The sequence below is a fragment of the Rhipicephalus sanguineus genome, chromosome 1, assembly GCF_013339695.2.
Source record: "Rhipicephalus sanguineus isolate Rsan-2018 chromosome 1, BIME_Rsan_1.4, whole genome shotgun sequence".
NCBI classification, from domain to species: domain Eukaryota; kingdom Metazoa; phylum Arthropoda; class Arachnida; order Ixodida; family Ixodidae; genus Rhipicephalus; species Rhipicephalus sanguineus.
The window spans coordinates 311,296,548-311,440,726 of NC_051176.1; the positions used below are offsets into that span (position 1 = coordinate 311,296,548).

Consider the following 144,179-nt stretch of genomic DNA (forward strand, 5'->3'; position numbering starts at 1 on the left):
TATTGCTTCAGCAGAAAATATATAACTAAACTTGAACCTCGCCTATTACCCGCCAACTAGCTCGCATTTCCGGTCAGTATTGTGATGCGTTACCTTAACAATGAAGTGGCATGTACATCAATATACATTGAAGCTCACCAGCGCACTGTTATTGTGGTGCTTAACTTTATTTTTGTGTTCGGTAGTTGCGAAACCGTTCACAAATTTGCGACACAAATGTTAGTCCTGTTGTGAGTCACAACAGGACTAACATAGGATGGGCTGCATGCGCCTTGTTATTTAAGTTATCACTGTTACGAAAATTTTTACGTTCATTTCCACTTGATAGTTATATTAATTGGTAGTCTAGTTTGTGTTGGCTAGGGGAGGTTTAAGGTAATAGCAAGCAGTAAGCAGCATAGAAAATTTTCAGTGTGCACGCATTTCATAGTTGGCAGAAGCAGGTTGGTGCAGTGCTTACAGGCAAGTGCTATGTGCACCGCTGGTTTAGTCCGAAGTGCTGTGAGAAAAACATCTAGATGCTGCTTTGGCATAAACAGAGTTTGATATTTAAATGTAAATTAAAAAATCGAGGCTGTCCACTGGGGCATACCTCATAAGTACTATATATCTATGTTTTATCCCATCTAGCCTAGGACTTTAAATAATTTATTTGGGAGAACTTGCACTAAGTTTTGAGGATAAATGAATTATTTTTGTAATAGGAGTTGCCTACACAAAACAACAAGCAACACTGCACACTAGCTATTGTACCTTGTTCTTTTGCTAGGTGTATAAAAACATGGTAGCAAAACATGGACAAGCAAATGAGCCTCGTCTTTCTTTATTATAATGCTGCGTCTTTCTAGATATTACAAGAATAAAAGTGTGCTGTACACACATTGCATATCTCACAAGAAAATACTTGGCAGTTTCTTAATTTTATATTTTTGTGCTTTTATGGAAATGTCTGCAGTAAGAGAAGTCAAGTGGGTATTTTGTAGATGCAGAAAGCTTAATGGACTTCCTTGCTTGATATCTTTTTCAGGAAGACTGAACACTTTTGGCAACGCAGCAACAGTTCTGGCCCACCTGTTTGTCTACAAGACGGTCTCTTCCGTGAACACTCCTGTGTCTTACAGTATACTATACTGATGATCTTGTACATCTCTCAGTATTAGGGGTGTCAGCACTTGGACTACTGCACTGTGTTATGCACGGTGCTGAGTCCAAACTTTCCAATAACAGTGTGCATTTGAAAATTTTACATGGCTTGAAAAGATGCTGAATGTTAACTCATCTAATTTACTAAGCATGGTTCTTGACTGTTTTACAGCCATCATTTATTCCCTGATCAATTTTTATTCAACCTCATGGCATGTCCAGTCCTTGGCTCTAATGTGCCACGCCACCACCAGTACTTGATGGGTAATTTTTAATTCAAAGCATGTTATTGCCTAACTCCGAGGTAACTTTCCTGTCACAGTATTCGGATTCATTTTCAATGTGGTACTTCTGCACGAGCCATAAATTGAGCTCTTGAAGGTGACAAAGAACCAATTTTCCGGTCAAATTGGATGGCACTAGCTGGCATGTAAATATTGTAAGCATTGGTCTACTACGTATGCATAATAATATGGGTGAATAGGGTTGCGAAATAATGCCATGTTCCCAAGCTTAACATTATAAATTTACATTATTTCTTAAAAATATGTGAATAAAGGCGACTGTGCTTACAAACCTTAGCAAGTGGATCTATGGTCGACACCACAGGTCTTTATACAAACAATTGAACTGCACAATCATGTGTAACATGTTTTCATGCCTGAGGGCAAACTAATGCAATATATGAGAAAAATGGTACACCAACATGCCCAAGTGTTGCAAGCCTTTATTACTTATCGAGTTGCCTTCATGTGTAAGCAGACACCAAGTTATCTGTGCATCAGGGGCATAGGCAGAAATTTGTTTCGGGGGGGGGGGGGGGTCTCCTTGATTTGAAGTGGGAGCCGGGCAGGCAGGTGTGGTCAATTGTCCTTGGCTCTGTATGCCATAGCAAAAAAAATTTCGGGGGGCGGGGGGAGGCCCGGTGTGCCCCCCTGGCTACGCCACTGCTGTGCATGCCGTCTCTTTGGATTGTACTTGCATACTGGCATTGCGAAGTGTATATGTCGTGCTTTGTGATGAATTTTTTAACTATACTTTCATAATATTTTACTTCTGTGACTTAGTGCTCAAGTTGCATTGTGTATGTTGTTTCATCTGTTCAATAATGAGCATAGGTTCTGTGGTAGATGAAAATGTATAATTTACATTGACATTGTGGATGTTATTGTTTTGATTCCAATAAAGTACTACAACCAGCATTTATTGTATCATTTGAAGTTTTAAGAATTTCTAATGCATTCAAACAAAAATGTCCTTGTACATGTAAAAGAAATTGTTCAGGCTTTGACATATGGCTCGTGGTTCTGAGCCATGGATGTTTGGGAGACCCCTTGTGGACTGGTGGAAGTGATAGGGACCCCTTGCAGTGAGAGGTAAGGGGGGGAGGGGGCTTCTAAATTAGCACAACATGCAGCGTGAAATAGGTGCCTTGCGTTTTTCCATGGCAAAGAATGGTCAAACTAAAGTGCCATGCCAATTCAACCTCAACAGCTTGTCACTAAGTTGTGCGAATCTGCCGCCACATTTCAGCTGTTTCTCGCTACGCTTTCTCTTCAAATTGGAAGCCTGGAAAATCACAGGTGGTAGAAAATTGCAGTAAAAACTTTACAGCCATCTCATGGAAGGCATAAGTCAGGTCCGCCGCAATGCATAACCGTTATGCGGTGAAACAAAAAGAAAACGAAGGGGGCCGCTGTCATTGGACATACTGTTTCTTCAAAAAGGGCGTATTTTGTTTTTTGTTCGAAGATGCGTTTCGGGGACCCCCAGAAATGGCTTCGCTGACACCCCCCCCCTCCTTGAGAACCACTGTATGCTACAGATAATGCTTGCGTTCTACCAGATGGGTTGAACCGATGATTCTTGGAAAACATCGTGCAAATAAGCGACAGGCAGTAAACGGAAACAGATCAACTGTGATCGAACATTGATGGGTTGATCATTTATCAATGGTCGCAAAATTTGCATAGTAGATTTCGACATCAAGTACAGGTACACGAGGTAGTAGGAGTGCACATGGCACCCACTTTTTTCAGTTTTTATTTATCTGCTGCACTCATAATCGTGCTGTGTGTAATCCTGAATCACGAAAAAGTAAAGTTGTGTCCTGCCGTGACAAAAATATCCTACCAAATAAAATGAAACCTTATTTTCTGAAGAAAAGCTGTTTCACTGAGGCATACAATAATACAATTTTTTTAAATAGGTACTGCACAATCTCTTACGGAGTAGTGCCAACTACACGCGGACGTTCGCAATACAGAAGCGCAACAGTATTATCTTTTCTATTTTAAGGGAGCCATGTCACTCGCGAATTATTGGACATCGTGCTTAACCTTGGTGGACGCCTTCGACATATGTACATTTTGACGGCGGCGTGATACGGAAGAGTAAAGGCTATTTAGTAAAGGGTAGCTAGTCTCCGAGTATAAAAGCAATTAAATACTTACTATGACTAATGCAGAAACACTGTATGTCGTGCTTCAGCGCGCGTAAGTGCTCATCATGCAAATATTCGTCTAACTGCTCAGAGGTGCCGCTGACCCTGCGTGCAGCTCGCAACAGCACCTACACGCGCAATAAGTGCACAGACTTGTATAGGTGCACGCTAAAATGCCCCTGGAACTCTGACATCGACGCATTTAACAAAGATATGCGACATATGATGGTCTTCGAACAGCTGAGAACGCACTGCAGACACTTGCAGCTCGCGGCAAAAATAACCAAAACTGCTTCAACAGCACACGCTCGTAGAAATACACATACGTGAATTTCGCTACCTAAAGGTATTTGTCACGCCGGTATGAGCAAATTTTGGGGCGAGCGAGACATCCACGATGTATGGTGAACACACAAAAAACACACGTTTACCATTTCTCTTGCGGCACGACAAACGACGAACAGAAGTCGGAGCTGAAGGTGCTAACGGTGGCCTTCGTGAGTTCATGGCGCCGCGCTAACTATTTGCTAACCTAATCCACGCGCAAACACACGCCGGTGATGCAAAAAAAGAAGTAGCAAACACCGTCATCTTGTTGCAAACCACTTTGTAAGTATATAAGGCCGCGAAAAGTCAATGAAGCATGCGGTGGCTCTGTGGCGTAGTGATTAGAGTGTGTGCTTTCGGTACTTGTGGTCATGAGTTTGTGTCGTGTGCGATTTGTACGTGTTGTCATATGTGCGTGTTTACATTAATGTCTATTTTCTAATTACCCCTAGAGATGAGTATTACAGATATTATTCTGTGAAACGCTGTTCGAGTGCCAACATTTTTCTTTTTCGCAGCCGCTTTGTGTGCCGTAGCTGCCGCCACGTCTAGTGGCGCCAGCTATGGAGGATAAAAACAACTAACTGACACATAATGTATGACCTTCGAGATTCCGGGATTGTCACTCGCTAAGCCTACATCGTTGATTATTTGAGTATGTCTCTCGAAAACGGCGCCGAATCGACACGAATACCTTGCTGTCGAAGCTTAAGGACGTGAACCTAAAGCAAATAAAACCATCAGTTCGGAGATAACGAGCGATAGAGCGCGCGACCGCCACTTGATAGATTCGAGGTGGGCGCCAATCGCTTTCGGCGGCGCGGCCATAGTTTACCGGGCGTGCGTATGCGCAGTTCACACCCGGTATTCTGGTACACGCTAAGCATTTTGCGTATAGCGGTGTGCCGGACAGACTAAAATCCTCTAATGTATGCATTTGGTTGCGAGCGCTCTACGTGTTTTGGTTGCGTGAATGTGTGCGCGTATGAATGTGCCATTTTCTGTGCTCGATTAATTTTATTTCAAAGCTGTTTCAACGTGATAGCGTTACTCCCTCGGAGGAGTGCTTTCACTCTATCGCAGACGGAGTACTGTACTCCATGAGGAGGCGTTGAATCACTCCCTGTCTAGAGGGAGTTGCTTCACCCCGGAAAAGGGAGTGCCCAGCGGGACAAGCCAAAACACTCACAAACGGCGTCGGGGCACTCCCTTTGTTCTAAGAGGGTATATATTTCATATATTCTTAAGACGTGATGTAGATAGTCGATAGAACCAAGTGCTTTGTTCGCCTTAACAAATTCTCCGATATAGAAATTCATCGCTATGGTGGTTCGAAGAAGACAGGCAAGCATTTGCAGCTGAGCTGCTATGCTGAGGCAGAAGCACCAATTCGAGAATACTGATTGTTTAGCATAAACGTTAGTGTTCTGGAAACATTCTACAAAAATAGTGATAGTTTTGTTATCGCATTAATTTAAAGCAGTACACTGTGAGCTGTAAAAGGTGGCGTACAGTATTGTCATTTACAATGTTGGAAGAAACAGCGCGAAAACCGACAAGCATTCAAAAAGTAGAAGGACCACCCTAAGGCTCTGTATGCCTGGACATTGTTGAAAGCAAAGTGACGTTAGTGGAGAGGTACCGCATTGGTTCAAGCCGGCATTTATTTTGTTGTTCTTGTGCAAGTAGGTTATCGCTTCCCCCTCTTCCCTGAGCCAACCAGACGAATTAACCACAGTTTTGGAACGAAAGTATGCGAAATTATGCAAGCACGTTTATAAACCTATTATCTGCGGAGGTTCCAACTCAACGACTTCCCCCAGATCCTGCAGCATGTTTTCGATTATTCCTCGCTATTATAAACTCTCTAAGAACACCAATCCGCAATGCACGCAATGTGCAACAAGCTAAAACAACTTATGGCAATTCATTCGTTCAGCGCAGGAAGTATAAGGAGACGTTCAGTATCACTGATAGTTGGGCGAGCTGGTACGGGTTCATGATTATGATAACAATGAAGAGGGCAAGAAGACAAGTGCCGGACTCTCAACAAATATTTATTCACTTCAACACACACTTTTTTTTGCCCGTACGTGGTCACACACAGCATAAAAGAAAACGAAGGAAACAAAAGATATCAAACAGGCAGCATTTGCATGTATCGTCGTTCCATCTGCCGCCCTGCCGAAAAAATCTATTTTGTATTTGAATAGGCATACTATATATATCTTGATTCCTTCGTGTTTTTCATGCCGTGGATGACCACGTGCTGGTATAAAAAGTGTGTGTGGAAGCGAATTAAGATTGATTGAGAGTCTAGCGCTTGTCTTCGTGTCTTCTTCTTCGTCAGTGTTGCGTAAGCAGACGACCATACCGACTGTGTTCGCGTCTAATGTGCAAGCATGATGTATCCAGAAGCAGGCGTTTTTATGTGTGGCCCAGAAATGAGACAACCTTCGCGCATTTATTTTGCATTCGAGCACCCACGATAAGCGTATGCTACGGAGACATGTGTAATCATCATGTAATTTTTAGTCCCTTCAACCCAGGCAAACTTTCCTTTTGTCGAAATAAACTGAATGAATGAATTAATGAATGAACGACGGTCGTAGTCACCCAACTCATCATGTAATGACCGGTATATGTTCAATGACGCTAACATATATAATATATATATATATATATATATATATATATATATATATATATATATATATATATATATATATATATATATATATGTGTGTGTGTGTGTGTGTGTGTGTGTGTGTGTGTGTGTGTGTGTGTGTGTGTGTGTGTGTGTGTGTGTGTGTGTGTTCCTATGTCGTCAAGCACACTCACTACCACACCAAATACAAAGGATCCTAAGCACAAGTATTAACTCAAAGGACAAAATTTACTGACGATTGCAGGCTTGCAGCAGCTTTGAACCATTAGTGGCGTGGATGAAGTCGCAGGAAGTCATGTTGAATATATTCGTTTCATGGTGAGGCAGCAGGTGTAGGTTGCTCGATGCGACATTGGGTCAACAGAGCTGGCTGCATCACGGCCTAGGCTGCGCACTTGTTCTTCAACATGTACCTCTCACTTGGTGTACTCGCATAAGCCTACACGTACTCGAGGTCTTGCTGCAGGTGTTTGTACGTGACGCTCTGCGTTTCGCTGTCACATTGTTAACTCAGGTTAGCAATGCCTTGATAAAAGAGGTATGTGCAGGCAATTTTTAAAGCCATGGAATGCGCCAGCCTTGAAACGCATCTCAGGCAGCATCGCAACAAAGGAAAACAGCGCAGGAAGGCGCGGTGCTGCCGCTGAACTCGCACCGCTATGTGCTATGTGAACTCGCACCGCTATGCAAGAATGGATGTATCGATGTATGTATGTAACAATAATGATATCTGGGGCTTCACGTTGCAGAACTACAATATGTCGTCCCTTTAAATATTCGTGTGCATTGGCCATATTGCTGAATCTCTGCATAATATTAGGCCATGTTTTCTACTTGTATGACCTCAGTGTTAAGAAAAAAACGACAGGCCTGCGCGGCACATGCAGCACAGTCACAGCCAAATTTGGAGGAGCCGCTTTTCGTCCGCCCGTTGTAAGCTCTCTTTGGCCTGGTACTAGAAGTACACTTGAAAAGTGTCCACTACGTCGTAAATCATCATAATTTTGAGAAGTAGGAAAATACCCACTACGCCAATATTCTTCACTTTGCAGAGAAACGAGGTACCCACTAAACATCTTTAATGCATCATGTGCACTTTGCTGAAGAAGATGAATTATGGCTGATGCATTTGTTCTGGGTGGGAAGCATTCAACGACCCGCTCGTTACGCAATTCGAATTGTGTGACGCCTGGTTGTTATTTTACTCTTCTACCGGGCTATATTAAATCTGTTAACGTGATTCCGTGCCCTACACGACGCTTTATTGGGTGTTTTTACGACGGAGCCCCAAGCACCGGTGTGCCTCGGTCCACAACAGACATAAAAAAACTGCCTCGGGATCATTATGGCATAAGGTTCTTACCAGTAGAAAGCCGATATGACGTAATAATGATTCTGGGTCTCCATGGATTGTGGAAAGCTCGAATGCAGGTAAGCCATTCAGAGGTGCGCGTAAAATCTTCGAGATAAAGCTTCATTCACACTGTTGTTCAAGTCAGGGAGATTATTAGAGGCCAGCCTGAGACATTAGACTAGGTCACATCGTCGACGTGCTTAAAGATATGAAAAAGTTCTGGACTAGACGCTGTTGCATTAGCGCATTACTGAGGTATGTGCACGTATCTTCATCTTTCTCTACTACTTTGCAGTAGACAGTAAAAAAAAATGGCATGGCTCTGCGGTAGAATACTCGACTGCTATGCCTGGGCTTGAATCCCGCTCCGTCCTGATTTTTTTTCTCATTCTACGCGACAGCGGTCACGGACACCCACGGCGGCGGTGGCGCAGATCTACGTCAGCAAAATCGGCTGTTATTGTGATCTCATAACAGCTTTCGCTGTCGCTGTAAAACGGACATTCTATAGATATGAGAGGAACACAGCAATCTAGCTATCTGTCGGCCCGCTGTTTTTTTTTCTTTTTTTCGTTTTTAGTGCATATCTACAACTCATTGTCACGAAGCTAACGATAAATTATTCACACAGCCGCATAAATATTGTGCGCGTTACTGTTCTTTTTTTTTTCTTTCGCGTCATTTTTGCCCTTCGCCATTTTTAGCAAAATCAGTAACAAAATTGTAGTTGCAGTTGTTTCTGAAGGACGGAAGAATTTTGTCGGTGCATGTTGATATTCACACGCCCCTGCTCTTTTTTCCAGTTTTTAGGCGAAATGGCGCAATAATGATATCATGGCCTAAAATATATCTCGAACTTGTATTGATGCTCGTCTCAAGTGCGAAGCGCTTATTACACCACCAAATGTATCCCTTTTTAGTGTCATTAGAGGTCTTCCCACACTTTTCACTAGCGTAAAATCCCGCGTTTCACCTAATCTTTACGCGAACAAAATATTAAAGATATAAATACTGAATGAAATTGTGGTAACGAAACGAAGACGTTCATCTCCCTATTTTTCAGTAGCAATTGTATCGTTAGTCTTAAAACATACGTATTTCCTAAGCGTGTGGTCTAAGCATTCAAGCGTTATCCAGCTGCTTATCGCAAGTTTTACCCGCCGCGGTGGTCTAGCGGTTATTACGATTGACTGTAGACCCGAAGGTGGTCGCGGAATCGAATTCCGTCGGCGGCCGCCGCATTTTCGATGGAGGCGAAAATGCTGGAGGCCCGTGTACTTAGGCTGAGATGCACGTTAAGGAACCCCAGGTGATTGAAATTTCCGTAGCCCTCACAACGGCGTCTCTCATAATCATATCGTGGTTTCGGGACGTAAGACGCCGAGAATTATTAATATTATCGTAAGTATCGTATCAAGTAACTAGGAACGCCTCCCTTAGTCTTGTCGTCAAAGAGGTAAAATGTTAACCATGTCTGCAAATTCAGCCTCTCCTTGCGTAAGGAAACAAGAGTGCGTACGCATTGCAGTGGTTCTGTCAGGAGTGCAGCGCAAGACCGATGTGGGTTGTTTAGTTTTGAGCAACAAGAATTTCACTTATTTCACTAGTCTGCTGTGACGAAAATATGGTTCGCATATAGGAGCCATATTTATATTATCGCAGTGTACAGTACTTCAGCTAAATCAACTTCACCCTTTTTTGTAATTCCTGAGGATCCATATAGATTGAGACCGCAGAAATTGAATGCACTATACAGCTGTGGTACTTACAAACAGCGGGTCAGAGACTGCGATCAGTTCACGGAGAGGAAATCCAATGTTCGTTATATTAGCCACGGGGCCGTAGGCTACTAGTAGGTCAACCTTCAAGAAACAGCGCAAGATAACGTTTTTTTAAAAATCCTACAAATCAAATGATACATGCTATAATTAACGACGTACCAACACTTTTGAATCATTTCAATTATTTGAAGCGTCTTTTAGTGCGAAAATTGGTTTGCACTCATCGCAGTGTCAATAAATGATTTAGCTGTGTCATGTTTGCCACCATTTTATTTCTACTAATCACAAAGAGCGTAGATATTGAACATGCAGGTGCGTTGAAATTACCTTCACAAAATGTACGGAGCTATCTGGCAAGATGAGCTTGCATAACTTTTATTTTTAATCATAGCGTGGTTTTGGGACGTTAAACCCCAGATATTATTATTATTATTATTAACTTTTATTTTGGCAATATTTGCTTCCATACAGCCACTGTGTAGAAGTGCGTGTGATGGACATTGAAATGGTTGCAAATGTGGTTTTTCACTGACTCTTCATTGCTTTAAACTTTGTTGTAAAGGTAGTGCTCGACCTGTCTGCCTCAGTTTTCTGTGCGCTTCAATATCATAGTATGAGCATACATACACATTCAATTTTCAGTTCTTTTCACACTGTAACGGTTGCTGAGGGCAGGAGCTATTTCGCTGATTGATTAGTTTCTTCATAATTTGCTTGTAGTGAACTAAACCCAAGCATGCTAAAGTAAAGTCAACCATGTAGTTCGCGTTTTTAGGCATGATACGTCAAGATAAAGACGCCAATTTCATGTTAAAGCTTCAATGCCGCGATTTATCGTATTTTGATGTTGGATATACACACGTATCGTTGCCGTTTTCATTACTAGCTGGCTGTCTCGCGACTCAAGCAATGCTATCCTTTGTGAACTGCTAAAAAATTAATGAGCTGTAGCTTACGACAATATGGAGTTTTCTAACAGGGGCGCCAAATGTTTCGGGGTCTCAATGAAACGGCGTCGAGGCCACTGCACATGCGCGAGACCCAGACACCATTTGGGTTTTCAACACGTTTCTCAAATTAAGCGGAGCCCCAAAGCCTGCCCCCCCCCCCCCCCAAGAAAACATGGCGGTACCCACTGCAGCGGCGGCTCTCGTCCAATGCCAAACTTACTTGATTTCTGAGCAACAGATGTCTTTATGAATAACATATTGTCATTGTCATAGGCTATCGCTTTCTCATATCTCATGCATGCAACAAAGACTGGCCGAAAAATAATCCGTGTTTTTAACGGCAGTTGTCGATTTGACAGTTTCGTAGGCTTAACGAAGCTAGGGTGGCTAGAAGTTGGATTTCTTGGCTGATGACGGCAAGGATGTGGGCTGACAGAATCAATGGATATTACCAGCGAATTCATTACCTCTACATTTTGCGAATTAAACTTTAAAGAATACGTGTACCAAAGCTGTGAAAGCGTTTAATATTTACTCATAGCAGTCTGCCTTTCTCGCCGTCGTGGCGCTGCAAGCTCAAGACGCAAACGCTGAGCGGGAAACCCTACTGAAAGCTCTTACCTGCTGCTTGACCCAAACCCAGCACACGCCAAGCACTTTGGGACACCAAGCATTTGGGGCCCCTATTCGCAAAACTTCCTAAAATACGCTTGGACAAGCACTACAATAACAAGACGTTGTTTACAGCAACGCTCACCTTGTCGTTGTACTCCGGCCTCGTAGACAGTAGAATCACGCTCCCAGTGGTGCCTTGAGAATATACGAGGAGGCTCACTTTGCTGGCCCCGGTGACATTCAGTACAAGGTCGATGACGGCTGCAATATCGTAGCGACCGATTTCGTCGAAGCTGCAAAATATATGTATTTAAGTGTAAATAAGTGTTTGAAGTCGTACAAACAAATGAAATTTGTTGTTATGTGACATTTTTTTTTAAATAAGTATGTTTGGCGTTCTTCTGTATGTGTGTCTACGACGTCACTTATCGTTTACCACACACTGTAGTATGTAGTGATCCAAAAGAACTGGTTGGAGAAGACGGAAAAGAAGAGGCTAGAGGAAGAGGTAGGAGAAGCCAGAACGAAAGTAAATAAACCATTTTACATTCTTCGAATAAGATTTTAAGCTTCAACTACATATTCTTGGCCCATCCCCCAGAGTGGGTACGTGCCATAGAAAAGAAGGCAAAACAAACAAACAAACAAACAAATAAAATGGCTGAAAGCAAACTGCTTTCGTTGGAACTTTATATTTTGCGCAGCCTTTGACAGGATCCGGAAGATGTGGGCGACCTTCTACCTCACACAGCGGGACGGCGAGCCACTGATCGCAGGCTACAAGCTAGACGGCGAGAACTTCGTTGCGGCGCCAGAAGAGATGACAACACCTGGCCGAATCGAGTCCATCGCCACCATTGCCAAAGAGCCAATCAGCGACGTCATCGCCAGAGGTACTGTGAAGGTAAATATACCTTTTTCGGAGTTCAAAGCCTGGAAAAAGCAAAACACCATTAAGGAGCAACTGGCGAGCCATTCTGATGCAATTACAGATACGTCAAGCTGGTCGAACGTTCTTTCTCAGTTCACTTGGTTGCAAAAGCAGCAACTACAGCACCAGCAAGCACTCTTGGCGGTTCTGGCATCAGACAGGACTCGTCACATGAAAGTAAACCCGGAGATCTTTGACGGCAGTTCCGGTGTAGATTATTGGTTAAACGCATTCGAATGTGCATGTGAGCAGAATCCTTGGCACACGGACTGCGACAAAATACGAAATATGCGAGCATGCCTTTCTGGAAATGCCAAACAATGGTTTGACTTGCGTTTTGCCCAACACAAAGAAGATTCATGGCAGTCATGGAAGGACAGCTGTGTCAATGCCTTCAGAAAGAACGCAGTAGAATTATGGGATAAAGCCCTCAAGCATGAACAAAACAGTGAGAACGTAGTCTACTATTTCTTCGTAAAACAACAGTTGCTGTATAACGCCGATCCGAGCCTTCCAGAATCATGCATCGTACCACTCATAATACAGGGAATGAAGAAAGGAAGTCGGAGGCAAATGGAACTCAAGGCACCTATAACGTCTGAGGAGCTGCTTCATGGTTTGAAGTACATTAGTTCTGACTCTACAGATGCAATCGGGTTGAAAGATCCACCACCGCAACCAAATGAAGCAGGATCCTTTAGAAAAGGTGTCTTCCCGCACGCGAATTGCGTGACAGATCAGCCGTCACTTAAATTCTATGAGACTGACACATCACTCGGAGAATCATCGCATTATTGTTTGCAGGGGCATTTAGTGGAGCGAGAGACCGTTTTTATTGTAAGCCCAAACATTGTCTTCGCTGAGATGGTTGTCAATGGCTCCAACATTTCAGCGCTGATCGACACGGGTGCTTCAGTGAGCCTGATTAACGAGGAGATGGTACCTAACGATGACATCTGTCCAGGAAAACCAAACAGGGTGTGTAGCTTTGACGGAACCTGCAGGGAGTTCACGAAATGGACCGAGGTAGAAGTTCACTTCAGAGGCCGGTCAGTACGGGTGAAAAGCCTCGTAATGTCGGGTGTTAATTTTGATTTTCTTCTGTCCCGACCCGACATGAAACTTCTGGAGATAAATATACTGTGGAAAGATGTCATAACAACTGACAATGTCAAAAGTTGCTCCCATATTAGAGGAACGCATCCTAAAATTGTAAAGTGTGCCGACGAAGTCACGTCGAAGTACGCGGAGCTCATTTCTGTTGCCACTTATCCCACAGCTACCACAGCAATCGAAGTTCCCTTCGAACTACGCGACAAAAACGTCGTAAGAAAGAAGCCATATGCCTTGAGTCACGAGAAGAAGACTTGGTTAAGACAGGAGCTTCAAGGCATGCTAGACGCGGGCATCATTCGACCATCCACGTCTTCGTTTGCGTCACCAGTTACGATCGTGCCTAAAGAGGATGGATCTTTCCGGTTATGCACAGATTACAGACTCATCAACCAGCAGACAGATCTGTTTCCTTTCCCAATGCCAAGAATCGATGAGATAATTGACGAGACCGGCGGGTGTGAATGGTTCTCCAGAATAGACTTGTGTAAAGGATATTGGCAGGTACCTCTGAGGGAAGACACGAAGAAGTTTACGGCGTTCGTTACACCATTTGATGTGTACGAATACAACCGGCTCCCGTTTGGGTGGAAGAATTCAGGTGCCTTTTTCCAGAAAATGATGAACTCTGTACTGAAAGATTTTATTGGGAAGTTTTGTAATGTGTACGTCGACGACATCATAGTTTATTCAAGGACCAGAGACGATCATGCGATCCACCTGTCGGCAGTGCTGCAAGCGCTCAGTGATGCACAACTAAAGATTAATGCAAAGAAGAGTGAGTTCTTTTGCCGGACCGTAGTATTTCTCGGCAGGCGCTTTGACGGCAAGACAAAGAGTACCAAGGAAGAAAGTGTGCAGCGGATCAGGTCTCTTGCAAAGCCCCATGACGTTCATTCCCTTCGTGTGTTTTTAGGTCTTGCAGGACACTTCAGAGCATTTATAAAAGACTACGCTAAAAAGACGAAGTGTCTCACCACCTTGACCCAGAAAGGCGTCCCGTTCATGTGGACTGACGAATGTGAACGAGCCTATTTGGAACTGATTACAATCATTTCTTCTGACCCTGTGCTAACGCTGCCGGATTTCACGTTACCCTTCGAGCTCTACACCGATGCTTCACACTACGGAACTGGAGCTGTTCTTTACCAAAGAGATGACAAGGAGCCCGCGTCCCGACAACTACAAGTAATCGGTTATTTTTCGTACACGTTTACGAAAGCCCAAGTAAATTACTGCACCACAGAGAAAGAAGCTCTGGCAGTTGTCATGGCCTTGAGATATTTCAGGACATACTTGGAAGGCAGATGTTTTAAATTCTTCACCGACAACCAGGCCTTGACTTATCTACTTCATCTCGTACAGCCAAAGGGGAGAATTGCACGATGGACAAGCGAGATCCAACAGTACACCTTCGAGGTAGCTCATCGCCCTGGACAAAATCACCAGGATGCCGATGCCTTGTCCAGACTACATATATCACAGGAAACAGAAGCTGAACACGTGAACTTTGTAAGGCTGTGGGAAGGTACCGGAAGGTTGACATTTAAGAACGGAAAGGTACACGTGCCGGCGACAGAAGTGCAAGCTATTCTGAGACTGTACCATAATAGCCCAGAATCTGGAGGACATGATGGATTTTGGAGGACGTACAGAAAGCGCACTGCAAGATTCACGTGGAAGAACATGAAAGCGGATGTCGCTAACTACATTAGGACATGCCACGAATGCTAGCTCTTCAAAGCGAAGTTTAGGCCACGAGGGAATAAAATGGCAATGCCGGTGTACTCGAAGGTACCTTTTGAAGTACTTCACCTCGACTTTACGGAAGTCAAGAAGAAAGGCAAGGGCGTGCGAAAAACTCAAGCATTCTTGGTTGCCGTTGACGAGTGTACACGCTATGTTGCTGCTAAGGCCGGCCGTGAAGATGCGAATGCAGTGATGTCACTCCTGGAGCGGAATGTGTTCAAAGATGTCAAAGTTATAGTTGCCGACAATGGACCAGCCTTTCGAAGTCTTAGGCTTCGACGATGGGCAGAAGAAAGAGGTATTAAATTACGTTTCCCAGCACCATACCACCCTGAAGCTAATTCTCTTGCAGAGAGGATGATTAGGGACTTGAAGATGTTTATGTCCTTATACCAAGACTTCAAAGGCGGGTGGAAGTGTGCTCTGGAGGCGGCTGTATCCCATCACAATCGCTCCTATACAGCAGGACTTGGATGCAGCCCCAACTTTGCGGCTTTCGGAAAATCAAGCTGGTTGCCTGCTGATCAAGAGCTTGGGTTGGTTGACAAGATCGTTCTCAAGGAAAAACCCATGGCGGAGGAAAAGAAACAACGATATCGTCAGACGGTGAAAAGGAACTTCGATAAGCGTCATCGATCAGAGATACCCGATGTGCAGCCTGGAAGCATGATTCTTGTGCGCAAAGGTCTCGACTCGAAGTCTCTGTTTATGGGTCCATACTTCGTCACGAAGATCGCGAAACAACAAGGCATACTGAAGACAGTATATTACAAGGGACCTCGCGGCAAGATTGAAGAGGCGTCTCTCTCAAATATACTTCCATACCATCTCCGGAGAGATGGAAACAGGAGCCTGGGAGTATGTAGTGATCCAAAAGAACTGGTTGCAGAAGACGGAAAAGAAGAGGCTAGAGGAAGAGGTAGAAGAAGCCAGAACGAAAGTAAATAAAATGGCTGAAAGCAAACTGCTTTCGTTGGAACTTTATGCACAAAATTAAGAAAATTCATTAAGGCAAACGCATAAACACGGTGTAATAGCTTAATAAATTGATAAATTGTTACAGCATGACCATTTAGGTAATGACGTCTCTATTTTTGTTTTCATTCAGTTCACTACAGATAATCTTCTAGGAAACAAACATTCTTCATGTACGTACATCCAGAGAGAGATAAAGACATGTGGAATCAGCAGCGTAGAGAGACATTTTTTCGGAGGGGTTCAATTATACTTGATGTATGTTCGTGTATGCGCTTGTATTTGTGCGATTATATATACGCATGCAAAATTGAAAATTCCGGAAGGGGGGTTGAGCCCCCTCCCCCTTCCCCGTTGCCGGCGATTGTGTAGAATATCCAAGTAACCAGTGCCTTATCAAACGTTTGACCGGCTCTCCTCTGGATATAGAGGTCAGACTCTGGAGTTTCCAGTGTGGCGCCACCTGTCGGAGAAGTATTGAGTAGTGCATAGACCGACTCTCTCGCACAGTTTGCTATGGGACCAGGTGCAACTAGCGAGTGCGAAACAATGATTGAGCTTAATATCGCGTGTGTTTGCGCATTTAGCACTCAGAACGAGAGCTGTGAATTGTTCTCCGCTAGTTCGACGCGCGACCGAGCCGTCGTGAAGTGCTTGCTGGATCACTCGCCTGGACGACGGCGAAAACAGCAGCAGACGAGAGCCCTCCGCACGCTACGAAGAAACTCCGCAAAAGACGCACTGTTGCGTTGTGAATTGCCACGGACGTAAAAGACTGAATAACAACGTTCAGTTTTACCGATTTCCATAGTTGTCGTACGAAGAAGAAAGGCGAGAGCGCTGGATACGGGCCGTTGCGAGCGTGTTGGGTAAGCGAAGTACCCGCGTTCTCCACAGCCGGTGGCGTGAATGTGTGGCTCTGCTGTTGTTTTGCGTAGCCCTGATGCAAATCCGTGGTAACCTTGACTATGAAGCTCAGCAGAGGCTCTCACCGCGGTGCTTGTCGTGTAACACGAAGTGAGCAGCTAGAGGCAGACTGGAGACGCGTGATACGCACACCGCGACAAGTTGGTCGTCACAACACAGCATCGCGGACGTATGTACGTTTTGAAGGCTCAGAGTTCTGGTTCTAACTAGCTAACACCACGTGCGTCATACAAGTAAATCGCAGAATGTTGGTCGTGACCCCCTTCAGGTTTGTTTCGCCCGTGTCCTCCGCGGTTGCCGTAGCTATCTCGGAGGCCACGGTTTTGCCTTTGGTTGTACCCCGCGAAAGTGGACACGCACTTATCCCCATTTGCAGTACATACAAACAGAAGATGACCATCAAGAGACCATTTGAGGATGCGTAATAAAACACTCCAATGCACAGGAAGCGAGAGATGAATTAAAGGGGCCCTGCAACACCTTTCTTAGTTATATCGGAATAGTCTCATTATTGACGTATGACTCTTCACGAGTCATATGCCGCAAAAATTTTTCGAATCCGTCAAGTCTAAGTGGTGTTACCAAATTATAGAGATCACGTTCCGCAGCTTTCTCCCTCAACTCAACGTAGCGAGCTCGCGGAAAGCTGCGCGCGGCGTGAAGGGAGGAAGGGAGGGAGGGAGGGCAGAGGTGCGAGGAGGCAACGTCAGCGCCGGCGGCATTTTTTTCTCTCTGGCGTCTCGGCGCAACCACGTGGTCTGTGGCGCCACTTCCGGTCGGCTCGCGCGGTCGTCGTCGAGCTGGTCGAGCGGCGGAGACCATCGCACAGTGTATCGCGTGTGCTTGAAAACTGCGAGTCGGTTTGGTAATGTTGGGTGTGCACCTCGAACTGCCGTAGTGTTTTCATCGCTCTGCCAACCATGGATGCAAACTTGCGTGCGCGTTTGGAACGAATGACAGCTGAGATGGGTTTCGACCCACACTCCGATACACCGCCTCGTCGCACTGCTCGCGCTTGAATCGTATTCAACGCGGCAAAGCTGCGTGCACCCTTCTCCTAGTGGCGGTACTTCGATACTGTTTGCTCTTCGAATGCGGGCGCACAGCGAGTGCGGGCTGACAACAAAGAACTAAAGACTAGAAGAAAGGATCGTGGGGCATCGGGCCGGTGCGGACCCATCCCCCGGCTGTCTGCAGCTACCGTGAAAATGCGAGTCTGCTTGGTTGCTGTGTCGCGGTTTCTCGGGAACCTGAGACTACGGGGAGGATACGCCGAGGTACGGCTCGATGACATACTGAATAGACAGCGAACGGCGGAGCCGATCGCACTGTGTATCGCGCGTGCTTGAAAACTGCGCGTCGGTTTGGTAATGTTGGGTGTGCACCTCGAACGCCGTAGTGTTTTCATCGCTTTGCCAACCATGGAAGCAAACCTGCGCGCTCGTTTGGAACGAATGACAGCTGAGATCGGTTTCGGCCCATACTCCGATACACCGCCTCGTAAGACGGCACTGGCAGACGACCCCGAAGCGCCGCCATTACCGGACGCCAGCACTGTTATCGGAGACATGCTGCACGGCTGCCTCGGTCGGTCGTGAGAACGTGCCGACGATGCAGTTCCCAGCTGACGAGGCAACACTCGAACGGCTGCCACTCTCAACGGCAACCGGCGATGGTCAAAAGCACAGAAATATTCACGTTTTCGGCACTGCGCATGGCGAAGAAAACGGAACCACGCAACTACGAGCAGACGAGCTGTCGGTGAGACCGGAAGTGCTAATATTAATGTTTGTTCGGTGTTTTTAACGCGATAACAGAATTTAAACATACATATTATCTACTTATTGAACTCAAAATTAACAACGAAAGTAATAATGAGGGTGTTATCGTGATTATAACATCAGCCAATGGTGGAACTGCCGACAATCGCGTCATATTTTGCGGACTAATACATCACTTGTCGAGAGAAGAGGGAGCGATTTTCAGCTGACTTTGAGAATTTATTGTAAATGCCAGGCCGTGCGCATCGCTATAATATTTGGCTCGCGTGTTCTCGGGAGCCTCGACTACCGATCGGCAGCGCTTTTTGAGCATGCTCGAAAAGTGTTGCAGGGCCCCTTTAAGGGAGAATGCAACTGAAAAGGCGAAAATCGCCGGAGCCATTCGCCCCTGATGAACCGAGTTTTGTACCACTGATCGTAAGATGCATAGCTAAGTAAATTGATCGTGTATGTAGGTACTTTATTGCTGTGGCATACGTATATACCCGATTTTAACGCATTTAGGCTCTAGAGAACGGATGTCGGAGGGCTTGCCTCGAACTCGGTGTCGTGTGATGCTCGCTTGTACATGCGAGTTGCAGCGCGCGGGAATAACTAAAACTTATTTTGCATTGTACTCGCAGTTCGCTTTGATCAGCTTCCTTTGTTTTTGAAGCGTGGATTGGCGGAAGAAGCTTTCCAGGTCCTTGATTTTCAGGAAACCGCGCCTTGACACCAACGAAAGAGGTGGGTTATATTGCGGCCTATGCATATTCGCTTGCGGGCGGCTCTCTTTGCACTACCCATTTAGTGCCAGGGCTACGATGAGGGCGCTGGTGGCGGTGTTTTTCGCAGCGCCGCCTGGGCAGAGTCTGACGTCTATTGGACGTTGATAGTGTGGACTGCGACGTCATTTTAATTGTGCACATGAAACTCATTAAAAGTTCATTAAAGAAATTGCCATTCCTTAAGTATTTCTTATTGTGCTGAACTATTCAAGCGAACGTATTGAATATAGAAATGATGTGCATGCTTCCTTGAGGCTACTCAGGTGGATTGAAAAGTTCATTTTATTTATGCAGTCTGTCTGCAAAAAATTGCTATAAAAATCGAGAAAAGAAATATCAAAATAATTTGCTCCCATCGCTAAACACGGCTATGTATATGACCCTTGATTAATATATTGGTGACCGGAAATTGTTAATTTACAACATAAGTTTTATATCAAGAATAATTTTCGGGGTGTGTTCCTTGCCTCCATTGCCAGTATCGGTCATCATCTTGGCTCAAGTTCTTGTGGCGAGAGCGGTACGCAATCTCCCGAGTGTTCATGGCCCATATGTCGTAGCCACGTTGAGCCAGAAGGAAACCTGCAAATTAGGGCATCAAGCATGTAATCAGGATAATAACACACTTAAAATTTTCAGCTCATGACAGTCACAGGTAAAACACTTTTCAAGGCAGTTTAATGGAGGTTATTCACGAAACTGTCGGAATATCTGTTACATTTTAGCCGAAGATTTCTTTCTGTATCGTCGCAAAAGTCCTGGGTTCGAGCCCCACTGGAGCCAAAAATTTTTATTATTGCTTTATTTGCAGCTGTCTCGAATTTTCGCTCACGGGCAACGCGGATATTGCACTCACAACCAACGATGGCAATGCCGACGCCGCAATTTCTGCGAAACGTGCTCTTTTGCGCTATCGCGTTAATATTAAACTTTTGTAATGATAAAATCACCATTCTGAGAGAGAACAGATAGTTTCTAAGGGAGAGAACATTCGTGAGCTGTGGTACCTCATGTAATGACGTCAGTGACCCTATATTGATCACATCGGTGACTAAACCACTGGTACATTTTACAGTTGAAAAGCCAATTACATAAATTTTGAGAATAAAGAAACATGGAATTTGTCATGGTTAAAGAAACATCCACAACGTTATCTGAACGAGCCTTTAGCATCATATACGCATTCACTGCACTGAGTAATGGCATGAGTTTGGTACGTGTCGGACGGAGCAATGCGGCGCCTGCGACTCGTATAAACAAAACAGAGCTGCGGGCGAATGCCGGGGGTCGGCACGTATATCAGCTGGCTTTGGCGGCGTTTTCCTGGAAGCGCGCCTTCGGAAACGCGTGGTGGTGTTGGCCGGAACATCTCCGTCAGCGCCTCGTACGACCGTGCGGTGGGCGCAAGCCATTGCGGGGGACTCGGACAGCGACGGCAGCGAGCGTCTGCTCAACGAGCTCGGAGCTCAGATTTACGACTTCAAGTGCTCGCCACGGACTGCGGCTCTGCCGAGCTAAATGACCCGACGACTGCGGTGTTGTGCTCGCCGTGCTCGAACCGTGGGAACGTGACCTCCGCTCGAGAGTGCCGTGCCTGAACTTGTGAAGACCCGGTGCAGCAGTGTTTTAAGAGACCTGAAGGGAAGGTCCGGGGGGAGACGAATTTCGGAACGCGCCGAGTGCGCATCGGAATAAACGAACTGCATTTTACCCAGTCTAAGTCTCCTCTCATCAGGGACATACGAGAGCCGGCTTTCTCGGTTCACACCGGAGAAAGGGGCAACACGAACTTCACTGTACGTAACTTACAAAACGCAATAGCACTGATAGATAAACAGTCGTAGAGACCTATCAACAATAATGGCATTACATAACACAAATTACAACCAAATAAATAAATAAATAAAATTTGGTTCAGTCCGCCGCGGTGGTATAGCGGTTACGGTGCTCGGCTGCTGACCCGAAGGTCGCGGGTTCGATCCCGGCCGCGGCGGTCGCATTTCGATGGAGGCGAAATGGTAGAGGCCCGTGTACTTAGATCTAAGTGCACGTTAAAGAACACCAGATGGTCGAAATTTCCGGAGCCCTCCACTACGGCGTCTCTCATAATCATATCTTGGTTTTGGGACGTAAAACCCGAGATATTATTAAAATTTTGTTCAGTAAATGGCGACGTTTTTATTTCGCGGCGCGCTGTGCTATGTGACGAATGCTCTTGCTAACTTTAGTCATCAGTTGGCAGGGATGCGTGTTTCTCTTATCGAAAAAAAAAAACATGGCTGATCCCTCTGTCATAGGAATCGGTATAACACGAAAGGGAAACGTGTCTTCACAGATGTAGTTGAGCGTTTGTTGTGTATTCTTTCGCCCCAAGGGCGATGGAATGAATGCTACAACAACAAATTGTAATGTCACGCGAAGAACGGTAAGCAGCTCGAAACTTGCAACGCGCTGCTTAAGCAGAACGGACGCACGGAACGAACATACACAGGATGAGCGCGAACTAACTGTCACATTTGTAACATTTGTGCGTGGGCACCGCGCTCCTTTCGCAAAAGCGGCCGCTGTAGTGAGCCAAGTGACCTTCGTGCTCTCAACACAAGACGTAGTACAAACCACCGCGATCACGAGATAAGCGCGCGCACCAGCGACCACGCCCTGTAGAGGCGGCCGCTCGTCGCAACGGCGACGACCTTTAAAGCGCGCTATTGCTATTCGAGCCCTTCGCGCCATCTCGCAAGTTATGACGAAAACACGCTATGTAACACAGACCTCTGCGTACGGCCACCGGCAAATGGTGCATATAAATAGCACGCCGTTAGCATGGCGATGAAAATGCCGTCCGTGGCCGAATCGTTTCGCGCTACGCGCTGCGCAGCGAGGAGTCGTAAGTTCGATTCCCGGTGGGGGAACTTATGGTTTTTTCTTTGCCCACTGTTACTCTTTATATTTTACAACGTCATATCCCTGACGGAAATACGTCTTAGAATAACAGAGAGCGGAGCTAGTTGGTAAGTATTCATTCTAAAAAGACAGGGCGTGCAAACACGGACACAAGAAAGAAGTCAGGACACCACAAACGCCGACTAACAACTGAAGAGACGCACAACGGCTGAAAAGAAAGAAGGCAAGAAAACTTATCTGTGCATGCCCTTGCAACAGGCGAACCTATCAATCCGGCACGCGTGGCGGTCTACGTGGAAGATAACTGTCAGGGCATTTGATTTCATCTTTATGCAAGTTAATCGACGGTTGGCTCAGGCATGCGCTACCACTGTTCTCGATATGCCATGCTTCAATCATCAGATGCGTTTCTTCATTTCTATGCCGGTACAATACTGCGCATTCATCGAATTTTGGCGTGCACTTACAATCTCGACAATGTAAAGATAGATTAGAAGGTGAGCCCCCTGTTAGCGATCTCTTATGTTCCAACAATCTCTGGTTGATGCATCGGCCCGTCTGTCCTACGTAGAAGCGGCCGCAGCTGAAAGGGACCTTATACACCACACTCGTACGGCAATCAGTGAATTTGTTGGTGTGTTTTACGAAACAAATATCGGTCCGCTTCTTGTCTTTTACTCGCTCATTCTTTCTCTGCAAAACGGCACAAATCTTACCTAGCATATTGGCAGCCGTGAAAACAACATTAACGCCGTATCTAGTTCCTACTTTCTTTAGCCTGTGAGACACGCGATTAATGTACGGTATACCTACGACACGTTTCTTCCTATCGCTTTCTGCAACCATGCTCGGACTTTTCAGCCGTTGTGCGTCTCTTCAGTTGTTAGTCGGCGTTTGTGGTGTCCTGAATTCTTTCTTGTGCCCGTGTTTGCAGGCCCTGTCTTTTTAGATGGAAATACGTCAGTATCCGTGGTGGGCCCCGGCATAAAACACTTTCGTGTTAAAAAAAACACTTCACTTTCACCAAACTAGAGAACAAGCCTGTTTCAGGAAGGTTTACTCTGCAATGGATCGCAGCCATGTCATTGCCTAGGTAATTTAAGAAATCTGCGGAGTACAATAAGGCACCTTATTTAGTAAGATGGAGCACTGGGCGAGTTGGTGAAGCTTAAATGCGACTACAGTGCGACTGATACAGGCGAAAGGCAAACAAAGGTATGCGACAGGGCGCTACCTATCAACTTAGTTTTACAGCGCAGCTGTTAGGCTTTTCGTTATGCCGTGCAGAGGCAACAGCACGCGTTCTCTTCCTCTTCTTCTTCGTCTTCGTGCTCTTCTTTATCTTCTGCTTCGCACTCAGAGCACGTGCTCCCATTTGTCCGGCGTCGCATGCACTTACTCTGATGGGCGAGAGAGCGAGTACAGACAAAGAAAGATAAAGAAAGAAAGAGGAAGAGATAACTGAAGAGAAAGAAAGGTGCGGAAACCAAAAAAACGATAGCAACGCTTAGAAAGAAATAGACAGAGGGATAGAGAGCGAGAGAAATGAACTTTATTTTTGACCAGGCTCTTGGTACTTGAGCCCTAAGGTGGGTGGCCTCCTCAGTCCAGGTAGCCATGGCTCGCTGCCGCCGCCCGAGCCCTGTTCACCAATCGTAGCGGGTTGTCAGGGTCTTGCGTCACCAGCAGAGCCTCCCACTGGTCTTCTAGTTCTTTCTCTATGTCTGCTCCTTCCTCTGCGTTTCCGCTTGGGGGTGATGATGGTGGTACGTCCGGATTGTTCGAGCAGTCCAGCACCATGTGGCGCAGGGTGTTGCGCGTGTCCGGTGGGCAAAACTTGCAGTCCCGCCTGTAAGTCTCTGGATACATTGCGTGCATCAATGTGCCGTGCGGGTAAGTTCCGGCCTGGAGTCTTCTACAGGTCACCGCTTGCTCTCTACTCAGACTCTTGTGTGCCGGCGGGTACCGCTTCCTCTGCTTCCTGTAATGCGCCAAAATGTCTGAATACTTCTTCGGTATGCGTTCATCCTCGTTGTGACAGCCATCGGTACGTGTTCTCTGCGTGTCGGAGATGGCTCAGCGTGCATGATCTCGAGCCGCAGCGTGCGCCGCCTGGTTCCCCGCGAGAGACTCGTGTCCCGGTGTCCAGAGGATGGTGGTTTCTTCCACCTTCGTGCTCTTTAATACATGGAGTGCTGCCTTTCCGATCCTTCCGTTCATGTACCTTCTGCACGCTTCTTGCGAATCCGTGATCACGGTAGCCCGCGTCTTCTTGCATGTAGCGATGACTAGGGCTATGCCCAACTCTTCCGCTGTGCTTGCATCCTTGGCACGTATGGATGTTGCTGTCAGTTCTTGACCGTTTTCGTCGACCACGCTGATTGCAAAACGGTCATTTGTATTGTAAGCCGCTGCGTCCGTGTACCTCACGTCTTCTTCATTGCTGTTGGTGCGTTTTAGTGTTTCCTTTAGGAGTTGTATCCTAGCGTGTCTTCTTCCCTTGTCGTACTCAGGATGCATGTTTCTTGGTATATTGCTTATGTGTAGGTTGTTTCTGATCTCGTGCGGGATACGCTGAGGAACGTGCATGCCATCTTCGACTTGATAACCTAGATCTTGAAGTAGGGCTCTACCCGTATTCGTGAGCTTCAGTCTCTCCAGCTGGTTGACGTTGTGCGCTTCCACGAGCTCTTCCCATGTGTTGTGCACTCCCATTTTAAGCAGCTTTTCCGTGGATGTGGAGGGCGACAGGCCCATGGCAATCTTGTGGGCTTTTCTGATTAGAGTGTTTATTTTAATCCGTTGACTGTTCTTCATGTCTACGTATGGGGTCCCGTACGTGATAATGCTTGTGATCAGCGCTTGTATAATTTTCGTGCAATCTTCTTCTTTGAGTCCGTGACTTTTGCTAGTCACTCTTTTGATCAGATGGCTAACTTGTAGCACGGTTTTCTGGATCCTTTCCAACTCTGCTCCCCCGGCCCCATCTTTTCGAATCAGGAGTCCCAGGATACGAAGCGTTGAAACCTGAGGAATTATGACGCCTCCTACCTTCACTTCCTGGTCTCGTGTCTGCTGCGGTTGTCGACCTCTTGTGCGCTTTCTTAGCACTAGGAGCTCAGCCTTTTCTGGTGCGCACGTCAGTCCACATGCTTCCAGGTATCTTTCTGTTCTGTCAACCGCTTCTTGCAGAGCATCTTGCTGTTGGCCTGTGGATCCTCCCGTAGTCCAGATGGTGAGGTCGTCAGCATATACTGCATGGCCAATCCCTTCTATTTCTTTCAGTTCCTTTGGTAAGGAGCTCATCGCCAGATTGAATAACATTGGAGGGATAACGGAGCCCTGTGGCGTACCCCTCGGCGGTATTTTATAGAAAAAAATAGCATGAAGAAGAGCTGGAGGAAAAAGAGCAAGACAGAAAGAGAAAGAAATAACTGAAGAAAGAAAGACAGAAATAGAAACAAAGACAGACAAAAAGTATATAGAAAAAACAGAGAGAACGATAAACAAATAGAGGAAGAAGAGAAATGAAGAGAAACAAGGCAAACCGCCTAGTTCCGCACTTCCTTCAGGCTTGACATCATATATATTGTCAAGATGCCCTAATTTTTTGTTAAATCACACATGGTGCGCATTATATACACGGGCTTCATACAGTAAACTTCAATTAATAGTCAGCGCCGTGTTACGTCTCTTTGTTTGCATTTTGTCTGTGCCACTTGCGCTGTAGCCGTAATGATTACCTGATTTAGCCTTCATAGACATGAAAAGGCATTCGATTCAAAAGTGATACCAGCATTTCTGCAAGCATTCCGTCACCGAGGAGTACTTCGAACATTCATAAATACCTTAACCAACATTTGCAGACTGCGCAGCTACTTTGTTTATGCACAAGGAAAACTACAGAATCACGCTAGAGGCAGTGATCAGTCCAGGGGATACAATATCTCTTATGTTGGCCACTGAATGATTAGAAGATGTGATCAAACGACTGGACTGGCAAGAAATAAAAATGCAGAATAACGAAGAATAACAAGGAATGTTTTAGCAACAAGCGATTTGCAGATGACGTAGTGCTCTTCAGCATGGAAGGCGACCAATTACAAAAAAAGAATACGTGATTGAAGACGTTATCAATCAACTACTAAAGTAGGACTAAACATTAATATGCTGAAGACAAGGACAGTGCCTACTAGGCTGGCGAAAAGGACAGGGTTCATGATTGGCAAAGATCCTCTGGAGTCCGTACAAGAGTGTGAGCATCTAGACAAAAGTCTAGGTAGGCAAGACGTGTAGAACAACAAAGAAAAGCGAGAACTTCGATCCAGGCGATAAGTGGTGGACTGCAAAAAGGATGGGCGTAACGTTACGAGACAAGAAGGGAGCAAAGCGGGTTGGAGAACAAACAGGGATAGCCAACATTCTAACTGACACAAAGAAGAAAATGTAGACCTGGGCAGACAACGTAATCTGAAGGACAGATAACAAAGTGCTCAGTTAGAGCGACGGAATGAATATCAATAGACGGGAAACTAGTCCAGGAGGGTAGGATACGCGCCACCTAAGGCATCAAGTCTTTTGTCACGAGACCCAATTAACCAGGTTGTCTTTGACAAAGAAACAAGCTCTTGATGCATCCCTCTTTCTTTTCTTCTTTCTGTCATAGCGAGGGTATTGTTGTGACGGTCTTGATTCCTGTAGGTGGCATGCGAGGGTTTCATGGCCAACTGTCGGCTCGTGAAAATATCACGTGCCACGTGATGCGAAATAGAAAAAAAAAAGCTTCCCACACTCGCCGCTATATGTGCGAGTGCCAGTGGCTAATATTCCCAGGATAACACGCACGGAACCATCCAACGAATTCGACAGGGAATAACCGCCATCTGAGCACCATTAGTAGAGCATCGGCCACGTAATCTGTAGGTTGAAAGCTCGGCCCTACCGACAAGTTGCTTTTGGCCACTTGAATTCCTTTCTATTTGTGTAATAATTACTGCGCGTTTCAAAAACTACAAATAATGTCCCCTATGATTTACTTAGCTTCTATATCTGCCGAATTTATTAGGTTGGTATATTGAAAGAAACACATACGTACTTAGGCTACCGATAAAGTTGAACATTGTGTGTTGTTCACGGCTGCTTTAAAGCCTTACATTGCACGGCATAGTGGCGACGGAATTAGGTCGCTGGTTCTTATAGAGTGTTTTACTCGGAACATGGAAATCCTAGCAGAGCTTTATTTGCCGAAGCAGCGCCCCTACTTTTCGACTATCATCAATATAGAGTTTTCAACCAATTTCGACCACAGCCGAAACGTTTGTGTGGACGTGGTGGAGGCCTTAAAAGCAATACTAGTGGCACTCTGGCGTTTGCGAAAGAGTTTAGATCAAGTGAGACACGTGGTTTCAGTGCTTCATGAGAGCTCGGTACCTATCTTTTTCTCCTTTTTCCTGTAATGCAACTGCAGCTCGTGGGCTGCACGACTTGTATTGCGAGATTTCGCAATCATAATGGCGTGCATTAATAACGCCAAAGCACTCGCTGCACCGTTGTCGTTAGCTGTCGCAATAAGCCGCTGGCATGTTTCATACTGTTTCATACATATTCGCTATCTTATCTTGCTATTCCACGCAGGTGTTTTCTTGCGGCATTCCGCAGTCATTTACGCCTCCCGATTCCTTATCGCGCGGTACAACGGTGACTCTCCTAGTCATGTCGCTCCTATAACCACAGGCCTCAACTTCTGACGTCACGCCCACTTGCATTTTTGTTGGCGCAGGCCACAAAGACCACCACAGGCACTGTTAAATGCTTTAGCATGTCACCTGCGTGTATGTTTAACTGATGTATATATCACAAGACAAAAATTGGGGGACCCTTAAGCTTCGCCTTTAAGAGTTGAACGCGGTAGCAAAATCCGGCCCCTAGTGCGCACTTCAACCACTAAGTGCATACTCAGTAATGTGTGTTGTTACACAAACGCACACACGCACACAGACACAGACGCGCGCTTGCGCGACGTGGTCAGGCCAGGAAAGCGGAGGTCAAACGCCAACAATGCCATGAAGGTGCCTTGCTGAGTGACAGGGAAGCTGAAATGAAGCTGAAACTATCCGAAAAAGCATTTTTAGAATTTAAAAGTAACCGCGAGAACTTCTTTTCGACGTACACCAATGCCACAACCAATTATACTTTAGGATCTAGGAACCTTGTTAAACCAAAAACACGAAACAACTACGGAAACCAACTGTTACAATGGCAAATTCCTAATCTTCTCAATAATGAACATGAGTTATTTGATATTCTGGGACATTGTCCAACCCTGTCAGCATTTAGAAAAAAATCAAAACGGTACTTTCTCAGAAATTAACTTGTTTTGTTCCAGTGCTACATAACATTATTTTCTTATTTTCTGAATCTATTTGTTGCCATGCTATAAAAATATCGAGCTCCAATTACTGTAAACTGTATGTCTATACATCTTCATTTGTGTTTGTACTTATTCAGATTATTGCTCTTTATAATGCTGTATTGAACTTGCTCATTTGTAATTGTGACAATTCTGTACATGCACATATATCTGTGTATATTGCTGTGTGTATCTTATTATTGTTTCTATGCAGTTGTCCGCTGTTGTCTGCTGTACTCGTGGTGCCAGGAGCCTAGTCAGGCGTGTATAAACACGCCTTTTGTTCCGGCACCATGACAATTCATGTCACATGTATTGTCAAAACTGTAAATAAACTTCAAACTTCAAACTTCAAGCGTCGTCACCGTGATATGGATCCCCAACTACAAGCGCAGGAAGCCGATCGCAGGCGTCAACGACGCCAAGATGACGCAGAACTTCGAGCTCCAAAAGCGGAGGCCAAGCGTCAGCGTCGCCAAGACAACCGTGACATGAGAGCGACTACTTGACATGAATGTCCCGCAGGCACTCATCGAAGAACAAATTGTGGAGTGTAGCCACTTCCTCGTGCTAGAACGGTGGAACCATATAGTCTCTGCTGTAGTCGAGACGTTTTTCACAATGTCTCACAGATGGCAGCACACCGTCTAATGTTGGCTTTATGCGTGATATGTTTTCCGCTAGATGAATATTGTGGTCCATTTTTTGAGCTGTTTGTAAGTTTGTGCGTGTGTGTGTGTTTTTAGCGGCGATGGGTGCATTATCACGGCTTTTTCGAAGCATGGCGTCACGCAAAAAACGTAGTTTTATGGCCTCGCCAATGCGGCTACAAATCGCCGAATGGGCTGACTGTCATCGTGACACCTGCCGCACAAAATAAAGAAGAATCCCTCAAGGCTGTGCTTAGTTTGCAAGGCACACGGCAAGAAGTCCGAGAGCCAATGGGAGTGCGAAAGGTGTGAAGTCGGTCTTCACATGCCTGTGTACTTCAAAGTTTTTCACACATCAAAATCGCACTGAAACAGTTGTTGTAGTCAAGCGTCGCCATGCGCGATTGTGCGCTTCGGCCATGCAACATTAAATGCGTTTGAAGGAGACTCCTTCCACTACATGGCCTTAATATAGTGTTTTTTCCGAAGCAGTTGCAAGTAATGTCGTGGCTTTATGGTAGGACACCTGCTTGCCACGGAGACGGTCCGAGTTTGATCCTCAATGGGAGCGAAGATTTTTATTGTTTATTTTATTTGCATCTCTCTCGATTTTTCGGTCACGGGCGATTTTTCGCTCACAACCAAAGAGGCCGTCAGCGACGCCGACACCAAAATGTCTGCGAAACGAGCTCTGTAACGGTATCGCGTTAACATACTCGGGCCCTCCGATCGATGGGATCGGACCGTCTACACCCGAGCACGAACGTGCCCTCCTTGACAGGCTTATCATTGAATGTAACAATTCTAGACAACGTCCATGGGTAGGTCCTTGCTAGTTGCTTCTCTGGGTCCTACATTAAGTTGACTTTTAGCCACCAGAATCGAGAAGACCACAAAAATTAGGCCACTCGCAACTTCATAGTTGACCTGCTAGTGCATCAGCAAACTTTCTGCAACGGCCAATTAGTATGCTGAAATGACGGGTTCGACAACCACAGGCCACATGAATGTCGAGGCGCAGAATTTATGACCGGTAATGTATAGTTGAATGTGCCATTGAAAAGACATCCACAAGAAAGGGCGTAATAGATGCACCCAACCATGTTTGAAGCCCGTGCCTGAATTCGTGGCCAACACTATGATCACCGCTTCCCATACCCGCGCTGTCCTAGCGAAGAGTCATCGACTAACGCTATGTAAATACCCAGTAGGCACGCAGGAAGTGTAGAATATTGTAACTACAGCGCAACAAATGTAGGAAGGAAAAAGAGGGACAGGAAATAGCGACCAGAAATCATATCAATTTGTTGTTTTCCGCCGCTTGCAAGCTTTCCAAAGTGTGTGTCCGACATAGCAACAAGAATAGTCGACAATACAAGACTGGTCACGAGTGCACCTCTACTCCATGCCAAGCAGATGTCGTCTACTAAATACCGTTGAGCAGTGGAGATATACATAAGAAAAACATGACAATGCATTAATGACCGAGCCAGACAGCATGCATACAACGTAAAAAAAATGGGTACGGTAGGTCTGCAAATACAATCCTCCATTCTGCAAGACATGGTTTTTGAAGAAAGTGAAATTGAACAAAGATAAAGAGATTGGAGTAACGTTTTTTTTAATCAAGAATCCGGCGCATCGATGCATCAGCACACCATCACTTCACCTATATGATAGAGCGCTTTCATTCCTCAGTTCACAATGTTATGCATAATCACACACATGTCACGCATGTGCACGGATCTTGCACCTTGTATAAAGCCAGCTGGAGTACCTTAAATAAATTCAGTTGAAGGTCAGCCCCCTTTCCTCTCTCTGTTTTTCCTCCCTACATTTGTTGCGCTCTACCTACAATATTAAGCACGAACCAACTCGTCGATATTAAGATATTGTTTCTGGGAGTGTACTTTTCCATGGGCTTTGTTATACAGTGCGAGGACTTTCTAAAATTATATTTCGTTTGTGGCTTCAGTTCACATCTTCCAGTTCACATTGTATACTGCGTTGCAGCAGACGTGCATTGCAAGAGATCGTGTTTAAACCGTTTAAAATCGAGTCCTCCTGTCCGTACTTCTGTCAATTCCTAGTAGAAAACAGCGCGAGACAACGAAGACAAGAAAGACCAGACAGGACTAGCACTGTCCTGTTTGGTCTTTCTTGTCTTCGTTGATTCGCGCTGCTTTCTGCTATGAATATGTACCAAAAAGATCAAGTTCGCACGCTTTTAAACTTTTGTCGTTGTTATGCCCGCTATAAAAAAAGTCACAGTTTCGCCGCAAGGGCGAAGCAATGAATGCGATAGCAAGAAACTAATGCTATACGAAGTGAGGCTCGCCAATGGATACTCTCAGTTTGAATAGCGCTCCTGTTGCAAAGGCGGCCGAAGCAGCGAAGGAAACTAGCGTGCTTCAAGTTTCGAGCTGTGACACTTGATAGTTCGCGCTCATCGTCTGTTTTTTCGTTTTGCGGCGTCCCTTGAGCGCGAGTGGCTTTCGTAGGCTCCGTAACATGAGCGCGGACACCACGGTGAAAGCTTGAAACAACCCTCTTCCCCTCACCACCAGAAAACCGCGCGAGCAGACAGCGGAAGAGCAAGGTTCTCTCTGCGAAATATAAGAAGAAGCGAGCGAGCTCGCCGACGACTTTTAAATGCGCCCGTCGTGCTCCTAGCGCCATCTCGCCGGTAATGAAGAAACGCGTATAAGCGCCGGCCGTCTCTGAGTCCGTCCAGCTCTAAAGGGTGTGTATATACCGCTCGCCGTTAGGTATGATGAGGATCTGCGTTTCGTTGCGTAGCGGTTAGCGTCACTCGCTGCGGAGCAAGAGGTCCCTGGTTCGATTCCGCGCTTCGGAAGCATTTTTCTGAATTATTTTTCTTTTGGGCTTTTATATATATATACATACTTATACATATACGGTGCATGACGGCGACGGCGACGGCAAAATTCAGCCGAGACTGTCCATATAATTGCTATCGCAATAAAACGCTCCATGAAACACGTGGACAACTTTTTGCAAGCTCGCCCACCTTGACTGCACTTCCGCAATGGTGTTCCAGCTGAAGTGTGATTCAGCCTAATAAAGAAGGCGAGAAACATCAACATCCGCTTTTGTATCGTGTACGACATTGCTTTCTGCTGCCTCGAAGTTTGAAAAAGCGAAACCTAGCGTAGTGGATGAGCATCGAGCGCCTTTTTAACACGAAAGTGTTTTATGCCGGGGTCCACCAAGACTTTCATGACGTATTTCCGTCACGGAAGTACGTCAGTAAAAATGAATGCCATCAGATGGCAAAGAAAAAAAAACTATAAGAAAACGTTCCGTTGACGGGAATCGAACCCATGACCTCTCGGTCCGCGACGATGGTTGGCTGGCGTGTAGCCCACTGAGCTACCGCCAAACTATTTTTTCTCTTAATGCATGGGAATAATGCCATCAAATCTCGCCATCTATTACAACCTAATTCATCGCTTTAAAATTACACTCGCATGCACATATGCACAGAACACACATAATTTCACATAGTCCAAAGATTCTTCAAAAGTCCGGTAAACAGACACAAGCGTCCGGAAGTCCAAGCCACTCCGGAACCAGATCAAAAGTCTCAGCAACACTACGCACGTTAGCTGCTTCTTCTCGAAAGACGGACCTTGTCGAGCGAGATGGCTCAGCGTGTCTGTCAATCATGCGGCTTCTCCATAGCGAATATAGACCTAACAGCATGATCAAATCATATGGTGCATTATTGTTGATGCCCTTTTTGAACGGGAGGAACCTCACACCATGCGATGTTATCGGAGATTCTTTTCTGGGGGTTCTCTTAAGAATGTCCCAGAAATGAAATGCATCACGGCAATGAATAAAACAATGCTGGATTGTTCCAGGCTCGTTGCATAGCCTGCAATTTACAGATCAGGGCACGTATATCCCTTTTTTATGAAGCCACGTCTCTACGGGTAAAGTGGATGTGTGCAGCTTAAAGAAAAACGTTTTCACAGCTGGTGATATACGCATTTTACTTACACGAAAGAATACATCATGACCAGAATTAGATAAATAGTGATGTCGGTAAACAGGTTCAGGGAAAAGGGTATGGACAAGTGCGGCGGTTAGCGTCTTTCTGTCCACGTTGTACAAGTACTCTAACGTGAATCTGGCTTTCAAAAACTGGACAGTGTCGACAATCTCTTTCAAGAAACCCCATAATTGCGATTCTTCCGGCACTCTTGTTGTGACAAAAATAAAAGGGAGATGGTGAGAAAGACGGTTCCGTATAACAGCCAGAAGAATCGGGTGACAGGCATCCTTAAGGTAAAAAAAAATCGCAGCACCAGTTGTCGCACAAACAAATGCACAAGACTAATCCCACCCTTCTCAAGCGGAAGAAAAAGGTTGTCCCTTCTCATGGCTTCCCATGATGAACTCCAGATAAAGCAGGCAAATATTCTGTGAAATGCCTGAATATGTACACAAAAGCAGTGCAATACCTGTAAAATGTAGATAAGCTTTGATGCAAGAAATATGTTGCATGCTTCAGCTTTCGCGAAAACAGAAAGGTCGTGTCCTTGCCAAGTTGACACCTTGCGACGGATAGTTGTTAACGCGGACGTCCAATGAGGACCACTATTACGGTAGTTATCTAGCGGCACACCTAGATAACGGATTGGAGTGCCATCCCAATGAATATTTGCAAATACCGAGGGAGTTAGAGCCCATATGCCAAGCCAGAATCCTCTGCTTTTATCAAAGTTTATACTAGCTCCGGAAATTTGACAAAAACACATAGTAGTGTTTGCTGCTTCCTAGACACTCGGTTTATCCACGCAAAAGAAGGCAATGCCATCTGCGTAAGCAAGAACTTTAATCTCCTCGGCTTCATATCTATATCCTTTAATGTCAGAATTAAGCAGCACACTTAAACAGAGTGGTTCCAAATATTTTGCAAAACGCAAAGGCGAGTGGACACCCCTGACGAACTGACGAATTTACCTCTATGATACCTGAAAGCGTGCGATTCACAATTAATCTTGTGGTGCACCTTTTATAACAAAGTGATATGCCATTGTACAATACATCTCCTAACTGGAGATGTCTTAGCAGTCGGAACAAAAAATCGTGCCGCACCTGATCAAAAGCCTTACCAAAGTCAATCTGAAGAAGAGCTACCTGATTAATGCTACCATCAATACACTCGACTGACCGCGCTATATGAATATTCGTTTGTATAGAGCGGCCTCGAATGCCACATGTTTGGTGGGCACCTACACATTTAGTAATCACTGTTTGCAACCTGTTCGTGAGTATTTTCGCAAATATCTTATAATCAACGTTACATAAAGATATCGGCATATATCCAGTTACTCTCTTTAATACTTCGCTGTCGGTACTTTTCGGGATCAAAGTTGTATGTCCTTGTTAGAAAGAAGGAGGAAGCTCACCGCGTTCATGGGCTTCTTTAAAAAGGGGCTCAAGAGAAGAAATGAGAAGTTCTTGAAATTTCACGTAGAATTCCGCGCTAAGGCCATCTGGACCTGGAGTTTTGTTTTTCTGCAAAGTTCCGATTGCAAACTTAATTTCCTCCTTAGTTATAAGCCCCTCAACGGTGAGCCGATCATCCTCCTGTAAATGTGGCATTAGAGTAATGAAACGGTCAGCTTTTTCTTCGTAGTCATCCAGAAACTCAGACGCAGTCAACAGGTTCTTGTAATGATCTTCAAATGCCGCTCTTATTTGCTGTGTCTCTGTGCATATGGTACCGCATGATTCAATTTGTAATATCTGTTTGGAAAGCGCGTATCGCTTTTCATCCCCAAGAGCTCTTTTGGTGGGTTCATCTTCAGTGAATCTCCAGATTCATTATCGCGAATTACTCGACTAACATAAGATCAAGAAGGGAGCCGACGGATGGATACACGTTATAGATTTCAAAACAGGAGAAAGTGCCTCAGATCAGGCTGGCCGACGTTTCGATAGGGGACCTATCTTTGTCAAAGGCGCCTTGTCATCCCTGGCGTGTTAGTTTTATGGGGTTAGTGATGACGTCATGTCCAGCGGCGGCGTGTCTGTTGCTGTTGGTAATTGATGCCTGGAAAGAGAGAAACTCGAAAGCAGAGGAGTAAAGCCCTTGCCACATTTCAAGAGAGTTTGCAAACACGTTCGGGTCTGCCCTGTCAGAGTTCAAGGTAGCTGCAAAGAAAGAAAAAAAAAAGAGAAAAAAAAAAGGGGCTTAGAATAACAGAGAGCTGAGCTAGTTGGTACGTATTCATTCTAAAAAGAGACAGGGCGTGCAAACACGGACACAAGAAAGAGATCAGGACACCACAAACGCCGACTAACAACTGAAGAGACGCACAACGGCTGAAAAGAAAGAAGGCACGAAAACTTATCTGCGCATGCCCATGCAACCGGCGAACCTATCAATCCGGCACGCGTGGCGGTCTACGTGGAAGATAACTGTTAAGGCATTTGATTTCATCTTTATGCAAGCTAATCGACGGTTGGCTCACGCATGCGCTACCACTATTCTCGATATGCCATGCTTCAATCATCAGACGCGTTTCTTCATTTCTATGCCGGTACAACACTGCGCATTCATCGAATTTTGGCGTGCACTTACAATCTCGACAATGTAAAGATAGATTAGATGGTGAGCCTCCTGTTAGCGATCTCTTATGTTCCAACAATCTCTGGTTAATGCATCGGCCCGTCTGTCCTACGTAGAAGCGGCCGCAGCTGAAAGGGACCTTATACACCACACTCGTACGGCAATCAGTGAATTTGTTGGTGTGTTTTACAAAACAATTATCGGTCCGCTTCTTGTCTTTTACTCGCTCATTCTTCCTCTGCACAGCGGCACAAATCTTACCTAGCTTATTGGCAGCCGTGAAAACAACATTAACGCCGATAATTGTTTTGTAAAACACACCAACAAATTCACTGATTGCCGTACGAGTGTGGTGTATAAGGTCCCTTTCAGCTGCGGCCGCTTCTACGTAGGACAGACGGGCCGATGCATTAACCAGAGATTGTTGGAACATAAGAGATCGCTAACAGGAGGCTCACCATCTAATCTATCTTTACATTGTCGAGATTGTAAGTGCACGCCAAAATTCGATGAATGCGCAGTGTTGTACCGGCATAGAAATGAAGAAACGCGTCTGATGATTGAAGCATGGCATATCGAGAATAGTGGTAGCGCATGCGTGAGCCAACCGTCGATTAGCTTGCATAAAGATGAAATCAAATGCCTTAACAGTTATCTTCCACGTAGACCGCCACGCGTGCCGGATTGATAGGTTCGCCGGTTGCATGGGCATGCGCAGATAAGTTTTCGTGCCTTCTTTCTTTTCAGCCGTTGTGCGTCTCTTCAGTTGTTAGTCGGCGTTTGTGGTGTCCTGATCTCTTTCTTGTGTCCGTGTTTGCACGCCCTGTCTCTTTTTAGAATGAATACGTACCAACTAGCTCAGCTCTCTGTTATTCTAAGCTTCATTTCTAGTACTCTGAGCCCTTTTCCGTGTTCTCCTACTTATCTGAACAATCCTGCCTCCTTGGCTTCTTTAATTGCTATTTGCTTGGTCCGTGCTAGAACTTTTTCATGGTTTTCTAAGAATAGAGTTTGCCCAGTTGAAGTTCAGCTTTTGTGCGGCTTTCTGCAACCATCTACCGGACATGCCAGGAGGATATGTGCCATATTGACCGCGGAATCATGGCGTCAAGTGAGATTTTACCAGGAATGCCTCAAGGTCCGTTGCTCGACTTCACGTGACGACCGCCGCCAGAAGCAGATATACGCCGACTGGATGAGGGTAGCTAACCAGCATGCGGAATTCATATGGAGGGTAAAACTTCGAGAACTTCAACCATGTAAGAGGAAGATTATTTCTACTGTTTCACCGCAAAATAACTTGCTAGTCCTTGGAGGAGCTGCCTTAGATGATAGTCACTGCAAAACCCTAGCCTTAGGTCCTAAATACTGTTTTAAGCCGAACCTGAAACCAATAGACGTTTTAAGTTTGCCGCGTACAATCACTAGACTTGTTTCTGAAGAAGAGCGTTCCCACTGCATTTCAGACTGCGTTGCTAGCATCAAGGGTTCTAATATGCATCTCAAGTGTTCTGATCCTATCCGGCCTTTGGTTAATTACTGTGTCGAGAAGAAACTCAGGCCAGTAATTTCAGATAAGGAAGGGTATTTTGTAATTATGCCGGACAGTTTGTTCTCAGAAAAAGCATTAACAGCGATAGAAAAGAATTTTAGGACGGTAAAACTTAAGCCATCGGTAGTTAGGCAACGTGCTGTCGACCTTTTGTTAAGACATAATCTTGAGAGAATAGCTTGTAATGTCAAGAAGGCTAAATCACTTACTTTAGAATTGTTTTTTTTCAGCCAAAACACACAAGAACGAGATTCCGTTTCGAGCAATCGTTTCAGAGCAAGGCACCTGGCAAGTCGCTGTATCTAGTTATTTGCAGAACTGCTTAACCTCTTTGAGTTTTTCAGACCCTTTTCGTATGCGTAATTCTCAGGCGCTAGTTCAGTTCCTCTCAGGGGAGAACCCCGGCTGTTGTAAAGCTTTTAGTATGGATATTGAAGACCTATATTATTCTTTGCCGCATAAGGACTTGTTAAAATGTGTTAATGAATGTATTAACGAACAAGGCGACCAGACGGTTTTCACCGATAAATGTGGTGTTTCTACCGGGGCATTTCTAGAAATCCTTTCCATGTATTTAAAGTCGACGCTGGTAGGTTGGAAGGAAGGCGTTTATGTGCAGAAATCAGGGATATGCATTGGTTCTAAGGTTGCTCCGGTTCTTAGTGATTTATACCTTAGCAAGATTGACAATCTTTGGAAGGCGCCTTAGGTAATTCGGTTATTAAGGTTTTTCGTTATGTGGACGACTACTTGATTTTTGTAGTGATGAGGACTTTGAAAAGGTGTAACTTCCGTGAGCGAAAAATTTGAATTAAATGGAGGAGGGCTGAGCTTTACAAAAGAGGTGCCTCAGAATAATGGAATACAATTTCTAGACATTTCCTTAACGTTCCAGAAGAACCACGTGTGCTGGCAGTATTCTCCTAGATCTTCCAAACCGCTGTTAAATTTTTCGTCGAAGCACTCGAAGGTTGTAAAAAACGGCATCGCCATGTCTTGCCTTAAGTCAGCCCTCACCAAGTCGTGTGAGCACAAAATGAGTGATAGCTTTAGCGCACAGGTTACGCGTCTTTTAGATGTAGGGTATCCTCGTGATGCAGTGGCCACGGTCGCTGAGCGTTTAAAGAAGTCTATTGTGTTAAGTCCGAGCATGGTTGCAGAAAGCGATAGGAAGAAACGTGTCGTAGGTATTCCGTACATTCATTGCATATCTCACAGGCTAAAGAAAGTAGGAAGTAGATACGGCGTTAATGTTGTTTTCACGGCTGCCAATAAGCTAGGTAAGATTTGTGCCGCTGTGCAGAGGAAGAATGAGCGAGTAAAAGACAAGAAGCGGACCGATAATTGTTTTGTAAAACACACCAACAAATTCACTGATTGCCGTACGAGTGTGGTGTATAAGGTCCCTTTCAGCTGCGGCCGCTTCTACGTAGGACAGACGGGCAGATGCATTAACCAGAGATTGTTGGAACATAAGAGATCGCTAACAGGAGGCTCACCTTCTAATCTATCTTTACATTGTCGAGATTGTAAGTGCACGCCGAAATTCGATGAATGCGCAGTGTTGTACCGGCATAGAAATGAAGAAACGCGTCCTGATGATTGAAGCATGGCATATCGAGAATAGTGGTAGCGCATGCGTGAGCCAACCGTCGATTAACTTGCATAAAGATGAAATCAAATGCCTTAACAGTTATCTTCCACGTAGACCGCCACGCGTGCCGGATTGATAGGTTCGCCGGTTGCATGGGCATGCGCAGATAAGTTTTCGTGCCTTCTTTCTTTTCAGCCGTTGTGCGTCTCTTCAGTTGTTAGTCGGCGTTTGTGGTGTCCTGATCTCCTTCTTGTGTCCGTGTTTGCACGCCCTGTCTCTTCTTTGTGCATTGGCTGCCGCGGCGAAGTGACATTGCAATTTATGCCTCGCTAGAAAAGGGTCAAATGTCTTGTATTTTTACTCGCCGTTTAATCGCCCAACGTACTGTGTTAGTTTTTTCGCTTGCCTGTGTCTGCTTAGAATAAACGTGCTTGATCAACCTCGACAACTGCTGGCGTTTTACGTGCCAAACAAGGTATGATTATGAGGCACGCCGAAGTGTGGGAATCAGGATTAATTTTGACCGCTTGGGGTTCTTTATTGTGCACCTAAATCTTAGTACGCGTGTGTTCTTTGTATTTCAACCCCATCGAAATGCGGCCACCGTGGCCGGGAATCTATCCCGCGCCCTCGAGCATAACAGCGGGACACCATACATGCTATGCTAGCACGGTGGTTTGCTTGATCAACGTCCGCATGCATACACACCGCGGGCTGGGCATACATAGCACGGCAGAAAAACGTTGACGCAGCTACCCTTGCCTCTTACTTTTTTTTTTTACTGCAGTAGTGGGCAGCTGGTATCGACGCAGCACGTACTTATCAATGGAGGCTTGTGAGCATGCACTGGCTTGACACAAGGTCCAAGACGCAGCCAGAAAATGGTGGCAACGGAGTCGCCACCACGGCACAGCACTGTCTCTTCGATGCTGTATGCACAAACGTAGTCTGCCTTGCAGAACTTCTCTCAGTTTTCCAGTGCTTTCCTGAGAAAGTAGCCGTCAGACAAAGTTATTTGTGTAGCGTTAGCTACACTGGCCTAGCCGATCCATTTTCGCGTGGCTCCTCAAGAGCTGTGCTGCGCATGCGCGAGGATCAGTGATGTCACACACCTGGCGCATCGTAGCCGGCACGTCCCGCTCACTCCGCCGCTGCGCGCGCCGACTCGCTGCCGCCTGGCTGCGCTTCCCAGAGGAGTGACGTCGTAGCCGAGCTAGACGTACTGGCGCCGGCGCGCGCGCAGCTATTCGCCTTCGCTGTGCAGTCGCCGCCTAACACTGCGCTGGAGCAGCTTAATAGCGCCTCTGACTGGCGTTTGCCAGTGTGGTTTAGCCATGGAGAAGGAGAGCGCAAATGCTGCTCAATGGCACAGAAGAGCGGAGAAGCTTAACTCATCGAATCCCGAAGCAGTTGCCTGGCAAAATAAATATACATGTGCACATAATATGTACCATGTGTGTGTCATTGCAGCAGCAGTAAGCATGATAATCAAGCTAATCCTAGACAATCAGGAAAGCTAAGAACCATCAGCTGAACCTTTGCTAACGCTATGTTATCCGGGCATAGCCGAGCTAAGCCATTGCAACATTTTTTTTTCTAAACCATAGAGCAGTATCACTAGCTCAATGGCTGCTCGAGCTGTTCGCGCCAAAATGAAGCACGGGAATGGCGCACGCGCGCGTGCAGTCACCGTGGTACGGTCCGGCCGGTCGTCTGAGCGCGAGCGGCATGGCCTCCGAGATTAGCCGGCGGTGCGGAGGCCATGCGAGCGGCTGAGTTATGTCGCGACTCCCCACAGGTGCCCTTTTTCGGCGCGCCACCGATCCGCGCTGGGTCTCCCATACCGAACGCCGCGCAAGCTGGAAGGTGCACTTCGGCACTTGCTGCGCCCCGCGACCTTTACGGCACCGCGTCTCAGTCGACACCCCAAACGCTCGAAAAACGTGAGGGCGCGAGAGCTTGGATGGTACTCATTAAAGTCCCTAGATTTTTCCTTTTTACTTAAGTACCGACAACTGCCTCCTTTCACGGTCCTCTCTCACGCGCAGCTGGCGTCCGACGCCATTTTCTTCCTAACTTGGAAGATTTACAAAGCCATGTGCGTCTAAGTACATTATCCACGCATCTTTCAATGGACAATATGCTACCGCGACGCGCCTTTCTCCTCCCGTCAACCCCCTGTCATTAGTGAATGGGGAAGGCGTTCACCAGGTGCTGGAAAAGTGTTAGGAAGAACATGGCTACCGAAAACGAGCGTTAGCCAATGAGATTCGTCGCCGGCGCATCAATGGTTGTCGGTACTTAAGAAAGAACAGGGAAATATTTAGGGACTTTAGTACTCATGTTTGGCGCGTTCTACAACTTGCGGAACGTCTTCTTTCTTTCTTTTTTTTCTTTCTCTCTCTTTCTCATGCTTTCTCGGCATTACCGTTGGCTCGGAGAGCAGGAACGAAGGAGCCGGTGGCCTCCTCCTTTCTCCTTTTTTTTTTTTTCGGAGAAGGAAGGAAGGAGCTGGCGCCCTCCTCCTTTCGCCTTTTCTTTCTTTTTTTTTTGTTGCTGTTTAGTGAGTTTTGATCAGCCAACCACAACCCGTGCCTTTCGTATTTGCTCAGCCAACCGCAGCTCGCGCCTTTCGTACATCGCTGCTGCCCTTGCAGGTAGCCGGGTAGCCATCGCCGCCATTGCGACTGATCGCGAGCACTTTTTGGCAAAGTTCACTTCCGTGAGTTGTCGCATACCACCGCATTCCTCTTTTGTGTGCGTGCTTACCTGTGAGCTCAAAAACATCGAGCTGAAGTTTCTGCCGGCCAACACGACAGCAAAGCTGCAACTGCTCAACCAGGGCATCATCAAGTGCTTCAAGGTGGGCTACAGGAGGCGACTCCTTGATAGGCTACTGGTCAACCTCTGCATGGGCACCGAGCTGAAGGTTTACCTGCTTGGTGCCATTTCGAATGGTGACGGGCGCCTGGCGAGACATGAAGACGGACACAGTGGTCAACTGCTTCCGGAAGGCAGGCTTCGTGACGGCGGAACTTGCGGAAACCGATGAAGACAGTGACGACGAGCGCATAGACGATGCGTTTCGCGAGTTTTCATCCCTCTTCCCGGCTGCCGTTCCACCCGAAGTGTCTGTGAACGATTTTTTGGAAGCGGACCGCAATGTTCAGGCTGTTGCGAGCCTCGCGGACGAGGACATTGTAGCTGTCGTCGCAGGCACCCAGGATGCCCAGGCCGACAGCTCAAGTGGCGACGAAGATCGCCTGGACGAGGTGGCGGCTACACACGCGTACTCCGCCGCTGAAGTGGCGGCAGCGTTCGGCTTGATTCGCAGTTTTTGCAGCGACATGGAGGGAACCGGGCTGTCGCACCTGGACAACCTCGATAAGATCGAGGCCAGCGTCCAACTCACTTCAAAGACGAAGAAGCAGGCCAAGATAAGCGATTTTTTTATTTACGTAAATAAAACATTCTGTTGCTTAGTGTGTGCGAAATTAGTTGTCATTCTTGAATGCGCCGATTGTAGGTGATTGTCCGCCACTGGTAAGGTCTCGGGGCCTGTATTTTTTTATATCGAATTTTTCATATATCGAACTAATTCGCGATCCCCTTCGAGTTCGATATATCCGTGTTTGACTGTACTCTCATCTGTCAGGTCAGGGCATAGTTGCAGCTGATGAGAGCCTCCAACCTAACTAGGGGTGTCCCTGACCTGTATATAATGGGATAATGCTCTGAACTATGTACAACAACCATAACTACCAACTTGCCTTTCCTTTTGAAGGCGATTTTGTTTGGTCCTATGCTTTCTTTTGCCATCTGGTAGGGCTGAACATTGAAATTACACAGCCTTTAACGATGCTGCAAATGTGACTGGAGTGCTGAAACCAATAAACTATGAAATGCGTTTTCCTAAAGCCAAAGCACAGAGAAACGAAAAAGAGTTAAGAGGCACGAGAAGAAGCAGTAGTGGTGTTTCGAGAGCTCAACACTTATACGGCAGGCTGTGTTTATAAACGAAACCTCTCATCCGGATTCTAGACCTCATATCAGCTGTTCTTGAGATATAAAACTGGAAATGCATTCCCTAATTTATTTGCCACATCATTATCTGTCATACAGTACACACATTTCCCGCGAGGGACTAAATTTTTGCTGACTTGAATTCGAATGACGTGTTCTCCTAAGACATTGTGCACCAAGGAGGTTGGAAAAAAAACTTCTGAAGTGGAGGTCGCCTATACGCGCCCACGCGATCGGGTGAAGCCTGGGAAACCGGTTGGCAGCCATCTTGCTCCAGGCAAGAGGGAGTGCAGCTTGAGTGCGGGCAGCGCAATTGTGAGCTACCGCGGGGGCATTTCAGCATGAGAACGGGACAGTTAGTCTCACTTATTTGGCCCAATTTTTTTGTCCTGCAAGATTGAAGAAGGCAGTTTCTTACGCCATAATACATGTGCTGAAGCATGCCTGATAACAGTAGAATTCGCTTGCAGCATTCCCGAAATGAAGCACATGGTGGAGCCAATCAGTGGTACATAACATTTTATTCAGCCCTGGCTTTTATACAATTTCAAAAGAAAAAAGAAGCATAATATGGTTTATACGTGAATCAAAAAGCCACAAATCCCACAAGAACTTTAAGTTGCATCATAATGCAGACAATCGCGAAACTAACCGTATGAAACACGCACCCTTAAGAACTAAGCAAAACAAAAGATACAAAAGTAGACTAGTTGACAAACTTGCTACAGCTCTTGTTTACGCATAATGCTGACAATCGCGAAACTAACCACACGAAACACGCGCCCTTAAAAGTAAACACAGCAAAAGAAAAGATATGAAAGCAGACTAATTGACGAGCTTGCTGCAGCTCTTGTTTACGCTCGTTTACAAATTTTTACAAATAACAGTCCTTGTCAGCCATGTTCTTACTCCGCTCTGGAATTTTTCCGGTTGATTTCTTTTGAAATGTAGTGAAGCCTGATTTTACATTGAAAGCTCTTATCAGATCACAACGTCAGTGGGGCAGCTGTCCGCCGCCGCCGCCGGCGGTGCCCGTAACCACTATAGCACGAAATAAGAAAAAAATGAAATAAATAAAAAATGCCAGGCCTGTGTGGAAAGCGCAGCACAGTCACAGCGAAAGTTGGAAGAGCGGCATTTCTAGAGCCCGTTATAAACTCTCTTGGGGCTACTAATACAAGTACACTAGCAGCGTACCCACTACGCCACAAATAATAATTTTTGTGAAGTTGGGAAGCACCCACCACGACATTATTCGTATTTCTGCGGAGAAGCGAGGTACCATCTGTAAGGTATGATGTGCACTTTCTTGATGCGACGGCTGATGACGATGAAGAATTATGACTGAGTATCTTGTAATGGGTTGGAAGCTTTAAATGACCCACTAGTTACGTAATTCACATTGTGTGACGCCCGGTTGTTATTTAACTCTCCTACCACGCATTATAACGAATGTTAATGTGAGAAAGGAGAGAGAGAGAGGGAATTAACTTTATTGAGACCCTGAGGAAATGGATCATAGGAGCCTTATTGGCTTCCTTGGTAACCAGTAGAAGTGCACTTGCGAGGAACACAATGCGCTATAAATCATCATAATTTTTGTGAAGTAGGGAAGCAGCCACTGTGCAATTTTACATCATTCTGCGGAGAACCGTGGTATCCGTTAAACACCTGTGAGGCATGTTTGGCTCGCATGTTCTCGGGAGCCTCGACTACTGATCGGCAGAATTTTCTGACCATGCTGAAAAAGTGTTGCAGGGTCCATTGAAGAGTAACTGATTGGATTCCAAGAGAAGGCAAATGCACGAGGGGGAGACAGAAAGTTAAGTGGGCAGATGAGATTAAGAAGTTTGCAGGTATAACATGGCAGCAGTAAGCACAGGACCGGGTTGATTGGTGGAAGGTCTTTGCCCTGCAGTGGGCATAGTCAGGCTGATGATGACGACGTATGAAGACGCTGTGAAAGCTGCACTTGCAATGGAAGCTGCGAAGAAAGATGCTGGTAAGATTGCCAGCTCCAACAGAAGGTTGTAGTGTCGAAGGCGCATGTCTCATGCTACTGCTGTGTGGAGGAACACCTCGCGACCGAGTGCAAGCATACCAGCACTACGTGCAATTTCTGCCGGGACATATTGCTCGAGTGTACAACTCGAAGAAAAGAAATGGTTCATCGCAGAATGGTAAGTCTGCAAAACTACATGGTTCCACGCCTCCAGCTTGCAAAACTTCAAGTGGCACACACCAAGTAAACACTGTCGACAATAACGCACCTGCCGATATGGTTTGACGTTTGGCCACTTGAGACCATTACGCATTCGCCGCCTTTCACCGTGACCGTCAGCGTTTGTGGCAAGCCGCTGCGTATGGAGCTTGACACCGGTGCAAGAGTTTATGTCATTGGAAAAAAATGTCTTCAGGAGCTGCTACCGTCGGTGACTTATGCCATCTGATGTTTTCCTGTGAAGCAACTCAGGTGAGCTCACGCCAGTTCAAGGCAAAGCAGATGTGTCAGTGCAGTTACGTGACAGAAAAGCTGTCCTACTGCTATTCCTGACTGGGGAAGGTTCGCCAACACTTCTAGGTCCAAATTGGATTCGAGAGCTGGGCATTGACATTGCTGTCCGGAAAGCAGATGCTCATAGTGTTTCTAATGTAAAGTATTTTAAAGCGTTTCCTGAGGTCTTTGAAGAGAGCCTTGGTACTTTCAAGGGCTCAAAAGCCACAATTCATGTTCAGCAAGATGTGGCTTACAAGTTCTTCAAGCCACACCCTTTGCCCTGTAGGAGGGTGTGTTGCAAGAGCTTCCCCACCTACAGAGAGAGGGCATTCTGGAGCCAGTTGCCTCTTCAGCTTGGGCTGCTCCAACTGTTGCAGTGGATAAGAAGGATGGGGGTGTCAGAATTTGTGTTCAAGATAACTGTCAACCCAGTGCGTGTGCTGGAAAAGCACTCAATTCCGAGAATTGGGGACTTGTGGGCTGTGCTTTCGGGAGGAGAAAATTTCACGAAACTGGATATGAGAGATGCCTACCAACAAGTAGTCCTTGTTGAAGAGTCTAGTAAGTACGTTACTCTTTCCACAACTATTTCAGTACACACGTCTTCTTTTTAGCTTTTCATTGGCACCAGCCTTGTTCCAAAGGGAGATGGAGAACCTTCTTTGAGGACTGCCGCATGTTGCAGTATATTTTGATTACATTCTTGTCACAGGCCTCATTGATTTGGAACACCCTCAGAGTAACCTCACATTGAGACGCTTATGGTCAAGAACTGCCCAGTGCCTTTGCCTCTAGAAGTTTTTCTCGTGCAGAGCAAAACTACAGCCAAATCGACAAAGAGGCATTGGCCTTCGTCTTTGGTGTTGAAAAGCTCCACCAGTACCCGTGGGGCTTTCCTTTCACTGCTTATGCAGGTCAAAATGCCACTGCTGGGATTGTTGAGCGCTGACAAGCCAGTTCCACTGCAAGCTTCATTAGACTTGTCAGATAGGCACTGAAACTTTCTCTGCATACAAATACAAGCTCATGTACAAGCCTGGCCGGGACTTGGGACATGCTGATACTTTCAGTAGGTTGCCGTTGCCAAAAAACAGCATTGATCTGCCTGTACCTGCTGACATTTTCATGCTTGAACAAGCGTATCCAGGACTATTGTCACCAGCTGTTGTAGCATAGGCTACAAAAAAATGATCCACTCCTGAGTCACGTAGTTCTTGCTGTCCTGCGAGGAGAAAAGCTTCTATTCGGACCAGAGGGCAATCCATAGCAGCAAGGAGCGGTGAACTAAACCTCCATGAAGGTTGCTTGCTGTGGGGTTCCAGAGTTGTTATTCCAAAATCTCTAAAAGCCAAGTTCCTGAATCTTCTTCATGCTAGTCATCCTGGCATCAAGATAAGCAAGTCTATCGCCAGAAGCCACGTCTGGTGGCCGGGAATTGATGGTGACATCGCTAACACCGTCAAGGCTTGTGCTACGTGCCAAGCCAGCACCCTCTAGACTAGCTAAGGCCTGTCCACTTCTCGGTGACGTCCTCACACTATGACGGGCGCTCTCAATGTACTGTATCTTATAAACAATTATCAGAAGCAGGGTGTCAATTTTAACAATATTCGTAAAAACGAGATGCGCGACTATTTTATGTCTGACCTGTACTAAACAGTGATGTCCGTTCTTGTCACTACATATTTCTTCCATTGTACCATGTAATAACTTTTTTTAAATACTTGTGCTGTTATATATATATTGATACAAACCTGTTAAATGCAAGCACGTTTAAGTGCTGCTTCTCGCCAACTATTACGTCGGGAATAAACTTTCTTGATACTTCTTCTTTATGGCGGTTTTCTGTTCCTGTCCGCAAGCTATACATGTGTAATTTCCGAAGTTCTTAGACTACTTTAGAGGTATGGATTCTACAGTATTTTTTACATTTCTGAATATGGCCAACACTTTCTAGACCAGCTAAGGCATATATGACCAGAAACGGTAAGCAATTGATTAAATGTTGTGTGAAATCAACTAATAAGAATAACTTGATGAAAAGGCGGGAGCAGTCTCTTTGTTGCAGTAATGCTTAGGGAACTATATTCATGGATGAAATGTAACTTTCTTAAATGTCAGCACAACTTCTGGAGCTTGATTTTCCATTGCAGTTTGACACCTTGAAATATTCCCAGAGCTTCCTCTTACGAAACATTTACAGCCAAGTGATTTCTGTTTTACTTCAGCGTTGTCTTGTAACTACACAATCACACACGAGCTGTGTTGGGTGTAAAGGAGACGTTTATTAAAAATTGCAGATATTCAGCTACACAAGTGCTCTACAAAATAATGCATTGATTTTGCAGTGAAATTTCAATAAAAACGTTTCTGGGCATTTCCGCAAATTCGACTCTTGGGCTTGCTCTATTTATTTCGCACATGCGCAGCAGCTCAAACTCCACGGAACTGTTCGGAACAGGTTGGGCTCAGTAGGGCGGGCCTGTCTCCCGTTTCCCGAAAGCGCTGACGAAGCCGCTCCGTTGTAGTGTGGTGACGTAGGCGCTAGGGAGAGGAGGATATGGAGAGGCCTTAGCTAGTCTAGAGGGTGTTGGCCAAGCTTACCAGCGTGCAGCTCAACACATACATCCTGGCCATTTCCACAGAGGCCTTGGTCAAGGCTTCACATAACTTGACAATACAGTTAGCATTTGATTTTTCAGACTTCCCAGGGACTGCCATATCGTCCAAAAAAATTGGGCCGTCTGAAAAACCAAAGCCGCTCCGGCAGTCCAATCGCCACAATAGCTCTGGAAGCATGCTTATCGGCCGGTGGTTGCTCAGACTCGTTCGGTACCTGCCACACTGAGTCTTTGAAACTGTGGTGCGGAACACAAAGGAAGCGGCAGGCAGCTCTCCCCGAAGCATGGGCTCATATACAATGTGCCACTGTACGAAAATTTCCGCTGCTTCATCGAAAGTGGCATTTGCTGCTGCGTGGAATGATGATTCCTAGTTTGGTCCAGCATTTTGCCTACTAAGCTCATGCCATTGCTGTACCGCACGCACGCGTTTGCCATGCCTACTCCACTCATGACCGCCATGATAGTGAGCTGCTTTCTTTCCTGAAGGCAACGCGTTTGTGCTGTGCGCTTAGTGTTCTCACACAGAGGCAGCCTGAAGAACGGCGTGGTGCGTTTGGGTGGTCAGAGCATTCTGCGGGAGCACTATGAGAAAAGGCTGTTCGGTCACCTGCACGAAGGCGTCGCTGCTTCTTGCTACTCTTACATTGCAAATACTACATGTGTATCAACCCATCTACGCATGAAATGTGAAAGTAATAACGCCGTGTAGGTATTACCGAGTGGATGATGTGGCAGTTAAGCGGCATGTGTGTGATTGCGTGCCGATAGACATGCTCTCATGAGCAATACGAGCTGGAACACTGGATTCATGTTGATTCAACGATTACTTGTACTGATATGAATTGGACGTATTGAATGGCCCGAGATACCTTCAGCATTCAGGCCTGTATACACACCTTATCATTATCTCAGGTTTCTTACCGTTTTTGTTCCCTTAAGTGCATAAAAACAGTAACCAGGGCAGTAGAGGTTCATTTGTGAGTACTGGCTTCATATTTGTGTATGAAGGGCATAAAAATGATAAAGAAAATGAGAGATGAGGATAAAGTGAGTTTGTGAATATGGGCCTTAGTGTCATGAACACTTTGGCACTTACCAGCTGCGTTTAGCCACTATGACCTTTAAAAGATGATTTCAGTGTTCCATCTTGTATTGCTCATCACTATACATATCCACACACAACCAGCATTTGTGAAATGCAACACCTGCAGTTTGTTCCAACGAAAGGTGATAGAATCGTTTGTTACCTATAGTGCGAGCGACGCGCACATTGTCTAATCCAGGGGTCTCACACTCACTCACCCCAGCTAGCGGGCCGCAGTCACAAAATTGTGTCACACAAGGTCCAGGACGGTGAATAAGGCCAGAGCGGGGGGGAGGGGAAATAGGGAACAAAAGAAGTCGACGTTGCCATTTGAAAGAGGGTCTCTCCCATATCTCATATATGGGTCATTTCTGAAGGGGATTTGACGTCTGGTTTTGAGAAACAGCGATACTGATTTTCGAGAATGACTGAAATCTGGAATATATATAGAGTTCCACAGTTATGGTTTAACACATGGTGATCACATGGGGTGCCTCACGAAAAAAGTGTCCAGCACATAGCCCATGAACATAACTACTAAAACAAAAATGTGCTGGCCGGGCTGCGTGTGGCCTGCATGTTTGAGACCCTTGGTCTAATCAGTGTATCTAATTTTACTAAATCTCAGAAGCTCACCTTGTGCTCGTCGACAGTGTCTGCAGACATTGATTCATGACAGTGCCACTAATATGTGGATGGCTATGGTACTTCCGGTTCGAGGCCTATCTCTTCGCTGCTTCAAGGTGCCTGCTGTTGAGTGTAATCGGGAAGGAAACACGTGCACTTCTGCGACTCGTTTGTTGCCAGTTGTCTAGTGTTGTGTTCTTGAATTATTTTGCGAATGGTTAGGAGATATTTCGCAGTTTAGAGAACGAAGCGAGAAGTAGAAATGGGCAAACATGAGGAACGGTGAGAGGTGGGTCTCGAGCGCAGCATGTGAGTGTATGTATACGGTTATGCTTTAAAATAAGCAGTAATATTCTGAAGAATTAGGTTGATTTTGTATTTTCGAGCACAAACGATGTCTATCTCAGAGTCGCTCACACATGAACACATGGTGCCAAATGTCAACATGCCTACTTTGCCCGATCGAGTATGCCGATGCAGTACACTTGTAATGCATATACTGCATTGCTTTTTGTCAAATTTATAAATATTGCTGAGCGCGTAAAAAGGCCAACGGAACAAAACGGCCTCTCAGTTACTGGTATCGCAGGACGTAAAACGATCGAAGTCGCTTTTGAAGCAACGAGTTGCATGGTATGCCGTCTCTAGTATTTTAAAGACTTGCAAGTGGGAAGTGCCAATACCGTTCAGTGGAACTTGAAAGACAAATGTATGTTGATGCGCAGGATTTCACATGCATTGAAACACAGTGCCCGAGTGCGCGAGAGGACGACATCTCACATAAAGGAAGATTCAGAGGCCCAAAAGAAAAACCAGAAAACTGCGAGAGCTATTTGTTCACTTTTAGAGTAAGAAACATTTCACTATTTCCATTCACTATATCGAACCCGAGGTGGTATCTTTGCCACACAAAAGTAAGTAAATACTTTTACGAGTTTGCCACATGAAAATAGATTGGGCGGATATTTCATGACACTGTGCAACAAATCCTCACAGGTCAACACCCTTAGCTGCTAAACAACATGCATATGTCTGGAGGTGCATGCCACTTGAATGAAGAAATGACGTGTCACACCTTTACAACAACTTCGTAGTGATTGAATTTGTTTTTCAACTAAGCTGCACAGCAGTCCAAAGTATTGTGCAGTAATTTGTGAGAAAAGGGTACCGCGACGTCTAGATGGAACACACAGAAAACGACAGCACTAGAACAGTGCCTGTTCGGCGGCATGACGTCTCGAACCGGAAGTCGATGCAGACAGGCGCTGTAGCCCACAATCCTTTGCGAGAGCCACGATTTTGCTATCCACCTATTGCATTGATAGCTGCTAGACTTGATCTATAAAACTGAGTTGTGTCTTTTTCATTTAATTTACGCCATAGGACATATTGGCACTAAAAATGACACTTTGGAACTGCTCAGCTGGTCCAACAGTGGCACACAGAAACGCTAGACAGATGGAAATCATGAAGAGGCCATCGCATCTAAACACAGAAGTTCATGATTAAATTATTCAGTAATATGTTTCACCTTGTCAAATTCACTTGATCTGAGAAGTGCGTAGGCAGAAAGCTAAAGCATGAGGCGCTCATCGCGGTGGCTGCTGCGGTGTAAACACCTTTCCTATGAGCGCAACCGATGGTGATGCTTGTGTGCTTGAGAAAGGTCTATTAAGAACACTTTTGAAGCACCTATTTTTTGTTTGTGTTTTGCGTAAACCGATGGCTGGGGATAATTTTAGTCTAAGCACCGATATCAAATTAGTTAGTATTTTAATCATGCAATAAAGTCACCACATCGCTGCCGACCACATCGGCGCATATTGGCGCTCGCCAGTACTATGTGGGCGGAAATGACCAAGATTGGCGCAGCCTATCAGAGGACGAATGTAACGTTAGAAGCCATCGTGGCGTAGCATCAAAATTTAGATTATTACTGAGCCTAATTTTTCTTTTCTGAGCTTTTCATTGGTCCTCAAACAGACGCCATCGCAAAAACGAAGATCACTACAGCCACCACTACAAAGCGGCTTTCATTTCGCCTCTGTATCCAGCCAGCTGCATCACCGTCCGGGGGTGGGCTTCCAGGCGGTGACAGCGATGCCGTACGGTCGTCGTCAACACCTCTCGCTGCTGTCGAATGCGAGTCCGAGGAGTTTGATTGCTGCCTTGGAGCGTCGTTGTAAGGAACGACGTGCAAAGCCTCGTTTCGAAGCAAAAGCGCCTTTTTTTTTCCGCCTTTTTCACGGTGCCCCCGTGCATGTGCTCTTCCCTAGCAGAAAAGTCGCAAAACGTCTCATCATCTCGGAGGCTTTGCTTCTGGCAATACCGGTTGTTCCGGCCCCTACCAAACCCCTACCAAAATGGCAGAGGGCAGCACAGGAAAATGAAGGAGGCAGGTTCTCTCAAGTCTGGGAAGCTCATTTCTACCAGCCTCACCCAGCTGTTCGACCGTGTAAACAAAACGGCGTGATCAGGCACCACGCTGCTTGTTGCTATAGCAACAGCGTCATCAATGCAGTGCCGACCACTTATAACGTAACCACATATAGTGCAGGACCGGTTATAATGCGGTCTTTTTCGACTCCCGTTTACCCTCCCATAGAACCGCATGTATACGCATACCGCTTATTGTGCAGTCCCCCAAGATGAAATACCGTTTGTAATGCGGTTGCGGGAAAATATTTCTGACAAAAAACGCAGTAGCCAGTGCGGTTCTCAAAGGACGTACGCCGCTGGGGAGGGAGCGATGAGGTCTTTACGAAGTTCGAGAGCACGCACAGTGAACGAACGAGGGGCGGAGGGAGGAAAAAGACCGCGGCAGCGCTGTGCGGGCTCGCCGAGTGGGGAAGGATGGTGGTTGCCTAGGCGACGGAGTAGCCTTTGTACCGGCGGCGGCAAGGCTCCGCGGCCTTTTGCCGGCAGAGCGTTCCGCGTGGAACGTACGATCGCGTCCTCATCATGTGCGCTTTAAAGCAAGTTTCCTGTCAGGAAAAGTGTCGTCGTTATCACACTTGCTACCGCTACAGATATCGCGTTTGCTACCTCGTCCGCAAATTGAAAAGTTTTGCGGCTTCATGACGTGAGCTTTCGCCTTTTCTGCCAGTGCGCGGACTTAAACGAGCTTGGCGGCTTTTGTCGCCGTTGATCTCCCGGCCGCGAACACAAACTTCGTATCACGCGCGCTGTTCTTGGGTTAGTGCTTGAGTGCGATCTTTTCGATGTCCGACCTTCATGTTGTCTTGGACAAACTTCCCGCGACAACATGCTAAACCGCAGGCTAGGCCTAATCAGCGTTGGTTGCTTTTCGGTAGCGGTCGCGGGCGATAAAAGTTGCGGTTTGGTGCGGAATTAACGAAACTTTTTGCGATGGCTGCACTTGAATTGAAGGGAATCATATCGTTAATGAAAACGAGGGCATGGTTGGCACAAGCAACTCTCGAATGGTGGTTCCGGATTCGATTGCAATGTCTTGGACATCGCGTGCGCGCCCGTGAAATCGAACGATCGGTACCGCGCTCAGCACGTGAAATTTCGGTCGCGATTCGACATGGTTTCTGTGTAATGTGCATACCTCGAGGTGGCCTGAAACGTAGTCGGCGAATTTCCACGATGGCACTTTGTTTTGTTTGCTTTTTTCCCCGTGTTCATTTCGTTGGCAATGTGGGTCTTTGGCGGTTATTTTTTGAACATTCGGAGTTATAAGTGGTTGTAAGCGCCCCAAATCGCATATGTTGATTATCGGACACGCCAGGCTACATGCTCAACACGTTTTGCGCAAGTGCAGCCTTTGAAAAAGGTTGTTTTGGTTATAGTGCGGTACCGCTTATAGTGCGGATATTCGCGACTCCGGCGACATACGTTATAAGCGGTCTATACTGTACATTCGACTGAACAGGCAACAATGATGTGCGAGCTTCCCCTACGTAAGAGCTTTCAACCCATTTCATTGGAGCTCCATCCGACGTCACAGCAGAGAATGAAATGTGGTCACGTGACACCGCGAAAATGGAGTTGAGGGTAGGCATTTTTTTCTTGTATTTTGAATTTTCTAAATTGAATAATTTCGTACAGCGTGCCGCTATCGCTGCCGTTCTTGCTGCACTAGTTTGTCCGTACTTCAGTCTACGCAATCCACGAGTAAAAAATGGGGGATTGAAGAGTGTTAGAGGGCCCCTTTAAAAGCGTACAATACGGTGTCTCAGGCCACATGCACTACCGAGCAGTTAACTCAAGATGTTTATCGTGATAGTGTCGTCAGCGATTAAGTGGCACTGGCGCGTCTGCTGCCTGCCATCATCACGCCTCCGTGCATTTCTGATGCTTATCTGTCAAGGCCATGCTTTTGCTGGCATAAGCTGAAAACGCGCCATGGATACTGTCTACATAGTGTGTAGTTGAAATCCCGTAGCTAGGCTAAACTACGTGAAAATTCGACATGACCACTCTCCATGGCCACTTGTATCAACGAGTTGTCATGTCTGCACAGTGGGGCTCCCATCACATTGCATCCTATGGCAGCCATACTGGGATAAGGTAGTAGCTGGCAAAATGTAATAGCAGTGTTCTACTGGATTAGTGTATTGTTGGTTTCTATACTGAGCAGGGTTGCTATACCCCCAATGCAGGCGGCACAGCAGCGTGGAGGTCTGGAGCTCCATTCGGCTCATCTCGGAGGGCTACCCAGGTGACTCGCCTGATGGCCTGCACACGGGGCCGCTGGCTGTGAACTACGTAAGCACACTTTGTTAAAGCATGCTGCCTGCTTTAGGTAATCACCACAATGTCCAGAGCAGGCAGTTTTCAGAAAAGTGCCCATTACTGTTGACAAAAAGTTGGCCTGAAATAAAAACAGCACAGAGGACCAGTAAAAGAAGGACTTTGTTTTTTGCCCTGTTTTTATTTCAAGTATAGTTGGACCCCTTCCCTCCCCCTGCACACACTTCCAAAGGCAAGGTATGTCGGGCACACATTCCAACAGTCGTCATAGGAGCCACCTGTTTGTTTTTTTCTTTAAGCTTTATCTGTACGTTCCGTTTGAGGAGGTATGTAAGTGGGTCGTCTTGGTTTCAGCTTTATATCTCAGGGGCTGTCCCATATTTTGTTTTGAAATTTTGCGTGTTCAATAAGAAAGGGCCTTCACTTTGTGTAAAGATCGTAGCTTTTCCTTACCTTTTTGTATTCGAGTATCAAATTTTAGACTGGTGGTGTAAAACAAAATGCACCTTTTCTTAGAAACAAAGAACAGTATGACTGTGAAATTTAGCATGCTTATTGCACATACTAATGGCATTAATCCCTAGCGAAAAGAAAGAGTGGCTACATTCATCTCGGAGGAAAAAAAAATATTGTCCTCGCTTGTCATGCGGCGTAGGTAGAACTTTCCAGTTAATCTTTCTTTTTCCTTAATGGCTTAATAGCTTACAATTTATCATAAGTCTTGGTATTAGGAAGAGATTCAAGTTATGGGAGACCAGCGCTATATAGGTGGCGCGCCGAAAAAGGGCGCCTGGTGGGGAGTCGCGACATAACTCAGCCGCTCGCATGGCCTCCGTGCCGCCCGGTAATCTCGGAGGCCATACCGCTCACGCTCAGACGACCGGCCGCACTGTACCGCGGTGAGCGCACGCGCGTGCGCCGTTCCCCTGCTTCATTTTGGCGCGAACAGCTCGAGCAGCCATTACACCAGTAATACTGCTCTATGGTTTAGAAAAAAGAAACTTTGTCTCAAGGTTACTTCCTCAGGAAAGCACAGGAAAACAGACAGAAGCCCTGCAAAGCAGACTACGTTTGTGCATACGGCGTTGAAGAGACAGTGCTGTGCCATGGTGGCGACTCCGTCGTCACCATTTTCTGGTTGCGTCCTGGGACTTTTGTCAAGCCAGTGCACGCTCACAAGCCTCCACTGATAAGTACGTGCTGCGTCGATACCAGCTGCCCACTACTGCAGTAAAAAAAAAAGTAAGAGGCATGTGGTAGATGCGTCAATGTTTCTCTGCCGTGGTATGTATGCCCAGCCCGTGGTATGTATGCACGCGGACGTTGATCAAGCAAACCACCGTGCTAGCATAGCATGTATGGTGTCCCGCTGTTATGCTCGAGGGCGCGGGATAGATTCCCGGCCACGGTGGCCGCATTTCGATGGGGTTGAAATACCAAGAACACACGCGTACTGAGATTTAGGTGCACAATAAAGAACCCGAAGCGGTCAAAATTAATCCTGATTCCCACACTTCGGCGTGCCTCATAATCATACCTTGTTTGGCACGTAAAACGCCAGCAGTTGTCGAGGTTGATCAAACACGTTTATTCTAAGCAGACAAAGGCAAGCAAAAGAACTAACACAGTACGTTAGGCGAATTAAACGGCAAGTAAAAATCCAAGACATTTGACCCTTTTCTAGCGAGGCATAAATTGCGATGTCACTTCGCCGCGGCAGCCAATGCACAAAGAAGCTTTACCGCATCGGCTGACTCCAGAAATCTAAGCTTAAGTAGTCTGCTGCTTTGTTCATTACAACAACTCTTTCTGTAGCACAAGCGAAGTTCAATGGAGGCATCCATCACGTGCGTATTTCTCATAACAGTTCAGCGGCTTCGGCGAACGTGCCCCCGTACGCATCTCGTAGACAGACAGCTTTCCTTCTGCGTAACTGTTTGCAAATAATGTCTATCGTATCAGTAACCTGCCTATCGTATCGTATTCACTGCACGCGGTAGCATCAGAAGGAGCTTGGTGGTGGTCAGATGAAAAGATTGTTACATATGCCACATGCTGCATAATATGTATGTTATATTTACGACAAAACACCGGTTAAATTCTGCTCGTTGGCCCCTGTTTCCACTGGTGGCCCTCACTATCGAATCAATCTAGCAGACACGCGCAATCCGGTTTAGAAACCAGCCCGACGCCACTAGACAGGAGAGCAAGAACAGAACATACTGTACTCGCCTGACTGCCCGGATGCAACGCCGCATCCGTTCCTATTCTAATGTTTTAGAAGGAAAAACATAGAAGGATACGTCCTCCCTCATTTCTACGTATTGTGGCTCTTGAATGTGCAACAGTACCGCCAGCATCCTTTAGTTTTGTTTCGGCAATACGCGCCCGCATCGCCTCAACCAGTCGCCACTCTCGTCCGCGGGAGCGGCTAGAGTATGCGCGCTTTGACCGCCAGAGCGGCGCTGCCCACACCGCGGAAACTCCAGCACTGGTTCCCTATAACCTGCAAAAATTTCAGCGCAATCGGCAGATAGTTTTCTAGAAAAGGTACATCAAGTTTGGATAATTTTCAATAAACTGATCGTGAGAAAAACGCACTTTTAAAAACACGCATGGAAAGTGCTCGCAAGATAAAGCAATGGCTACGCTACAAGACCATCCCTAGAGGGGCCATTTGCATCCAAAGCTTGTCATTATGGCAGGAAATTAATATATTTATACGTACACGCAGAAACAATGATAGAAAACATGTCAACAAACCCTTGCAAACCGTCAGGAGGCGCAACTTTTGGTGCCATTTTTAAATAGGTACGAGTACTCCTATGCGCTCGCCAATGCACGGTCTTGCTCCTCAGAGTGTGTATTAATTTTTATTAATGAAATGAAAAAATTGCTTTTTTGGTCGATTTTCAGAGCAGTGGAAACAAGCAAGACCAAGTTGTCGACCTTGTTATCTTTATGCATTTTGCTGGGGTGTAAGCACAGCGGCAGAGGATGTGTGGCCTGCAGGGTGTACCATATTTGCTTGTATAACGAGGACATGCCTGTCACTGCAATGTGACCACACCCCGAACCGCGGAGAAAGAAGTATTTGAGGAGGAGAATCTGTAGGCCACGCCAGCACGTGAGGGCGGCGCGATAGCGTAACAGAGGAATGCGGTTTACGCCAAAGCTCGACAGATGATGCTTTCGGCGTGTCGCTATATTTTGCATGCTCCTCTATGGATGCGATGCATAAAAATCATGGTAGCGCTTCGTACATTGTAAAATTTCTAAGATTTTTGTCTGTAACATCAATCGGTAGATGTGACTGATATTTTAGCTGCAGTTACTAAATGATACTGCCAGAATTATAAGCCGTACAGCGCTTGAAATGAACTGCTAGTAGTGGCCCCTGAGCAGATGACGTGTGCCGCCGCATGCACGTGCCCCTCGCTCGTGGCCTTGGGAGGGAACATTCCCAATAAGCTGTACCTTTGTGATTTGCTGGTTTTCTGTCTCTCAGTGGCCTCTCCACGTTGCGCCACTCGATGTTTGCGCGCGCTTTTCACGCCGCGACAAAGGAGAGTGCAAATTTCGATCAGTGCTTTTTCAGGATGGGGTGGAAATGTGTTGTACCGAACTGCAGCAGTGAGTACGCACCCTTCAAGCAGAACCTTCAAAGTTCCTAGCGACCCAGTGAGGTTGGAAGCGTGGGCTCGCGCCATACCAAGAAAGGACCGAGAGCTGACGTCTCGTGACTACGTTTGCTAGAAGCACTTCTCGGATAGTGGTATAGGCAGGCGGCACTATTATGGCGAAGTTCTCCTGGACAAACTGAAACGGCCAGTGTTGTTACCAGGACAGATACTTCGATGGCTCGAGGTACGAACATGCCCGCTACTTGCAAGGGTGAGGAAATTGAGATTGTGTAACCTCCTCTTCCCATGAGTCCACTGCATTGAACTATGAAGAAATAAGCACCGCCGTCTGCGAGGTTGGAATACATGATACTGCGCTCTGTGCCGGTAGTTCTGGTGACGGGCATGCGAATGGAGTCTTTGCAACTTAATTCATCTCAGATGGGCCTCTTGGATAGGACAACGAGAAATCGTCATGACCAGCCGACAAGACGTCGTGGAAGGAGCTCCGAACATCTGCTTCACCCTGCTGAAGAAGGCATCACTGACAACATCGATTTTTGTAAATAAGGGCCTCAAGTTCACAATGTGCAAAGAAGGTGTGAAGATGACGGAGTGCGTGCTACAGCGAGAGGTCAGCAGCACAATAGTGAACTCTTGCGTAGGAACCCAGCATGCTATTGACGTCACGCAAATGCTCGAGGTCTTCCACAAGAAATTTGTATGTCGCGGCGGTCCTACACAGGAAGAGTTTTCTTGGATCAAAATAGAATGTGGCTCAGTCGACGCGACCGGATTTTGGCGGCATAGAAGGTGTGCCATTCTCATGGCGTCCGGAGGAGGGTGCAAGGGGGAGCGGCTGCAACCCCTTGGAATTTCGGATAACATTTTTTTATGCCGTAGCAATAAGCTACACAGCTTGATTAGCACACTCAGGTCCTGGCCTTCAGGACTGCCATTCCATTTCGCACGTTACACACTATAATCTTGCCTGTCATGTCACGGCAGTGAAAGAAAGGCTGGCAGTGCTAAATGCCCCCTCCCTCCCCTCCCCGCCCTTTTGCGGATGCACCCCCCTGCAAAAAGTTCTGCGGATGCCCTTGGCCATTCTCCTTGATGGCCCAAAAGATCGCGTGCGAGACGTTTTCCAACACGCTACGGGTCCACCGAATTCGAAAGGAAAAGTGCAGGCAGACGACATGAATATGACTCCCGTTGAGTCCATCAAAAAAAAACAAAATTGAGGCCTTGCGAAGTCTTTATATTGCCTGCTATCGCTCTAAGAATAAAAGACTTCTCGCAAGAAAAGAAGCTCGAAGCTGACCTCGTGAAATGCAAAAAATAATTGAGAGAACAGAGTTTGGATGACTTGATGCGAAGGCATCTTTTCCAGAGACTGCTGCTGAAGGAATGTGCGAAAGCTGCAAAGACTGTGTCGAAGCCAGGAATGCGTTACCATCAAGAGTGGTTGCTGCTCGGTCTTCTTCTACACATTCAGACGTTATCCGGCTACATATTTCTGTGCGAAAACAACCTCTGCCCAGTGTGAAAACAATCGGGAAGGGAATGCAATGCGGTTTTGCTTTGCCGAGTTTTTCGAAGCGTTAAAAGCAAAACTGGATTCGAAAACGGAGTTCGAGAGACATGCTCCTTTTTGACGAAATCCTAGTGAGAAGAGTGTCAAACTACATGGGTCTCGTGGACTATGATGAGGGAGATGAGCACTGTTCCGAGCTGGCAAATCATGCGCTGGCGCTCATGTTGTGCACCTACAGTTGGTGTACTTGCATCAAAGGGAACTATACTAGAGCGACAGTTTAAGCCGGTTGGTCCTTCAGGCGATCGTCGCGCTAGAAAACTGATTGATGGGATTGTCTGTGGAGGAGTGGCGATGAATAGAAAGATGTGGACATGGAAACCTCGATGAGGCGAGGAATTTTTTTGAGCGCCCTGTAAATGAGGAGGGCTAGGCCTTACCACATATGTTCATGTGCAGACTGCCTAAACAGCGCCTTCTCAAGGTGAAATGGAATCTGCACACGGCCGTGTACAAGGAAGAATGCGGGAGGCCTAAAGGTGCCAACGCACACACACACTCCCCTTATGCCACTGTGGCTCTTTTTGGAAAGCTGTGGGGTCCCTTCAGAACCGCTTTCCTTTGTTACTGTTTTTTTTTTTCCTTTGGGGTTTGGGATTGTTTTTTTGGGAGGATTGGTTATGGTTCGAGTGTATCCCAGCCACACTAGGAGAGTGGGCAGTCTTTCAGAGGTGCTGGTGCCAATCAAATTGATTTGCTTATTCAGTCAAGTTTCAGTTTGTTGGCAGAGCCAGTTAAGGCAACCTTAAAGGGGCCTTGCAACACTTTTCCAAGTAGCCATGGAATGGCTCCACTGAAAGAGCTTATTTTCTCACAAATCGACCACCGCAAACATTTTTGGAATCCGTCCAGTACGGTTACAAAGATTTGTCGCACACTGTAATTGCTTTCTCTCGTCCTGACAAAAGCGCTGGAAGCTAAGCAGGAAGCTAAGCACGTCACGCGCGCCTCGTGACCTTGAGCACTTTTTTCTTTGAACGCGCGGCATACTTTCAATGTGATCGCGCGCAGGCATGTGACAGCCTCTTGCGGTGGCCGCAGTAAATACCGAGCGCGCCATGTTCAAATCAGCCAATGGTGTGGCCAGTGGCGCTGATGCCGTAAGCATCATTTTTGTCGAAAGAAGAAGAAGCGCTTTTTAGCTGTCTTTGAGAATTTATTGTAAATCCCAGGCAGCGTGCTGTGCTAAAATATTTGGCTCGCGTGTTCTCGGGAGCCTCAACTACTGATGGGCAGCGTTTTGTGACCATGCTGAAAAAGTGTTGTAGGGTCCCTTTAAAGACCCCAGTTGCATCAGTAGTACAACTACTAGTTTTTGCTGTGTAGCATTTCTTGCCTCTTATGCTCAGTACAGTGGAATCCCGATTATACGACATAAAACCGTTCTATAATCCAGGTGTCATGTAATGGAAAAACTAAGAATGGGGGCAGTCTCGCCCAAAAAACGGTTGCAGACTGCCTGAATAAGCCCACGACACGATCCTGGTCTTCTTCAAGGAAGGTAGATTACATTATTTCGGTGACGATCAAGTGTTTCGGCAATTCATACGTCGTCTGTTCCAGAAACGCTGCTGGTAGCTCGTTTCAAGCGGCGCACGGCATGTAATTAAGGCAATATTTAGTAATAACTACACGCATTCCGCTAAAATGTCTGTTGGTTCTGTTTCTGGACATTGCGAAACGAGATCCTAGCAACAGATGTATGGAGCAATATGAAATTTCGCGCCCATAGAAGAGCAACGCGAATGGTGGGAACGTGCTGACACTTCTCATATACAGTAAACCCTCGTTACAACAAAGTCGCTTTATTCGAATTATCGCTTTTATCGAAGTGTCACGTAGTCCCGACCCAAATGCGTGTATTTTAGACCGGATTACTCGAAGCATGTCAATAGCTTGCTCTGCTTAATGCGAAGTAACAAGTTGCGGATGCGTATTCACGGCGGCGCTAAGAGCGGGCGAGCGACCGCCCAGGCCGCCAAAGTGCCTGCGCGCTTTTTTTGTCCACGACCCGCGCCAAGCTGCCTTTTCTGCGCTGAGCGAGCAATGTTCGCGCTAGCGTTGCCGGGCTAAAGCGCGCCAGTGCAGACGGCTTGGGAGTCACCGCGGCGCCGATTTTTTGCCGCGTGAGAGTCTCCACGGCGCGGATCTTACCCTCCTCCTCCGCGCCCTACTCCGGTACGGAGGCGACTGCCGGAGGCACTCGCTCTTTGTAAACATGCTGGCTGCTCCCTGCTACGCCGCTGGCTACGCCGGTGGTGTCACGTGACCAGTACAGAGCCAATGCCTTGGCATGCTCCCTGGGTTTTTTCCATCCGTGTTTGGAATGCACTTGTGCACGTGTGTTGTGCGAGGTCTGTGTGAACCCGTGGCGTTGTGTGTATGCATCGTGTGTGCTTTTAGTGACCGTCAAGTGAAAATGACACCGCCAGTGCCCGCACGGAAGTGTCTGACATTGGAGCAGAAAGTTCAGCTGATACGTGAGGTGGAAAAAGGAGGCCGGCAGAAGTCTGAAATCGCAAGACAATTCGGAATACCGCCGCCAACATTATCAACTGTTCTGAAGAATAAGGATGCCGTACTGGACGGCTTCGAGAAGAGTTTCTCAGCCAAACGAAAGCGCAACCGTGATTCTATGTATCCTGAAGTGGAAAGAGCGCTTCTCGAATGGCTGAAAAACGCTAGAAGTGCAAACCTTCCTGTAAATGGGCCTGCATTGACCGCAAAAGCCGAAGCCCTAGCCGCCCAAATGGGCAAGCAAGATTTTAAGTGCAGCAACGGCTGGCTTGAACGTTTCAAGAGACGGCACGGCGTGTCTTCAAAATCGATCGTTGGTGAGAGTGCAGCTGTGGACCGCGACGTCGTGGACGGATGGCGCAAGCATCGGCTGAGCGCCCTACTTCAGCAGTATGAAGACAGAGACATTTACAACTTGGACGAGGCGGCATTCTTTTACAAAATATTGCCAAAGCGCACGTACACTACACCGGACGGAACCTCGTCAGGATGCAAAACAAAGCAAAGAACGCGTTACAGTGCTGTTCGGTGCTAACGCGACGGGGGAGGACAAGCTTCCTTTGCTGATACTAGGGAAGGCGGCAAAGCCCTGGTGCTTCCGCAACGCAACGATACCCAAAGATTGCATATACAGAAGCAACAGACGAGCTTGGATGACCGCAGCCGTTTTCGAAGAGTATGTGCGCCTGCTCGATCGAAAGTTTAGGGCAAAGCAAAGGCATGTGCTTTTTGTTATCGACAATTGCCCTAGCCATGGCAAGATTGAAAATCTGCAAGCGATCACTTTGGAATTTCTACCAGCGAATACGACCGCGATATTGCAGCCCATGGACCAAGGCATTATTGAGACAACACGAAAGTTATACCGGAAGAGTCTTTTACAACGGATGCTCGTTGCGTACGATGCCAACAAGGGATACAGCATCGACTTACTTGGAGCAGTGCATTTACTATGCCATTCATGGAAAGAACTGGCACCTGCAAAGATTGCAAACTGCTTTGCACATGCCGGATTTTCCCGGTCGCATGCAGAAGACACTAATGACGACTGCGAGGACTGCGACGATCTCTACGAAGCTGTAAACAGCATCGTTGGCGGAGATCTGGAAGGCAACTTTGAATCATTTGCGATGGCTGACGCAGATGTACCCATCGTTGCCCCAGCTACGGATGCCGAAATAGTCGACTTGCTTGGAGGCCCTGATGAGGAAGAAAAGCCGCTAGACGAACAGCCTCGCGAAATACCAACAGTGGCACAAACGCAGGAGATCCTCCTTCTGTTGCGAAATAGAGTGGAGTGCGCGGGCGGCGACCACGACCTCATAATTTGCCTGAACAAACTGGAGCGGGCACTCCTCGCGCCCAGCCGAAGCACCCGACAAAGCCAGCTGACTGACTTTTTTGTGCGTGAACAAAGGTTTGTTTCAATGAGTACCACTTCTGCGAAGTTGTCATGGCTAATTTAGCTGTACTTGCTGAGCTTTTATGGGGCAGTCGTGTATATCGAATTACCGCTTATATCGAATTTTTTTGCTGTCCCGTTGACTTCATTATAACGAGGGTTTACTGTACTTTCTCCATGAATCTTCATCCAGAAGAGGTTGTTCGTAGTTACTTCCACCAGCACATGCAAGTATGCATCTATCGCGCTTACAGTAAAGACCCCCTAAAGGGCCCTGTTCCTTTCGACCCTGTGAGTGGGAGGACCATCCAGATGTCAATTTTTTGCTCCCTTTTTTTTTAAATGTGATCTTATTAATAAGTTTGCCTCCTTATCGGAGCAGCCGCTATTTCGTTTTAATATGCAGAGCTGTCAGTAGCGCGCCCGTCGACGGCCCTGGCATCGGAAGGCCCACTGTGAAGTGGCTACACTATATTGCACACCCGCCTCTTACCTTGCCTGGCCACCAGCGATTGACCGTGGATTGATCAGGCTGAGCTGTTTAGCACAAGGCACAGAGTTGACATGGTGGTTTGGTTTGTTGTGATCGGCATCACTGTGCTGCGACACATTGACGAGGGTTCTCCACAAGGGGAAGCCAAGTTTCACCATCCGAAAGAGCACAAAAATCACGTGCCTGCCCTTGGTCCCCAGGGCCAAAGGTTCTTCGAATGCAACATCAGGTGTTCGCCATTATACCCTGCGCATTGCTGTGAGTGAGTAAGGGTATGTGGCAGAACCCCCCTTGAGATGACTCAGGGGGGTGCGCACACCCATGTCGACCGCACCGCCATCGAGGTTATGTGTCACTGACTGCAACGCACAATGTGGAATGTTTACGCCCGTCTGCTTCGTTTCTAAGCACAAGTGCATTGCTGGGAAGAAGCTTTATATTGAAATATGAAGGCCCTAGGACGCTTTTTTAATCGTTTTATTTTGCTGAGGCGCCCGTTGGCGCCGTTGACAATCCTGTTGCGGTTCCCTTCGTCTTTCCTCATAGGCACGTTCCCTTTCGAGAGTCCTAACCACGGTGGGGGAAAACATAAGGCATTGATGTGGTTCATATATATTCACATTTTGGAAGCGTGGGCGTGTGTGTAGCCTAGTAGTTGAGAAGGTAATGGCCTTTCATGATGGTAAGTAGGCAATAAAGTTTTTTGTCTCCGAGTAGGTAACTGCTCGTGGAGTGACAAATGGCCGAGTTGTATACTGCCTCGCTGTAAAAAGTGTACCGCACGCGTCGTAGAGTGACTGTAGCAGCGGTTGCGGCAGGTAGGTGGGGCGCTTGTGTGGCACAGCGCAGTGTAGTGTGACGTCATATATTTTGTTGCGGGGAGGATTTATTCAGTTAGAACTGACGGGAAGGGCGACATAAGGACGTACATAGCAGCCTGGGGCGGTAGCCGTAGACACTCCGAGTGCGACTTGTAGAAGGGACATCAGAGCACAAGGGCAACTTGAGCCGTAAAATGCCGGTAGAACAATCGATGAGGGCAGTGTGAGCGGTCAGAAAATCAATGCCGAGAATGACATCGTGCGGGCAAGCGTGGAGAACTCAAGTGTGGCAACAGTAACGTGGGCAGTGCACATACCAAGAACTGATGTTCGGCTTCCGTTGGCCACTCACACTAGAGGGAACATAGCAGGTGTAACAACTGTCTTTAGCCTGGAGTGAAGTGCAGAACTCGTAACGGATAAGTGGGCAGGGTGTCGGAACGAAATGATTTTCGTTTCGGCTTTAGTTTCGTTTCACCGCAAAAAGTTCCGTTCTGTTTCTGTTCTGGAACGGAAAAAAAAAAAAATGTTTAACGGTTCGTAACGGGTTTCTTTGTATGCAAAAATTTGAAGTTAGGTAATCATAAAAAACATTGGATTTGTCATGTAGTTACTTGCCGTCCTCTTAAGAAAGTGGGACAAGGGTAAAACACGTTCTTTCGACGTTCTTCAGAAGAGCGGAGGTAACTGTACCACGAATTCCTACCAACAAGCACAAACCAGTGTACCCTTCAAAGCCATAGTATTTATTTTCTCAAAAGTGAATTAAGACTATTTTTTAGCAAACTCAACGCTTTGTGTCAAGGGAGTGAGCACGATCTCAGAAGCAGCACATCATTGAGTGTACTCTTTGATGTGCGAGACCGCTGTTCTGATAAAAAAATCGCCAGGTCGCACGGAACACGCAGCACATTCACAGCGAAAGCTGGAAGAGCGGCCTTCGTAGAGCTCATTGTAGGCGCTCTTGGGGCCACTAATACAAGTACACATGCAAGGCACCCACTGCGCCATAAATCATCCCAACTTTCATGAAGTAGGGAAACACCCACTGTGCCATGATTCGCATGGTACCCCCTACACATCTCTAAGGCATTATGTGCACTTTGTTTGTGCTGTGGCTGATGACGAAGAATTATGGCTGAGCTTTTTGTAATGAGTTGGAAGCAATCAACGACCATGTCACTCGTTGCGCAATTCCTGGACTACTCGACTGCCACGCAGAGGGCGCGGTTTAAGATCCCATCTGATCCTAGAATTTTTTTCTTATTTCATTTTTTCTTATTTCACGCCATAGCGGTTACGGACAGTGGCAGCGGCGGTGGCGGCGGACAACTATGGCGCCAAAATCGGCTGTTGTGATCTCATAACAGCTTTCGCTGTAAAAAACTTCAGCACCGACAATGCTCCACGCTGGTCTGTGTGACAGGCGCGCAAAAGTCCACTTGAGTTAATATAAACATCTCTGGTCGCCACTTTCGCTTTTCGCACAATTTCAACATATCTTTGCTTTGGAATTCCTACCTGAGGTACGCGCTAATACTCTACCCAACTGCTTGCGTTGCATGACCTCAGTTGTTCCGGATTGCGAAGTTTTCTCGTGAACCGAAAAACGATTAAAAAAATTTTGGTCTCACTCCTGAACGACTGATAGATAAAGTTTCGGTTACGTTTCCGATCCGGCCCAAAATATCGTTTTTTTTTTTCGTTTTTCGTTTTTGGTTTTCGTTCCGTTCCGACACATTGTAACTGGGCGCCAGTGTCGATTAGAACAGTAACGGTCAGGCCATCAAGGAGCACGCCAAGTAAATTTCGCCTTGAATTTGTGGTTGGTAGAGGGTTTTCGGTCCGAATCGTCAATGCAGCGCCACCTCCAGGAGCTGCACTCGTCAGTTTCCCGGGATAAGCCGGTGACGGAGAGCAACGGCGCTGAGGGGAGCGTGACTGGTGACCCTCAGGCGACGGTGAGCGGCTAGACCAATTTCTCTGGGCGATGACGTCTGCGTAGGATGGTTCGCAGCATGGAGTGAACGGCAAGGTGAAGGGTCCGGAAGGTGGTCATCCGGAAAAGTGGGCTGCGGATACTGTCTGCAATCCTGGCGGCGGTCATTTGAAAAAATTGGTCGAGAATACCACTTGTTTCGGCAATGGCGGGAACACGAGAGCAAGAAAAGCACATGTGTCTGTCGTCTGGTGTGCACCACTCAGATGGATTTGGGTAGCGTGGTGTGAAGCTAGGAACGGAAGTAGTAGCAGCAGCAAGTGGAGCGCCGTGATGGTCAGTGTTATGTGCAGGAGTTTAGATGGGCTGAGGCGTGTGGCTGTTGGTTTGGACGCCCATGCTGACAAACTCTTGACTGAGCGACAGTGTTGCCAAGTTCTCTTGTGCAGGGGACTGATAGGTAGCGGGGGCCATAGCTTCCAGCTCCTGGCGAACAAGCTTTGAGATGTTGGTAGAAGCCGCAAGTGGGCGTGGCGTCGCAGGATCTTCGCACGAGGAAGTCTCAGCGGTGTTGGGAAGTCGGTTGAAGCGGTGGGTAATCCTCCTGCTTTTAGCTTGTTTGAACCGCCGACATGCAGAGATGATGGAGTAGACAGTGGTGCAGTTCTTACACACAGTGGTGGTCCAACTGCGCCATTTGTGCCATTTTGCTACAATTGCTGCTGTTTAATTGTAATTGTAATTGTAATTGCTGCTGGTTTAAAGCGTGCCACCCATTACAGAGGGAACATACATTAGTTTCTCTTACGCACGCAGTGGCACACTGTTGTCAAAAGTGCTATTGAAGAGGGCGGAAACCTTTGCCTTTACTATGTCATGTGTGTCTGTGTGGCTGGCTGGGCGACTGAACATAATGACAAGCGAAATAGAGCACGATGAGGATGGAGCCAGATGTCGCTATCACGTTAATCCCTTAAGCTTAAGGGATTAACGCTGAAGCGTTGCCCAATTTTCAGCTGGGACGCATTGGGAGAGCTAAAGAATGTTTCTGCTTGAGTTTCCGATTAATCTGCTTCGCCAACGTTTTTAAATTAATCTAAAAACGTTGGCCTTCCTTATTATATAGTAGCTTGCAGCGATCGCGGCGGCATGTAAAAATGCGAGGAATAAGGCAGTAGACTCGAGTACATTGGGAAGCCCAGCTTTCAAGCTTGTCCTGCGACTTGATCTACCGGACCAGGGAAATAGTCAAGGTCCACAGTTTTCTGGACTAATAATTGTTGGGATTTGACCTCCCAGAACCACGGTATGATTAAAAGAGACCCGTTAGTGGAGGGCTCCGGAAATTTCGACCACCTGGGGTGCACCTAAATTTAAGCACACGCGCCTCAAGCATTTTCGCCTCCATCGAAAGTGCGGCGATCTGGGTTTTCTGGACTAAGGAGACTGAAGTGACAGCCGGGCCAGTTGGTCTGGAGTCATCTTGAATTGATTTGTGCAAGGACAAATACAACTCGGACAGCAAAGCCCACACGCGCAGCGCTGTTCATTTCTCTCCCTCTCTCTCAGCAAGGATGAGTTCACAGTTGTACACGCCCACAAACAGCTCAACATCGTTATACTATACAACTGAAAATATTATACTCATATGAATCCATGTTGCCAGCTGCTATAAGTAGCCGCTGCCAATGTGATCGGCGGGCAGCCTTCTTGAACTACATTCAGAATGAGACACTGTCCGGCTATTACAAAAAATGTTTAGGTATTGTTCAGCCCAGTAATGTGCTGTTTAGTGTGCGCACGTCATTTGAACACCAGTTAGATTTCACAGTTTGTGGCGTCGCGTAACAAGCACGCGATTTTAAGGCACACTGAAAATTTTTGACGATTGGCGAAGAACTAATGACCAAAAATATGCCGTATTGGAAATAGCGTACTTTCTTATTTTTTATGTAGTCGTGCTTGAGTGGTCATTACGCAATGGACAACTTTGGGGTCATTTGTTGCATCGCGTTACGAGCCGGTGTCGTGTGTATGACCCAGAAAATTTCGAGCAATCATAAGCAGCTAACGCCCTGTGCGGAAGGAAAAAAAATACGGGGTATTTTTACGTTATAATCACCCATATTTTTTTCAAAGAAAATTTGTGCTTAAGCCGTTTGCATAGGCGTACTTACTTGGAGGGGCCGGAGGGCCTTCCAAGCAAAGTAGAAAACAGCGCAATACAATGAAGACAAAAACCAAACACGACTAGCATTGTTCAGCGCTAGTCCTGTTTGGTGTTTCTTGTCTTCTATTACTGCGCTGTTTTCTACTATGAAGTTCGCACGCTCCAAGCAAAGTTGCTAATACAAATACAATGAATATAAAGAATGTACTACGCCCCTATTACCACAAATTCTTACTTAAAAAGAACTTGTGGTTGACGTGCTAACAAAAATAGTGATATAACAATAGTAATATTAATAACAATGCGCCAGAAACACTATTTCGAGTAGGAGCAAACAAGGCAAAATATAAGACTTGCAAGCCTAAATATCTGCAAGGAAGTGTAGTACTAATTACGGAAAAGGAAATGTACAGTCACTGTTGCCTACATTAAAAAACGCAATTGTTAGTAAGCAGCTTCTAGACGTTAACGAAACTTCATTGAATGATACAAATCTATACTATATATACAGGACAGGCCGCCATCGGCATAATTGTGTGCTTAAGGGACATAATTAGGCCGTGAATTAAAAGACGCACACAAAGGGAGGAACACGATGACAGGACGAGCAGTCCTGTCATCGCACGTCCTGTCATCGTGTTCTTCCCTTTATGTGTGTCTTCTAATTCAAGGCCTAATTATGTCCTTAAGTAAATACCAATTGAGCCAACAGTCTTCTTAGGTATAGTTGTATTTATGCATAAAGTTCAATATAAAACTTCTGTTGGGCCTGGTTGGTACATAGCTTTTAAGATGAAAACATCAGCGCAAACCATCTATTCTTTGTTGTCCGTCGTGGTTTGCACTGAAGTTTTCATCAAGCATAAAGTAATGTGGCTAATGTATCAAAAAGTATTGCTTGCAATACTATTACATGCATAACACGTATATGTATGGTTGTCCCAGTGCATGCTACGTAGGATGAATGTACCTTTTCGGTAATGTTATTGAACACTGCTACCAAATTTTATCTCTGTGTATGAAGAATCACATCAAATTGAGTGTGTGTGATGGTGTAATGTGGGCCCAGGATCCGAAATAACTCAACCGGCAGTCAGGTGATTCTGTACACACAACACAGACTTTAACACAACCGATAACTGACGATTTACACACAACACACTACAGCATTCCTTATGTACATTCTAAACGTCCTACGCGCCTCGGCACACAAACTGTCCTACTCGCCGTTATGCCTGTTGCCGCTGCGGCGAGGTCGGTCGTCACCGGTACTCCTTGGGCAGTCAAGAGTCACGCTGCCTTGACCGTGGCGAGGTGGTAGTGGTGGTGGTGATGGCACTGCAGGCCGGTAGATCACCAGGCCACTGCAGTGCAGGTTAACTGCCCGTCGCCAACACGAGACGCGGCCACCTCGTGACACCACTCGGGTCCCAGGACCTCAGGCCAGGAACAGACTAGGCTGCCGGTCTCCGTGTCAGCACCGGGCACAGAGCGGGAAACAGGCTCACCGGGTCCACATGGCTGCCGGACGCCTGGTTGAGTGACGCAGCCCGAAGCAGGAAGCCAGGCTCACCAGGTCCGCAAGGCTGCCGGACGCCTGGTTAAGCGATGTCGCGACCCGAACCGCCGACCAGCGGCTGTCGTTCCAACCGTGTCGCGCTCCAACTGCTCGAGCCGCACGCCCCGCTCACGCTTCCTTTTCGTCGTCTTTTCTTCTAAGGAGTACCGCAGAGCAGAACTGTTGTTCCCTCTTCGCCCCGTCACGGGCCACACAATCCACATCATCACACCACCCCCCACTTAAGATAGTTGCGAGCAACTATTCCACTCCACGTCAGGCGGTGAGTAGGCAAAAGTGCAGGCGCGTTTGTAAAGTGGGAACAAGTTCACACGAGTCCGAATGTTCGTGTTCCACACAGCACGTAATGAAGAAAAAAAACACACATGAAAAATACACAACTGGAGAAAAAGTAGAACAATTCAGATGCTACTTAAGTAGTCCGCTCCTACATTGTCTGAGCCTTTAATGTATTCTACGGTAAAGCTGTACTCTTGCATTAGTAAGCTCCATCGTAACACTCGATTATTGACGTGTTTGGCTGACTGCAAGTACCGGAGTGGCTGGTGGTCGCACTGAATAATGAAGGGTTTTCCGCATAAGTAAATGTGAAACTTCTGAACAGCCCACACGAGCGCTAAGCATTCACGCTCTATTGTGGAATAGCGGGCCTCTCTAGGGAGCAGATTGCGACTAGCATACGCAACCGGATGTAAAATATCGTCCCCACTGTTTTGCAGAAGCACTGCGCCGATGCTTCTGCTTGAGGCATCGGTACGGAGCACGAAAGGCTTCGAAAGATCCGGGGCTTGCAGTATGGGACTTGCGGCGAGCTTGTCTTTCAGCACGGTGAATGCTTTTTCTTGCGTCGGTCCCCACGATACGATGTGATGTTGGCCTTTCTTGGTAAGGTCAGTCAAGGGCTTGGAAATCTCTGCGTAGTTCGGAATGAACTGCCTGTAATATCCCGTAAGACCGAGAAAGGATTGTACAGCTTTCTTCGTCGTGGGTCGCTTGGCGGCTAGGATCTTGTCCAGCGTTTTCAGCATTGGTTCTACCTTCGCCTCGCCAATGCGATGTCCGAGGAATGTAATAGTACGCTCTCCGTTCTCACACTTGCTCGGTTTGATTGTGAGGTTTGCATTGCGGATTCTTTCGAAGACGAGTCGTAAAGCTTCCATATGTTCATGCCATGTGCTAGTAGCGATGACCACATCGTCAAAATAATGATGCACATTCGGCAAATCGCCTAGAACTCTCCTCATAAGGCGTGCAAATATCGCTGGCGCAGTCTTAATACCAAAAGGCATGTATTTGAAGTGGTAGAGCCCTGACATGCTTGAAAATGCCGTCTTTTCACGACTGTCTGGAGCCATGGGCACTTGCCAATAGCCCTTCGTGAAATCGAATTTCGAGAAAAATTTCTGTTTTCCCACAAGAGCTAGAACAACATCAATTCTCGGAATTGGTTCACTGTCGAAAACCAAGGTCTTGTTCAGCTCCCTAAAGTCAATGCACAACCGTATGGTGTTGTCGGGCTTCTTGACGACAACGATCGGCGCATGATATGGCGACTTGGATTTCTCGGAATTTGTGAATGTTTCTCGACACTCAGATGCCTTGTGCCCTTTGCGGTGTCAAATGAAGCACCCCGATTGGTGCTTGCTCTGTGACACAGCACCGGGCTTATTTGCATCCTTTGCATCGTCTTCAACTCTACCAATGTTAGTAACGCCCTGGGCTTCGAGAAAGCGGTCGGTGCACTCTGAAAGGGATGCAAGGGTTTTGCATTCTCTCTCTTTCAGAAAGATGGCCAGCTTCGGATTACAGCAGCGCAAGAATTGCTCGGCTATAACATGGTCACGAAGACCCTCAAATGTTTTGGGCACATCAGCCATTTCAATCCAGTTATCAAAATAGCTCGAGATCTTTGCTGCTAGTTGTTTCCCTGTTTCGCCATCTTCAGGCCGGGCTTTCCGAAATTTCTCTTTATATCCCTGTGCCGTGAATCTGAAGCGCTGAAGTAGAGCTTTTTTGACTTTGTCGTAGTCGAGTGCCTCCTCAGCAGTCATACGACCAATGACAGTGAGTGCCTCGCCAGTTAAGCGCATGCTTACGGCCATACCCCATTTATCTCTTGGCCAATCTTGCCCCATAGCCACGCGTTCAAACCTCTGCAAATACGAATGCAGGTCATCGCGTCGCTCGTCAAATAGCGGTAGCAACTTCTGCGGATTCAGGCATGACGGGTTTGCCGACGGTGTCAGTGCTGTCGCCGCAGATGGCTCACTACGCGCACCTTCCTGAAGCCTGAGCTTAAGTTGCAGGATTTGCAGTTGCCTCTCGTCCGCTAACCGTTGCCTCTCTGCTGCTTCTTTGGCCTCTTCTCTCTCAGCTGCGCGCTCATCTCTCTGCCTAGCTTGCTTTCGCTCAATCCATTCGCGAAGTTCCGCGCCAGACAAGCCTAACTGAGCTGCTACAGCCGCTAACTTATCGAGATCCATGTCTCTCGTCTTGTGCTGCGTGCACACACCTGACTGGCGATTTCCGCGTTCGAGATGTTACTGGCGGATCCTGGCAGGCTCGCCAAGTTTGTGATGGTGTAATGTGGGCCCAGGATCCGAAATAACTCAACCGGCAGTCAGGTGATTCTGTACACACAACACAGACTTTAACACAACCGATAACTGACGATTTACACACAACACACTACAGCATTCCTTATGTACATTCTAAACGTCCTACGCGCCTCGGCACACAAACTGTCCTACTCGCCGTTATGCCTGTTGCCGCTGCGGCGAGGTCGGTCGTCACCGGTACTCCTTGGGCAGTCAAGAGTCACGCTGCCTTGACCGTGGCGAGGTGGTAGTGGTGGTGATGATGGCACTGCAGGCCGGTAGATCACCAGGCCACTGCAGTGCAGGTTAACTGCCCGTCGCCAACATGAGCCGCGGCCACCTCGTGACACCACTCGGGTCCCAGGACCTCAGGCCAGGAACAGACTAGGCTGCCGGTCTCCGTGTCAGCACCGGGCACAGAGCGGGAAACAGGCTCACCAGGTCCACATGGCTGCCGGACGCCTGGTTGAGTGACGCAGCCCGAAGCAGGAAGCCAGGCTCACCAGGTCCGCAAGGCTGCCGGACGCCTGGTTAAGCGATGTCGCGACCCGAACCGCCGACCAGCGGCTGCCGTTCCAACCGTGTCGCGCTCCAACTGCTCGAGCCGCACGCCCCGCTCACGCTTCCTTTTCGTCGTCTTTTCTTCTAAGGCGTACCGCAGAGCAGAACTGTTGTTCCCTCTTCGCCCCGTCACGGGCCACACAATCCACATCTGGTCCCTCTCTCTCTCTCTCTGTCTACATATATATATATATATATATATATATATATATATATATATATATATATATATATATAAAATATGGCGGCCAGAGTGAGGGAGGCCAGCCCCCCCACTCGCGAACAAGTTGGTGCGCCACTGGGACTCAGTAGCATGGCAATACACCTAGGCAGTTTTGTTGATATATAGTATGCTTACATGTAGCAAGTATGGACTGTCCAGAGGTTTTAGGTTTCCTTCGAGAGGTCTTCACTAACTCAAACCTTAGATGGCTGAAACTTGTTTTTCTGATAAAAAATGTTAGCCTATTGTTGCTCAGTTTACATCGTCAAAAATAAAAGATCACGCTTATTGAGAACATAGCTAGGAGCTGAGCCTTTTGGGTGTGTTGTATTGCCTCTTCGGATAAGTTTAAGTTGTGGGTTCTCTCACCCGCTCCTGGGAAATTGGACACAGTATACACTGTAGTTTAACGAACACGTGGGCATTTACTAACACCTTTGACACAACAGCGAGCTCGCCAGCGGAATCTGACAAATAACTACAGTGACATTGAAAACGAGGAACCCAGCCTTCAACAGACACGTACACAAGAAGAGAAGAAATTCTTCTTGTGTCTGTTGAAGGCTGGGTTCCTCGTTATCAAGCTATGTACCAACAGGCCCAACACCAGACTCTTCTACAGTGACATGATAAATAACACACTCAAGGTAATGCGAATACAGCGTCGCCGACGTTCACGAGCTATAGAATCGCCCCACGGACCTCCCCATCAAGCCCCCAAGAGAATCGGTGCTGTTTCTTATGGACCTCGCCACCAGGGCAGCACAGTGCCCCGTGGTGACCCACAGGACACGTGGGCGGCGTGAGGCGAAAATAACCCCCACAAAGTCAAGCTTTTTTGAGCTTTTTCACTTTGCGCCCAGAAGTAGTGCGGGGAATAGTAAAGGTCTTGATGTCTTCCAACTCGTCAAGTCCTCACTTCTTATGGCTGTACCTACTGTTTGAAGACCAGGAAATGGTGATTCACCTCAGAGATCACTTACTTTCTATTCTGACAAGGGCCAATTGGTTTTAACTTGGTGCGCCAAGAAGTTCTGCGTGATGGGAGTTTAGCATGACAATTGCTGCCAGCAGCTTACCGACAGGACCTGGGTTTAGTTAGGCATCCCTAGACACCAGTAACTTAAGGACATGAAAGCACTTACAAACATTTTTATGGATAACACATGGGCCAGATAGGCGCAGCCGGCATATATTACTGGAACGTTTCTAGTATAAACATGAACAGTTACCAACCTGCATGATGAAGGGGGAAAAATGGACAACCGGACCCATGATTGCCACTCATTCCTGGCCTCTGAGAGGGACAGGCTGCGATGGTACTGGCTCGTCCAAGAGGTGAACTAATGCCATCCAAGTGGTTGGCGCCAGGGTACAAAGTTCAACATCGTTAACGTAGTCCCATTCATTCCCGCTGCAGAAGCAGCGCATGACCACGGATAAATGAGTGGCGAAATCTGCACGATGAAGCAGAAGAAATTGACAACCGGCCCCGTGGCTGCCACTAATTCCTGGCCTCTGAGAGGGACAGACGACGATGGTACTGGCTCGTCCAAGGGGTGAATTAATGCCATCCAAATGGTTGGCGCCGGGGAACAAAGCTCAACGTCGCTAACATAGTCCCATTCATTCCCGCAGCAGAAGCAGCGCATGACCACACATAGATGAGTGGCGAAATCTGCACGATGAAGCAGAAGAAATTGACAACCGGCCCCGTGGCTGGCACTCATTCCTGGCCTCTGAGAGGGACAGACGACGATGGTACTGGCTCGTCCAAGGGGTGAATTAATGCCATCCAAACGGTTGGCGCCGGGGAACAAAGTTCAACATCGCTAACGTAGTCCCATTCATTCACGCTGCAGAAGCAGCGCATGACCACGCATAGATGAGTGGCGAATTCTGCACGATGAAGCAGAAGAAATTGACAACCGGCCCTGGGGCTGCCACTCATTCCTGGCCTCTGAGAGGGACAGACGACGATGGTACTGGCTCGTCCAAGGGGTGAATTAATGCCATCCAAATGGTTGGCGCCGGGGAACAAAGTTCAACATCGCTAACGTAGTCCCATTCATTCCCGCTGCAGAAGCAGTGCATGACCACGCATAGATGAGTGGCGAAATCTGCACGATGAAGCAGAAGAAATTGACAATCGGCCCCGGGGCTGCCACTCATTCCTGGCCTCTGAGAGGGACAGACGACGATGGTACTGGCTCGTCCAAGGGGTGAATTAATGCCATCCAAATGGTTGGCGCCGGGGAACAAAGTTCAACATCGCTAACGTAGTCCCATTCATTCACGCTGCAGAAGCAGCGCATGACCACGCATAGATGAGTGGCGAATTCTGCACGATGAAGCAGAAGAAATTGACAACCGGCCCTGGGGCTGCCACTCATTCCTGGCCTCTGAGAGGGACAGACGACGATGGTACTGGCTCGTCCAAGGGGTGAATTAATGCCATCCAAATGGTTGGCGCCGGGGAACAAAGTTCAACATCGCTAACGTAGTCCCATTCATTCACGCTGCAGAAGCAGCGCATGACCACGCATAGATGAGTGGCGAATTCTGCACGATGAAGCAGAAGAAATTGACAACCGGCCCTGGGGCTGCCACTCATTCCTGGCCTCTGAGAGGGACAGACGACGATGGTACTGGCTCGTCCAAGGGGTGAATTAATGCCATCCAAATGGTTGGCGCCGGGGAACAAAGTTCAACATCGCTAACGTAGTCCCATTCATTCACGCTGCAGAAGCAGCGCATGACCACGCATAGATGAGTGGCGAAATCTGCACGATGAAGCGGAAGAAATTGACAACCGGCCCCGGGGCTGCCACTCATTCCTGGCCTCTGAGAGGGACAGACGACGATGGTACTGGCTCGTCCAAGGGGTGAATTAATGCCATCCAAATGGTTGGCGCCGGGGAACAAAGTTCAACATCGCTAACGTAGTCCCATTCATTCACGCTGCAGAAGCAGCGCATGACCACGCATAGATGAGTGGCGAATTCTGCACGATGAAGCAGAAGAAATTGACAACCGGCCCTGGGGCTGCCACTCATTCCTGGCCTCTGAGAGGGACAGACGACGATGGTACTGGCTCGTCCAAGGGGTGAATTAATGCCATCCAAATGGTTGGCGCCGGGGAACAAAGTTCAACATCGCTAACGTAGTCCCATTCATTCACGCTGCAGAAGCAGCGCATGACCACGCATAGATGAGTGGCGAAATCTGCACGATGAAGCAGAAGAAATTGACAACCGGCCCCGGGGCTGCCACTAATTCCTGGCCTCTGAGAGGGACAGACGACGATGGTACTGGCTCGTCCAAGGGGTGAATTAATGCCATCCAAATGGTTGGCGCCGGGGAACAAAGTTCAACATCGCTAACGTAGTCCCATTCATTCACGCTGCAGAAGCAGCGCATGACCACGCATAGATGAGTGGCGAAATCTGCACGATGAAGCAGAAGAAATTGACAACCGGCCCTGGGGCTGCCACTAATTCCTGGCCTCTGAGAGGGACAGACGACGATGGTACTGGCTCGTCCAAGGGGTGAATTAATGCCATCCAAATGGTTGGCGCCGGGGAACAAAGTTCAACATCGCTAACGTAGTCCCATTCATTCCCGCTGCAGAAGCAGCGCATGACCACGCATAGATGAGTGGCGAAATCTGCACGATGAAGCAGAAGAAATTGACAACCGGCCCCGGGGCTGCCACTCATTCCTGGCCTCTGAGAGGGACAGACGACGATGGTACTGGCTCTTCCAAGGGGTGAATTAATGCCATCCAAATGGTTGGCGCCGGGGAACAAAGCTCAACATCGCAACGTAGTCCCATTCATTCCCGCTGCAGAAGCAGCGCATGACCACGCATAGATGAGTGGCGAAATTTGCACGATGAAGCAGAAGAAATTGACAACCGGCCCCGTGGCTGCCACTCATTCCTGGCCTCTGAGAGGGACAGATGACGATGGTACTGGCTCATCCAAGGGGTGAATTAATGCCATCCAAATGGTTGGCACGTTTGGCCATACGTCACATGCGCCGTAGGCGTCGTGTACGAAATCCCACTCACTTGTGGCAAGGTTTATATCGGACAGACTGGTCGTTGCGTCAACGATCGAGCACGGGAGCACGAGCGATCTGTTAAAAATAATTTGACTTTTCATCTGCCTATGCATTGTGGGACCTGTGCCTGTGAGCCAGTGCTGTCTAGCATTCGAATTCTGGGCAGAAGTGGGAATGTGCTGGCGAGAGAACTAATGAAGGCTTATTGCATTAAAAAGAAAGATGGTGATTGTATCAGTGACACTTGTGTTGTTCTTCGCAGTAAGGAAAAACTGTTCTTAGAAACTTGGTTATGTGAATATGTTGTGCGCTCCCAATCCTGATTAGCGTTGTTGACTGTCATGTGCATCGCACCTGCGCGCGCCACTTGGCTGTGTATATATCCAGGGAGACTTTTCTGAATAAAGCTTAGTTGCGAGTAGTGCCTGTCCTGTACATCTGTGTTCCTTCATAGTCCTTGTTGATTTCGCGCTTTCCAATTTTGATGATTTAAAGGGGCCCTGCAACACTTTTTCAAGTAGCCATAGAATGGCTTCACTAGAGGAGCTTATTGCCTCACGAATCGACCGCCGCCCAAATGATTAGAATCTGTCGCGTGCGAGTGGAGTTACAAAAATTTGTCGCACGCTGTAATTGCTTTCTTTCTTCGCTCGAGCGTGATGGAGGCAGGGAGGGATGGCACGGGGAAAGAAGGTAGTACGTCACGCGCGCCTCCTCACCTTGAGCACTTTCTTTTTTTATTCGGAGTACTTTCGGTGCGATCTCGCATGCACGCTGGGAAGCGGCGGCCGCAGTAACTACCGAACGCGCCATGTTCAAATCAGCCAATGGCATGGAACTTGAGCCAGTGACACAGTGATTTTGAGTAAATAGCATCATTTGTCGAGAGAAGAGGAAGCGATTTTTAGCTGACTTTGAGAATTTATTGTAAATCCGAGGCCGCGTGCTGCACTATAATGTTTGGTGCGCGTGTTCTCGAGAGCCTCGACTGCCGATGGGCAGCATTTTCTGACCATGCTGAAAAAGTGTTGCAGGGACTCTTTAAGAACAATGTTGCAGATAATCACTTTTCTGCAGCAGAGTTTTGCTTGTTGTTTGGTTTCAGTTTTGTTTGCTGTTCTTTATGTTTGTTTTTTTTTTAAACCAACGTGGGCCCGAAAGAAAAGCTTTAACTACAAAACATGGTAGGGATATAACTTAGAAGGGTAGCAGCTTGGGCTAGTTGGTATGTCATGACGAAATTGTTTGTTTTATTTTGTTTGTTTTGATTGTGCAGCGTCTGCCTTAACGTTTTTTGCTTAGCGCATCCTCTGTCACATGTTCATCTTTTGCATTTTGCGCCGTATAGATTCTGCTTAATAAAATCAGTTGGAAGTTAGCGCCCGTCCTCGTTTTTTCTGTCTGTCCAAGTACCCCGTTCGCACTATACAATTTCGTCATGGTAGGGATGTACGGATGCTTTCTACTCCTCTGAAGCGTCTCTGTGCGTGAGCTTCATTTCAATATGACAGCGTTGAAGAGCTCGTTTCGCAGAAATTCCAGTGTCATTAGTTGTGAGTGAAAAAGCAGTGTTGAGTGAAAAAATCACGATGGATGAAAATAAATATCACTGGTCCGAGCCGGAATTGAACCGAGACCTTCTGTGGGGCAAGCAGGTGCTCTGCCACAGAGCCACGCCAATACTTGCCACTTTTGGAAAAAAAAAGAACCATGTAAGGATCTTATACGGAGTCACACATGAAATATAGGAGCGTCGAATCGCATCATACCATGGGAATGCGCCACGAGTGCGTGGTTTTCATTCCCTCCCATTACAAAGCGCTCAGGCATCGTTAAGCTGCACGTATTACCTTGTGTACGTGTGATGGGTACTTGGCTGATTCGCAGAATGATGCATTATGGCGTAGTGGCGTAAGCGTGCTGGCAGTAGGCATTCTGGGAAAATGGTCAATGGCACGTGCACAGTCCTTGCGACGTGGCCGAGCTGAAGTGAAGCCTGGCTAGCGAATGAGATCGTGTTCTACTCTTGAAAGTCAAGCTCCGGCATCATTTTGTATGTGCTGTACTCGAGTTGTTATGACCTCGGCGCATTGTTGTGGCACCCATTTTCTCGTGGTTTGGTGCTACTGGAGAGAGAAAGTATTTTTTTTCTTGTACTTCGTGGGCTGTCAGGCAGCCATTCTTGCTCTGTCCGTCCTTCAGTGTTATACAACCCACAAATAAGAAATGGGTGCTTGAAAAGTGACCCCTTTAATTTCAAGCTTGTCATAATACACTTTTTGTCTTTCCTTGATGCACCTAATTTAGATGGTTTCTGAATTTGCAGAGCATAGTAATTTGCAGCTGTGAGGTTTGAAGAGGAAGTTTGTGTTCAAACATGATGCAGGCTATCCAGATCTTGACCAACATGTACTGCAACGACCACATGAATTACAACGATGGCACCTGCTGCAGCAGCCCGGAGCCAGTGACCTGGCTGCAGACCATCACCTTTACATGTTTCTCAATAGTGTGAGTCCCCTCTTCTGCTCATCATTTGTGCCTTTCCTGGCACCTGTAGATCCCATGATGACTAGGCACACGAAAAGGTAGTATACTGCACGTGCAGTGGCATCATCGATCAGTTCCATTGTGGCTTTAAGATTTTGTACAATGAAAAGCATTTTTGCGGTGCCAGTCTGGCCAAAGAGGAGTTGTTGATCGACTGTGCTTACGGGTCATCGAAGACAATGCTGTTTGCATGACTGCTAAGTGTGAATGACCACATTATCTACGTGTGACGTAAATCTTGAGGTGAGTGCACAATTTGTCTAATTATGGGGCCGTTGAAACATGCCTTCGTTACGGCAGTGGTCTTTGCACAGAGCTGTTAGTGAACGGCAATTTGTGTGTGCGTTTAGCTTGAAATTTGATCGCCTGAATATCAAGTTTGTTGTGCTGCTTTAATTTTAAATGTTAACATTTCAACAGAGATCTGTCTAACTGGGTTAAAGAATTCTAGAAGCAGAAATGGCTCCAGCCACAGTTTTTAAATGGACCCGATATTTTCGGGACCCATTGGGACCCTTCCCCAGGGGGTGACTGTGTCGTTTGTGGCTCCTTATCCTCTCACCTCGGCTTTCCCGTTCCATTGTGTCTTGAAGGGAGGGCGTTCTCCCCAGGGGTCTTCTCCACAACTCGAATAAGAGCCTCCTGTCCATTTCGGTTACTAAAGTTGCGCTTGTCGCAGTGCGCCATGTTGCGTTTGTATTCTCCTCACATCATCCTTGTGCTCGGTCATGAAAGGTTTTCAGCTGTGTAACTTGCTCAGCAATATAAAGAGTTCACACATCTTTCCTAGAGAGTCGCTGGCAGTGTTATAATGCTCATGTGTTCAGTTGCATGGAAATTTAGCTTTTCCCATGGTTTACTTCAGATGACAGCATTGTCGGATTGCAACTTCAGTGTCACTTTAATTGTTTTCAACAGCTCACTTGATCAGCAATAATCAGCTAACTTGATCAGCAGTAAAAAAATCGTTAATTCGAACTCAAAGGGGACCATAAGATTGTTCGAATTAAGCGGAGTTCGAATTAGTGGGTAGGTGAACAGACATCGTGCCACACTGTGTGGTGTTGTGCCTGAGGCTCAGAGCACCATGGCCGAACGTGGAAGCAAGTCAACACCTGCGTGCTGCTCGTACCAGGGCGTCCACGATCGGGGAGAGGATCAACACCTGCAACCAACGAAAAGGCCACATCATAATGGACCTGATTTAAGGCCATGCCGGTCCGTTGTTAGGGAGAGTTGCCCCAGCCGACTTGGTCGTGCTGGCAGGCCTGTTCACTGAGATCGGAACTAGGTAAATAGTGTACATAAAGTATTTTCGTCCATCAACTTGCCCTTCTGACTGCTCCGAGCATGATGCACACCCGTGTTCGCACCGGCCACGCAACCCCAGTCCCAACAGTGGTGGCAGCTCGGTGGGATCAGCCAGCGTCAGCTACCCCAGTGTGGTGAGTGCCTCAAGTTTACCTCTCTTATTGCCAGACCTAGCTAGCCCACGTCGTTAGCGGGTTTTGACGATTTGTTGCTGGCTTGTAACTTTGCTTGGTCAGCCAAGAATTGGATGGTTTGACCGCTTGGTTTCAGTCTAGGGTAAATGAGGCAGAGTGCAGTGTCAGTATGGACAAGTTCAGTGTGCAGGACCTCCTTGAAATTTGCAAGGAGTTTGGCATTTGGGTTGGCTCTGCTAAGCAGAAACGACAGATCCTCCCGCCCATGGAGGCAGAGAAGATGACTGTCGAGGAGGCCCAGGAAGCTCATGAGGATATTCGAGCTAAAAAGGAAGCTGAGAATAACAGAGAGCTGAGCTAGTTGGAAAGGAAGATAAAGAGAATAAAGAGAGAGAGAAGAGGAAGCTGCCGAGAGGCAACGTGAGTTGAAACTAAGAGAACTGGAACTTCGGATATCGCTGCAAGCTATGCTCCCATTGGGAGGGAGCCAATAAAGATGGAAGACCTTTTGCAGCTGTTCAAAGTTGGCGAGGACATCACACTTTTTCTTGTTAATTTTGAGGGAACATGCAAGAAGGAGGGATTCTCCCTCGAAAGTTGGCCATAAGAATTGTTAACACTTCTTCCATGCGAGGCCGCCGCTGCAATAGCACAACTCAGCAGAGAGGATGCTAAAGCGTATGACAAGGTCAAAGGGCCGCTGTTGCATAAATGTCGCTTGTCAACAAAAGCATTCCGACAGCGTTTTAGGCATACGGGCAAGGCTAGGGAATCAGACCAGGGCACGCATGGGGGGAAGAGGAAAGATGGCTAACCGGCACGCTGAGTGTCTCGGACGTGGGAAAGGCTCAGTTTTAGCCTCAGTGTCAGACAGCTTGCAGCAACTAACTCAAGTTGATAAGGATACATTGTTCAGCCACTTTGATAGTGCAAGTTCGGCAGAATTTGAGAGCTGAAACGGTGTTGACAAGGTAGAGCATGTCGAGAACGAGGCCTTGGCCAGTCTGGAGTTAATGATACTTCCGAAAGACGTTCCTTGTGGGGACCAAGTTTGTTCCAGCAGCCCTGATGGGCTCAGTGAGGAGCTGGAAACCTTCCTCGTGCCTTGAAAGGACGTTTCGGAAAGCGTGCACAAGGATAGCGGGGTGGCTATCCACAGCAAGGACTCGACGCTTCAAGGGTTCAACGATAACGTCAGTGAGGGCCCAACATTAGATTTTATCAGCGCTGACGCAGATAAATTGGCCCGACAGTCTGACGTGGCGGAGAAATCAAAAAGGGTGAGCGGGATAGAAGGTGTAGCACAAGCACCAACGAGCTGCACGGCTCCACATGTCGCGACCCGAAGCGAAGATCGAGGCATTGAGAGAAAGGATGTTCACCAACATCGTAGAAAAAGAAAGAGGCAGAAGCGTTCAGCAAAGCATAAGCTTAGGACAGGTCCCACTCCGGCGCGAGAAAGACGGAAGTGTAGGCCAACGGACAGTTTGCAGAAGCGTAATTTGAGGCGTTCATTCAGCCACAAGCACCGAGAGGGGCACAGTGGGGGAAAGCAAGGTGCGCTCCCACAACGGAAGGCGAGGTTGAGATTCACAGCTTCGAGAAAGCAGCTGTGTCCGAGTCGTCAAAGTCGAAAGGTCCGTGTACAGCGAGTAACTAAGCAGAGCGCTGGGGCGCTGGGACGTTTCTGGCGTTCCATTCACCCTCCTGAGGAGAGCCGGCCGAAGGGCCGAATGAGGCGTGAATGTAGAATGCAGCTGATAGCTTGTGCATGTTGTAGCCTCTGGTGAGCTAGAAAGCCGGCAGGACCACGACCCCATCGGGTACGATTCAAGTGAATCTAATTGAGAAAAAGGGCAACGGTCAGTTTGAGCATTTTTGCACATGCGTGTAGCTTGAAAAGCCGTTGTTTTGTTCGCAATGGAGAATTCAGCCACTTTATTTTGTGGGTTACGAGATGTGGTGTAAAGTTTTAAGAAGAAAAACCGTGCAGTAGTAAAGGCTGAAGAGAGCATCGAAGTTCTTTTTCTTTAATCACTAGGATGAACTTCTGTAGAAAGTGTTTTTAGCATGAAAACTGTAAATTTTCTTGTTTTGAAAGGTTTAGTGTGATATCGTATGCGTTCACTTTCATGTTGATTTGGGGTGAATAGGCATTTGAGGAGAGATATCAGCATAGGAGCAAATCAGTTTGCGAAAGGAGTTTGGCACCGAGTGGTGCAGTTACTGTTACGTGCTATTAGGTGGACAAGCATTTGGTGCAAGGTTTTAGCATAAAACCAATGCAGATGTTGTGAGGTGCTTTTGATGTGCATTACACCTAGGGTTATTTTTGGTTGTACTCTGTGTGTTGTAACATAGGGATCAGCTTTTAGAAGAACTTGGAGGGATTAGGTGAGTGGTTAATGGTACTTTGAAATTTGCAACGCTATAGGAATGAGAGTCATTGAAGCGCTCAGGAGAGCCCAGTGCGAGCTTCCGATTACGACCGAGAATTCACGGTCCAGTGTGACGCGAGTGATCGAGGCCTAAGTGGCGGTTTTGTCAGAAGGATGACGATGGTAATGAACATCCCGTGCTCTGCCTGAGCCGAAAATTGAGCTCTCGTGAGATGGCGTACTGCGCTTCTGAGAAGGAGTGCACTGGCCTTGTGTGGGCAATTTAGAAACTAGCGTGCTACGTCGCAGGGTCACGGTTCATTGTCGAAACCGATCATTGCCTTTAAAAGGGTATGGGCTTGAGCTTGTTGGTTCATGGGTTTGAAACAGCGCATAAAGTACGAGGACAGCGCCTGATCCTGTCTGTTTCTTTCCGTGTCCTCGTACTTTACGCGCTGTTTCGATCATTGGCCTTTAACTGGGCTCAACAAAATGTCCTCCGTTGGAGCATGGCACCACAATTTTGTGGTTCGCTATAAAAAAAGTAAGCTGTACACTAACGCGGATGGTCTCAGTCATGCCTTCTGAGCTGTGGTATGCTTCTCAGGATAATTGGATGTGTTAGAATAACAGAGAGCTGAGCTAGTTGGTAAGTATCCTAAAGACAGGGCGTGCAAACACGGACACAAGAAAGATGTGGTGTCCCGACTTCTTTCTTGTGTCCGTGTTTGCACGCCATGTCTCTTTAGAATGGATGTGTTACTAGTACATATTTTATATGTCATATTGATAACTTGTTCAGTTAAATTTTTTCATGTGCTTTTCATGTCTAAATGTCTTGAGAGCTGTCACTTTTGTGTTTACTGTAGAGGCAGTAATTTTGAGCTATGTAGTGTCTATATTTTGGAGAGTAATCTCCCAGGGTTCGTAGCGGTCCTCGAAACCCTTGAAAACCATGGAATTTTAAAATGGCATTTTCAAGGCCTTGAAAACCCTTAAATTTGTCTGCGGTCCTTAAAAGTCCTTGAATTTCGTCAATCGAAGCACGTTCAGCCGTAATTTAGCGGATTTCCTTCGAGCGCCTGGCAACCATGTGCTCGAGCCAACAAAGCATTCAACCCAACCCGTTTCTCTAGCCATAACCATGCCATAACGCAGTAGTGTGGTTCCAGTACAAGGTAGCAGCAACGACGGAGCTAAGCCTAGGTTTTTCGTGGAGACTGTGTGCAAGCGTGCGCGGATATTCGCAGTCGCGTTGTTCATGGCGGCACTATGCCGGGCAAGTGGAATTTTCAGCCGTCGTGGTTATGCATTGCTGCTTATAGGGAATGGACTTCACCGGATACGTCAAACTCGCCTCGGGCAAAGTGTAAGCCATGTGGGAAGAGCTTCGACGTGTCATCAATGCGGGAGTCTGCCCTTAAAAGTCACACGAAGAGTGCAAGACACATTGAGAACACGAAAGCGACTACATTCCATGGTAACGTGCGGACCTACATGGTGCCAGCCGTTAATGAGCAACGCGTAGAGCCAGTTTCATCGTCGTCCGATGTGAGCAGCGTCTGCCAAGCGCACGAGTGTGTGACTGATGCGGAGATACTGTGGACCCTGAAGATGGTGACGTCCCACTACTCTTACAACTCATCATCCTGCACAGGGGATTTATTCAGGAAAATGTTCCGTGATAGTAACATTGCTAAGGCATTCTCCTGTGGGGAAATGAAGTCCGCGTGTGTTGTGTGTCATGGTCTAAGACTATTTTTTCTCACTTGCCTGAAACGCGAAGCGGCCGCAGTCTGATGGGTACACCATTCTTTTCGACGAGTCCTTGGACGACTGCTTACAGAAAAAACAGATGGACATCCACTTGCGGTTCTGGAGCACAACACCGGCGCACATAACGACACAATACTACAGGTCGCTTTTCATGGGACTTTCGACCGCCGAAGAACTCCAGGTTCCTTGACAGATTTGCCGCTGGAGAAAACCGTCCAGCTGTTGATGGATGGCCCTAACATAAACCTGAAGTGTTTTAGAGGATTGCCTGCAGAAAAAGCATCAAGTTCAATGTTTGAACTTGTGCACCTGCGGACACACACCATTCATAACGCTTGCAGGGCGGGTGTTGTTGTCAGCAAGTGGGGCCTAGAAAATCTTCTGTCAAGCCTCAGTGCCATGTTTCATGATGCACCAGCACGAAGAGAAGGTTTCTCCACTGTCACAAGCCAAGAGACATTCCCTCTGAACTTTGCTCCACATCGCTGGGTTGAGAATGTAGCCGTGATTGCACTGTGGGATGATGTGAAGAAGTATGTGCCTTTTGCTCGGACCCGCTGCTGTTGGCCAAACTTAAGTTTGTGCTTGGCATTGCAATGATTCTCAAACCATTCCTCACTGAATACCAGCTGGACAAACCACTGATCTTCTGTTTGAAAAGGGATCTGGACTGTCTCTTGAGAAAACTTCTCACGAGGTTTGTGAAATGCTCAGTGCTGTCAGCTTCTACAGAAATGATAAGCATACTAAAAATGGACCTCACAGACCCAAATAACCAGATGTCTGCTGAGAAGGTTGACATCGGTCATGCTGCTGAACAAATAGTCAAAGCTGCAAAGGTGAGAGCCAAAGAAGTATTTGCCTTTTGAATGGAATGCAAACAGTTCTTTATAGCTACAACAAAAAAAATTCGGGAGCCCACTAGCATATCAGCTGGTTAGGAGCCTGTCTTCGTTCGACCCCCGCCAAATGGCCTCAAAGCCTGATGAGTGTCTTCCAAGCTTCAGAAAAGTCCTAGACGCACTCATTGCAGTCAGACGATTAGATGAGCATGAGCACGATGCGGTACTTGGTGAATATGCAGAACTTGTGCAGGAGAAGAAGCCCAATCTGCGGCAGTTTGACAAACACTCTTCTAGTCTGGATGAATTTTATCTTCAGCTGCTAAAGATTGATTCATCATATATGCACCTGTGGAAGGTTGTACGACTTCTTCTAGTCTTGAGCCATGGACAGGCCTCTGTTGAAAGAGGTTTTAGCGTAAACCGACAGGTATCTGTTGAAAACCTCAAAGAGATCTCACATGTGTCGCAGCGAATTGTCTGTGATGCAGTAAGCAAGGCTGGTGGTGTCATGAGCATTGCAATAACAAAGGAATTGCGTAGATCTGTATCAGCTGCACACAGCCACTATCGGGCCTACTTGGAGGAGAGGAAAAAATGTGTGAACGAGCAGGCAAAGGCATCCAAAAGAAGCCAAGTTGAAGAAGAGATTCACAGTATGAAAGTAAAAAGGTGCAAGCTTGAAGAAACTATTGCTGACTTAACAGCTTGTGCTGACAACTACGCTGAGTGGGCAGAAGCTGCAAGTGAGATCTGTTTTATTTTGAAGTCAAACAACTTCAGAAAAACGGCGAAAGAAAAGGCTTTGGAACTTGCAGAAATTAATGAGAAGCTGAAAGGAAAGCTTCGTGAACTTAATATCTAGTCCACTGCCTGAAGATGGCCTTTCTTTGTGCGTGTGTGTCTGTGTGTGCAATATGTTTTAATTGTGCGGTGCAATACATCTTGAAATTTATTGTAAAAATGTATTTGCTTTTGCTTCTGTGAAATAAAGTATGAATATTTATGCTGTAAAAAGTGGCGTTGTCTTTTTCTGTGATTTAAAGTGTTACTTTAGGTCCTTGAAAAGTCTTCGTAAGGTCCTTGAAAGTCTTTGAAAACCCTTGAATTTTATTTCTCACAGTTGCTATGAACCCTGATCTCCTAGCGTTGTAGTTGAAAACTGTTTCAATGAAGCTAGCTGTAGTTTGAGTTTGTATTGTTTTTCTACTAGTTAGCGTGAGCATTTAAGTGAAAGGTAGGTCAACATTGTTTTTGTGAAGCGCGTAAGCTTTATTTTCAATTTCATGTCATAGTTAGTAGAACCATTTTATGTTCTTATTGTGATACGCATATGCCGAGAGCGTTTAGTGTGGATTTAGCGAAGCCTTTGAGCTTCCATTGGCTTCCTTGGTTGTTTACCTTCCATGCCTAAGCAGCTATACTACAATTACAATTCTTGTATTCCCTCGAAGTTGTTTCTATAACAACACCTGAAATTGAGGTCTGTTGTTCAACTCGTCGCCAACCCACTTCTCCTCGTTTTACTTAAAGCGGGAACGTTAGTTGTCAGTAGGATTTGTTTCATTCATGCCTGGCAGTTGGAGGGGGTGCGGAGGGCACTTGCAGCGTTGGGTGTGGCTGGACAATGGTCACCCTGTCGAGTTCGTCTTCAGAAATCCCGAGTCCGTGCGAGCTGCGTGTTCGTGTGGAATGCCATGAACGAGAGCAGTGATCCTGGGAGCTTCGCCTCGAGACCCCTAGATGAGCCTGGTGTCCGGCCGCATCAATTCAGCCGAGCCACGTTGAGCAGCTTGTCCTCCTGATGCATTGCTTGGCGGCGGGGGTGCTGTTGTGCCAGAGGCTCAGCACCGAATGTGGAAGCAAGTCAACACCTGCGTGCTGCTCGTACCAGGGCGTCCACGATCGGGGAGAGGATCAACACCTGCAACCAATGAAAAGGCCACATCACAATGGACTGGTACCTGATTTAAGGCCGTGCCAGTCCGTTGTTAGGGAGAGTCACCCCAGCCGATTTGGTCATGCTGGCAGGCCTGTTCACTGAGATCGGAACTATGTAAATAGTGTACATAAAGTATTTTCGTCCATCAACTTGTCCATCTGACTGCTCCGAGCATGATGCACACCCGTGTTCGCACCGGCCACGCAACCCCAGTCCCAACAGCGGGCAGAACCCAAAGAAGCCACATCTGGATTCGTTATCACGAATTAGGTGCAACTAGACGTTTGTGGCAGAACCCCAGTCCCAACAGCGGGCAGAACCCAAAGAAGCCACATCTGGATTCGTTATCACGAATTAGGTGCAACTAGACGTTTGTGGCAGAACCCCAGTCCCAACAGCGGGCAGAACCCAAAGAAGCCACATCTGGATTCGTTATCACGAATTAGGTGCAACTAGACGTTTGTGGCAGAACCCCAGTCCCAACAGCGGGCAGAACCCAAAGAAGCCACATCTGGATTCGTTATCACGAATTAGGTGTAACTAGACGTTTGTGGCAGGTGATTTCATAAATAAAGTTCATGGAGCTTTAACAGCGAACGAAATTAATTGATCAGTCACTTATACGCCAGAAACAAGCGCTGACATGCATAATGTGAACAGCGAGCCTTAATGTCGAAATATATGATGCTATTTATGCTCCAAAACACATTTATTTACATGGCAGGGTTAACACAATCAGAATTAAATGTAATCAAGCATATGCATTTGTTTGCGTATGTTCTGTCACGACTCTATGAGCATTGCTTGCAGCTTGCCCAAAAGCATAGCGTCCAAATTCTTGTCTGCTGAGAAATAACGTGCTGACACATCCAGTGCTGACGTGCTCCTCGGTTACCATGACCGCTTTTTGTGCACGCCGCACGACAACCTTCAATGGCTTGCACCGGAACACTGGCGGTGCCCGCTGCGGAAGCAGCTGTTTCGGGCACATGCAAAACAGATTGGTTTGGTTTTGCAGCCCTGTAGTCGTGTTTTGAAAGCGAGGCTCTCCCAATTCGAACTAACTGTTGTGGATACAGGTGCGTTCGAATGATCATCCCCCATTAAAATACGCAGAAAAGCTGTGCCGGCACCCGGGCATCAGTTTGAATGAACTGTAAGTTTCAATTAACGAGCCCTCTGCCGATGGTCTGTTTCTGTCTGGTTGTGCTGATTCCATGTTATACCTGCAAGGTTCTTTATGTTGTCACTACACGTAACCTGCTGCTTTCCTTGACAGTATTTCCATCCCTTGGCATACATTCCATTACACTAACTCAGGGGTGGAACTGCTGCACCATTCTGTGCCAAATTTCCCTTGCTGTGCCAAGCTACACTAAAGTGGGACAGTTCTTCTCAAATTTAGGTGATCATAGTTTCTGCTAAGGCAACACTGGAAGAATGTACGCTGATGGTTTACGCAGCTCGAACTGGGAGGCGCTAGCATTGGGCTAGCCCTAGAGTTAGCGCAAAAAATTTTTATCAGTGACTGTAGTTGGCCCATGGAGGATGGAAAAGCTGAAAGTAGGTCCTGCCCGGCCATACTCTTAAAGGGACCCTCAAACGGTTTTGAAGTTTTTGTACAAACACATTGGGCTGGTAGAGCAAGTCCTGAGGATCATTTACAGACCGTTTTAAGCTCTGTGCGTAAACTGTGTAATTTATTACAAGGCTTTGAAGCTGCGAATCGCCACCGATCACAGCGGCTCAGCCAAACGTGTTTTCAAACCGCCGACTTCCAGTGCGCGTCGTATTGGAAGTGCGATGTCACGCAGGAGGCTGATCTGATTGGATCCACAGTACACGTAACAGGCAATTTTTTTCGACATAACTGCTAACAAATGTTGTTCGTGATCTTTAAAACTCTTTATAATTTTTGGTTAAAAACCAGTCACTAATAAAGCGAACACAATCGCAATTTACAACTAGACTTCAGGACTTCTGGCACACAGCGAACGTCGACTACATGTGATACCACGCGCTCCATGTTGATGTGAGCTGCGCGACCAGTGTGTATCGTGAGGTTTCTGTTTGACATCATGAATCGCCCTTGCTGCATTGTGGGCTGCAAGTCCAGCGATTGGCGACAAGTGAAAAATACGACACCGTGTGCCTTTGGAAGGCAGCAGGCGCGCCGAGTGGCTGCAGTGCATCGGACTCTCTGTATCGGATCAACGGCAGGATATACGCGTTTGCGGTCGCCACTTTAAGCCGGAAGACTATGAGCTCAGTTTCGTGTTTATGCAGTGATTCGGCCTCGGTCTGAAGAGGTATCCCCTCAAAGCCGACACACTGCCGTCTTTGTTTTTTACCGGTGGAAAGGTAAGTTCACAATCGATCCAGATCGTGTGCTGTGTGTGCATAGTGCGCGGTTCGCACGTGGGCACTCACAAAATTCCACGTACTCTCGTTAATTATAACAACTCCGTCTCTTCAATGTAATGTGGCCAGTTTTGCATTAATTATATATACACAGAATGCACCTCGCCGCTTTGCGATTTCCAGCACTGATTAAAGGGACACTAAAGACAAACACTGAATTGGTTTATATTGATAAAGTGTGCTCGGAGAACTCTTGTGTAGTTTATTTCACCACCATAGGTTCATTATTGGAGGAGAAAACCAAGTTCAAAGTTTCATTTTTAATTTCGCGCCGAACTTTGTAATTCGTGACGCAAGAGATTTCAAAGAGCATTTAACGTACTTTGGCGCCACTGGCTCAACGAAATTTCCACAAACTCGTTATGTCAACTGACTGGCCCCCTCAGAGGACAATGTACTTCAATTTAACCGATTAGGAACTATGTAGGCCCAAGCAGGCGCCGTCAAAAATATGTGACGTCATGGCAAATGGTGTGGGAATTCCAAGGTGGCGTCGCCACCTGTATTTTCTTTTTGCGCGTTTTCTCGCTTATTAAGAGTCTTCTTGCAGCAAGCGTGGTGTTTTTGGTATCGTTGAAGACCACTTTACTAATGCGAGAAAATTGTTTTGCTCTTTAGTGTCCCTTTAAAAAATGGCAGGGTGCATGCCGGATCGCGAAATGGCGTGTCACTGTATGGGTTGAAACCCATTTCTCGGCTCATTTGGCGCAAACGCTCTTTGAGGCCGGGGTCCATTCTGAGCAACTGTCCGAACTGCCGTGAAACAAAACACACGCTGCTCAGATGGTGCTCGCAGGAGACGGACGATCAGCCGAGCGAGCGGCCCAGTGCCTGAGCCACCGGTGGCTACTGCACTGGCTTCGACTTACCGGAAGTGCCGGAAGTAGACGACGCAACGGCACGCAAGTGTTCTCGCACGTCACATCGTGACGCAGAGCCTCTTGAAGGCGGAGCTTAGCCCCGAGCGCTCGAAGGAAAAGTTGAGGGTGAAGTGGAGGAGGCGCGAAGGTAGTTATATACGTAGCTCCCTTAAAGGTGTAGCTTTTTTCGAAGGCGAGTTTACTCTGCCATACTATACTAATTCCTATTGCAGATGAAATTATTCATGCAGCGGTCAGTTTGAATTGTAAGATGGAAGCACTGATTATTTGTAATAAGGGCCACGAATCCACCGCGATATGAAGCCCAAAGCATGTAGGCAACATTGGCATGGGTCTCTATAGATGTCGTTTTGTCTAGCTTTCTCCTTCCGTCACCTTGCTGACTGACCTCGCAAGCCGTGGCGGGCGGAGCACAGGTTGTGATTTTAATTTTCAGTGTGATACATGCCGCTACTGGCATGATCACAGAACAAATCTTGGTAACACGGTTTTCAAGTGTGTGCATTTCAGAAAAATGTGAGCTTTTAGAAACCCGCTTAGAAGGTCATGAAAGAATTTTACAAACAGCGCTCATGAAATGCATATGGCTCAGGAACCTGCTCTCTGCTTTCGTAAGCGTTGAACCTGAGTGTGTTGAACGTGTTGAATCTCCAGCTGTGCTCACTATTAGAGCTGCATCGAACTTGGGATTTCCTATCAAGGTAAAGTGATACAAAGATGTTTGTGCAGTCTGCTACTGAGCCTGGCCCTGGGGGTGCGGCAGCGACTGTGGCCCACAAGTGAGTCGCCATTGCAGGGTGTGCTGCAGCAGCTGTCGCGGCTAGGCCTCATCATGGCCTACTTCTTTGTGTGTGACCGGACTAACTTCTTCATGCGGGAGAACAAGTACTACACGCACCTCAACTTTTTCCTGCCTGTGGCATATGTGTTTGCTCTGGGACTGTTCTTCACCGAGGAGACGCAACAGACACAAGTGCTGCACCGGGACCAGACGGACGAGTGGAAGGGTTGGATGCAGCTGGTGTTGCTGGTGTACCACATGACCGGCGCCAGCCAGGTGCTGCCCGTGTATGTGCATGTGCGGGCACTCGTGTCGGCCTACCTCTTTCTGGCGGGCTATGGCCACTTCTCGTACTTCTGGCACCAGGCGGACTTTGGGCTGCTGCGGCTGGCGCGGGTGCTCTTCCGCACCAACCTCCTGGTGGTGCTGTTGTGCCTGTGCATGAATCGACCGTACCAGTTCTACTACTTTGTACCTCTCGTCTCATTCTGGTTCCTTGTGGTGGCGGCCACCCTGGGCAGTCTGCCGCGCATCTCGGCTGCCTCGGCCGAGGCCAATCCACTGCACCACCTCTACGTCGTGCTCAAGTTTGTTGGCCTCTTCTCAGTCCTCACCGTGCTGTACATGTCAGAGGTGAGAGCTTCAATGGACAAGCCACTATCATACCCATATGCAGTTGCCAATTCTCACACACTTGAAAAGGACATCTATGTAGTTTGTTCTTTTGCTGTACTTGACACGACTATACTGTGCCAGTTGTGGATTGAATGAATGGGTGTGGAAATGATCATAGCATGCGCATTTTGCACTTCCACCAGCAGATGCATGGGAGTGACTGGTAGATGTATGCATAGCACAGTTGGTTTCCAACCTTCGGTTTCATTTCACGTGCATGGTGCCAACTGTGTGGGCAAGTACTAGTGCCCAGTTTTCATAGTTTCACGTCTCTCGCTCATTCTGGGTAACTGGTTGCACCCATAATCTCTGGCTTGTAAAGCTGTGCATACATTGAGGGGTGCGCTTAATAAGCCCTTGAAAGCATAGCGTTACGTCCAGCCATGCAGTGTCTGCATTTGCTTGCGATGAATGCTCTCTGAAAGCCTCATTTTCCGTTCACTTTTTTGTGGTGTGTCGCCAAAGGTTTGGGCTTGTGATTGTTAGAACCCAGGTTCTTTTCTTGCATTGGGTAAAAGTTTTTCTTTCTTTTTGCTTTATTAGGGTCCTTTGGGAATATTAAAATTTTGCATCATTTCACGTGCCAAAAGAGCCGTAGTTGTGTTTTAAAATGCACCAGTGAACGATGCATAAATAGGTGTGGGAGCACATGTCGCTGATGACCCTGGCATTGGCAGCAGTGACGCTGCAGTAAAACAGAGAGAGAAGTGCACTGCAAAGCAGCTAGTATTTTGTTACTGGGCCTGTAGTGACACAGACCTACCAAAAACTGTTAATCCAGGCATCGTATGTAGGCCCAGCATGTTTAGTGTGCAGTGCCAAAAGACCGAGCAAACCAGAATGCACAGGACAAATGCTCATCCGGTTTGTCTTTTCGCACTGCACTTTATATGTTAGCATGACAACTATTGCACCCTTTTGAGGAAACATAACTGGTAAGACAGCAACTGAATGGTGGCTCTGCTTTTGGTATGGTAACCATCTCGGTTCTGTGTATGTGCATCTAAGGAGGTGAACTTTATTGATAAGGGTTTGGGATAAGGAGCTCGATGGGTGGGGCCCCACTGCCTGACGTGACCTAGGAGTGCATCTCGGGGCTCAGAGCTGGCGTGCCTCCTTGACAGTGTTAGATATACTACTAAACTGACCTAAAAAGGCATTCAGAAAGACGGGAAAGATGCCCGTTTGAATCGTACGGAGGGTGTCCTCCCCTTCTAATGATTTATGGGGGGGGGGGGCTGTATTAACTGTATGTAACTGAGAGCCGCTGTTGTGTGGTGTTTTGTGAATACGCCGGTGATCAGATTGCGTTTGGGTTGTTTCCAAACTTCTGAAGCCGTAAGTAAACAGTGCCGGGCTGACTGCGTAGATAGACGGCAGCTGCGCACGCATCGCGTAACGACTAGTAGTAGACGTCCAAGACTTGCGCATTGGAGCGAGGCGTACGGCCGAGGCCGAATGTTTGTTTGCCTCCTAATATCAGAGCTCGCTTTTTCCCGTAACCTCCGCAGCATGTACGTCACGCATGTTTAAAGCATGTCAAATTTTAGCCCGTTCGGCTTATTTACCTGTTGCAGGTACGGCCCTACGTTGCCGTTCATGTTTTGAGCAGTTTAGAGGCTACCGACGGCTTGCTTATTAGATGCCGCCTACGCGTTCAATGCATAACGATTTCATCTGATATTTTTAACGATCAAGTGCTCATTGGAGCACCAAATCAGCTTTTTACCTGCAGCGAGACCGGTCCAAAAACGTAGAATGTTGTTCAATCACTGTGTATTTCATGTTTTAAAATAAGCTGCCTTGCAACTTGGCATTGCTGTGACCGTTCGTGACATCTTCCGTAGTTTTGCTAACTTTGTGAAGCGATCATTCTACGTAATACTGCGATTGTATAACTTGCAGGTGACCGTGGCAACATATGAAGCAAAATCAGAGAGAAATGAGGTAGTTATTATCTGAGCCAGGGAAAAGCTAGTTTTGACAACATATGAGACACAAAGGATAACATGTGGGTGGCTCTTTTCACACAACTGCATAACTGAAGTGATCGTACTCTGCAGTGAACACAGTGGCTTCCAACTAAACACGGTGTGACAATACAGCGTCAGATACGAAATTATGTCGAACATAAAGTGAGAGCTCACTGATGGACCATGATTAAGACTATATGACAGCTGAAGAGTGCATGAAAAGCAGTCTTGTTCGTGATGCCAAAGCTGTTCGTGATACTGAGGCAAGAGCAGAGATTATCAGCCACCAAACTAGCGGCTGACAATGTTAACAAAAGTGTCTGTTGCACCATGGGAAACAAAAAAAAAACAATCAGTCAATTTGTTTGGAGGCACTGTAGCACCAAATAGACTTAACACCGAAGAGAAAACACTAGATACTGACACACACACACACACACACACACACACACACACACACACACACACACACACACACACACACACACACACACACACACACACACACACACACACACACACACACACACACACACACACACACACACACACACACACACACACACACACACACACACACACACACACACACACACACACACACACACACACACACACACACACACACACACACACACACACACACACACACACACACACACACACACACACACACACACACACACACACACACACACACACACACACACACACACACACACACACACACACACACACACACACACACACACACACACACACACACACACACACACACACACACACACACACACACACACACACACACACACACACACACACACACACACACACACACACACACACACACACACACACACACACACACACACACACACACACACACACACACACACACACGGCCACAGGCTGGGTTGTTGTGATAAATGTTGAATTCCAATGGGGGGCGGAGTCGGAGCAAGCTTTTCTGCTCCTTTTGGAGTAAGTGCGTTCCAATGGCCGAGTGAGGGCGGGAGTCAAGCGTTCCAATGGGAGAATCGGAGTGGATTCAGAGCGGGAGTCACTCTGTGGAGCAGGAAAAGGTGCTCCGCCAAAGTCGGCGGAGTCAGCCGGAACTCGGCGTGACGTACTTCCTTTAACAAGTTTGCCTGCTTGGGGGCGCTGCGGCTGTCGCGTGTTTTGTCAGTAATGGCGTCAGGGCAAATCGTGCGGCAGTGCTTCCGCTGACCGATAGCGACAGCTCCGAGTCAGAAAACTTCAGTTCGTGCACAAGTGATTCATCGGATAGTGACAGCGACGCTGAAACTGCCGCGTACGAGCGGAAATTCAACAGCGGAATTAGCAGAATGGAATAACGACACGCAAGGTATTCTGGTCACCTCAAGCACTTCCGCTTCCTTCTTGCTCCCATGCTTGCACCAGCGGTGCGGATCGTGTTCCAATCGCCGATTTGGAGGCGTTGCTCTACGCCAGAGTCAAGTGCTTGCTTGCAGAGTCCATCGGCTGCTCCGATTCTGCCATTGGAATTCAACAAAAGACTACGAGTCCCTTGCAAATACAGTAACCTTAGTTTTGGCACACTTGTGAGGTGACAAGAATGATCAATAAAATAAAAATTATATCACAAGCAGATGGTACAAAATAAAGAAGACTAAATGCTGTTAAGGGTGACTTTAGTCGCAGTAAATATCTGCAAGAGTATATTTATGCAAAATGTTTTAGTATTACCTCCACGGCTCGAGGTCATCGCAGAAGGGAGTAGAAAATTCAAAACACGCAAATAAAGTAAGCATTAGTAATTTCTGATTATACCGCATTATGTATATTGTTACATGTTTCTGAGAGGTTGAGGTGTTTAGAATAAGTAAGCAAGTACTAAAACACGAAGACTACCAATCATGGGAACAACGACGTCACCTTCCTCCTGTCTCAGCACTTTTTTTGTTTTCTATTGGGATCAACACGCTTTAATATTTCTACTCTCCCACACGAAGCCCTCCTGGTGAGTCACTCTTGATGCCTTCGTGTGAAGGGCTTCAGACAGGCAACATGCATCACCTCAGTCTTTGATGGGCACTGGCCACTTGAAGTAAGCAGTGATTCCACTCCTGCGCCAACTGCGCCAAAGTGCGCCAAATTGTATTTACTGCGCCATCCTGATAATATCGACGAAAATTGTGCCAAACTGCGCCAAAGTCTCGGGTTTGCGGGTGTCTATCACCGGCAATCGCACGGCCGGCGCGTCAGAACATGTGCAGCTTGATCTCGGGGCTGCCAAAGTCGCAGTCATGGACCAAGAATTATTCCGCTGAATAAACAGCGCTCGCGCGTGCGTCCCGAATAAGACACGATGCCATGCACGGTGCCGACGCAGCTTCTGTTCTGCAAGTCGGCTCGACAGCAAAACGCGCTCTCCGCAGAGGCTCGTGACGTCTAGGCCTCTCGGTAGCGAAAAAGTACGACGGCGATTCATCGGCGGACGTCGTCTGTTCTAGAAACGCTGCTGATAGCTCGTTTCAAGCGTCGCACGGCACGTAAGGAAAGCAGTGTTCAGTAATAACTACATGTGTGCTGCTAAAATGTCTGTCACTTCTGTTTCCGGACATCGCGGAATGAAATCTGGGATCGCTAGCAGTATATACATGGAACAATATCGGATTTTCCTTGCTTCGCGTTTATGGAAGGGCACGCGAACGGTGGAAACGCGTTCACACTTTTCCTCAGATATACTTTATCCATGGATCTTCATTCGGAAGAGCTTTTTCGTAATTGCTTATACCAGCACGTCCGAGTTTAATCACTCTGCGGTAAATACCCCCTAAAAGGCCCCGCCCTTTCGAGTTCACGTGCTAGGGTTCCAATTCGAATTTTTTGCTTGCTTTTTAAAAATGTCATTTCATTAATAAAAGCATATATCCTGGTCGGAACAGACGCAAATACGCAGCTGTCAGTAGCGGGCCCGTCGCTGACAAGGAGGTTATACTAAAACTTCTTTAGTATAACCTCCTTGGTCGCTGACGGCCCACAGTGAAGCGGCTACCCCATGTTACACGTCCGTCCCTCGCTTTCGGTGGTCAATAGCTGACGGGTAAAAAAACTCAGTTTCGCTTAAGGGCGAAGCAGTGAATGCGATATCAACAAATTGTATTGTTAAACGAAGTAAGGCTAGCAGCTAACTCTTTTGGATTCGATCTCGCGTAACTCAACAAAACACTAGTTTAAGGGAATATGGCCGCTCCAGGAAACGAAGAGTTTTCTTGCTCTGAGTTCTCTAAACACGAAGTAAGCGTTGAGAGCACAGCAAGTTTACGAGCCGTCTCCTGGTGCTTCGAGATGGCGCGCGCGCAAGCGACTGCGCCTTTCGAACGATGCGGTCCCCCCCCCCCCCGCTCCCCTGGTGCTTTTTCATGCTCCTACGAAAGACGGGCGGGGCGTTTCCTCTCTGTTTGATGAGCAGTCGACGGCAGGCCTGCACGCGGGAAGATGTTATCTCATGCGCTGTCCGTGCGACGGAGACAGACGGCCGGCTAGCTTAATCTCCGCTTCAGCGCGTTCGTCGCCAGCGCTCGCAAGCTTTTACCCGCGGCTAGGATGCGCGTGGTGATGTTATTATTTGGTCTTTATACAGAAAATTACGGCAATGGCGACGGCAAAAATCCGCGGAGAGCGTCCATATAATTGTTATCACAATAAACATTTAAAAAAAAAGTTGGAGCCATTTCACTCTGTGAAGTGGATGATAAGCGAAGCTGTTTCGCGCATGTCAAGGAGGTGACATGGTGGAGGACAGTTTGGTATGTAAGGCCAGGTATTTAACGTTCAATACTCAATATTAATGCGAAAGCATCAGATGCTTTATCAAACACGAAAATTGACCGTCGGCGGCGTCAATCGATTGATGCAAAAATAATCATGTGATGGCGTCATCATCATGTCATAGATCGTCAAAACTTGTGACGTCATCATGGCGTCATATATCGTGATGTCACGTGATGACGCCATCACGTCATCGTCGCTTTACACTGCTTCCGTAATCGGTGCGCCGATCATGGAGCTAGCGCAAAACCAGGAGAGGTGCAGAAAGCTTGCAGAGATGGAGGGGGAGGATCAACCCACGATCGAGAAGAAAAAGAACCTGGCTTTCGCCTAGGACTTTTCTTAGGGGAATGCATTAGGGACAGTGTGGCTCTTTGGCATTGAGGCACTGCTGTACATCACGGCGTTTGTCTACAATGTCTGCTGATAACCACATAGATGTATTTAGAGTGTTATTTCATAAAGTGCAATTTTATTGATCTGGTATTCTGTTTATTTGCTAGTGTCGAAAATAATCGCCGAAGAGCTTAATTCAGAACACACAACGCATGAGCCCTTATTTCTTTTTTTTTTTTAGCAAGTGAAGTATGGAGTTCTCTTGAGATGTGAGATGATTTTTCCATAAGATTTGCAATGAATCGAAATATTTCTAGCCTTCATAAGAGCCCCATAGTAATATTCGGTGCTTGAATGTTATTGCAATATGCTTCTGTAAAGCACTCCAGGATGTAAAATTCGCTGCTCCAGAGTGCTCCCAGATGCAAAATTATCTGCTCCAAGTGCTCCAAGATGAAAATTTTGCTGCTCCAAAGTGCTCCAAACGGAAATTTTGCTGCTCCAAAAATTGCTCCAAATCAGAAGTCCTCGGTAGCATCACTTGAAGTAAGGAGCGGAAATTTGTAGTTAGCTTAGACGATCAGGGATGAACAGCAGTCTGGCATCGTCCGCAAGTAGCTTTTGACACAAGCCACATTTACGTATTGGTGTTCACAGCCACACGAGGTCACCAAAAACGTAGGTAATGTATTTGAGCTAATTATCGTGGCATGTTTTGGAGCTTTCTCATGAAGCCTACATACATAAGCATGAGCAACTCTGAGGGTATCCTCTGCATGACGTGAAGTCTCCGCTATAGACGAATTGTCATGGAAGGTAAAAGATAGTATCCAGTGAGGTGGGTGAACTAAAAGGAGAAAGAAAAAGCTATAGCCAGTTGTTTTGTGATTTGCAGTGTTGAAAGTGTACATGACACTAAATGATGCTTTATCCCAGCTCTTGCGATATGAAGTGCCGTTTGATAACATGTTGATCAATGTTAGCTTTATGCGGTCGATCAGGCCACTGCCTTGTGGATGATAAGGCACTGAGTGCTGGAAGTTGAACCACAGAAACAAGGCAATGCTTCCACAACATCAGCTGGAAATTGGTGACCACAGTCACTTATCATGAGAGGCAGCCCATGTCGAAGTTTTACTGAACGCAGCATAAACTTGTGCTGAGGTGTCAAGAGGTTAGGGCTGCTGTCTTGTGGTAGTGAGTCAGGTAGTTGCATACGCAATTATCCACCAGTTGTCTATTGAAGAACACAATGTCCAATATTACATCTCGCCTAACACTCTGCAAGTACAGTACACAAAATAACATGTTCATAATTCCTGTTATTACAGAGACATTGTTAAATGACATAAATATAAATAAGAAAGAACAACAGATGCAACCATCATCTCTGGCTCATGCCAGCTGGAGAGGTTGGGCCCTCAGTCCTGGTCATCTGGACCCCTGTGGCTAAGCCTGTTTTCAGCGTCTGTGTATGCTGAGCTAGCTGTTGCTGTTCACAATTTATTTATTTACCAAAGTGCGCACAGAACCTTTACAGGCATTACAGTGGGTCATAGGCATTACACTGGGCTTGTAAGGGTTGATCCCACAGCAACAAGCAAACTTGAAGGGAATCCCTAAGCTGTAGGTTGTGAAACGTCTAGGTTGAAACTATCATTGATCTTTTGTGTGCATGGTTAAGTTGAAGTTGATTTGAGGCATAAGGAAGCAATTTCCTGTCTCACTAATTCTCAAGAAGTTCCATTGTGAATGATAATGAAAGTGAGTCCAAAATGGCGTCAGCTATTTTGGCACTGCTTGCAATGTTGGGAACTGTAAGTTGTGTCGACGACAACGGACAAACGGGAGAGTACACACACACACGGAGCGCCTCTTCCAGCAATGTTTATTACGAAACGAGCACAGGGTATATATACAGCATTTGCTGTCACAAATCATCAATGTGCAGTTGCATTCAAGTAAAACCACTCTTTTGGTGATAGTGAAATTGAAGCCCCGCTAAACACTTATTGCCTGCTTCGATGGTTGTCTTGGCCTCAATCATTAATGTTACTCATTTATCATGGCGTCACGCGACAACAGAGCAGGCACAGTGCTTTGTTTGCAGCTGGCCATGTGTGTTGGCAGTACGAGCCTCGTGCAAACAAAGCACGGCTACCTTTTAGCTCGTCCCACTCTAAGCTCGTCAAACGTAGCATCGCCAATATGTGCTTGCTGAATGCTTTAAAGAAGTCCTGCCAACATAGAGCAACGGTTAGTTTCGACAAGTAGTTTGACAGTCTAGAGGAGGCAGGCTACCCACAAGCCATTCTGGTGTCTGTAGCAGAAAAGACCCTGAAGAAGCCGCAAAACTGCCATCTGAACAAAGAACCTCCTCAGGACAATGTAAAGCTGGCCATGATTCCCTATGTGCTTCGCGTGTCCCATATGTTTAAAAAGATCGCTAAACATGCTTATGTAAAGGTGGTCTTCTCTGCCCAGTTAAAGCTTTCCAGGCTCTGCAGGATGACCAACCCTTGTCTCTGAAGAGCTCCGGCCTGCATTGTGAATCACAAAAACAAGTACGTCAGCTGTCAGATGGGTGTGGTCTATGAGATTCCCTTGTGTGGTAGAAAGTATGTAGGCCAAACCAAGCAATGCTCGAATGACAGATTGAGACAGCACAACAACAATGCTAGAAATGGCAGAAAAGGCCACCTCACTATTCGCTACCGTGATTGTCAATGTAGTCATGATTTTTACGCCTGTTCTGTTGTCGCCAGAAGCCACAATAAATGGGTAAGATTAATAATTTAGGCTAAGAGAATCATCAAAGCTGATGATAAGTGTGTTCACGTAGCTTCAATCTCACTATCAACAAAGGAGTTTTTTTACTTGAATGCGACTATGCATTGATGATTTGTGACAGCACACGGTTTATATATACACAGCGCTCACTTCATAATAAACATTATTGGAAGTGGTGCTCCGTGTGTGTGTACTCTCCCTTTTTGGCCATTGTCGTGCCTTACACTTCAATTATGCCGAACCAACATGCCCAGTCTGTCATGCTTACAAAGGGAAGGATACAAAAAATAACGAAAACACCACCCACATATATATGCACCTTTATGACATGAGTGGCTCAACTGTTGCTCAAGCAAGTAATGAAAACTTGCAAGGTAAATTTCACAAAGAATGGGCACATGTGACGCCCCGCGCAGGAAAAGCGCAGGGGTTCGTGTACAAGATCGTGTGCTCCGACTGGCCTGCCTCTTACATTGAGGAAACAAAGAACTTTTGAGAAAGAATCTGGCAGCACAAGAACGATCTCCGTCAATTGAACAGCGAATGGAGTGCAGTGGCGGAGCACTGCGAGAAGTTTAACCACCGCATTAGTCTCGACGATGCGGTGATCCTGGAACAAGAAAGCAGTTAGCGCTGGCAGCTCCTCCTCAAGTCGTGGCATATACAACAGACAGCGGGAAACATCAACCGCACCACGGGGACATTGCCCTCCCTCTACTGCCAAGGCTTGCGACAAGTTTCGGCAAGAAGGCGTATATAAGCGCCGTGCATCTCGGGCCGTCTCACCCCTGAAGAAGAAGCTGGTCACGCTTCGAAACGTCGGGTATCCTAAAATAAATTTCTGGTTCGAGTTTTCTCTTTTCTCTGGTTTTCTATTACCCAACCAGGTAGACTTCTGCCAAATGTTTGCCTTTAATGCCATTTTTAAATGTGAAGCATTTTTTCGCGAACCAATGGCACTTTGGGCATTTCTTTCTTTCCGTCCGTCTGTCTGTCTGTCTAGCCGCCTACGCCTGGGTGCTCCCGTCACCTCCTTAACTTGGTGTTGACCAAAATTGGCATAGGAGGGTATGAGTGTATGACGAACATGACTCTCTGGTCATGACATGAATAGCGCGAAAATCCTGGTGTAAATGTCGCGAAACCCTTTCCTCCAGTCACGTGTGACACATGCCCGTAATCACGGGCTGCGCTATGCGGGTATGCGCCACAGGTGATTCACAGTTTATATTTACCTAGGCACAGTGAGAACAGACATCGGTAATTTAAACGGTAGCACGTAAAGAAAATGCGGCATCAGGCGTGTTGACCCAACAAATGCAAAGAATAAAAATGAGGATCCCAGCAGGAATCGAACCCAGGCATTCTGCATGGCAATCAAGTATTCCACCACAGAGCTACAGCAGGTCTTGAAACTGCTTTGGAAAAAGACCCTATGCAAGAGTCACGTCGGTGGAATGTCAGTTGTGGTTGCAATGGTGGCTATCTAATTTTATAACAAGATAATAAACATTACTTATGTACTCCTATGATACAGACGTCATGACGGCTGGGTGTCAATTTTGGTTCCAGTGTTGGCTCCACTTTTATAACAGTCAATAAACATTACACATGTACTTCTATGACTCAGCAAGCTATATTCAAGCGTTGCTCGGCCCTGGAGCAACGCTTGAATCGCGCCGTACCGTGCGCTTCATTTCAATAAAACTGACGTCTGTGTCCCAAGATGAGTGCTGGCATTGCGTCAGACCATAAGTTGCCCTTTAAATGCCAGTGTAGTTGACCTGCCTGGTAATCCCACGACGTCCACAAAACTACCCCATTCACAAAAAGACGTCTGTCCACCTCGTAACGCTTTACTCAAAGCCAAAAATATAATGCAGCATAGAAACCTACTCGCTGATTGCTTCACATGAAACTGATTCCCCTCTTCTCCCCGAGTGCAAAAGTGATGTGGTGTTCTGATGGTATTATCATTGCACTTTGGTTGCACAATTACACGGCAAGCATTATGCACATTACAGCCAGTGCCTTCTGCAAACAGGTTCTTTTATGGTAACAAGAACAGGGCCAAGGCAGTGTAACAATGCTGCGGCTCAATACAACAGTTCATGAGACAAAGATTGCATAGAAGTGAATGTCCGCAAGATCACAATTTGTTCCAAGAAGCGGTGGTGCCCACTTTGTACATGGCTTTGCAGTTGGTTCAACACCATACCTTCATCTTTATTCACAGCAAATGCTGTGACATTAGCCATGCCTAATGCAGAAGGGAAATAGGTAGAGCTCTATCTAGCACAATGGTGCAAGTCAAAGGAGCTAGTAAATGATGGAACCCACAGAATGCTATATTACCTTGCGGGCTGAAGATGCAAACAAATGGGCCATTTTGTTTGGTAGTAGCAGGAAATATGTAAAAGGAAAAAAAATGTAGCAACAATGGAAAATGGTGCACATGTGCCTATTAGATCTGCAACAACACAATACAATATAAGAATGCACGTGTCACCTTCGTGTAATGGCGCATAAAAGGGTGCCGAAGATTTTTTTTTTACTGTCACTTACTACAACCTTACCAGAGTGCCTAATTATTCGGTAAATACGCTTCCTTCAACTTACAGTCACGAAATCATTTTCTTTCTAATTTTGTGCATTTCGCTGCACTCTAGGGGCCTAGCGGTACCGCATGGTCATGAGCTGTTTTTCATTAATCTAAAAGCACAGATGCAGTACTTTACATATTGATAGCACAAAGGAAAACAACGTCGAATGTTGCGGGAAGCAAGCAAAAAAAAATGAAACCAATTCTTTACCTTCGAGAGTTCGATGTTGTATACAGGGCACATCCAAATTATTTTACTTTGAAGCTCTACTGCGGTGCGGTTTAAATGCACTTGATTCGTTCGGAAGGCCACGCTCTAGCTCGTAACGCTTGAAAGAACACTTGCCTTCCGATAGGAACAAAGAACCTGCAACTTTCAAAGTGGTGATATGAAACTCATGTCGAGTATTTCATTTTTCAAGCAAGCGTGCAGCGGTACGCGTACTCGAGCCTCCATCGTACCGACCCCCACTTCACGTATGGATTAAGGCGAGTCAGTAATGATAGTTTAAACTCGCAAGTATAAACGTTATGCATCGAACGCGGCGTGACGTACATGCGGCGGAGACTACGGGAAAAAAGCGAGCTCTGACATTAGCGACGTTATGGAACCCTAGAGGCAAACAAACGCTCCAACGCGTAAGTCTTGGACATCTACGTACTCGTCGTTACGCGATGCGTGCGCAGCTGCCGCGCCTGCCGCCTATCTACGCACTGTTTACTTACGGCTTCAGTAGTTTGGAAACAACTCGAACCGCAATCCTGATCACCGGCGTATTCACAATACACCACACACCAAACAGCGGTAGCGTGGCTACTACAGAACACTGTAGTGGCTGCCCTAACAGCGGCTCTCAGTTGCCCCTCACCCGCCATTTACTGCGAGGCGTCAGCCGTTGCCGTGGCAGCCATGCGAAAAATTTCAACCAAAGCGGAAATGGCGTTTGCGGCACCGGCAGCCAATAAACGCCAGAGCAGACGACATGGGCGTCTCCCCATGGTCTCCCCTCTCTCTCCTGCGTTGCGCAGCATACGGTTGTCAAATGCGCCCCCGGGACCGGACGGCATCACGCACAACATGCTGCAGAACCTCGATGACAGCCAGCGCCGCCTCCTGCTCGCTGCATTCAACGAGGTCTTTCGCAGCGGCTCCCTCCCGGATTGCTGGCGTACAGCGATGGTTGTCCCGGTGCTGAAGCGCGGTAAAACCGCCGCGAGACCTGAAGTCATACCGGCCGATCTCTCTTACCTCAGTACCGGGAAAGACCATGGAGGGGATGGCGCTTCATCGCCTTCAATGGATAGTCACTGCGCGCGCCACTTTCCCACCACAACAGTGCGGCTTTCGTGCCCTGCGTGCCACAGCCGACTGCATAGCCGCGGTCGTCGGCACGCTTGAGCAGGCACTGCACGACGGTGAGACAGCCCTGCTTCTTCTCCTCGACGTGCAGTCGGCCTTTGACTGCCTACCACACGCTGCTATCATCGACGCGGTTTGTGCGCTAGGAGTACCGGGCAAACTCCTCCGGTACATCAAGGCCTTCCTCACCGAACGTTCACTGACTGTCCGTGTGGGGAGGGTGTCCAGTACTCCACGCCCTGTCACCACCGGTGTGCCTCAGGGGAGTGTGCTGAGCCCCTTCCTATTTAACCTAGTCCTCGCACCTCTCATTGAATGCCTCCCGAAAGGTGATACGTTTGCTGTGCGCGCGGTGATATACGCGGACGACATCGCCCTGTATGTGCGCGGTCCCACCCGCTACACCAGTACCGTCCGCCGGTGCCTCCAGAGTGCTCTCGTGGCCGTGGCCGGGTTCTTGGACGGCATTGGTCTGCGCATCTCGGCTGCGAAAACTGAGGCACTCCTTGTGCATCCGCGCGCCAGTGCTCGCCGCACCACTGCCCCCATCACACTGCACGGTGTCCCACTGCCGTGGAAAACGCACGTGTGCTACCTTGGCCTCACCATCGACCACAGACTCCAGTGGAACAACGAGGTAGGCCGTGTACGCCGTGAAATACGCCGTGTTGAGTGCTGTGTGCGTCGCATACTCGCGCGAGGCGACGGATGCCCCGCCTCCTTCGCGATGACCATTTACGAGGCCATTGGGATGGCCAAGGTGCACTACGCGCTGCCCCTGTGCCCCCTGCGCCCCATGCAGTGGCATGCGATCGACGCCGACCACCGCCGAGTGCTCCGAATGTGCCACGGACTTCCGCGCAATTCGCGCATTGCGGACACACTCGCGGAGACCCGCGCCTGGCCGGCGTCACTCACAGGCGAAATGCGCGCGCTCTACCACCTGGAACGCCTCAACCGTGCACCGGATGGAGCAGCCATCATATCTCAGTTGCGCGCACTGCCCGACTCCCGTGTTGGCTTGTTACTCAGCACATTCGACGCCATCGTCACGGACAGCGCTCCAAAGATTCCCCCGTGGCCTCCCCCTCATCGGCGAGTGCCTCTCTCCATCGGGTTAGAGCTCCCGGGGGTCCGCTCCAAGCGGAACACACCCGCCTGTGCCATCGCACAAGAAGCCGCTGCAAGAATGGAACATGACCTGGCAGGAAGAGTGCAGTTTTTCACTGACGGCTCCGTGCTCCAGGACCATTCTGCGGCCGCTGCCTGCACGGCACCGCAGCTGGCATTGATGCGCCAATGCCGGCTCGCCTACCTTGCGTCCTCCACCACGGCGGAGCTGGTAGGAATTCACCTCGCTGCTGACCTCATCCGTGAATCGCCGCACATCGATCGCGCCACGAACTACACGGACTCGCGGTCGGCACTCCGCCAGCTGGCCAAAGAGGAGCACGCCCCCCCACTCGCACAGCGTGTAGCCCTTCAACTACACGCACTGCGAGATGACGGTTGCGACGTGGCTCTTCAATGGATACCGTCACACGTTGGAATCGCGGGGAACGAAGCTGCTGACGACCTGGCGAGGACTGCACACGACCCCGCGGTTCCGCTGACAACGTACGCGGCCTCCGCAGATTCAGCACGCCAGAACATCCGGCGAGAGCTCGCTCGCAACCACCCTGATGCGCGCGTAGCCTCCGGCCGCCCCCCGCGTTATCTACCGGAGGGAATGCTAAACCGAAAGGAGCGCTCCCTTCTGCTCGCACTGCGGACCGGCTCTGTCTGGCCCGCCGAGCGCCGGCACCGCCTTCGCGGTGCTCCCTCACCCCTATGCGGCGACTGCGGTGAGGAAGAAGCACTCCAGCATCTCCTCATCTCCTGTACCGCTCTGGCTCCGCAACGGGAGCACCTCGCGCGCGCCTTCAGGAGGCAAGGGTTACCCTGCGCGACCATGAACGATGTGTTGCACCCGGCCGGAGCCATGGACCGTGTTCGCGGTGCCCTACGCGCGGTGCTCGAGTACATTGATGCCGCGCAACTCGCAGACCGCCTCTAGGCCGTGCTTAGCGCCTGACCAGCAACGACAACGACGGATCTCCCTGCTTCCTCTGCCCCCAGCCCTCTACCTGTTGTGACCTTCCCTTTCCTCCCACCATATTCTCCTCCTTCTCTTTTACCCCCCTTCCCCTAAAGTGACGCGGTTGTGGTGTCCTCGACTGAGAGACAGTTACTGTGTCACTCGCCCACCTTTCTATTTTCCATTTTCCTCAAGAACCTCTTCTCCCAATTAGGGTTGCAGAAGTTGCGCCTTTTCGTTTCCTCAACCTCTCCTCCTCCTCCTCCACCTCAATGGCCCTTTTCACATTGAAAGAAAATTAGGAACGTTGCATCTGCAAGTGTCGACAATGGAGAATCAGACGCTCTTAGATATTTCTTTTTCTTTAAACTGCGGCGCGTGAAGGGACTCCCTGCGTCTCCTACCACGCGGGGTCGTCTGATGTAAGGCGTGCCTGGTGTTCTTTGGTTTATTTTTTCCTTCCACATCACGAGTGGGTGCAGAAAAGGACCACTTTGTCGTGCGCATCTCAAGGGCGGCTTTCAAACTGAAAGAAAATTAGGAGCGTTGCGTGATAGAAAACACGCTCAAGCGCCTCCGAGATTTGCTTACCACCAGCGGTAAATGTTGTACGTAAATAGCTCGCTGTTATTTCGCCGGCGCATGGATGGGGCATGCGCCGGCGAAATATATATATATATATATATATATCCGGGGCATGACGGCGACGGCAAAAATCTTCCGATAGTGTCCATATAATTGCTAGCACAATAAAAGACGCAACAGTCGTGATTCACAGGCGGCTCTCTCATCGCTGCAGAGCAATGAAAAGCTCGCAAGGCATCCGCCTCAGTCGACTCGAACGGGAAAGCCATCTTCTTAGGGGCGAAGCACCTTAGGGTCTCGGCGTGTCAGCATGGATCATTGTCTGCTGTCGGGGCGGTCCATTTACTTGAGCGCAATAGAGGGTGCCACCACCTTAGCGCTCACCGTGTGGCGAGAGTGAGCGAACGGCGCGCGTTGACTACGAAAACACTCTATTTGCGATCAACGCTGAACTAGTAGCTCGTAAGGAACGAAAACGCGCCTTCGCCCGCGAGAGACAACGCCGACACAGGCAGCGTCTGCTAGCGAGTTTGTTTATTTAAAAAAAAAACCGGCTGCTCGCGCTGCACAACCGTTTTCCGGCAACCCCGTATATATGGGCACTGGATCTTGACCTGCAATGGAGTGCCGATGGGAGATTTCTCTTGTGCGTAGTTGAACAATAAAAACTCGCAGTGTGCACGTTTACTAAAAGTGGACTGCGGGTCTTTGTGTCTAATCTTTCTACTGTCTCTCATTGCCCATTAGCAGTGATTGCATTGTGGGAAACACCAGCGCACACCGCATGCTTCACCCCTTCACATGTTTCACGTTGAGTTGAGTTTCAAGAGTTTATTTACCCACGTACAGTTCTACAGTAAGTGAATTTCAGCTCCATTACCGTATAGCTGAAACACCCCCCCCCCCCTACTTGATCGACCCTCCCTCACTTTTCTCCTAAGTCGATGTACTGAACCACCCGGGCCCCACTCTGAAAGCTTTCTGCGACTAACGTGGTTTTGGAATGTCTCAAGATCGGAGGCATTGTAAGCTTTCTGCACCGCACCTTATTTTGTACTGCCTCCGGGATCGGTCAACCTTTGACAAAGCAATAATGTTATGTGATGTGACCTCACAGCGGTGTCATGATGAGGTCACACATTTTGACGATCTGTTACGTCATGGTGGCGTCATATGGTAGCATCATCAGCAGATGATGATTTTTTGCATTCCTCATGTTGACACCTCCGACGTGGGACGCCGACGCGAATTGCGAACAATTTTCGCGTCTGATGGGGCATCTAAGGCCTTAAACAATTCTCTAAACTCTTCGTTATTGTATGAGGCTCTAAGAGAACACTCAAAAACAAGTGCAATAAATCACATGATTGCATTTAAATGGTTACCAGGTCACTACAACATTCCGGATAACGCTGCAGTGTGCGCAACTGCAAATCGGGCGCACGATATAGTGTAGAGACAATTATTATTCCTCTTTCCCGCAATTAAATCCGTCGCCTCCTGAGACAAATATTTTGTCGTGTCACTAAACTGAAATGATTCAATCGAGAATCTAAAAGTTTAGACTTATATTTAAGAACCCCTTGCATAGTACTCTTCATTTCACCAGGTCTCATCAAAAATAGTAAATTATAAACATTAGTTCACCGCCTGCGGCTTGGTTCAGTCTTTATGCGACACTTTGTATAAAGGATAAAGCGTCTGTCTAGTCCTCATTGCTCTTGCGGCCACCCAGCAGAAGAAGGTGTACGCCACCTACTCCGAGAGCGCAAAAAATACGATTCAGCCCGAAAGGTATTACGAACAAAATTGTTGCTTTTAGGTAGAAGACGATTCATTGTAAGGACAATACTAGGTCGAGGGCCAACAGCGGCCCTTCAGAAAAGATTCCTTGTCGCCTTCAAGAAGTTTCTCGAAGAGTCAAATGTTCAATAAAAATATCAACGTACACTTCATACTGAAAGCAAACGCGTAGATTAATATTGGTATATCAGAGTTTCACTTCAGAATAGGTACGTGGCTTTAACCGAGGAAACCGACCTTAGCGTTGACGCAATGAATGATAATCTGACTAGTATCATCAAGGAGTGTGCAGTGGAAGTCGGGGGGTACAGTTGTTAGACAGGACACTGGTAAGCTATCCCAAGAGACGAAAAACCTCATTAAGAAACGTCAAGCTATGAAAGCCTCAAATGCAACAGACAAAATAGAGCTGGCGGAGCTTTCGAAGTTAATCAATAGGCGTAAAGTAGCCGACAAAAGAAAGTATAATATGGAGAGAATTGAGCATGCTCTAAAGAACGGAAGAAGCCTCAAAGCTATGAAGACAAAACTGTGCATAGGCAAAAATCAGATGTATGCATTAAGGGATAAGGAAGGCAAGGTCACAAACAATATGGATAGAATAGTTGAGGTAGCGGAAGAGTTCTACAGAGATCTGTACAGCAGCCGAGCCATTCAGGATGATAACGTAAGAAGGAGTAATAGGGCAGAGGAATCTGACATCCCACCAGTATTGACAGGAGAAGTAAAGAAAGCCCTAAAGGGAATGCAAAGAGGCAAAGCAGCTGGTGAGGATCAGGTAACATCAGACCTGTTGAAAGACTGTGGAGAGATTATGTTAGAGAAACTGGCCACCCTGTATACGAAGTGCCTCTCGACGGGGAGGATACCAGAATCTTGGAAGAATGCCAACATCATCTTGATCCATGAGAAAGGGGACGTCAAAGACCTGAAAAATTACAGGCCCATAAGCTTACTGTCAGTTGTCTACAAGCTATTTACAAAAGTAATTGCTAACAGAATTAATACGACATTGGAGTTCAATCAACCAAGGGACCAGGCAGGATTTCGTACAGGATTCTCAACAATAGACCATATTCATACTATCAATCAGGTGATAGAGAGATGCGCGGAATACAACCAACCCCTATACATAGCCTTCATAGATTACGAGAAGGCATTTGATTCGGTGGAGACATCAGCAGTCATGCAGGCACTGCGGAATCAAGGCATCGACGAAGCCTATATAAACATAATGGAAGAAATCTACAGCGGATCCACAGCCACTATAGTCCTCCATAAAGAAAGCGACAGAATCCCAATAAAGAAGGGCGTACGGCAGGGAGACACAATCTCTCCAATGTTATTCACCGCGTGTTTACAGGAGGTTTTCAGGGCCCTAGATTGGGAAGAGCTAGGGATAAGAGTTAATGGAGAGTATCTCAGTAACCTACGATTCGCTGATGACATTGCATTGATGAGTAACGCGGGAGACGAATTGCAGCTCATGATTACTGAACTGGATACGGAAAGTAGAAGAGTAGGTCTGAAAATTAATATGCATAAAACTAAAGCAATGTGGAACAATCTTGGTAGAGAACAGCGCTTTGCGATAGGTGGCGAGACACTGGAAGTTGTAAAGGAGTACGTCTACTTAGGACAGGTAGTAACCGCGGAGCCGAACCATGAGAGTGAAATAACTAGAAGAATAAGGATGGGTTGGGGCTCATTCGGCAAGCATTATCAAATCATGAATGGTAATCTACCACTATCCCTCAAGAGGAAGGTATATAACAGCTGCATCTTACCGGTACTTGCCTACGGAGCAGAAACCTGGAGACTTACAAAGAGGGTTCAACTTAAATTGAGGACGACGCAGCGAGCGATGGAAAGGAAAATGATAGGTGTAACCTTAAGAGACAGGAAGAGAGCAGAGTGGGTCAGGGAACAAACGGGGGTTAATGACATCATAGTTGAAATCAAGAAGAAGAAATGGATATGGGCCGGGCACGTAGCACGTCGGCAGGATAACCGGTGGTCATTAAGGGTAACTGACTGGATTCCAAGAGATGGCAAACGCGTGAGGGGGAGACAGAAAATTAGGTGGGTAGATGAGATTAAGAAGTTTGCAGGTATTACGTGGCAGCAGAAAGCACAGGACCGGGTTGATTGGCGGAACATGGGAGAGGCCTTTGCCCTGCAGTGGGCGTAGACAGGCTGATGATGATGATGATGATATATGTTTTACCCGCCTTTAGCACGAGGAATTTTAAGGCCCCTATACAGCTACTTACCGCAACCATTGTTCACATCCTTTGTCTCGTGAACTGGCGCTCTTTGGCCATCAATTGGCCCTTGCGCCATTAAACACTACATATCATCATCATCAAGACGAATTGTCATGGAAGGTAAAAGATAGTATCCAATGAGGTGGGTGAACTAAAAGGAGAAAGAAAAAGCTATAGCCAGTTGTTTTGTGATTTGCAGTGTTGAAAGTGGACATAACACTAAATGATGCTTTATCCCAGCTCTTGCGATATGAAGTGCCGTTTTATAACATGTTGATCAATGTTTGGTTTATGCGGTCGATAAGGCCACTGCTTTGTGGATGATAAGGCATTGAGTGCTGGAAGTTGAACCACAGAAACAAGGCAATACTTCCACAGCATCAGCTGGAAATTGGTGACCACAGTCACTTATCATGAGAGGCAGCCCATGTCGAAGTTTTACTGAATGCAGCATAAATTTGCGCTGAGGTGTCAGAGGTTAGGGCTGCTGTCTTGTGGTAGTGAGTCAGGTAGTTGCATACACAATTATCCACCAGTTGTCTACGGAAGAACGCAAACTGTCCAATATTACATTTGCCTAACACTCTGCAAGTACAGTACACAAAATAACATGTTCGTAATTCCTGTTATCACAGAGACATTGTTAACATGACAAATGAAATTAAATAAAAAAGAACATCAGCTGCTCCCATCATCTCTGGCTCATGCCTGTTGGAGAGGTTCGGCCCTCAGTCTTGGCCATCCTGGACCCCTATGGCTAAGCCTGTTTTCAGAGTCTGTGTACGCTGAGCTAGCTGTTGCTGTTCGCAATTTATTTATTTACCAAAGTGCACACAGAACCTCCAAAGGCATTACAGTGGGTCATAGGCATTATACTGGGCTTGTAAGTGTTGATCCCACAGCAACAAGCAAACTTGAAGGGAATCCCTAGGCTGTAGGTTGTGAAACCTCTAGGTTGAAACTATCATTGATCTTTTGTGTGCATGGTTAAGTTGAAGTTGACTTGAGGCATAAGGAAGCAATTTCCGGTCTCACTACTTCTCAAGAAGTTCCATTGTGAATGATAATGAAAGTGAGTGCAAAACGGCGTCGGATTTTTTGGCACTGCTTGCAATGTTGGAAATGTAAGGTGCATCGACGACAACTGACAAACGGGAGAGTACACACACACACACGGAGCGCCACTTCCAGCAATGTTTATTACGAAATGAGCACAGGGTATATATACAGCACGTGCTGTCACAAATCATCAATGTGCAGTTGCATTCAAGTAAAACAACTCTTTTGGTGATAGTGAAATTGAAGCCCCGCTAACACACTTATTGCCTGCTTCGATGGCTGTCTTGGCCTCAATCATTATTCTTACCCATTTATCGTGGCTTCACGCGACAACATAGCAGGCACAGTGCTTTGTTTGCAGCTGACCATGTATGTTAGCAGTACGAGCCTCGTGCAAACAAAGCACTGCTACCTTTTAGCTCGTCAAACGTAGCATCGCCAATATGTGCTTGCTGAATGCTTTTAAGAAGTCCTGCCCACCTAGAGCAACAGTTCATATGTTCACACCACCTAACCCTCTGCCACCCTTGGTCGCTCTTCTCATCTCAGTATCCATTTCGATGCTCTAGCTGACCATTAGTTATCTGTCCTTCTCATGAAGTAACCAGCTCAGGTTCATTTTTTTCTCTTAATATCTACTAGGGTAAGGGCTACCCACGTTTGTTCTCTGATCCAGTCTGCTATCTTCCTATTTCTCAGAATTGCACCTATCACTTTTCGTTCCATTGCAAGCTGCATGGCCTTAATGTCTTCGTTTATTTTTTGTTCTCCATGTTTCTGGTCCTCCACAAAACTTAATTATAAATTAATTAACCGGTCTCAAATGACGCAGCTTAACAGCTATCCCTGCAAGCTAATCATGTGGGAGTCTCACAGGGCTTAATTTCAGGCCTTCCTTTATTTTTGATGCTTATTAGTGACCTATCTACTATTCTTGCTAAAGCCAAGTGCATAATTATGCCGATGACACAACCATCTTTACACCCAGAATATCCAGCAGCCACGCTCTAGTGTAACCTTAAAGAGGCGGTAAAGGCAAATATTAATTCGACGTGCATTGCTGAGATAGCATTCCTGAAACGTCTTAGCGCTTGTTTCGTGCATAATTGCATATAGGCTCGGCCCAGATGGCGTTTGCATTGAACGTACTGGTACAGGGAGTCCAAAAATTGTTTATTTGAAGGGACCGGGTGGCAAGTGTGTGCCGGTACTGCATGTCATGGTTCTCTTCATTACATTGCTGTTTATGTTGTTATTGCTGCCATTGCTTCACTAGGTTTGACTCACTGTGATAGTACTCATCCTGAACACTACTTATAACAACAGTACCTGGTTTTTCCCATCACAATAATCATCTTATGACTGCCGTTGGGAGGAATTACAGCAAATTCGCAATCCTCTTCTCTAGCATAGCAATACGGCATTCATTACCTCTCAAAATAGAATCATCACAGAATGTTCACACTTTCTCTACATGAAGCAATAAATATTAAGTCCAGAAATTAACCAACTCATTTAAATCTTCTAATTAACTCTCAGTATTGCTACATAATAGCAGCAGTTATAGAAGACACTTCGTTCATGATTACAAAGACGATGAGAACGAGAAATACTGGAGCAAGCTGTTTGTCTTGCGCAGTATACTGCATGCAAACGCACTTGTAAATACAGCTGTGTATAGTCCTTCCCATGCCTCTCTTTTCCTGTAACAATATTTATATGTCATTTTGCTGTATACCTTTTGGTTTTGTATAATTAATATTGACAATGCAATGAGTGTTATGTCAGGTTGATTTTTTTTGCTACTTTCTCTTGTATTCCTGCTTGTTAAAACACTTTTGATTACTTTACATGCTTTTTGTTTAAATCAGTATTTCTGTCAACTTTAGTACAAATTCTTTCTTTATATATAATCTTACTTACTTTTCATTTTCGCTGTTCACATGTCGACACTTATTTGCCATTTTTGCACAGTAACCATATATTTATGTAATCGTAACAGTTCATCCTGGCAGTTTTTCTTAATTCTGGAACCTGCTACTGTGATATTTTTACCATGTAGCTCCAGCATGACAGTTTCAATAAACTTGACATATTAGACTTGATAACGTACGTTGTGATTGAGTGCAAAAACAGTGTCTTGAGAAACGGAATCATTGCAGAGTACAGTAGCGCATTGAATTGGGCTGGATGGTGCATTACTGAAAGTGAAGAAAGCAGTGCTCAAAATGGGACGATAATGAAAAGAGACAAACGCGACATTGAGTTATGTACGTCTCCCATGGACATTTTTACACACTATGATTTATGCTGGCCCTGAAAGTTTTATACGGATGTCACAGGGTGAATTTTCAATCACGTTTCTTAATCGCGATTGGAGTGTTTTGCGCAAGATGCGGAAGGGGGCCATTCAGGATAGTGAAATTTAATAACTATCGCGGCTTGACGGCGTCGAAAGTGCTGATATGAAACTCATATCGAGTATTTCATTTTTCAAGCAAGCGTGCAGCGGTACGCGTACTCGAGCCTCGATCGTACCGACCCCCCACTTCGCGTATGGATTAAAGGAGCACTGACATCAAATTTCAACGTCGAAATGTGCCCTTCATTCGATTGCTCGGTATGCATAGGTATACTTGGCCAAATTTGAATGGCGTCCGTCGCGTGGAAGTAATTTTATTTCGAGGGCAAACAGCGTACGAAAGCTCAACGGAAGATTGATCACGCTGCGACATCGACACTAGTGCTACGTAACAAGTGTGATACTAGCCACTGTAGTGATACATTCCGCAAATACCATCCTGAGTGACGATACCCTAGTAACAATGACGTCGACGATCTGAGTGTATTTATTGTGCCGCCGACGCCAGGCGACGCTCTCACCGGCTCTCATTCCCAGCCAGTGGATCGCCTTGCTGTCCCGATCCGTGCCTGCGATTCAGCTTGTCGTATCGAGTGATTTGACGTGTGATCCTCAGCGCGAGTGCGATAAATCGGAGCGACTACGTGCCAGCATGTCGGGGAACCGCTTCGTAGTACGGACCTGCTCGTCGAGGCGTGGAAAAAGCGGAAAGTGCGTGACGTTTCATTGCACGTACGGTAAACGCCAACACGACCACAAGCTATCAAAGTGGAGCTGCCTATAGATAAATATCATCGCTAACAAGTAACACGTATGTAGCGTTATTAGTGAATGTTAATTCGTCCGTGGACTTCCTTGCGCTAGCGTAATACCGGGTTACTGCAGCCGTAACCGTGAGAGGCCGGATAGGTGGGGCCATCTGGCGGCGGAATGAAGAACCTGGCAAGCACAGAATTGTTATTGCAGAAACCTATCGTATTTTATTTCTCCGCTGGTGTGCATTCGCTATGCCGATATTCTATAGACCCCTTTGCGTATACCGGAATGCTGCGCACGCTAAAATTATCTGATATAGCTAATTGAGACACACCAGCGAGTATGGCCCAAGCGTGCGTCCCCGGGCACCTCCTCGTTGCTGCTTGGAACGGCGTCCATTTTTGAATTGCTGTTTTGCAAAGGGTCGAAGCGAAAATGATTCGCGACGTCGCGTATCGCGGTGATTCTAAGTTCCAGAATGCCGTCTTCAACACTAGTCGATACTTTTGACGGCGACGACGGCGATGCTGATGACAAGGCATGACTGAACGTGCGCGTCTAGCAGACGAAATTTTAGCTGAGCAGCTGATCCTCACGTCACTCCTTTCTGTGGACAAGTGGTAAACTGGGGCGCGGTCTGGGATTGACCGCGAGGGAGCGCAGCCATGGCTATGAAATGGCGGGCTTGCCGGCCGTTTTGAATCGTGCTAAATACCGGTGATCTAAGTCAATAAAACAGATAGTTATTCGTCCCTCAGTTGCATTTTGGGTCGCGAATCGCTACTAGGGGGTCGATAACTACTCCTGGATGCAGAAATCTTGACATGCGTAAATTTGATGTCAGTGCTCCTTTAAGGCGAGTCAGTAATGATAGTTAAGCTCGCAAGTATAAACGTTATGCATCGAACGCGCAGGCGGCATCTCATGAGCAAGCCGTCTGTTAGTCTCGATGAACGGCAACGTACGGCCGTACATAGGTAAATAAGCCGAACGAGTCGTTTCACCAAGGCCAGAATACTACTATGAGAATTAAAACTTGACATGCGTTAAAGGCCAACTCCGGCGATTTTTTGGCCATGTCAAAGTAATGGTGCTTTTGTGCTTTTATGTTCCTGAGACGCTCCTGTTACGGGCCCGATAGCAGAAATACTCGGCAAATTGGGGAATAATTTTAAATAAGCAAAAAAGCGCAACACCAAAACCGAAACCCAACCGAGTGTACTGTCTACCTATGACGTAGACGTTGTTACGAACGAACCGGAAGTCGTGAAGGCATGCCGGTCACGCCGGCGCGGAGTATGAAAACTGTGACAGCCGGGACGACCAGCGAAGCGCCGGCCAAACCAACGCTGTCTGTCGCCTTGTGCACAGCAAACGATCGCTGTAGCGGCCGAAGTTAGCGGTGCCCTCGGCTGCGTCACTTCCGCCGCCTTCCCAATACTGACGTCACAGACGCAATGTTGCCAATAATTGTGGGAAGCCAGGAGGGCGTTTGCAGACAATCTTTAAAATTCATTTGCAAACAATCTGCGCATGTCTCAAGCCTGTAATTTGGCATAGATGACGGAAACGTGCAAAGGAATGTACCCAGCGAATTTCATTGAGATCCATCGACCTCGAAAAATCGTCGGAGTTGGCCTTTAAACACGCGTGACGTACATGTGGCGGAGACTACGGGAAAAAGCGAGCTCTGACATTAGCGACGTTATGGAACCCTAGAGGCAAACAAACGTTCGGCCTCGGCCGTACGTCTCGCTCCAACGCGTAAGTCTTATACCCTTGTTACACGGGCACGCTCACCTCAGTTCCCTTAAACCGCAGTTACATCCAGTTACTCGTCGTCACGCGATGCGTGCGCAGCTGCCGTCTATCTACGCACTGTTTACTTACGGCTTCAGTAGTTTGGAAACAACTCGAACCGCAATCTGATCACCGGCGTATTCACAAAACACCACACACAGCGGTAACAGCGGCTCTCATTTGCTCCTCACCCGCCATTTACTGCGAGGCATCAGCCGTTGCCGTGGCAACCGTGCGAAAAATTTCAACCAAAGCGGAAATGGCGTTCGCGGCACCGGCAGCCAATGAACGCCAGAGCAGACGACATAGGCGTCTCCCCTAGTCTCCCCATGGTCTCCCCCCTCTCTCCTGCGTTCTGTATTACAGTGTACCTTTCTAGTACACTGTATTCTGTAGCATACGGCTGTCAAATACGCGACCCGGAGTTGAGAGCTCTAGAAGCTGCAGCGGCACGGGCACGTCGACAAGCCGACCCAGCTTGTCGTGCATTGACATCGCATTCTCAAACTTCAAGCTACAACCTTTGCAGCAAGAGTCATTAACTGTATACTTTACGGACCACAAGGCCGTTGTACTTAAGGGGAAACGTTCCCCTGAGCTCAAAGTCAGATATAACGAGTAACAACATCAGGGGAACCTCGAATGGAAGGATCAGTGATGAAGAAAATAAAAGATTTACAGAACTTTAAGTCGACTCATGGCTGCTTCGCATACTACTCAGGGTTCCCGTTACGGGGAGGTGGCGACATGTTTTTCTTCCTTGAAAAACCCTTCAATTTCTTGAGCAGTACACTGTAAAGCCAACTAGGTGACCAGCTTTGTACATGGGCATTGAACTGTCAAATTCCCCATATGAGAAACCCAGCGTGAGTGCACATGTATTGGTGTGAGTGCACATGATGTGTTCTGGAAACCCTGGAATTGTCAGGGCATTTGGACATGTCTGGAAAATTCACGGAATTTAGGAAAAAAAACAGGTCCTGCTGTCACGGAAACAATGCTTAAGTTTCATCAAGACTTATAAACTCACTCCTTCAACTGCAACCACAGTAACCGGCTGAGCAGAACGTTAAAAAAAAAAAAAGGCTGTGCATAACTGTTACTAGATCACGCAGCATATCTCAATTCCCAAACACGTTACTCCTGCTGATGAATTTGCGCTTGTCTGTGTTGGCCATGATCTCATTTGGCTTGAAGGCATTCTGGTTAGGCCAGACCCACTATCAGCAGAGGCTCAATCGCCGGGATGGGTCAAGCTCATTCAGTGGCGATGCAACGGCACATGTGAGCTCCGCACTTATCGAGTATGATTTGTTGCTGGGAGACATTTAAGGAATCCAATTGGTCGCAGTCAGAGACATGTTGCCTCTTACTCTTTCTTGCTCAACTCTTTGTTTCATGTTTGCATTAAAATGGTAGCACAGCTAAATGTCCGTCATTTCTGTTTCTGGAGATCGCGGAATTTGAGAATATTTTAAATGCGAAGCATTTCTTAGCGAACCTCTGGCACTTTGAGCGTTTCTATTTACGTATCTATCTATCTAGCCGCCTACGTCTGGGTGCTCTCATGATCACCTCCTTAACTTGGTGTAGACAAAAATTGGCATGGGAGGGTAAGAGGATTGGACGAATATGACTGCCGGGTCATGGCATGAATAACGTTAAAATCTTGTCGCGTACGTCGTCAAACCCTTTCCACTAGACACGTGTGGCACATACCCGTTTACCACGAGCCGCGGTGTACGGGTATGCGCCACAGGTGATTGACAGTTTATATCTACCCAGGAACGGCGAGAACAGACATTGTTAACTTAAATGCTAGAGCGTTACGGAAAACCAACATCGGCAGCGTTGACTCAACGAATGGGAAGAATGAAAATTATGATCCCAGCAGGAGTCGAACCCAAGCATTCTGCGTGGCAATCAGGTATTCTACCACTGAGCCACGCCAGGTCTATAAATTGGTTTGTAAAAACAGCCTACGCAGGCGTAATATCGGTGCAACGTCAATTGTGGTTGTGGTGCTGGCTATCTAATTTTACAAGAAAGCAATAAACACTATATGATACTCCTACGATGTCTACTCTTACGATACAGGCGTCATATCAGATTAACATCTGTAGTTCCAGTGTTGGCTCCGCTTTTATAGCAGTCTAATAAACATTACGTTTGTATTCCTATGATTGATTCAGCAAGCTATACTGAAGCATTGCTGGACCCCGGAGGAATACATTAACGAAAGTTACATATGATATCCACAGCACCGCACCGTACAGTGCACTTAGTCCGCCAGAACGACGCAGTGTCCTCTTCATTTCTTACGAGGCTGGGAGATGGCCTCATGCTGACCAAGGATGGTGCCAGATTGATTGACAGCCGCTTTGTAGACTAGGCTACGTAGGCCACATACGCCCAGGTAGTCTACAAATACGACAAACACCATCCACTGATGTTGGTCTACGTAGCACTATCCAGGCCTACCAGCCTCGACGGCCTATACCTCACCAACGCGAAGGGTGGCTTGAGGCTCCAACATGTCGCCGGCTCTGTCGACAGACAATTTGTCGACGAAATGGCCGAGGCATCCACGAATTCCAACAGCTCTACTGTACCACATACTTCACTACACATGAACCCCTCGTCGCCACGATCACGACCGGATCCTATAACAAGTCATGACGAGCTGCTTGTACTCACTGATCACGGTGATGATGCCCTTGTTCAAGAACTGTCAAGAACTTCTTGCACACATGCACGCGGGTTCGTGAAACGTGCGTGCGTTCTCGGGACACGTACTCTACGTCTACATATCACTCTTTACCGCTTCTGGTGTTGGTCATACCCACGTTGCCATTGGCAGCGTTACCCAACCGTAAACAACTGGTTATATAACACATATGCGGCTCTTCAACATATATAAGTGTGCGTATAAAATTTATACAAATCTTTAGCGCCATTTTGTAACGTGTCGCTCAGCAAAAAAGTTACGCCACAGTCACCTACCCGCCGCATGCTTCGCATAACATCGACTCCCACGGTACGTGGGATCTGCCGAATTTTTTGTGCACCACATCCACTGAAGGGCACGTCAATGATGGGAACGTGCCAGCCTTGGCGATGCTGACCTTCTTGTACAGCCACGGTGCTGTGCGCAGATTCCTCCGTGTCGCCACATATTCGGGAGTGCACAAAGCACAACCCCCAGCTGGACCTGCGTCGCAACACAAGCGTCAAAGGCTAGAAAAATAGAATGCATACATATGTGTGCTCGTTGTGTGAAAAAACAGAAAAGCGTTACCTCTCAACTATTACAAGTGGCATCCTCGAACACTGCAAATTCTGTAGTTGGGGATTTCTCTGTATATGCCCTCAAGAAGGAATTCTTGCTGGGCGAACAATATACAGCAAAAAGGAAACGCTCGAAGCACGACAGTGGCGATCGCGATTGTCGAACGACGATGGTCTTATCTGTGAGTGAAACGCGTTGTCATTTATGCATACAGCATGTGCAGGGACGATGAAAAGAAGCGTGAACAGCGCGGCGTACTGTTTTCACATCGCTCTGACCTTGGTGGCAATAAAAATTCACCCGCGATTACGATACTGCCTAATGCGAATGCTGAGCGCAGCTTCGTTCGGGGGCAACGCCAAGTGTGTCTGAATTTTAGGCTATCCGCAGTTGTAGCAACGTAACATTCGTTACATATCGCCACAGAAACTGCCATCGCTCGAGTGTTACGCACACCATTTTGTGCATTGCAGGCGTCGCGAACCAAGCCAAACGCCGACAGCACAGCGCCGTTACGACAAGGGAAGCCAGCCGCTGTGCGCGTGCCAGCCCTGCATGCGCACAAGCTCCGACCGAGGGGCCAGCGTGCGTGACGAAGGAAGAAAGTGAGGTTAGAGGTCAGTGGCTCGTGATATCGACAGACACCGCGTTCGCTCTCTTTCGTTTTCGTTCACTCTATCGGTTACGCCGAAGACGCCAGCCAATGACGACGACGCTCAACGCATGAACGGGCGCCCAAGAGCTGCGCTCTAAAAGATGCTACAATGGCTGTTGAATGTATCATGGTTGACTATAGTGACTTTTCTATGCGACGCAGCTTTTGCTCGGGGCTGTGTCCGGCGGCGGTGGCGGCGTCCGCGCTCCACTGCGCATGCGCCTGCTCTCTCTCCCACTCTCCTCCTTTACGCAGGTGTTCGGTCGCCTTCTCTCATCCCCCGCGGCGCAGCCTCTCCTCCCCCGTGGTGCAGCCGCCGCTCTCTCCTCTTCCTCCCCCATTCCATGTGTATATAAGCGCGTGCGCTCGGTCGGCTTCCGTCATTCTCGCTTCGTTCCCGTTCAGATGAGTTGTAACGTCAGCTGTCGGCGCCACTCGTTCACTCGGCGCTAACAGAAAGCAACGCACAAACACAACGTAATGATAACACAAACACTAAATAAAAACCTCACACACTATCGGAAACGCCGAGTGAACGTAACGGAAACTTGGTGTGCACCCCCAATGCTTCGCATCCCCTCATGGTTACCTTGAGTGGGAGATGGTGTAATTTTTATTAGCATCCAGGCTACAACCGCTTGAAAATAAATGCGAAACAACATAATTTAGAGGCCGCACTGTTCGCGTTTCTTTCCATCCCCACTGTACGAACATATCAACGTTATCATTGGTACTCGCGTAAGTTGCAGAATGTACTGATCTGCAAGCGTCTTGCATGCACTCTCGGTAGAACATTAGGGTAAATTCTACAACGTTTCTGTAGATTCAGGCATGGCCTGCGCCGAGCGGTACCAGGGGTAAGAATTTTTTAGACGTTGAAGTCCACGGTTGTCATGAAGAACAAAAATACATGCCAGCAGTGTCTAACGCGTTTCTTTTGACGTTGTCGCATCAGGTACACTCCCGTATTGCTGTAATGTGTCATGATTATATTGATTATACAGTGTGCTCTAACGTGTCACGCAACACACTGTTAATGATGTGCTGAAACCAGACATGGGCACGCTACCAGTAAAAAGTTCAAGTGTTACAGTTACCTAAGCCAAAAAAAAGTAACTCTGTTACAGTCACAGTTACCAAGTTTCCAAAAGCAGCTTGTGACAGTTACAGTTACCGTGAAAAACTAACGCCGTTACTTTTCCGTTACTGTATAAATACTTGATTACATACAGAAATTTATATAATATTAACCTACGAAGTAGAATGGGGAGTGCGTAACGAGTGAAGACTTCGTCCAATTGAGCCTATTAAGGCGAAAGCCTGTAATCAAGGGTCGGTTTCTTCGTATACCTCCCATAGGACGCGAAATTCAAACGCTCCGCCGACGCAAGCGCCGACGGCGCCGAGAGCGCTATTGAGTTACACCCCTTGCAGAAGGCCGCCAAGCTCAAAGGGCGATGACGTAGCGATTACGTTGCTTGATTGATTGATTGATTGATTGATTGATTGATTGTGTGATTAGAGGAAGAATAGGACGCCTAATTTCTGCAGCCCTATAGGGAGCACGGCGCTGCGTCTTGGGGTAGGGGGAGATGGGAGAAAAGTGGATAGGAGTGTTAAGAGTGTCGTTGTGGCTCGGACGTAGTGGCAGTCATCAAACCGGCAGCAAGGGCAGGGGTGGAAGGACCCACGCTCAGCGGTAGGCCGCTATACCCGTCTCCTCCAGGAACTCCGCCAGGCTCCGGAGCGCTGGTAGATGAGGGCGGGACGGGTAGAGGAAATGCTCCAGTGTGGAGGCAGGTAGGCCCTGTCTCCTGTAGGCCGTGGTGACCCTCGAGCGTTCCTGTGCCAAACCAGGGCAGGCACAGAGCAGGTGCTCGAGGGTCTCAGGGTCCCCGCAACGGTTGCAGGCCGGGGAGGTGCAGCGACCCCTGGCGTAGCGGCGGGATGCGGTCCAGATACAGCCGGTCCGCAGTCGCAGCAGGGCGGCCCGTTCCCTCCTGGTGAGGCCCGTCTCTGGAAGAAGCTTTGGTCCTCGCCCGTTGGCCACCCTCGTGTCCGGGTGGACTGTGACGAGGAGCTTCTTGAGACGAGCCTGCGAAAAGTCCCTGGCCGCCACGGCCTGAGAGACGGGGATGCCAGGCTGGTGTGCTGCCTTGGCAAGGGTGTCCGCCTCCTCATTTCCAGCAATGCCCACGTGAGAGGGCAGCCAGTGGAAGGAGACGGACAACCCAGCATCAGTGAGAGCCCGGAACTTGGCAGTCAGGAGGCTGGCTGTCATTCCGGCGCGGCGGCGGTTGGCCAGGATCTGCAGGGCCGCCCTGCTGTCGCAGAGGACCGCAACCGGTTCAGCAGGGATGTCCTCAGCCAGGAGGTCCGCCGCCAGGTGAAGGCCTGCCAGTTCTGCCGCCGTGGAGCTCGCCGGGAAGGGTAGTCTGCATTGCCTGCTGCTGGCCCTGGACGGGATGACGCAGGCAGCCGCCGCGGTACCGTCTGGCATGACAGATCCGTCAGTGAACACCTGCAGCCGCCCCTTCAGTTCCTCCTGAAGTTTGCAAGTGGCTGCCTGCTGTAATGCGGCCGCGGGTGTTCGTCGCTTGGTTGCCCCCTCCAAACCGAGGTGGACCTCTGGAGGCCGGAGGTGTGGTGGAGGAGGGGCAATCGGGACTGGCGGATTCGGGACCATCTGGTGGTACAGCAGGCAGAGACCACCCATCCGTGACCCGGGCTGGCTGCGAAGGCGCTCCAGGAGGGCCCTTCCATCAGCGGCGCGGTGGAGGCGGTCGATGTGTCCCAACGCACGCTGCAGCATGCGTAGCGACAGGGGCCACTCGCCCGCCTCCGCAAGAGTTGCTGCCACCGGGGAGCACTTGGGGAGCCCCAGGATGGACCGTTGCTTACGTCGTCAGGGCAACAGTAACAACCGCTCGCCTCCACCCCTCTTTCTCCCTCTCCGCGCGTCGTTTTCTTTCTCTTTTTTTTTTGTGCGCTTGTTTTTCCTCCTCTCCCATGCCGCGCACCGTTTTTTTATTTTGTACGCTTGCTTTTTCCGCCGGGATTTTTTTTTTTTCGCGTGCGCTCGCGCGCGTGCTGTGCTTGGCCGCGCATTCGCGTTTGCCCGCAGCCAGCATGTGCTAGAGCATAAAGGATGAATCCACCTACAACATTTCTGTTACCTCTTTTTATTGTTCTGTTTCCGAAACTCAAGATTTGCATGTAATGGGGCACGATACAAGTTCAGGAGAAGAACAGAAGGGAAGAATTCACAGTGTGTGCATGACTAAACACAAAAGTTCACTGTAAAATTTAGAAATTAAAAAATCGAACACATTGAAAAGTGTAGGCCCTTTGACGTACACACATGTAAGAAACACGATTTTCATTTGGTGCAATACCGAGCAAAGTGCAGAGGAGCCTCTGATGAGAGGTAATCATGTAGTTTATGTGATAACGTGCACCGCATGCTGCCGCGCAGATATCGTCGCATGTATGACGTCACATCTGGCTATAAAATGTATGCGCTCGAGAATAAAGTGATCATTGTTTTGTGGCCACTGGTTGTGGCTATATCACTGGCGACGAGGAATTGGACCTCGAATCCCGTAGGCAGGCGCGGCGAAGGAACTACATGGCGAAAAAGTAGGCGCGTTTCGGCGACTGAAGAAGCCATCCGGTCATGTACGTGCTCTCGGAGTACGACACCGCAGCCTGCAACGTGGAGCAGACAGCAACGCCCCTCGAGCAACGCCCCCACACAAGCACCGAAAGCATTGACGTGGTGGCAGCGAGCGGAGCTTCATGCTGAAGGGCGACCGACGGCAACCTGAGCCAAGGACGGAGAAACAACCGCACAGAGGTGACTCTACATTTTCTACTCGCAGACAGGAATGTCGCGTTTAGGGAAGGTCGCTGAGTTTGATCCTAAGTCACAGAATTTCGAGTCTTACCTGGAGCGATTCGAACTGTTTGTGCAAGCGAACGACATAGAAGAGGAAAAGAAGCTAGCGGTTTTCCTAACGGTAATAGGAGCAGAAGCTTATGAAGTCTTGAAGAACCTTGTAGTGCCGGCTTCCCCACGTGAGAAAACTTACGAGGAAGCAAAGCGGTTGCTTACAGAACATTACAGCCCACGGAGCTCGGTAATCGCTGAGCGCTGCAGGTTCAACAAGCGGACTCAGCACGAAGGGGAAAGCGTAGAAAATTTTATAGTCGAGCTGAAGCACTTGGCCAGGAAATGTAACTACGGCGACTTCTTACAGGATGCACTTCGCGACAGGCTAGTAGCAGGTGTGCGCAATGAAGAAACGCAGCGAGCCTTGTTCGCGGAAGAAAGCCTAACCTTTGACAGCGCCTGCAAGATTGCCTTGGACCGAGAAATGGCGGCAAGAGAGGCAGCGCTAATGAAAGAAAAGAACAAAGAGGAGTCATTAAATGCGGTTGGGAGTCAGCCGAAGAAAGGGATGAAGAAGACTCAAAAGAGCCACTTTGCCAAGAAAGAGCGATGTGAAAGATGCGGCAGAGGGCATTCTTCAAGCGTATGCTGGTATAAAAACTCTGTGTGCCGTAACTGCTCGAAAGTAGGACACTTGAGAAAAATGTGCACCACTGCGCAGACAAAGAGAACAAATGCCTTAGAATGTTCTGACGAGGACTCTGAGCACGAAGTATACCATTTCATAAATGTGACACGCTCTTCTTACGATGTGAACATTCAGGTCGAAGGCAAACCCCTGAACATGCAGATTGACACAGGAGCGGCTGTTACTGTAGTGCCAGAGTATGTCTATGATTCACATTTCGCTCATGTTACATGTCAGCCCACCAAAGTGACACTTCGCACGTACACCGGCGAACAAATGACACTTAAGGGACAGTGTGAGGTTGCAGTCGTGTACAAAGGTCAGAGCATGATTCTTCCAGTAGTAGTAGTTAAGGATAACGGAAGGAGACTGCCAGCATTGCTTGGCCGGAATTGGCTTGAGCATCTCAAGCTTGACTGGAGCGCAATAGGTCAAGTAACCGCGGAGGACAGAGCCATGTCATTGAGGAAGAAATACCCTGCAGTGTTTTCACAGACAATGGGCACCGTAAAGAGTTTTGAGGCAAAAATATCTTTGAATGCAGATGCTACGCCAGTATTCTGTAGAGCCAGGTCTGTTCCATTTGCACTTAAAGAAACAGTGGAAAAACAGCTCCGGGAGATGGTAAAAACAGGCATGCTACAGCAGGTATCGCATAGCGACTGGGCGACACCACTTGTCGTAGTCCAGAAAAAAGATGGCAGCCTTAGGCTTTGCGGTGACTACAAAGTTACGATTAATCCGGTCCTAAAAACAGACCATTACCCGCTGCCCAGGCCAGAAGACCTATATTCAGCAATTACAGGCGGTAAGGTGTTCTGCGTTCTCGACCTATCGGCGGCGTATCAGCAGGTAACACTGAGCCCCGAGTCACGATCATTTCTGACGGTCAACACCAGTTTGGGGTTGTTCCAATTTCAGCGCCTTCCATATGGTGTGGCTAGTGCACCCGCAATATTCCAGTCCTTGATGGACGAAGTGCTAAAGGGCATTCCACACGTAGGGTGCTATATCGATGATGTGATCGTGGCTGGATCTGATATGGGTTCATGCCAAAAAACGCTAGAGCAGGTCCTTGAAAGGCTACAGGACTACAACATCACGTTGAACACCGACAAATGCCGGTTTTTTCAACAATCGGTGACGTATTTGGGCCACACAGTCACAGCAGAAGGGATTTATCCCACGGAAGCAAAAATCAGGGCGATTGTTGACGCGCCTGAGCCCACTAACGTCACCGAACTAAAAGCGTACTTGGGCCTGCTAAATTTTTACTCAAAGTTCTTGAGAAACTGTGCGACCGTTGCTGAGCCACTGTATCGGCTGCTAAAGAAAGATACGAAATGGTCGTGGACGAAGGAATGTAGCGATGCTTTCGCGGATACGAAAAAGCTGCTCGTTAGCAGCAAAGTCCTCACCTTCTATGACGTTGACAAACCGATAGGAGTGCTTTGCGACGCGTCTTCCTACGGCCTAGGCGCGGTAATATTCCATGAAACTAGCGGAGAAGAAAGGCCTATCGCGTTCGCTTCGCGAACCCTCACCGCAGCGGAAAAGAAGTACGCACAGTGTGAACGCGAAGCGTTGGCACTGATATTTGGTCTTAAAAAGTTTCACCGCTATCTTTATGGTAGAGACTTCACAATTTACACAGACCACCAGCCACTACTTGGCATTTTAGGCGAAGGAAAACCTATACCAACGTTGGCCGCAGCGCGCATGCAACGTTGGGCAATGACTTTTGCAGCATACAGGTACCGCCTTAAGTACCGTAAGGGCAAGAACATGGACGTGGCTGACGCCTTGTCCAGATTGCCGCAAGCAGTGCCAGCAGGAGTAGAATCCGCCGAGTGCCTGTCAGTATTTGAGTGTCTTCCACTGACAGCCGATGAAATCGCCAAAGCGTCCAGGCGATGTCTGACGTTAAGTCGTATAGCTGATTTCACTCTGAGTGGTTGGCCTGGCGAATGCCCGAAGACCTAAGGGCGTATTATGTACGCAGAGACGAACTGTCACTGGAGCAGGGGTGCTTAACATGGGGAGTTCGGGTTGTTATTCCTGAAGTGCTGAGACATCGCGTGCTTGACATTCTGCACACTGAACATCCTGGGGCAAGCCGCATGAAAATGCTAGCCCGCAGTTTTGTGTGGTGGCCAGGAATTGACCTAGCCATAGAAGACTATGTAAAAAGGTGTAAAATATGCCAAGCAGTGCAACCTGCAGCTCCGTTAGCACCACTTCAACCCTGGAGTTATCCAGCCAGATGTTGGTCACGCGTCCATATAGACTTTGCGCAGACAAGTGCAAATGTGTTTCTTGTCCTTGTGGATGCCTATTCCAAGTGGGTCGAAGTGTGGCCAATGCTCTCTACTTCAACAGCAAAGACAATTGAAAAGCTTCGAAGTGCTTTTGCCGCTTACGGATTCCCGGAAGCACTAGTAAGCGACAATGGGCCACAATTTATCTCGGCCGAGTTCGCGGATTTCATGGCCACCAACGGCGTGAAACACATTCGCACTCCCCCCTACCATGCAGCTTCGAATGGCGCGGCTGAACGAACCGTACAGACCGTGAAACGCGCTCTGATGAAGGAACTGTTGGAAAGCAAATCGTCAGGTACGCGTCATTCGTTCCAGGAAAATATTGATAGTTTCTTGATGACATACCGCAACACACCAAATAGCGTGACGGGAAAGACACCCGCCGAGCTTTTTCTTAAGCGACAACCACGAACAAAACTTGCATTGTTGAAACCAGACTTTTCGAGATCAATGCACACGAAGCAGCAGAAACTCAAAGAGCAGCGGGATGTGAGTCGCGGGCGTGAGCGTTTGTTCGACGTTGGTGATAAAGTGTTCGTGAAAACTGTGCGCGGTGAGTGTGCCTCGTGGGAGGAAGGTGTGGTGCGTCAGGTTGTGAGTGCTGTGACATACGTGGTGAAAGTGCGCGAACAACTTCGTTTTACGCATGCCGATCACCTGCGACCACGCCATGCGGACCCGACACCAAGCCTGAATCCCAAGTCCGGACTCGGACACCCTTTAACGCCGCACAGCGACGTCACAGAGGAGAAATCACCGGCCGCAGGAAACTCAGCCAGAACTTCCGTTCCAGATAAACTGGTGGCTACTGATCCGGCGCCTCCTGTTCAACAGCCTATCCCACCTGTCAACGTGAACTGCCCGACAGAGCTAGCAGCTCCGACGTCACAAACGGAGCCACGGTCAGCTTCGCCGTCAGCGGAAAGCCAACCGTTACGGCGCAGCACACGAACCCGCAAACCACCGGATCGTTTCTAGCACAAAGACCTTGCAAAATGAACTTACAAAATGTTAGAGGGAAGGAATGTGATAACGTGCACCGCATGCTGCCGCGCAGATATCGTCGCATGTATGACGTCACATCTGGCTATAAAATGTATGCGCTCGAGAATAAAGTGATCATTGTTTTGTGGCCACTGGTTGTGGCTATATCAGTTTAAAGAAATGTCAGTGCATGACAAAAAGATAACGAAGCGCAAAATATGTAAAGATGAAATAATATTGCAATGATTTACTTATTAACCGTTGAAATGATACGAAACACAAAACAACCACTTACATATTTGCTCAGATTTTGCACAAATATACATGAAATGCTGGGCACCTTCACCAGATAAACAAAATGAAAAAGATCAGATTTAGCACAGTAAGTAGTACATTGCGTTAAAAAGAGCAAGACACAATATATGGTACTTGAACACTACTTGAAAGTTAGTTGGTGGCAACGGGATGCAGGCCATGGTCAGTTTATGCAGCAGCACATGACATTCGAAGAACGACCAGGTGAAATAAGCCTATACGCAGCTTTTCTTTCACCGCGAATACAATGCCTAGATGAATATAACGCCACTGAAGGGAGGACGTCATGTTGGGTACACTGAGCACTTTATTGTGATAAACACAAACAGTAAAATTCTGCATATAGGACATGTCTCATGCCTACACATGAATCCTTAGAGCGGTTTTTCCATAGGTAATAACAGAGACAATATATAAACACACAAAGTACTTCTTCAGCCGTAAGTACATAGCATATTCACGCACCGAGAAGAAGCACTGGGGGCAGGGTAGAAAGCTGGTCCACTTGAGTTGCGGATCGAGACTTCGCAGAGCGCTGATTCTACAGCTGTTAACCCCTCCTTGGGCAAACGCATCAGTTGTTGCCTTCTCGAATACTCCGAAAACGTTTCCGTCCTGAAATAAAGCAATTGAAAACTATTAATTCCAACGATACAAATTACGCAGTCGCATGAGGCAAACGTTTTCGTCGTCTCGGCTCAGTGCAAGCTGCGATACATTAGGCAGTTTTAGAATAGCGTACGCTATGTTAGCGTTTGCGGCTCGCTATTTCCGTCACTACGGGAACCCGCAAGCGGTTAGCGTACGACGCATGCACAGTTGCGCGGAAAGCCAACGCAAAGCTTTTCGTACGCTATATTCTAAAACTGCCTATTGAGTCTCAGAAACGCGTATTTAAACGATGGCGAGTGATAAACAGGCGAAAAAAGCAAAACGCACTTCCATCACGCAGTTCTGTCATAGACACAAAAGTTTAACTATGAGTCTCAAGTGCTTTAATTTCATTCCTTCTAGGAACAGCGATATCAACTGCAACATCGTGCTTTTCACGATTCAGCCGTAATTAAAAAAACAATAACTGTGTTGTCCAACTGCAATTCGTAAATGTGTGGCTGCGAACGCAAGCCGCATGCTCACCTTTAGTTTTTTGGAACCTCGAAGAATCTTGCGGAACTCGGCCGGTCTTGAAGTATCCGTGCACCGTTGCATGATGTACGAATGGTGCGTGCCGTTAACCACCACGGCGGCAAGAGCGCACAACACGCAAACGCCACAAAAACTCCACACGCCGGCCAAAGCTCGCTTCATGTAACGGAACATCACGAAACTTTATGTCAAGGCCAGCGACTAGGACGGGCTCCTGTACGGCGGCGACGGAGCACGGCTGACGTAACGACCACTCCGATAAGTCTCAAGAGCGAACAATGACCCGCCAACCACAACGGGAGACTTGCAGGAGTCCGCCAAGCATAGCCTGCCTGCACGGCCAGCCTGGTGCCCGCTCTCAACACTCGCTTCGTGCTACAACGGAACTTTCGAGGAATTCAAAACTAGCGTCGTGGCGCGCGCGCGGCCTCCGCGGCCGGCGCGGGGCGCACAGCTTTGCCGGCACGGCGGCAGGCTGCCATTGGCTGCTTTAATTTTGAATCTCCATGAACACTAGCGCCAATTTCACCTTCAGTTACGGCCCCTTTTAAAAGGCCGCCGAACTAGCAAATTATTCAAGATGGTGTCGGTGACGTAATCATGACGTAATTCTTTGGGACGCCGGAGCGGCAGTGTTTCCGGGTATTGCTGTAATGTCTCATGCTCACGTCCATGGAGGAAGGAATATGCTCACGTCCCTCCGTCCGCGCCCAGTCATGATACAGACCCACAATTGTGTCGCTGATGTCATTTCGGAAACTTCAACGCCCTGGTTAATTTCGTTCGGTATTCTAACATCGCTGCTCGGCCAAACATAATATGAAAAGTAACTACGAACCTTTAATTACACTCTTAAAAAAGTTAGCAAAAGGCTTGTAACCACTAGCCAGCGCCTCTATTTTTCTGTGCCTGGGCGAAGGAGCGGAGTGCAATGGGAACCGACCGTCGGCGTTAGTGTGGCTTTTAGCCGCCGGGCTCCGCCACCGTACCCGCCGACGCGTCGTCGCTCGCGGAAACGAATGCCGTGGCTGCATTTGAAGCTGCGATATGGTTCAGTTTTCGGCTGTATTTGCATTGTTTAAAGTCTAATAAAAACTTGTAAACTGGAATCGTGAAGCACTTGTCGTTCTGGGCAACCAGCCCATTTCGAAGGCACGTGTCTTTCGCGGCTATTTGATCGAGACGTTCGCGCGTCGTCTGCTAGCCCGATACCAGAGAGCGCATGCCAGTGGGGCTCTTCGATTTTCCACTTCTGGCTACCCGCGGGCTGCCAGAGCCAGCCAGAGCGCGCTCGACTTTCTCGGGTTCCTCCGACCCCCCCGCGGCGCACTTCCGGTTGGCGTTCGTTTTTCTCGGGTTGGACGGTTCTGGCGACCCTAATAATAATATCTGGGGTTTAACGTCCCAAAACCAAGATATGATTATGAGAGACGCCGTAGTGGAGGGCTCCGGAAATTTCGACCACCTGGGGTTCTTTAACGTGCACCTAAATCTAAGTACACGGGCCTCAAACATTTTCGCCTCCATCGAAAATGCAGCCGCCGCGGCTGGGATTCGATCCCGCGACCTTCGGGCCAGCAGTCGAGCGCCATAACCACTAGACCACCGTGGCGGGGCGGTTCTGGCGACCCTCGGGCTCCCCGCGGGTCGCCAGAAGCTTCCAGGACAATTTAGTCGTAGAAGCTCTCTGGAAGGTTTCGGGCTAGCAGACGCCGAAAAGAGACGATACGCGCTTGCCGCCGTCTTTGTAAGGACTAGACGGATTGCAATGCGGTCGCTTGCGGACTACACCTTCGCTTGTCCTTACGCTCGGCGCCGTTCCGCCGTACGAGATGGCGCGATTACGAGTGGCGGCGAGCATTTGGAGCTAATGTTTGTTGCTTTTCTTATGTGTCCAGTGAAGCTTCCTTCCGTGAACAACGCGGCGAACTGTCGCGTCCTAACTGCGTCGTGCACATGTCCCAAAAGTTATGTACACGTTCGTACGCACGCATGGAGACCCATTTCGAGTTTATTTTTTCGTAGTAGTATTCGATTGTGGGGTGTCGTGTGTGCTTTATGTGCATTTAGCTGAGACGATTGTGATCGAACTAGCTATTTCGCTCCGTCGTATGTTTGCGTACGTGAGCCCGTCAGAACTGAACTATTTCAACTAGGTCTTCGATGTTGATAAAATGCACTGATTGAATAAAAGCGATCGCGACATTGTTTTTGTGTGATGCTCGTTGGTCGCGAACGGCGTGCGATCGTACTTCGATCTACGGGCCAGTATATGAGGTATGGTATTATGCAGTGATTCCACTCTTGCGCCAACTGCGCCGAAGTGCGCCAAATTGTATTTACTGCGCCATCCTGATAATATCGACGAAATTTGCGCCAAACTGCGCCATAGTCTCGGGTTTGGGGGCGTCTATCACCGGCAGGGGCGTAGCCAGAAATTTTTTTCGGGGGGGGGGTTCAACCTTACTTTGTGTATGTTCGTACGTACGTTTGTATGTGTGCGTGTATATATACGCAAGCAAAATTGAAAAATTTCGGGGGGGGGTTTCAACCCCCCCAACCCCCCCCCCTTGGCTACGCCCCTGATCACCGGCAATCGCACCGCCGGCGCTTCAGAACATGTGCAGCTTGATCTTGGGGCTGCCAATAAAGTCGCAATCATGGACCAAGAATTATTCCACTGAATAAATAGCGCTCGCGCGTGCGTTCCGAGTAAGCCACGATGCCATGCACGGTGCCGACGCAGCTTCTGTTCTGTAAGTCGGCTCGACAGCAAAACGCGCTCTCCGCAGAGGCTCGTGACGTCTAGGCCTATCGGTAGCGAGAAAGTGCGACGACGATTCATGGGCGGACGTCGTCTGTTCCAGAAACGCTGCTGATAGCTCGTTTCAAGCGTCGTACGGCACATAAGGAAAGCAATGTTCAGTAATAACTACATGAGTGCCGCTAAAATGTCTGTCACTTCGGTTTCCGGACATCGCGGAATGAAATCTGGGATCGCTCGCAGTAGATATATGGGACTATATCGAATTTTCCTTGCTTCGCGTTTATGGAAGAGCACGCGAACGGTGGAAACGCGTTGACACTTTTCCTCAGATATACTTTATCCATGGATCTTCATCCAGAACAGCTTTTTCGTAATTCTTTCCGCCAGCACGTCCGAGTTTGTAATCACTCTGCGGTAAATACCCCCTAAAAGGCCCTGCCCTTTCGAGCTCACGTGCTAAGGTTCCAATTCGAATTTTTTGCTTGCTTTTTTTTAAAAAATCCCCCACACCTCCCCGAAGGGGATCGTGAGGAAATGCGAATGCATTTGGGTGCACCCGATGAGTGTGCGATTAATTAATGAAGAGAGACGAGAGTGTGCACGTAGAGGCGTAATGCTCGAGTTGCATTGTGTTACACTTCGTCCTAGTGGTATCGTTGCCGCGAGAGAGTCGACTTCACCGACTTCCATCGCTATCAAGACACCAAAGCGCGCGCTCCCTGCATGATATATATTGGCCTCGAGGAGTTTCGGAGTCGCCCTCTATCGGACGCGCCTCGATTGCGTGCTAGGCAGGATACCGCCGGCGCGCTCCCCATAGGTTTTGCTGTCGGCGCTCTACAAAAACACCTCGCGGAAGCCCTCCAGGGCATTTCTGTAAGTACTTTCGAAATGAGATGTGTTCTTTACTGTCAAGATAATCATTTTCGACGAACTGAAAGCACAAGATAGTCTACAGTCGCTGTCTCTCTGCAGAAAACCGAGCACCCGCTTCACGCTGTCACCGCGTTGGAGACCCCTGAACCGGCTTCTTGCGTGAAAGGTAGTCACTCGCTGAGTGCAAACTATGTGAAATATATCGTTAGAGTAGACTGCCTGTATAACCAAACGGAGCATAACAGTGATTGATGCAGTGATTCCACTCCTGCGCCGACTGCGCCAAAGTGCGCCAAATTGTATTTACTGCGCCATCCTGATAATATCGACGAAAATTGCGCCAAACTGCGCCAGAGTGTAGGGTTTGCGGGTGTCTATCACCGGCAATCGCACCGCTGGCGCGTCAAAACATCTTGGGGCAGTCAAAGTTACAACCACGGGCCAAGAATTATTCCGCCGTATAAACAGCGCTCGCGCATGCGTGCCGAGTAAGCCATGACGCCATGCACGGTGCCGACGCAGCTTCTGTTCTGCAATTCGGCTTGACAGCAAAACGCGCTCTTAGCAGAGGCTCGTGACGTCTAGGCGAGAAAGTGTGGCGACGATTCATCGGCGGACGTCGTCTGTTCCAGAAACGCTGCTGATAGCTCGCTGCAAGCGTCGCACGGCACATAATAAAAGCGATGTTCAGTAATAACCACACGCGTGCCGCTAAAATGTCTGTCACTTCTGTTTCTGGTCATCGCGAAGTGAAATCGGCGATCACTAGCAATAGAATATATGGAACAATATCGAATTTTCCGTGCTTCGCGTCTATGGAAGAGCGCGTGAACGGTGGGACAGCATTGACACTTTTCCTCAGATATACTTTATCCATGGTTCTTCACCCAGAACTTTTTCGTAATTCCTTCCACCAGCACATCCGGGTTTGCAATCTGCGGTAAATACTCCTTAAAAGGCCCTGCCTTTTCGAGCTCGTGAGTGCTAGGGTGCCGATTCCATTTTTTTTTCTCGCATTTTTTAAGTTAGTTTCACCGCAACGGTGAAGCAATGGATACGATAGCAACGATCCGATCTCGCGTAACTCTACAAAACGCTGGTGTAAGAGAATACGGCCGCTCCAGGGAGAGATGCTCTTTCCGCACAGTCTGTTCGCGTTGAGAGCGCAGCACGTAGAAGGGTGTACGAGCCGCCCGCGCATGGCTGCCGATAGCGACCGCGCCCTTAGAATCAAAGTTCAAAGTTGCTGCTCTAGCGACCCCCCCCTCCCCTCGCGTCTTTTCATGCACGTTCAAGAGGGGTGGGGCGTTTCCTCTCTGCTGCGACGGCAGGCCTACCGAGCGGGGTGATGTTATTGTATGCGCCCTCCGAGCGACGGAGAGGGCCGGCTCGTTTGATCTCTGCTTCAGCCTCGTTCGTCGGCCCCGCTCGCGCGCTTTTACTCCCGGTAGAACATACGATGCGCGGGGGATGCTATCAATTCGGACTTTATACGGGACATGACGGCAAAAACCCGTCGAGAGTGTCCATATAATTGCTATTGCAACAAAATATAATCTCATTAATAAAAACATGTCTCCTGGTCGGAGCAGCCGCAATTCCGTTTTAATATGCGCAGCTGTCAACAGCGGGCCCGTCGCTGACAGCCCACTGTGTAGCGGCTACACCATGTTACACGTCCGCTGCTCGCTGTCCAGGGTCAATAGCTCACGGTTAAAAAAAGCTCAGTTTCGCTTTAGGGCGAAGCAATGAATGCGATACCAACCAATTGTATTGTTATACGAAGTAAGGCTAGCAGCTAACTCTTTTGGATCCGAGCTCGCGTTACTCAACAAAACGCTGATTTAAGGGAATAGGGCCGCTCCAGGAACCGAAGCGGTTTTCGTGCTGTGAGTTCTCTAAACGCGAAGTAAGTGTTGTGAGCACAGCAAGTTTACGAGCCGTTTGCTGATGCCTCGAGATAGCGCGCGTGCCAGTGAATGCACCCTTCGAGCGATGCAGTCCTCCCCACCCTGGCGTCCCTTCATGCTCCTTACGAAAGACGGGCGGGGCGTTTCCTCTCTGTTTGATGAGCACTCGACGGCAGGCCCGCACCGGGAAAATGTTATCGCATGCGCTCTCCGTGCGATGGAGACGGCCGGCTCGTTTAATCTCCACGTCAGCCGCGTTCGTCGACAGTGCTCGCGTGCTTTTACGCGCGGGTAAAATAGGCGGGGTGATGTTATCAATTTGGACTTCATTGGCAACTTCATTGGCAGCACGAAGAAGCATGCGTGCGGCAGCGCTTGGCTCCTTTCTGCCACTGGCAAGATGGCCGCCGCTCGCTCGGCGCGGCTTCACTCTCCCCATTTGGGGCGCATAGGCGGCTTCCATTCCAGCAAGTCCTATGTATCCTCCTTGGCCCGAACACAGCGGCACTCGGTCGAAAGGAAGAGGCGCGATGACAGGCGAACGCTTATCCGTAACCATTCGGAGGAAGAGCCGTGGTCTGTTCACCGTTAGTTTAACGCTCAGTCTCGCGGGGTGCGAGGAAATGGCGTAATGGCATCCCGGGCTGAAACGCCGATAAATCTTGGACGGAGCCCGCGAAGCTGCTGTCACGCAACTCCGCCATTGAGGCGCGAGCACTATATCTATCTATCTATCTATCTATCTATCTATCTATCTATCTATCTATCTATCTATCTATCTATCTATCTATCTATCTATCTGTCTATCTGTCTATCTGTCTGTCTGTCTGTCTGTCTGTCTGTCTGTCTGTCTGTCTGTCTATCTATCTATCTATCTATCTATCTATCTATCTATCTATCTATCTATCTATCTATCTATCTATCTATCTATCTATCTATCTATCTATCTATCTATCTATCTATCTGTCTGTCTGTCTGTCTGTCTGTCTGTCTGTCTGTCTGTCTGTCTGTCTGTCTGTCTGTCTGTCTGTCTGTCTGTCTGTCTATCTACGACTCTCAGCTCTCCTGACCGTTTCGTTAATGGGATGTATACCAGAATTGGTATGACATAACATGACCGTATTACGAACATAAATGACAGGTCATACAGCATTTGTGAAGACTTCTCACAACGCCCAGTCGAAACAAAGTGGTGTCTTTTCAGAAACAAATTGCACGATCTCATTCGTTCTTACATCCCTACCGTAACGGTAACAGAGCGTCCACAGACACCATGGTTTAGTGTGGCACTAAAGCGCCTAAAAAACAAAAAGAAGCGGCATTACCGGTCCGCTAAGTTATCAAACACAGTGCAAGCGTGGGAAAAGTACCGCGCCACTGAAAAACTGTTTGATTCACTTGCCGCAAAATCCAAACGCAACTTCTTTGCTTCAACGTTACTGAACATGCTAAACACTAACCCCAAGCAGTTCTGGAAATTTATCAACCCAAGCGCATCTAAAACGTTATCACTCTGTGACGAAAATGATCAACCCATTCCACTAAATGATACGGCACACGTGTTGAACCGTGTTTTTTGCTCGGTATTCACCGAAGAGCCTGATAACGAATTGCCCTACTTGTCCCCGATTGAATATCCAGTAGTGCAGGAAATAACCTTTGAGGCTGCTGGTATCGCTGCCTTAATCGACAGCCTAAAGATGACATCATCAGCTGGCATAGACGGAATCAACACAAAAATACTAAAAAGTACAAATCAAATCACCAGTGTCATTCTCTCTTGCATATTTCAGCAATCACTTTCCACTAGTACCCTACCACATGACTGGAAGGTGGGAAAGGTCATCCCAGTGCCCAAAAAAAGGTAACCGAGCGTCACCGAGAAACTATCGTCCCATCTCACTAACGAGTGTATGTTCCAAATTAATGGAGCACATTCTTCATTCACATATTGCGAAGTTTCTTAGCTCTGTTAATTTCTTTCATCCCAGTCAGCGTGGCTTCCAGAAGGGCCTTTCCTGTGACACTCTACTGGCTCTCTTCATTAATGACATCAGTTCTAGCTTTGATACTAACACCCCCGTTGACGCGCTATTTTTGGACTTTGAAAAAGCTTTTGATAAAGTACCCCATAACCGCCTATTCCCAAAGCTCTCTCGCCTAAACCTTCATTATCTTGTGTTTCACTGGATAGGTGATTTTCTGTCTAACCGTCAGCAATTTGCCTACGCTAACGCCTCTTCTCTCACACCTGTTACATCCGGGGTTCCTCAGGGAACAGTCCTCGGACCCCTGCTCTTTCTCATATACATTAACGACCTTCCAACTAACATTTCTTCCAGGATTCGATTGTTTGCACACGACTGCGTGCTATACCGCCCTATTAACAATAATAACGATGTGTTATCCCTACAATCTGACCTCAGTCAAATTGAAGATTGGTGCCGCAAGTGGCTCATGTCATTAAACGCATCAAAAACCTCCCTTCTCACTGTTCATCGAAAGAAGTCATACCCTGCTCGCGATTACATAATAAGTGGCTCTTTAATATCCGCTGTTAACACCTACAAGTATTTAGGAATTAATCTCACTTCTGACCTATCATGGCACACCCACATAACCAGCATAACAAGTTCTGCTAATCGCGTTCTTGGTTTCCTGCGCCGTAATATCCGATTAGCACCCCCCTCAGTCAAACTTCTAACCTACTGCTCCTTAGTAAGACCGAAGCTCGAATATGCAAGTGCCCTGTGGGACCCATACCAAGATAATCACATTACCATGCTTGAATCAGTACAGAACCGTGCCGTACGTTTCATTTTTTTCGGACTATTCCTACAACTCTAGCTCATCGAAACTCAAATCCCAAGCCAACCTTCCCAGCCTTGTATCACGCCGTCGAGTCGCTCGCCTTTCTCTCTTTCATAAGTTCTTTCACAAGCCACCCCAGGCTGATATCATTTCTCCCGCACATCGCCACTCAAGCCGGATCAACCACGAAAAGACCGTATACCCCCCTCGAGCTCACACTAGACAGTTATAGTTTAGCGTTAGCGTGATAGCGGGGGTTAAGGGAATAGCGTTACCGTGCCGCAAACGTTGGTTGCGGAAAGCGTGTTTTAGTTTAGCGGGATAGCGTTTACGTGCCCAAGCCGGGACGGTGGCGCCACCTAGCGAAGGGTGAATGCGTTAAAAAAAGTGAAAAGAACAAAACCGAGAATGCTTGCCTGTATCCCCGCACGCAGCTATATTACTCCTTTTTTAGTAAAAACAAAAGTAAACAAATATGAACTAAGCACCAAAAGCGAAAACTTTCATGTTGCAGACTTGTTTACACCGATCTTCTAGATAGGTCTAGGGACGTTCGAAATGGGAAGCGATCTCAAAAACTACGCTAAGTTATCCGTAATACCGTGTCGTCGAAGCTACCTGAAGGCAAGCGAAGCAATTTCGCACAGTCGTTCGCTACGAAAGAAGTGGATCCGTCCACATCAACGCTAAATTCAGTTCGAAGCGGGCGTCGAAAACCGCCGCCATGTTTTACGTACACTACGTTAACCACGCAAACACGGTAACGCTAAATCTGAAAAATAGCGCGCGTACGGTAAACGCTACGGGTCACTTACGGTACTGCGCATGCGCATTTCGGTCCCGCTATTCCGGTAAGCCCGCTATTCCGTTAAGCCAGCTAAACTATAACTGTCTACTGTCTCCCATGCCTCCTCATTCTTCAACCAGACATTCAGGGACTGGAATGACCTTCCCACCAAGGCAGCGCTTCATTCCGACCTAGCCATCTTCAAACGCATCATAGAACTGTTTTATTGCGATAGCAATTATATGGACAGTTTCGGCTGGATTTTGCCGTCGCCGTCGCCGCCGTCATGCACCGTATATGTATAAGTATGTATATATATATATATATAAAAGCCCCAAAGAAAAATAATTCAGAAAAATGCTTCCGAAGCGCGGAATCGAACCAGGGACCTCTTCCTCCGCAGCGAGTGGCGCTAGCCACTACGCCACGAAACGCAGATCCTCCACGTAGGTAACGGCGAGCATTATATACACACCCTTTACCGCTGGACGGACTCAGAGACGGCTGCGCTTATAAGCGTTTCTTCATTACCAGCGAGATGGCGTTAGGAGCGCGACAGGCGCATTTAAAAGTCGTCGGCGAGCTCGCTCGCTTCTTCTTATACTTGCGCAGGGAGAGCCTTGCCCTTCCGCTGTCTGCTCGCTCGGTTTTCTTGTGCTGAGGGGAAGAGGGATGTTTCACGCTTTCACCGTGATGTCCGCGCTCATGTTACGGAGCGTACGAAAGCCACTCGAGCTCAAGGGACGCCGCTAAACGAACAAACAGAAGATGAGCGCGAACTATCAAGTGTCACAGCTCGACACTTGAAGCACACTAGTTTCCTTCGCTGCTTCGGCCGCCTTTGCAACAGGAGCGCTGTTCAAACTGAGAGTATCCATTGGCGAGCCTCACTTCGTATAGCATTAGTTTCTTGCTATCGCATTCATTGCTTCGGCCTTGCGGCGAAACTGTGACTTTTTTGTAGATATGCCCACCCCTCATGTGAAACCTCTTCCTTTAGGGGCCTTTGAGGTATCATAAATAAATAAAAATAAATTGACATGCCACGGCCTTGGGGCTCTTGCGGCCGTTTTGTTAATTTGATATATACCAAGATTGGTATGGTGTGACAATAGTGTATGACGAACGCAAGTGACCGGTCATAATGTGCAAATCATGACACGCATGTCATGTACAGCATGATTTACATTACACTGTCGAGGGGCGCTCGTAGCCGTTTAAATGAATGGATACATACCAAAGCTGGTAGGATGAGACATTTCTGTGTGACTAACATAACTGACACATGGTAACGTGAAAATCATGGCTTGCAAGTCATGTACGACATCATTTACATGCCACGCTCATGGTGCCCTCGTGGCCATTTCGCTGGCTTGATATACACCAAAATTGGTGTTGAGCGGCGAGACTGCATGATGAACGTAAATGAGAGGCGGAAACTTGAAAATCCTGACATGCAAGTCATGTACGACATATTTTACATGCTAGGCTCATGGTGCACTCGCGGCCGTTTCGCTCACTTGATATACACCAAAATTTGTATTGCGCGACGTGACTGTATGGCAAACATAAATGACAGGTGGTAACTTGAAAACCATGATATGCATATAACTTACGGCATGATTTACATTCGATGCTCATTGTCCGATCGCTGCTGTTTCGCTTACTTGATATACACAAAAATTGGCATTGCGCGACTGTATGACGAACGTAAATGAGAGGTGGCAACATGACTTGCATGTCATGTATGGCATGATTTACATGCCACGCTCACGGTGCACTCGTGGCGTTTCGGCCGCTTGATATAAACCAAAATTGGTATTGGCGATGTGACTGTATGACAAACAGAAATGAGAGGTGGTATCATGAAAACCATGATACGCATGTCATGTACGACATGATTTACATGACACGTTCATGGTGCACTCGCGGCCGTTTGGCTAGCTTGATATACACAAATATTAGTATTGCGCGACGCGACTGTATGACGAACATAAATGAGAGGTGGTAACACGAATATCATGACATTCATGTCATGTACGGCATTGTTTACATGACAC

At 47.6% G+C, this 144,179-nt stretch overlaps 1 protein-coding gene across 1 annotated transcript; it reads left to right on the top strand.

Annotated features, from left to right (window-relative positions):
- The first annotated feature begins 12,005 nt into the window (after positions 1-12,005).
- On the top strand, positions 12,006-94,797 carry LOC119383519 (N-acetylneuraminate 9-O-acetyltransferase). The gene is made up of 6 exons (XM_049413119.1): positions 12,006-12,174; positions 41,898-42,182; positions 46,573-46,645; positions 54,724-54,829; positions 80,788-80,912; positions 93,366-94,797. Exons 1-6 carry the CDS (start codon positions 12,006-12,008, stop codon positions 94,186-94,188), a joined length of 1,581 nt encoding a protein of 526 aa, XP_049269076.1. The 3' UTR covers positions 94,189-94,797.
- Positions 94,798-144,179: the final 49,382 nt, after the last annotated feature.

What these genes read in the sequence shown, in the direction of transcription:
- LOC119383519 (XM_049413119.1), top strand. Translation starts at nt 12,006, where the DNA reads ATGTGGGCGACCTTCTACCTCACACAGCGGGACGGCGAGCCACTGATC. An exon ending in CAGCGACGTCATCGCCAGAG is followed by an intron (nt 12,175 to 41,897) that starts GTACTGTGAAGG and finishes CTGCCCTTGCAG; the next exon opens with GTAGCCGGGTAGCCATCGCC. An exon ending in GGCCGCTGGCTGTGAACTAC is followed by an intron (nt 54,830 to 80,787) that starts GTAAGCACACTT and finishes AACATGATGCAG; the next exon opens with GCTATCCAGATCTTGACCAA.